We start from the raw sequence: 144,179 nt of genomic DNA, 5'->3' as shown, positions 1-144,179 counted from the left end.
AGAAAACAGTGAACAATCCCAAGAACTTTATTTAGGCAAAAGTACGAAAGGTCCATATAATCCACCACACAAAGGAAAAAATATTCCAGAACACAAATGCAGTTCAGATACAGGATAAAAATCCAACAATCCAGCACAGAGGATAACAGTCCATATTCCCCTTTTTTCTCTCTCTGACGTGCTTTGTTCACTTCATAATTCCAAACAAGACTGATCTGTGTCTCACCTCCCCATTCACAGGTTAGGGGGGTGGGTCGCAGGGGCTCATTGTTTCAACAAGCTAGGTCAACATGTCATTAGCATATTAGCAAACAACATTATTCACTGACCCTGTGGAGAGATAATAATACAGAACTGTGGGGAGAATATCAGATGGCAAATAACAACTCAACACCACGAAAATAAGTAAAATAGAAATATACACAAAATGATACCCACATAGCATATCACACCATCACAACCTCTCCCCCCTCATAATAAGTGAGCACGCCATTAGGTCTACACAGACCTCTGGCCTGCTCACTTTAGTCCACTTTGTTCCACTGTTTACAGCTCCTTGTACAGTGGCAGGGATTGCAATAATCATGAGCACTTGTCCATAAATTCCCGAGTCCTGGCTTTATGGTCATACCAGGTTTTTTGACTGGACTGGGCCGTTCGCTGATGTTCATTAGCCAAGGTAGCTAGCTGGGCGAGACAGTCTCTGAACTCTAGAACATAGGGAATGATGGGCGTTCCGGTGTCTGCGATATCTTCCTCCAATTGTTCTTTCAGAAGAAGGAGAGGCCCACAGACCTTCTGCTCCCACAAAATGACTGTGCAACTCCCCAATGTCATTTCCAAGGATATCTGCAGGAAGTCCTCCCATAACTCCAATCCAGCAGTTTTTCTCCAAAACCAAAATCCAAAAGTAACAAAGCTCGCTGTATATATTTGCGGACACCCCACGCCAGGACAATGGGAATTCCCGGGCCCTGGTGAATTGCCTCGGGTCGAACCACACGGTGGTCAGCGATAGTCAGGAATGCCCCCGTGTCTCTAAATCCTGACACTTTGTATCCATCAATTAAGACATCCTGCAGGTGGCAATGCCGTTGCTGTGTATTTCTGATGGACAAAGGCCGGAGTCCGTACACTCCAGGAGGGGTATCTATGGTGCTGTGGTCCACTCTGGTGGGGGTGGTGGTAGCTCTTCCTCAGGCGGGATGGAGTGCACAAGATGCACTGGATGAGGTGGGGCTGCGTGGGGCTCCCTCCGAATCCTTGAGGGACAGCCAGACTGCAAATGTCCAGGTTGCCCACACCCGTAACATCTCCTCTCTGTGATACCCCCAGGTCGTGGTCGGAACTGTTGGGGCCCAGGATTGTGAGCTATGTTTGTCATCGGACTGCGGCTGGGTGGAGGGGCAGATATAATTGGAGGGGGACGGGGCGCGGGAGCAGGCTGTGGTTTGTTGTCCAGAAGCCTCCTCCATTGCGGTTGGATAGTAAGGGCTTCATCGGCCAGGACTGCAGCTCTATCCACGGTGCATGACGTGCACTCCTGGACCCATTCCCGTACCTCTGCGGGGCACTTGGCAAGAAATTGTTCTATAAGGAACACCTGTATAACATCTTCGACAGTAAAGGCGTTTTCTGCTTCCAGCCATCTCCGACATCCCTGGGACATCTTATGTGCATACATCCTAAACGATCCCCCCGAAGTGCATGGGAGGTCTCGGAACTTGGCCCTATATGAGTCTGGGGTGATAGCATGGTAATCCAGGATAGTCTGCTTTACAATGTTATAATCCTGGTTCTGCTGGGAGTCAATGGATCGGTAAGCCTCTGCCAGGCTACCGTTCAGGAGTCCCACTAACAAACGCATCCAGCCAGAGTGGGGCACCTCCATCACAGCACACTGCTGCTCAAAGTCCTTGAAGAACCCCTCCACATCTCCGGAAGCCTCATCAAATGGCTTAAAGTCTGTCTGGGTGATCCGTACAGGCTCCCGGATCCTTGGGTTTACATTCCACATTGCGTTACTCCCTCTTTCAAGCTCCATTGCTTCTTGTCTCCATTGTGCCCAGCGGGCAGCCTCCTCCTTGTACTCCTGAGAGACGTCTGGGCCCAGAACCGCCATCTCTTCTTCGTACCACACCACCCACTGGCTTTTTGGGGTTGGGGTCGTCTCTAGTGCTTGTCCTTCAGACATATGGGAGTAGGTGGTCTGGCTAGCACCCACCAGTAGATCAATTAAGGCCTCTTTAGTCAGTCCCTGGTAGTTCAGGCCCAGGTCTCTGGCTCTCTCCTGTAAACTGGATATAGTCCAATTTCTGTACTCACTCTGTGGGTGGTTCTCCATTAGGTTACGCTCTGTTGATCCCACCGCTGCCACCAGTTGTCACAGGTTCCTTCTCCGGTATCACACAATCAGCAGAGCAAGAGAATAGTAAACAATCCCAAGAACTTTATTTAGGCAAAAGTACGAAAGGTCCATATAATCCACCATACAAAGGATAAAATATTCCAGAACACAAATGCAGTTCAGTTACAGAATAAAAATCCAACAATCCAGCACAGATGATAACAGTCCATATTCCCTTCTTTCTCTCTCTGACGTGCTGTGTTCACTTCATAGTTCCAAACAAGACTGATCTGTGTCTCACCTCCCCATTCACAGGTTAGGGGGGTGGGACGCAGGGGCTCATTGTTTCAACAAGCTAGGTCAACATGTCATTAGCATATTAGCAAACAACATTATTCACTGACCCTGTGGAGAGATAACAATACAGAACTGTGGGAAGAATATCAGATGGCAAATAACAACTCAACACCATGAAAATAAGTAAAATAGAAATATACACAAAATGATACCCACATAGCATATCACACCATCACAACCTCTCTATGACAAGATGGAAAATTGTCTCTTTGAGCATCATGAACTGCTGTTTATCAGTCACATCAACTTTTCTAGAATTTTGTATATGGACCTAGAGAATGTTTCAGATATTCTTAATTAGCCACAACCTGTTGATCTTAAAGACCTCCAAAGATTCCTAGGCTTTGTAAACTTCTACCACCCGTTTATTAAAAGCTATTCCTAAGTGGTAGCTTTTCTTATTGTAATGATTATAAGGGATAACTCAGGAGACTCTTTGCATGGAACAAGACAACTACAGGACAGTTTTATAAGTGGTAAAGTCTATATTATCACACAGTGATTCAAACAGGTGCAGAGAGAAACTCAAATCCACAACACTTGGTGTAAATATTAAACGCAGCTTAACAGTCTATAGGAAACTTCAGAGGAAAATGCAATCACGCAGAAAGTCTATGAGATATTCAAAGTGTCCATACCGGCATCGGAATGCTGTCTTCCACTCATCCCCTGGACGAATAAGCACCAAATTATAAGCCCCACGAAGATCCAGTTTAGAGAACACCTTAGCATGGCGGACTCTTTCCAGTAATTCGGGAATCAGAGGCAAAGGGTAACGATTCCGTACGGTTACTTTATTGAGCTCTCGATAGTCCACACAGGGTCTCAGGGACCCATCCTTCTTCTTTACAAAAAATATAGGTGCCCCTGCTGGTGAAGAAGGATGTATGAAGCCTTTGGCCAGATTTTCATCAATATACTCCTTTAAGGCTTGAAGCTCAGGTGCCGCCAAAGGATATACGTTACCAAAAGGAATAGCTGCCCCAGGAAGCAACTCAATGGGACAGTCATAATGCATGTGTGGAGGAAGCTGATCTGCATTCTTCTTGTCACAGATGTCAGAGAACTCTTTATATGCTGAAGGTAAAGTAAATACCTGTACCGGTGGTTCCGTAGCTGTGGACTCGGGGACAGCTTCAGTTAATGCTGAGTTGCTCCTTGTTGGAAAGATAATCTCCTTAGTCTCCCAGTTGATAGTTGGATTCTGAGAATGCAGCCAAGGGATGCCTAAAATCACAGGAAAATGAGAAGAAATTAACAAGAAAGAGAGTTGCTCTTGATGATTAGGCTCCAACAAAATATCAAGGGGTGCGGTCTCCTGATCCACAGGCCCGGAGATTAAAGGTGACCCATCCACTGTTTCCATGGTAATTGGAGAGGCTCTTTGCTGAATTTCAATACCATGTTCCTTGGCAAATGCGATATCCATAAAATTGCCACCTGCACCAGAGTCAATCATAGCTGCACTGGAAATCCACTGTCCTGTACACAGGATCTTAATTGGGAGAGAACAGTGAGAGTTCTTTTCATTTAGCTCCTTGGCTGGTGAAGTCATAGAAAGTGAATGGAATACAGCGTTTAAAGGCAGGCTACATTCAGAGATATCAGATTCATCATCATAGTTGTCATACTCCCCTACTGCTGCTAGCACCTTGTTAGGCCGCTTGGGACACTTGGGACAGTTGATTAGATAGTGGTCAGACTGGCCGCAGTAGAAACATAGACTTTCTCGAAGGCGATGCTCCCGGCGCTCATTTCTCTCACGCCTCTGAACAGAATCAATTTGCATGGGCACCTCTTCTACCTCTCGAGATGTTTTACCTGCAGGCTCTTTGGAAGGAAGGGAAAAGTTAGAAATACGGTTATATGCAGCAAACGTCTCCTGCCTACGCTCAGTAAGGCGAATGTCAATGCGCACACAATGCTGTATAAATGTCTCTAGCTCTTGTGGTGGAGCTAATTCATCCTTTACAATGATAGACAGACCCCTTTTAAAAATAGGTAATTGTGCATAACTGTCCCAATTAGTATCTACCGCTAATCTTCTGAATTCAGTAGCATACGCAATAACATGACGTTTAGCCTGGCGTAAAGACAATAAAGCAGATTCAGCGGTTGCACGGCGATTAGGGTCATCAAACATTAATGCCATAGCGGCCAAAAAATCGTCCAAATTATTTAACCGCGGGTCACGAGACTCAATCACCCAGGCGAGCGCTCGTGCGGTCAGCAGCATTATTACACACAATACTTTGGAACTATCATTAGGAAAACGGTCAGCATGCACATCAAAATATAGCATACATTGATTCACAAAGCCATGAAATTTGTCGCGATCACCATTAAATCTGAATGGGGGCAACTTAGGTGGGCTAGCTGGTGGCGGTTGCCCAGAGGGTAAAGTCACTTGTGCAGCTATTTGCGTGCTTATGTCCTGAAAAGCCCGTCCATACTGGGACCCTATGCCAGCAAGTTTGTTTTCCAGGGCTGCCATGCGGGTGCTTAAGTCCTGCAAAGTTTGTCCAAACACTTGTTGATTGTGTTCAAAGCTTCCAAACTTCTTTTGCAGACCTTCCACATCTTTCTGCAGTGATCTAATTATGGAGAACACCAGCTCTAGTCTGCTTTCTGCAGTCATTGTTCCAGCAGTCTCCTCTTTTGAGGCTAGAGTATCCTGTAATGATTATAAGGGATAACTCAGGAGACTCTTTGCATGGAACAAGACAACTACAGGACACAGTTTTATAAGTGGTAAAGTCTATATTATCACACGGTGATTCAAACAAGTGCAGAGAGAAACTCAAGTCCACAACACTTGGTGTAAATATTAAACGCAGCTTAACAGTCTATAGGAAACTTCAGAGGAAAATGCAATCACGCAGAAAGTCTATGAAGCACAATTATTCTTGAGGATACTTGACATGAATAAGTCCATGGTAGTTCAAACACAGATAGATATGCTTATAAGGCAGTTCAAATAATATCTTAGCACAACCAGGGAGGCCTGGGTAAAAGTCTCAGGTTTAAGCAGAGCTGCAACAGCTTACATGTCCAGCAAATGCAGATGGAAACAAACACAAGCAGCCAGATGGAGGGTTACTGGAAACAGATGTATGCAGCAGAAACTCAGTGCTGAGTAGCAGGATCTCCACACAGGTTCACAGGAGCAGGTGCAGGTGCAAAGCCAGGGAGTCGTCAGGAGCTGGATGCAAGGCAGAATACTCTAGCACAGACTGCACAGACTGAAGGCTGGGGTAGCGTTTTATAGCAGGAAGACACAGTGCACGAGACCAAAGACGCCATCTTGGAAAAGGGCAGTAATGCACAAAAGGTAATCAAAATGTTCAGAGTCCTGACATTTATGTCTCTTTTAGAAAAGTGCTAATTTTCAAAACTGTGTTATCATTAAAGATAGGTCTACAGGAACAGTAATAATAATAATAATTTTTATTTATATAGCGCCAACATATTCCGCAGCACTTTACAATTAAGCAGGGACATGTACAAACAATAAATTCGGTATGAGTTAAGACAATTTAAACAGTGACATTAGGAGGGAGGCCCCTGCTCGCAAGCTTACAATCTACAAGGAAATGGGGGGACACAATAGGTGAACAGTAACAAATGCCACTGAAATGGCATTAAATCAACAGTACCACACCATCAATTCACACTTGTGAAAGTAGGGATACACGTGACAATAAGATAGTTTAAGAACAATATTTTATTTAGAAAAAATATTAAAATAAAAATACATAAACAAAGTGCCTCAGAATGTGGGGAACAGCTGACAGAAACAGCAACAGTAAGCCAGCCATACAAAAATAAGCATGAACAAAGCTCAAATAATATGCAAAAAAGTGTGGCATAAAAATTTACTGGTATCCTAAAGTCATAGTTACAGAAAATACAAGGTCAGGGTCTCATAAAGAGTGTAAGTAATACAAGGTACATCAACTAAGTTATATAGTGTTTGCATAACGCCAAAAATATATAACAAAAGTGCAAGTGCATTTGTGCAAGAGGTATCTCTAATAAAGTGTTAGTGCCATAGGGCAAAATAGAAGACCGAGATCAGCTGTTATGAAAGTAGAAGGTACCTGTAGTGTTGATGAATGCTAGGCTCTCACCGCTGCTGTCAGAAGTCCCTCTACTCCGAATATCCTTCTTCAGATCTGATGTTCTATCCAGATGCTTTGATCCATCTAATACTTCTAAAAATGCACCCTATGTTACTGAATCACAACATATTCTTGCTTCCATCTTCTAATTCTCCACCTAAAGGATATTCTCTGTCTCAAAAGCACTCAGTCAAAAAGTCATATTATTTTCTTCTCTCTGGTCATCCAGGTATACAACAAACTATTGATCTTCTTTCCAGTTCTTACTAGTGGCCCAAATTTAAACAATAAGAAAAAGATTTTGCGGAATGTTGTCTTCACTGTGTACAGTTCAAACTCTCACATTAAGCACCTCTCATTCTTTTTCAGCCCATTCCTAGGCCACAAATGCCTTGAGATGAGATTTTCATGGACTCTGTTGTAATTTCCTGAAGCGCAAAGGTTTACTGCTATCTGGCTAACGATTGACTGTTTCTCCAACATGCCTTGTTTTGTGCCATTAACTGGATTAATATCTTCTTCATGTCCGTCCCTATTGTCCTTTAAATATGTTTCTCGGTTCCATTGTCTTCCAGCTTGTACAGTGTCAGACCATGGTAATTTGTTTCCAGGTTCTAAAAATCTCCTCAGACTTCTCTTCTGCATATCACCCTCAAATTAATAGATAAACTGGCAAAAGCAATCAATCAATGGAGCAATACCTACAAATTTTCCTTAGCTCACATCAAATATTTAGTTGGATTTGATTCATCGGGCTGTATTTTCTCATGACAATTCAGTTTCTGAGTCATCAAGGAAATTTCCCCATGTCACAGTGTATGGTCAAGAGCCTCGTCTTCCTCTGCCAATCACATAAAAAGTCAACAATGTCTGGATTGAGCTACATTCCAATTTGGCAGCAACAGTGGCAAAAAGGAATGAGTTCTGATAAAGACGGTTGACCCAACTTAGGTCCATCAAGTTCACCCTTTTCTGAATCAATTGTACATTTTGTGAGTAATTTAACTATAACCCACAATGTTATGCTTAACTATGACATCATCCAGCAATTTTTTAAAAGCCGTCATAGAGTCTGCTATTACTACTATGCTATTGGCATTCTACAGTCAAACTGCTCTAACTGTAAAGAACCCTTTCCTATTTAGTTGCCTGAGTCACCTTTCTTTCACTTATAATGAATGCCCCCTGGTCCTTAGTATGGGATTTGGAAAGAATAAGTCATGTGCAATTCCTTTGTACTGACCACCATTATTCAGCAAATCCATCTAGTTCCTCTTCATTTGAAGTTACCTCCTTTATTAAAAATTCCAAATGTTTGTCATATGTCCTTGCTACATCCTCTGTTTCACAAGAAATTATATCCTATTGTCAAGACAGATTCTGCTTCTGCCTCTGATCCTGACATGGAGCATGTGATGAACCAATTTTAGAATGTAAGAATGTTTGTGAGAATTTTTTCTACTTGATAGACTGAAAGTGATATAATCCAGGAAAAAGACTCTGGGTCCCTAAAAAGCATATTGGATATTAATGCTCCAATCTTGCTCAGGAGATTTCATACCAAGCCTCCTATTTCTTCTGCTACAGACTCTTCTGTGAAGAGCCTTAAAAGAAGGAGGGTGCGATTCTCTCCCGGCAAAAGTGATGGCCTGGCTCCCCCTTCTACTATGGTTGCCTTCTTCTGTATTAGTCAATGCTTGGTTTTTCAGGCAACCTGGCAAACTCCTCTGACAGCATCACCCTAAGCATTTTAAGGTCAGATTTAGGATAAACCAGGTGTTTAAGTATTTAATAGCATTGCCCACAGTTGTTTAAATTTTGCCAGGAATTTACTTCACTTGGTTGAGCAGCAGCCAGATGTCTGTCATCTCCTCCATTCTACAACTAGAGATATTTCCAAGCTCACTCCAGTTTACTTAGGAGCTGTGCACATCAGCAAGTTACTAACTTCTCTCAACTGTGAAAGTCTGGCCTTTGCACTGTAGGTAACTTAAATTGTCAAGCATATCTCCAGTTTGCGTATAATTCATTACATTCCTGCAATTCATCACTGCCTTGCTGGAATATACCAGACTGCACTTTTTTTTTTACATTGCTGCTATTAACTATTGCCCTGTCGGAAGATTATTAGTATTTAACGGCATTCAGCTCGATCTTGAGTCATGGCGACTTGATGGATGAACACTTTGCAGGAAGACTGATTTCACTGTGTTACCAAGGTTTTGTCCCTCGGACAATTTTGAGTGTTCTCGATAGATTTTTTCATGCTGATTTCAGAAATGACTTCAGAGTTTTCCTATCACATAAGGTTTTTGAGAAATGATACGAAACATTATAATATTCTGTTAGAATTCTAAAAACACGGATTACACTGTGCAACAAATTTCACGGAAGTTCTTGACCCCTGAGAAAATTTCATTGCATCTTAACCCCTTCATGACCCAGCCTATTTTGGCCTTAATGACCTTGCCATTTTTTGCAATTCTGACCAGTGTCCCTTTATGAGGTAATAACTCAGGAACACTTCAACGGATCCTAGCGATTCTGAGATTGTTTTTTCGTGACATATTGGGCTTCATGTTAGTGGTAAATTTAGGTCGATAATTTCTGAGTTTATTTGTGAAAAAAACGGAAATTTGGCGAAAATTTTGAAAATTTCGCAATTTTCACATTTTGAATTTTTATTCTGTTAAACCAGAGAGTTATGTGACACAAAATAGTTAATAAATAACGTTTCCCACATGTCTACTTTACATCAGCACAATTTTGGAAACAATTTTTTTTTTTGCTAGGAAGTTATAAGGGTTAAAATTTGACCAGTGATTTCTCATTTTTACAACAAAATTTACAAAACCATTTTTTTTAGGGACCACCTCACATTTGAAGTCATTTTGAGGGTTCTATATGGCTGAAAATACCCAAAAGTGACACCATTCTAAAAACTGCACCCCTCAAGGTGCTCAAAACCACATTCAAGAAGTTTATTAACCCTTCAGGTGTTTCACAGCAGCAGAAGCAACATGGAAGTAAAAAATGAACATTTAACTTTTTAGTCACAAAAATGATCTTTTAGCAACAATTTTTTTATTTTCCCAAGGGTAAAAGGAGAAACTGGACCACGGACGTTGTTGTCCAATTTGTCCTGAGTACGCTGATACCTCATATGTGGGGGTAAACCACTGTTTGGGCGCACGGCAGGGCTCGGAAGGGAAGGAGCGCCATTTGACTTTTTGAATGAAAAATTGGCTCCAATCTTTAGCGGACACCATGTCGCGTTTGGAGAGCCCCCGTGTGCCTAAACATTGGAGCTCCCCCACAAGTGACCCCATTTTGGAAACTAGACCCCCTAAGGAACTTATCTAGAAGCATAGTGAGCACTTTAAACCCCCAGGTGCTTCACAAATTGATCCGCAAAAATGAAAAAGTACTTTTTTTTCACACAAAATTTCTTTTAGCCTCAATTCTTTCATTTTCACATGGGCAACAGGATAAAATGGATACTAAATTTTGTTGGGCAATTTCTCCTGAGTACACCAATACCTCACATGTGGGGGTAAACCACTGTTTGGGCACATGGTAAGGCTCGGAAGGGAAGGAGCGCCATTTGACTTTTTGAATGAAAAATTATCTCCATCGTTAGCGGACACCATGTCGCATTTGGAAAGCCCCTGTGTGCCTAAACATTGGAGCTCCTCCACAAGTGACCCCATTTTGGAAACTAGACCCCCCAAGGAACTCATCTAGAGGCATAGTGAGCACTTTAAACCCCCAGGTGCTTCACAAATTGATCCGCAAAAATGAAAAAGTACTTTTTTTTCACACAAAATTTCTTTTAGCCTCAATTCTTTCATTTTCACATGGGCAACAGGATAAAATGGATCCTAAAATTTGTTGGGCAATTTCTCCTGAGTATGCCGATACCTCATATGTGGGGGTAAACCACTGTTTGGGTGCACGGCAAGGCTCAGAAGGGGAGGCGTGCCATTTGACTTTTTGAATGGAAAATTAGCTCCAATCGTTAGCGGACACCATGTCGCGTTTGGAGAGCCCCTGTGTGCCTAAACATTGGAGCTCCCCTACAAGTGACCCCATTTTGGAAACTAGACCCCCCAAGGAACTTATCTAGATGCATAGTGAGCACTTATAACCCCCAGGTGCGTCACAGAAGTTTATAACGCAGAGCCGTGAAAATAAAAAAATAATTTTTCTTTCCTCAAAAATGATTTTTAGCCCAGAATTTTTTATTTTCCCAAGGGTAATAGGAGAAATTGGACCCCAAATGTTGTTGTCCAGTTTGTCCTGAGTACGATGATACCCCATATGTGGGGGTAAACCACTGTTTGGGCGCACGGCAGGGCTCGGAAGGGAAGGCATGCCATTTGGCTTTTTGAATGGAAAATTAGCTCCAATCATTAGCGGACACCATGTCGCGTTTGGAGAGCCCCTGTGTGCCTAAACATTGGAGCTCCCCCACAAGTGACCCCATTTTGGAAACTAGACCCCCAAGGGAACTTATCTAGATGTGTAGTGAGCACTTTGAACCCCCAAGTGCTTCACAGAAGTTTATAACGCAGAGCTGTGAAAATAAAAAATGTGTTTCCTTTCCTCAAAAATATTTTTTTAGCCCAGAATTTTGTATTTTTGCAAGAGTAACAGGAGAAATTGGACCCCAAAAGTTGTTGTCCAGTTTCTCCTGAGTACGCTGATACCCCATATGTGGGGGTAAACCACTGTTTTGGCACACGTCGGGGTTCGGAAGGGAAGTAGTGACGTTTTGAAATGCAGACTTTGATGGAATGCTCTGCGGGCATCAGGTTGCGTTTGCAGAGCCCCTGATGTGCCTAAACAGTAGGAACTCCCCACAAGTGACTCCATTTTGGAAACTAGACCCCCAAGGGAACTTATCTAGATGTGTAGTGAGCACTTTGAACCCCCAAGTGCTTCACAGAAGTTTATAACGCAGAGCCGTGAAAATAATAAATGTGTTTCCTTTCCTCAAAAATATTTTTTTAGCCCAGAATTTTTTATTTTTGCAAGAGTAACAGGAGAAATTGGACCCCAAAAGTTGTTGTCCAGTTTCTCCTGAGTACGCTGATACCCCATATGTGGGGGTAAACCACTGTTTGGGCACATGCCGGGGCTCGGAAGGGAAGTAGTGACGTTTTGGAATGCAGACTTTGATGGAATGGTCTGCGGGCATCATGTTACGTTTGCAGAGCCCCTGATATGCCTAAACAGTAGAAATTCCCCACAAGTGACCCCATTTTGGAAACTAGACCCCCCAAGGAACTTATCTAGATGTGTGGTGAGCACGTTCAACCCCCAAGTGCTTCACAGAAGTTTATAACGCAGAGCCGTGAAAATAAAAAATCATTTTTCTTTCCTCAAAAAATATGTTTTAGCAAGCAATTTTTTATTTTCACAAGGGTAACAGGAGAATTTGGACCCCAATATTTCTTGCCCAGTTTGTTGTGAGTACGCTGATACTCCATATGTGGGGGTAAACCACTGTTTGGGCACACGTCAGGGCTCGGAAGGGAAGTAGTGACATTTGAAATGCAGACTTTGATGGAATGGTCTGCGGGCGTCACATTGCATTTGCAGAGCCCCTGATGTGCCTAAACAGTAGAAACCCCCACAAGTGACCCCATTTTGGAAACTAGACCCCCCAAGGAACTTATCTAGATGTGTGGTGAGCACGTTCAACCCCCAAGTGCTTCACAGGAGTTTACAACGCAGAGCCGTGAAAATAAAAAATCATTTTTCCTTCCTCAAAAAATATGTTTTAGCAAGCAATTTTTTATTTTCACAAGGGTAACAGGAGAAATTGGACCCCAACAGTTGTTGCCCAGTTTGTCCTGAGTACGCTGGTACCCCAAATGTGGGGGTAAACCACTGTTTGGGCGCACGTCGGGGCTTGGAAGGGCGGGAGCACCATTTGACTTTTTGAACGCAAGATTAGCTGGAATCAATGGTGGCGCCATGTTGCGTTTGGAGACCCCTGATGTGCCTAAACAGTGGAAACCCCTCAATTCTAACTTCAACACTAACCCCAACACACCCCTAATCCTAATCCCAACTGTAGCCATAACCCTAATCACAACCCTAACCCCAACACACCCCTAACCACAACCCTAACCGCAACACACCTGTAACCCTAATTCCAACCCTAACCCTAATCCTAAACCTAATCCCAACCCTAACCACAACTGTAACCCCAACACACCCCTAACCCTATCCGTAACCCTAACCACAAGCCTAATCTTAACCATATTTCAAACCCTAGCCCTAATTCCAACCCTAACTCTAATTCCAACCCTAACCCTAAGGCTATGTGCCCACGTTGCGGATTCGTGTGAGATTTTTCCTCACGATTTTTGAAAAATCTGCAGGTAAAAGGCACTGCGTTTTACCTGCGGATTTACAGCAGATTTCCAGTGTTTTTTTGTGCGGATTTCACCTGCGGATTCCTATTGAGGAACAGGTATAAAACGCTGCGGAATCCGCACAAAGAATTGACATGCTGCGGAAAATACAACGCAGTGTTTCTGCACGGAATTTTCCGCACCATGGGCACAGCGGATTTGGTTTTCCATAGGTGTACATGGTACTGTAAACCTGATGGAAAACTGCTTCGAATTCGCAGCGGCCAATCCGCTGCGGATCCGCTGCGGATCCGCGGCCGATCCGCGGCCGATCCGCTGCGGATCCGCGGCCGATCCGCTGCGGATCCGCGGCCGATCCGCTGCGGATCCGCGACCGATCCGCTGCGGATCCGCGGCCGATCCGCTGCGGATCCGCGGCCGATCCGCGGCCGATCCGCTGCGGATCCGAGGCCGATCCGCTGCGGATCCGAGGCCGATCCGCTGCGGATCCGCGACCGATCCGCTGCGGATCCGCGGCCGATCCGCTGCGGATCCGCGGCCGATCCGCTGCGGATCCGCAGCCAAATCCGCACTGTGTGCACATGCCATAACCCTACCCCTAACCCTACCCGTAACCCTAACCCTACCCCTAGTTCTAACCCTAGTTCTAACCCTAACCCTAGTGGAAAAAGAAAAAAAAATATTTTCTTTATTTTATTACTGTCCCTACCTATGGGGGTGATAAAGGGGGGGGGGTTTATTATTTTTTTATTTTGATCGCTGCGATAGAACCTACCACAGCGATCAAAATGTACTTGTAATGAATCTGCCGGCTGGCAGATTCGGCGGGCGCACTGCGCATGCGCCCGCTATTTTCCAAGATGGCGGCGCCCATGGAGAAGACGGCCGGACACCGGGAGGGACATCGAAGCTAGGTAAGTATGGGGGGGTGGGATCGGAACACGGGGGGGGGGATCGGAGGACCGGGGGAGCGGACAAGAGGACCGGGGGAGCGGACAGGAGGGGAGCGGACAGGAGATCGGGGCAGAAAGGACGACTGGGGGGGCGATCGGTGGGGTGGGGGGGGCAGATCGGGGTCTCCAGCCATGGCAGATGCTATTGCAGCATCGGCCATGGCTGGATTGTAATATTTCACCATTTTCATAGGTGAAATATTACAAATCGCTCTGATTGGCTGTTTCACTTTCAACAGCCAATCAGAGCGATCGTAGCCACGGGGGGGGTGAAGCCACCCCCCCTGGGCTGAAGTACCACTCCCCCTGTCTCTGCAGATCGGGTGAAAATGGAGTTAACCCTTTCACCCGATCTGCAGGGATGCGATCTTTCCATGACGCCACATAGGCGTCATGGGTCGGATTGGCACGGGTTTTCATGACGCCTACGTGGCGTCAAAGGTCGGGAAGGGGTTAAAGTGAATCTGTCACCCCCCCAGGCATTTGTAACTAAAAGAGCCATCTTGTGAAGCACTAATGCTGCATTCTGACAAGGTGGCTCTTTTAGTTATTGTTCGTTGCACTGCAGAAATAATCGCTTTTAAATTTGGTCCCTCATACCTTCAAATCGTCCGGGGGGCATGTCTTTCCCCCCTCATCCACACACAACACAGCCGTCACTCTGCGAGAAGGACGCCGCCTACTCGGTGTTATTCAGTTGTCCAGGCGCCTGCGCGGTCATATTCTGCCTTGGGCATGCGCAGTTCGCACTGCCCGACAACTGACATCACTTGATGTCTTGTTTACTGCGCCTGCGGGCACATGTCAGCTGTGAAAAACAGCTGACATGTCACGGCTTTTAAGGTGGGCTCACCGCTGGAGCCCACCTCGAAGCGGGGGATACTGCCAGCTGATGTACTATACCATCAGCTGGCAGGAAGGGGTTAAGAAACAAGTTTATAGTCTAAATTATGAAGTCCGAGACACTACATACATGTGCATCGATGTCAGTAGCAAAAGCAATTGTTCAAAAGTGTTTTGCAGATGACTTTCCTATGCAAGCCTATATAGTAGACCAGGGTCTTCTCCATTATCTTGATTGTATCTGACCATTTGGTTGCTGGTCTTCCTCTTCACCTTGCTCCTTTTATTGATGTCATCCAATGACTTCTCACTTTGTATGTGTAATGCTAGTTGTCGGTGTCCTTCTGTACCCCCTCTTCCTCCTCCCAGCATTGACACTGACATACTTACCACTCTGGCCGTGTAAAGGTATCCCCACTCCCTGCTGCCGTAGTTCCCTTGGGCGTGAGCACGCTATGGAGATCTCATGGTAGTGCGTCAAGTTCATGTGCTCTCCGATTCTTAAAGGGGCAGCGAGCGCACTTTGTAAATGCCCTTAGCCAACAGCTGGGAGGCATCAAGTATATAAGGCACTCTCCCAAGTAGGGAGGTGTCTGTGCAACTGTTTGTCTGAACAAGCACAGTCACATGGGTAGCATACAAACAAAAGGGACCAAAACTTGAACCTGACAGATCCCTCTTCAGACTAGTAAAAGCCCTACTCTGACCCTGGTCTGACCTTACCTGATAGCAGAGGTTGGCACCCTAAGATAACGCAATGGCATCCCTACTCGACAGCGACTCATCCTGAATGCCCCTAACAGCTCTTAATATAGCTATGCCTGTGTAGCAACTCACTCAAGAAAATAGGTTATACAGTAAAAACTGCAATTGACCCTGCCGGTTCCTACATAGACTATATATCCCAACTCCACAGTCTCTAGTGGTGACTGCGGGTGCAGAGATAGAACTAACCACAAACTAGGAGATGGAAATTCTGGCCTAAATGGCCGACGAGTTGCTTCACATTCCTCCTAAAGAACCGAAGGGCAGAGCAAAGTGTAAATTGCCTACGAGAAGAGATGTGTGCTGAACAAAGGAAAGATCCCAGAGTGAGTAAAGTAAATAAAGAAATACCAAAGAATAAAAAAGTCATGTTAACAAATATTCAGCCTACTTCCTAATGATAAACAGAAGATAGGTGCAAAGTATAGGAAATAGACTGGCTCCAAATATCAATAGAATGTCCGAATATCCAAATGAATCTTTCATCTGAAGGAAATGCCAGCAGGGGGACAGAATATAAAGCTCCAAAGGGGTTAAATGACTTTGGGCCACTGATACCACGGTGCAGACATATAGAACAAAGAACCCCACATCAAAAACAGGTCCCTCCAGCCTGGCCCAAATGGGCACCACTATCTGTGTATTCTTAGTGTGAGAAAAGTGGCCCAAAGTCATTTAACCCCTTAAAAACATCAGTTACTTATTCAAATCTGTGAAAATGGGCCGGTTGCCCACTTTGATGCCAGGTCTGGTGCCCAGAACCCATTTGGGCCAGGCTGGAGGGACCTGGGTTTGATGCAGGGCATCACTATCTGTGTATTTGAAGTGTCATATCAGTGGCCCAAAGTCATTTAACCTTTTAAAAACATCAGTTACTTATTCAAATCTGTGAAAATGGTCTGTTTGCCCACTTTGATGCCAATTCTGGTGCCCAGAACCCATTTGGGCCAGGCTGGAGGGACCTGGGTTTGATGCAGGGCATCTCTCTGTGTACTATAAGTGTCAGATCAGTGGCCCAAAGTCATTTAACCTCTTAAAAACATGTTACTTATACAAATCTGTGAAAATGGGCTGTTTGCCCACTTTGATGCCAGTTCTGGTGCCCAGAACCTATTTGGGTCAGGCTGGAGGGACCAGGGTTTGATGCAGGGCATCACTTTGTGTATTTTAAGTGTCAGATCAGTGGCCCAAAGTCATTTAACCCCTTAAAAACATCACTTATTCAAATCTGTGAAAATGGGCTGTTTGCCCACTTTGATGCCAATTCTGGTGCCCAGAACCCATTTGGGCCAGGCTGGAGGGACCTGGTGTCACGGGTTCCTTCTCCGGTACCACACAATCAACAGAGCAAAAGAATAGTGAACAATTCCAAGACCTTTATTTAGGCAAAAACACGAAAGGTCCATATATACGATCCATCACACAAAGGATAAAATATTCCAGAACACGAATGCATTTCAGTTACAGGATAAGTCCAACAATCCAGCACAGAGGATAACAGTCCACATTCCCTTCTTTCTCTCTGATATGCTCTTCACATCATGGTTCCACATCACACCGATCACTGTGTCTCACCTCCCTGATATTTACAAATCTCCCCCCTCATTCACAGGCCAGGAGGGGAGGTTCTCAGGGGCTCATTGTTTCAACAAGCTAGGTCAACATGTTATTAGCATATTAGCAAACAACATTATTCACTGACCCTGTGGAGAGATAATAATACAGAACTGCTGGGAGAATATCAGATGGCAAATAACAACTCCTCCTACAAGATACAGTAACACCATGATAATCAGTAAAATAGAAATATACACAAAAATGATACCCACATAGCATATCACACCATCACAACCTCTCCCCCCTCATAAGTGAGCACGCCATTACATCTACACAGACCTCTGGCCTGCTCACTTTAGTCCACTTTGCTCCACTGTTTATAGTTCCTTGTACAGTGGCAGGGGTTGCAATAATCATGAGCACTTGTCCATTAATTCCCGGGTCCTGGCTTTATGGTCATACCAGGCTTTTTGACTGGACTGGGCCGTTCGCTGATGTTCATTAGCCAAGGTAGCCAGCTGGGCGAGACAGTCTCTGAACTCTAGAACGTAGGGAATGATGGGCGTTACGGTATCTGCGATATCTCTCTCCAATTGTTCTTTCAGAAGAAGGAGAGGCCCCCGGACCTTCTGCTCCCACAAAATGACTTTGCAACTCCCCAATGTCATTTCCAAGGAGGATATCTGCAGGAAGTCCTCCCATAACGCCAATCCAACACAGTTTTTCTCCAAAACAGAAATCCAAAAGTACCAAAGCTCTCTGTATATATTTGCGGACACCCCCTGCCAGGACAATGGGAATTCTCAGGCCCTGGTGAATTGCCTCGGGTCGAACCACACGGGGTTAGCGATAGTCAGGAATGCCCCTGTGTCTCTAAATGCCGACACTTTGTATCCATTAATTAAGACATCCTGCAGGTGGCAATGCCGTTGCTGTGTATTTCTGATGGACAAAGGTCGGAGTCCGTATACTCCAGGAGGGGTATCTATGGTGCCGTGGTCGGTGGTCCTCTCAGGTGGGGGTGATGGTTTCTCTTCCTCAGGCGGGATGGAGTGCACAAGATGCACTGGACGAGGTGGGGCTGCGTGGGGCTCCCTCCGAATCCTTGAGGGACAGCCAGACTGCAAATGTCCAGGTTGCCCACACCCGTAACATCTCCTCTCTGTGATACCCCCAGGTCGTGGTCGGAACTGTTGGGGCCCAGGATTGTGAGCTGTGATTGTCATCGGCCTGCGGCTGGGTGGAGGGGCAGATATAATAGGAGGGGGACGGGGCGCGGTCGAAGGCCGTGGTTCATTGTCCAGAAGCCTCCTCCATTGCGGTCAGATAGTAAGGGCTTCATCGGCCAGGGCTGCAGCTCTATCCACGGTGCACGGCGTGCACTCCCGGACCCATTCCCGTACCTCTGCAGGGCACTTAGCAAGAAATTGTTCTATAAGGAACGCCTGTATAACATCTTCCACAGTAAAGGCATTTTCTGCTTCCAGCCATCTCCGACATGCCTGGGACATCTTATGTGCATACATTCTAAACGATCCCCCCGTAGTGCATGGGAGGTCTCGGAACTTGGCCCTATATGAGTCTGGGGTGATAGCATGGTAATCCAGGATAGTCTGCTTTACAATGTTATAATCCCGATTCGGCTGTGAGTCAATGGTTCGGTAAGCCTCCGCCAGGCTACCGTTCAGGAGTCCCACTACCAAACGCATCCAGCCAGAGTGGGGCACCTCCATCACAGCACACTGCTGCTCAAAGTCCTTGAAGAACCCCTCCACATCTCCGGAAGCCTTATCAAATTGCTTAAACTCTGTCCGGGTGATCCGTACAGGCTCCCGGATCGTTGGGTTTACATTACACATTGCGTTACTCCCTCTTTCAAGCTCCATTGCTTCTTGTCTCTGCTGTGCCCGGCGGGCAGCCTCCTCCTTGTACTCCTGAGACACGCCTGGGCCCAGAACCGCCATCTCTTCTTCGTACCACACCATCCACTGGCTTTTTGGGGTGGGGGTCCTCGTCTCCAGTGCTCGTCCTTCAGACATATGGGAGTAGGTGGTCTGGCTAGCACCCACCAGTAGATCGATTAAGGCCTCTTTAGTCAGTCCCTGGTAGTTCAGGCCCAGGTCTCTGGCTCTCTCCTGTGAACTGGATACAGTCCACTTTCTGTACTCACTCTGTGTGTGGTTCTCCATTAGGTTACGCTCCGTTGATCCTGCTGCTTGCCACCAGTTGTCACGGGTTCCTTCTCCGGTACCACACAATCAACAAAGCAAGAGAATAGTGAACAATTCCAAGACCTTTATTTAGGCAAAAACACGAAAGGTCCATATATACGATCCATCACACAAAGGATAAAATATTCCAGAACACGAATGCATTTCAGTAAAAGGATAGGTCCAACAATCCAGCACAGAGGATAACAGTCCATATTCCCTTTTTTCTCTCTGATATGCTCTTCACATCTTGGTTCCACATCAGACCGATCTCTGTGTCTCACCTCCCTGATATTTACAAATATCCCCCCTCATTCACAGGCCAGGACTGGAGGGTCTCAGGGGCTCATTGTTTCAACAAGCTAGGTCAACATGTCATTAGCATATTAGCAAACATTCACTGACCCTGTGGAGAGATAATAATACAGAACTGTGGGGAGAATATCAGATGGCAAATAACAACTCATCCTACAAGATACAGTAACACCATGATAATCAGTAAAATAGAAATATACACAAAAATGATACCCACATAGCATATCACACCATCACACCTGGGTTTGATGCAGGGCATCACTATCTGTGTATTTTAAGTGTCAGCTCAGTGGCCCAAAGTAATTTAACCCCTTAAAAACATCACTTATTGAAATGGCCAAAATTGAATGTCTGCTCACTTTGATGCCAGTTCTGATGCCCAGAACCCATTTGGGCCAGGCTGGAAATAACTGGTTTTAATGTGGGGCGCCCTGTTCTATATATCTGCAGTGTGAGATTAGTGGCCCAAAGGCATTTAAAGGGAACATGCCCCCCCCAACATCGAAGATAAGCTAAGTCCACCAGCATCAGGGGCTTATCTACAGCATTCTGTAATGCATTCTGTAATGCTGTAGATAAGCCCCCGATGTATCCTGAAAGATGAGAAAAAGAGGTTATATTATACTCACCCAGGGGAGATCCCGTACGATGGGCGTCGCGGTCTGGGGCCTCCCATCTTCTTACGATGACGTCCTCTTTTTGTCTTCACACTGCGGCTCCGGTGTACTTTATCTCTCTGTTTAGGGCAGAGCAAAGTACTGCAGTGCGCAGGGCCAGGAAAGGTCAGAGAGGCCCAGTGCCTGCGCACTGCAGTACTTTGCTCTGCCCTCAACGGGGAGATAAAGTACACCTGCACCGGAGCCGCAGCCTGAAGATAAGAAGTGGACGTCATCGGAAGAAGATGGGAGGCCCCGGACCGGACGCCCATCGGACCGGATCACGACGCCCATTGGACGCGGACCGCCCCTAGGTGAGTATAATATAACCTCTTTTTCTCATCTTTCAGGATACATCGGGGCTTATCTACAGCATTACAGAATGCATTACAGAATGCTGTAGATAAGCCCCTGATGCCGGTGGCCCCAGCTCATCGTCGATTTTGGGGGTGACAGGTTCCCTTTAACCCTTTCTTCAACGCTCTTTGGTGCCCACTTTGATGCCCATTTTTGTGCCAGTATTATTGTTTTTGAAGCTGTTTTTAATTGTATTCACATCAGGGCACCTCACTGCATTGTGTGTTATTATTGTGATGATTATTTTTTGTTGTTAAACCTATAAAAAACAGAAGAAAAAATTGCCGAATAAGAAACCAACTTCAGCCTCGCGTTTGGGTGATATTTCCGGTGTATTAGTATTATATATAGTGTGAGGTGATATTTCCAGTGTATTAGTGGTGTATATACTTCCGGGTGATATTTCGGGGTGTATTAGCAGTATATATAGTAGTGTGAGGTGATATTTCGGGTGTATTAGCGGTATATATACCTACAGGTGATATTTTGGGTGTATTAGCAGTATATATAGTAGTGTGAGGTGATATTTTTGGGTGTATTAGTGGTGTATATACTTAAGGGTGATATTTCGGGGTGTATTAGCAGTATATATAGTAGTGTGAGGTGATATTTTTGGGTGTATTAGCCGTATATATACTTACGGGTGATATTTCGGGGTGTATTAGCAGTATATGTAGTGTGAGGTGATATTTCGGGTGTATTAGCGGTTAGTGTTGAGCGATACCTTCCGATATTCGACAGTATCGGTATCGGATTGGATCGGCCGATACCGGCAAAATATCGGATCTCGCCGATACCGATACCCGATACCAATACAAGTCAATGGGACACAAATATCGGAAGGTATCCTGGATGGTTCCCAGGGTCTGAAGGAGAGGAAACTCTCCTTCAGGCCCTGGGATCCATATTCATGTAAAAAATAAAGAATTAAAATAAAAAATATGGATATACTCACCCCTCCGGCGGCCCCTGGACCTTAGCGATGTAACCGGCAGCCTCCGTTCCTAAGAATGCAGAGTGAAGGACCTTCGATGACGTCGCGGCTTGTGATTGGTCGCGTGACCGCTCATGTGACCGCTCACGCGACCAATCACAAGCCGCGACGTCATCGCAGGTCCTAAACTCACTGCATTCTTATCAACGGAGGCTGCCGGTTACATCGCTAAGGTCCAGGGGCCGCCGGAGGGGTGAGTATATCCATATTTTTTATTTCAATTCTTTATTTTTTACATAAATATGGATCCCAGGGCCTGAAGGAGAGTCTCCTCTCCTCCAGACCCTGGGAACCATACACAGGGAACTTCCGATTCCGATTTCCGATATCACAAAAATATCGGAACTCGGTATCGGAATTCCGATACAGCAAATATCGGCCGATACCCGATACGGTATCGGAATGCTCAACACTATTAGCGGTACATATACTTACGTGTGATATTTCGGGGTGTATTAGCAGTATATATAGTGTGAGGTGATATTTTTGGTGGGTGTATTAGCGGTATATATACTTACGGGTGATATTTAGGGGTGTATTAGCAGTATATATAGTGTGAGGTGATATTTCGGGTGTATTAGCGGTATATATACTTACGGGTGATATTTCGGGGTGTATTAGCAGTATATATAGTGTGAGATGATATTTTTGGGTGTATTAGCGGTATATATACTTACGGGTGATATTTCTGATGTATTAGCAGTATATACTGTATAGTAGTGTGAGGTGATATTTCTGGGTGTATTAGCGGTTTATATACTTATGGGTGATATTTTGGGGTGTATTAGCAGTATATATAGTGTGAGGTGATATTTTTGGGTGTATTAGTGGTGTATATACTTACGGGTGAGATTTCAGAGTGTATTAGCAGTATAGTGTGAGGTGATATTTTTGGGTGTATTAGCGGTATATATACTTACGGGTGATATTTCCGGTGTATTAGCAGTATACATAGTAGTGTGAGGTGATATTTTTGGGTGTGTTAGTGGTGTATATACATACGGGTGATATTTCCGGTGTATTAGCAGTATATATAGTAGTGTGAGGCGATATTTCTGGGTGTATTAGCGGTGAATATACTTACCGGTGAGATTTTGGGTGTATTAGCAGTATATATAGTGTGAGGTGATATTTTCAGGTGTATTAGCGGTATATATACTTACGGGTGATATTTCGGGTGTATTAGCAGTATATATAGTAGTGTGAGGTGATATTTTTGGGTGTATTAGCGGTATATATACTTACGGGTGATATTTCAGGTGTATTAGCAGTATATATAGTGTGAGGTGATATTTTTGGGTGTGTTAGTGGTGTATATACTTACGGGTGATATTTCCGGTATATTAGCAGTATATATAGTAGTGTGAGGTGATATTTCGGGGTGTATTAGCGGTGTATATACTTACGGGTGATATTTCGGGGTGTATTAGCAGTATATATAGTAGTGTGAGGTGATATTTTTGGGTGTATTAGTGGTGTATATACTTACGGGTGATATTTCGGGGTGTATTAGCAGTATAAATAGTGTGAGGTGATATTTTCGGGTGTATTAGCGGTATATATACTTACGAGTGATATTTCAGGTGTATTAGCAGTATATATAGTGTGAGGTGATATTTTTGGGTGTGTTAGTGGTGTATATACTTACGGGTGATATTTCCGGTATATCAGCAGTATATATAGTAGTGTGAGGTGATATTTCGGGGTGTATTAGCGGTATATATACTTTCGGGTGATATTTCAGGTGTATTAGTATATATAGTGTGAGGTGATATTTTTGGGTGTGTTAGTGGTGTATACAGTGGGGCAAAAAAGTATTTAGTCAGTCAGCAATAGTGCAAGTTCCACCACTTAAAAAGATGAGAGGCGTCTGTAATTTACATCATAGGTAGACCTCAACTATGGGAGACAAACTGAGAAAAAAAAATCCAGAAAATCACATTGTCTGTTTTTTTATCATTTTATTTGCATATTCTGGTGGAAAATAAGTATTTGGTCAGAAACAAAATTTCATCTCAATACTTTGTAATATATCCTTTGTTGGCAATGACAGAGGTCAAACGTTTTCTGTAAGTCTTCACAAGGTTGCCACACACTGTTGTTGGTATGTTGGCCCATTCCTCCATGCAGATCTCCTCTAGAGCAGTGATGTTTTTGGCTTTTCGCTTGGCAACACGGACTTTCAACTCCCTCCAAAGGTTTTCTATAGGGTTGAGATCTGGAGACTGGCTAGGCCACTCCAGGACCTTGAAATTCTTCTTACGAAGCCACTCCTTCCTTGCCCTGGCGGTGTGCTTTGGATCATTGTCATGTTGAAAGACCCAGCCACGTTTCATCTTCAATGCCCTTGCTGATGGAAGGAGGTTTGCACTCAAAATCTCACGATACATGGCCCCATTCATTCTTTCATGTACCCGGATCAGTCATCCTGGCCCCTTTGCAGAGAAACAGCCCCAAAGCATGATGTTTCCACCACCATGCTTTACAGTAGGTATGGTGTTTGATGGATGCAACTCAGTATTCTTTTTCCTCCAAACACGACAAGTTGTGTTTCTACCAAACAGTTCCAGTTTGGTTCCATCAGACCATAGGACATTCTCCCAAAACTCCTCTGGATCATCCAAATGCTCTCTAGCAAACTTCAGACGGGCCCGGACATGTACTGGCTTAAGCAGTAGGACACGTCTGGCACTGCAGGATCTGAGTCCATGGTGGCGTAGTGTGTTACTTATGGTAGGCCTTGTTACATTGGTCCCAGCTCTCTGCAGTTCATTCACTAGGTCCCCCCGCGTGGTTCTGGGATTTTTGCTCACCGTTCTTGTGATCATTCTGACCCCACGGGGTGGGATTTTGCGTGGAGCCCCAGATCGAGGGAGATTATCAGTGGTCTTGAATGTCTTCCATTTTCTAAGTATTGCTCCCACTGTTGATTTCTTCACTCCAAGCTGGTTGGCTATTGCAGATTCAGTCTTCCCAGCCTGGTGCAGGGCTACAATTTTGTTTCTGGTGTCCTTTGACAGCTCTTTGGTCTTCACCATAGTGGAGTTTGGAGTCAGACTGTTTGAGGGTGTGCACAGGTGTCTTTTTATACTGATAACAAGTTTAAACAGGTGCCATTACTACAGGTAATGAGTGGAGGAAAGAGGAGACTCTTAAAGAAGAAGTTACAGGTCTGTGAGAGCCAGAAATCTTGATTGTTTGTTTCTGACCAAATACTTATTTTCCACCAGAATATGCAAATAAAATGATAAAAAAACAGACAATGTGATTTTCTGGATTTTTTTTTCTCAGTTTGTCTCCCATAGTTGAGGTCTACCTATGATGTAAATTACAGACGCCTCTCATCTTTTTAAGTGGTGGAACTTGCACTATTGCTGACTGACTAAATACTTTTTTGCCCCACTGTATACTTACGGGTGACATTTCCGGTATATTAGCAGTATATATAGTAGTGTGAGGTGATATTTCGGGGTGTATTAGCGGTGTATATACTTACGGGTGATATTTCGGGGTGTATTAGCAGTATAAATAGTGTGAGGTGATATTTTCGGGTGTATTAGCGGTATATATACTTACGGGTGATATTTCAGGTGTATTAGTATATATAGTGTGAGGTGATATTTTTGGGTGTGTTAGTGGTGTATATACTTACGGGTGATATTTCCGGTATATTAGCAGTATATATAGTAGTGTGAAGTGATATTTTTGGGTGTATTAGCAGTATATATACTTACGGGTGATATTTCGGGGTGTATTAGCAGTATATATAGTGTGAGGTGATATTTCTAGGTGTATTAGTGGTGTATATACGGTACTTGCGGGATGAGATTTCGGGTATATTAGCGGTATATATACTTACGGGTGATGTTTCGGGGTGTATTAGCAGTATATATACTTACAGGATGAGATTTCGGGTGTATTAGCGGTGTATATATACTTACGGGTGATATTTCGGGGTGTATTAGCAGTATATATAGTGTGAGGTGATATTTTTGGGTGTATTAGTGGTGTATATACTTACGGGATGAGATTTCGGGTGTATTAGCGGTATATATACTTACGGGTGATATTTCAGGGTATATTAGCAGTATATATAGTGTGAGGTGATATTTTTGGGTGTATTAGTGGTGTATATACTTACGGGATGAGATTTCGGGTGTATTAGCGGTATATATACTTACGGGTGATATTTCGGGGTATATTAGCAGTATATATAGTGTGAGGTGATATTTTTGGGTGTATTAGTGGTATATATACTTACGGGTGATATTTCGGGGTGTATTAGCAGTATATATAGTAGTGTAAGGTGATAATTCGGGTGTATTAGCAGTATATATACTCACGGGTGATATTTCGGGGTGTATTAGCAGTACATATAGTAGTGTGAGGTGATATGTCGGGTGTATTAGCGGTATATATACTCACGGGTGATATGTCGGGGTGTATTAGCAGTGTGTGTGTGTGTGTGTGTGTGTGTGTGTGTGTGTGTGTGTGTGTGTGTGTGTGTGTGTGTGTATATATATATATATATGTGTGTATGAATATGTATATATACAGGGGTGGGATTCAAATTTTTAACAACAGGTCCTCTAAGTCGCGGCGGCCGGAATTTTGGCCACGCCCATTTTCAATAACCCCGTCCATACTAATAAGCCACGCCCAGTGGCACGATTCACATGATGCTCCATACTGTACAATGGCCACACATGATGCTCCATACTCCATACTGTATAAAGGCCACATATGATGCTCCATACAGTATAATGGCCACACATAGTGCTCTATACTGTACAATGGCCACACATGATGCTCCATACTGTACAATGGCCACACGTGATGCTCCATACTGTATAAAGGCCACATATGATGCTCCATACAGTATAATGGCCACACATAGTTCTCTATACTGTACAATGGCCACACATGATGCTCCATACTGTATAAAGGCCCCCCTCCCATCATGTATGCATGGCTCATCTCCCCCTCCCTATATGCATAGGTAACTCATCCCCCCCCCCCCCCGTATGCGTGGCTCATTTCCCCCTCCCTGTATGCATGGGTGGCTCAGGCACTGGCTCATCTCCCATCCCCCCCCGTATGCGTGGGCATTTTCAATTACCGGAACGCTGGCAGATAGAAATTTTAGTAAACGGCTGCCCCGTACCGGGTCGTACCGGCTGAATCCCACCCCTATATATATATATATATATATATATATATATATATATATATATATATATATGAATATATATATATATATGTGTATGAATATATATATATATATATATATATATATATATGTGTATGAATATATATATATATATATATATATATATATATATATATATATATATATTTATATATATATGTGTATGAATATATATATATATATATATATATATATGTGTATGAATATATATATATATATATATATATATATATATATATATGTGTATGAATATATATATATATATATATATATATATATATATATATATATATATATATATATATATATATATATATATAGTGTGAGGTGATATTTCGGGTGTATTAGTGGTGTATATACTTACGGGATGAGATTTCGGGCGCAGTCCTGTCAGTGAAGTTCCCGCCATTATCGCGCACGCAGTTCCCGCCCTTCAGATTCCTTAGGCCACGCCCGATCATTTGCATGAGACGCGCGCCTGCCTGTGGACACGCCTGCTTGATTTGCATGCGCGCCCTCGCCGCGGTCGCCAGGCTGGGGATCTCCTCGGTGACGTCACGGTGACGCTGCTCCCCCGGTTTCCATGCTGCACAGGTGACGGCGGCCGCCATATTGGCGGAGCCTGTGGCGGCTGCTGGGACCGGGAACAGGCGGCTCCGGAGGGGGGTAGTCTCACCTCTCCGCTCCCCCTTTAGGAGCTGGCGGGGGGCGCGTGGACCGAGCCGCCCGGGAGGGGGATGCCGCAGCGGCTCAGCCATCTGGAGGATCCGGGGATGAACATGGAGGTGTACGGGACCGGCGGCAGTGAGGTGTGTCTGCTGCCCGTGTGTCGCCGCCCTCGGCCCCCAGTGCCCCCGGCCCCGCTGCCTCCAAGCTCCCCGTGCTCTCGTACGTCCCCGGCTGCAGGTCATTGTGCTCCCCGGGCCCCTGTCCGGCCCACATGCATCACCCTGGTCCCCGGAGCCCACCTCTCTCTCACGCACTGATTCTTCTTGCACCCCCCCCATGTGTCGTGTGCCCCCTTGTCCCCGTCTCCCCTGTCCCCTTGCAGCCCCCTCGCCATCCGTCCCCCATCCCCCAGCGCTCCAGTCTTCCCTGCTCCCAGGTTCCGCCTGCATACCCGTCTCACCTGTCTCTAGGTTTCTCCCTGGTCCCCTGTCTGCTCGCGGCCACGTCCTCTGTCTACCCTGCCCCGGTCTCCCCTGTTCCCGGGTTTCCTCTTGTGCCTTCGTCTCCTCCATCCCCTTTCGGCCCTGTCTCACCATGCGTCCCCATCTACTCTGCCCTCAGGTCCCTCTGCGCCCTGTCTCCCCTGCCCCCTTGTGGCCCCGTCTCACCTCACTTCCCCCCATCTACCCTACCCCGGTCTCCCCTGCTCAAGGGCGGCCACTTGTGCCCTCGTCTCTCCTGTCTCCCAGTGTGTCCCCTATCTACCCTGCCCCCGTATCCCCAAATCACCCCTGTGTCCCAGTCTCTACTGTTCTCATGCGTCCACTTCTGGCCTTGTCTCCCCGTGCGTACCCCATCTACTCTGCCCTCTTGTCTCTCTGGACTCTGCCTCCTTGTCTCTCTGGACTCTGCCTCCTTGCTTCCCCCATCTACCCTGCCCTGGTCTCCCCTGTCCTCGTGCGTCCACTTGTGTCCCATCTCCCCTTGTGTCCCCCATCTACCCTGCCCTCAAGTTGCCCCTGCGTCCTGTCTCCCTTTTTCCCATGTGGTCCCTTGCTCCCTTGCATCCTCGTCTCTCCGTGCGTCCCCTTGTTCCAGTCTCCCCTGCTCTCTAGTCCCATTGTGCCTCTGTCCCTGTTAGCCCTGTTCCCGTGGGTCCACTTGCACATATCTACCCTTCCCTTGGGTCCCCCTGCTGCTCTGTCTCCCCTGTTCCCGTGGGTCAACTTGCACTTATCTACCCTGCCCTCAGGTCCCCCTACTGCTCTCTCCCCTGTTCCCGTGGGTCCACTTGCGCTTATCTACCCTTCCCTTGGGTCCCCCTGCTGCTCTGTCTCCCCTGTTCCCGTGGGTCAACTTGCACTTATCTACCCTGCCCTCAGGTCCCCCTACTGCTGTCTCCCCTGTTCCCGTGGGTCCACTTGCGCTTATCTACCCTGCCCTTGGGTCCCCCTGCTGCTCTGTCTCCCCTTTTCCCGTGGGTCCACTTGCATTTATCTACCCTGCCCTTGGGTCCCCCTGCTTCTCTGTCTCCCCTGTTCCCATGCGTCCACTTGCACTTATCTACTCTGCCTTCGGGTCCCCCTGCTGCTCTGTCTCCCCTGTTCCCGTGGGTCCACTTGCGCTTATCTACCCTGCCCTCGGGTTCCCATGCGTCCACTTAAGCACTCGTTTCTATTGGCCCCTTGCAGCCCCGTCTACCTGGGCGTCCCCCCATCTACCCTGTTCCCCCTGTGTCCCTTTTTCCCCTGCCCCTAAGTCCTCGTGCGCCCCGCAGGGTCCCCATCTATCCTGCCTCTGTCTCCCCAAGTCACCTATGTGTACCAGTCTCTGTTCCTGTGCGTCCACTTGTCCTTGTCTCCCCTCTCGTCTTCGAGTGTCTCCCCGTCTACCCTGCCCCAAGTTGCCCCTGCATCCCCGTCTCCCCTGATCGTCCATGTGTCAGTTTGCGCCCTTGCCTCCCCGTGCATCCCATTGTGCCGGTCTCCCCTTCCCCCTAGTCCCTGTTTCCACTGTTCCTGTGCGTCCCCCATCTACCCTGGTCCCCTTGTGCCTTTCTCCCCTGCCCCTAGCACCCCGCTGGGTCCCCTTCTCCCTGCCCCTGTGTGACCCTCCACCTTACATGGCTCTCATGTTCTCGCCATCTCCTTTTTCAAACAAACTTTATAAAATTTGTATTAACATACAATAAATGGGATAGGAAAGGAAGTTAGTTTATTTGTTCCCTGTTCCTTTTCCCTCGCCATCTCCTGAGCTAATATAATGCCACTCGGTTGTGAATGTTTTTTCTTCTTTTCATTGGTTTCCGCTTTAGCTACGTTCACATTTGCGTTGTTGTGCGCAGCGTCGGCAACGCACAACGCATGCATAACGCAGCGTTTTTGGACGCCAAAAAACTGCATCGTGCAGCGTTGTCTGCGCCCTGACAGTTGCGCCAAAAATGACGCATGCGTCACAAAACGCTAGACAACGCATGTCCATGCACCCCCCCATGTTAAATATAGGGGCGCATGACGCATGCGTCGCCGCGGCTGCGCCCGACGCAACGCAAATGTGAACGTAGCTTTTCACGATTGTATAAACCCCAGGATGCAGTTTTTATTTTCTTTGTGGTTGTTTGCTCTGTACTTGTATAATGTGTGTTGTTACCTGCTATAACTGGTGCGGACATCGCCAGACGCTGCGCCACAAAAAGGGGAAACCGCTATCAGGGGGCCAGAAACTTGAGCGAATCCTAAGGCCGGTGCCGACTTTAGGAATTTACGGCTGATATTTCTGTACCTAAAATCGTGTCTCCTGGCAGGAAAACCGCTGAAAGAACTGACACATGGCAGATATGAAACTGCTTCAAATCTACCAGGAACAAGATAGGCAGCGTGTGCGTCACAGTTCAGAAATCCCAATCACTTTGCTGGTACAGGAAAACATATATCTTTTTTCGTGGAAAAAACGTGCAAAGAAATTCTCTTGGAATGAAAAGTGCTGCAGCAGCCGATTAAGTTGCTTCACCCGCTACTTGTGATTGAATGGACGCCGCTCGTCTCTGCAGCGTCTCCTGTGCAGCCGGCAGTGCAGTTTTTGCTTTGTATCATTGTATAATGGAAAGTTCTGCAACTTTCTGATATAATTTCTTTCAATCCCTCTTTATTTTTGAGAGATCTACTACCTATTGGTGCAGTGTCCTGGCCCAGTCCTGCATTATGACGAGTGGTTACAATGTTTTTTGCCTCCGAACCAATACAGTATTGCAAATTGTCTAGACTTGATGCATTGTAACACAGGAAATTGACAGCAGGCAGATCTCAATCTAGAGACATTCCAAGGAAAAGGCTAGTAGAGAGTCGCAGAAGATTTTTCATTATACAATAATTACGTTTAATTTACAGAAATTGCGTTAAATAAACAGTCATTACGGTCTCTTCCCTAATCTTTCTGTATGTGTCTCTTCCTCTGGGAGTCATGTGGACTGGTAACGAGGGTCATTAGCCAATCTTTCCAACTTCAGGGGGATATTGATTTGCCTGTTGAAATTTTGTGGTCTTGGTGTTGGAGGAGACTTACACCCTGCTTGAATGCAGGGGGCATCCCTGACACAGAATTCAACAGGTTGGTCTTTGGCAGTGGCTTTTCTCCTCTCACATGCGTGTCTTGGGGTGGTGATGGCGGTCTCTTCTTTATGGGCCCCTTCACACTGGACACTTGTGCAGCATTTTATCTTGTCACTTATGAAATGCCAGACCTGACCTAAGAGTGTGGAGCTCGTGGCCGGTCGCTCTGCACATTTACGTTTTCTAGCTGCAGCACGCTATAGTCCTGGTTTGTGCCGTCTCTCACTCCCAACATTACTCTTCATTACTGCCAGAATGCCTATGACCTATTCCTCTTATTGATGCACGTATAGACGGTGTGATTGATTTCCAGTAAATTTTCCATCCTATCCTATTTGGATCCACTTTTTTTTTTAAGCAAATCAGGAAGTTGCTTAAATGGGATTTCAAACTTTGGAGACTTTATATGTATGAAAATGATAAAATCGTAATTTTTCGCTGCCAGTCTTTGTTGACTTGCGTCAGTCGTCACGTTACCTCTACAGCACATGACTGCTGCTGCCAATCACTGGGCTTCACAGACGAAGACTGGCTGTATCGGCAGGGGGTAGGTATTGATGATCTTTGTACTTTCTTACACATTGAGCCTATGGACAATTAAAGATTGAAATTCGATTTGACCATTAAGCTGCGGTCTCTTGCGATATCGGAATAGTTGCTGCAGCTGAAGGGTTGGTGGCAGAGATCTCTGCAGCACATCTGCTATTCTGAACGTCCCCTATAGGTTTTGTATACCGAGGCAGTCTGCTCCATCCCTGTCACCCGCCTGATAGCTGGTCATTGGGTTGTGGAGGATTCAGAGCCCCATGACCAGTGGGTCCATCCACAGAATACAAGTCGCTGTGTGTGGTCTATAGAGAAGCAGATACCGACTGTCCTATAATAGTCGAGGTCACTTACAGCGGCTGAAAGTTCTATTCGCAGGAGATCTTCTGATAATAGACTCTCTTTAGGCAATTGCTTTTCTTGTCGGTGTTGTGATGAATAATCCAGGTGGGAGGTTTTGGACAGCGCTGCAGTGACTGCGAGCTGCCGCCTCTCATGCGTTCTCGCTGGTTTGGTGTCGACGTTATGTTTTGAGCTGCGGATTTTGGGGCGCTCTCTTTGATTGAAATAACAATCAATGTTCGGTGTATTTAAGATAAGGAATTGGTCGGCTGCCCAGCCATGATGACGCCAAGATCCGTTACTTTTCCTATTTCTCTTTCTCATTACTGCAGGTTTTATACTCTCGTTACTAAGGTAATGGTTGTGACACGGGTTGTGCGTCTTCATTACGGCTCGTCGTGATCGTTTAGCCTCATTCCAGGTCACACTTGTTTGTTGCATACGACTCTGGGGGAAAAAAAAAAAAGCAAAGGCAACCTTCGCCATCGGAGAAGGGGTTAAAGGACCTACGTTCGCTCTTGTTAGACATTCTGCACCTCATAGATTTTGGGGACAATTTACAATTAGGATCACTTTTTGCGCTTACATTTTGTTGCAACATTCATTAAAAAATATTTTTGGGGGGTGCATGGTTTTCCATAAATTTATCACAAGATCATTAAACTAATAAGTAACAGTGTAAAATATTATTCTCATAATAACTGTACCCACAGTTTTAAAACAAAATAAGAGGAATGATCCAGCAATTGGACGTGGATGAATAAAAAATTAGTCTTTATTATTCCATAATTAAAATATCAATCCATATACAGTTATATGAAAAAGTTTGGGCACCCCTATTAATCTTAAGCTTAATGTTTTGTAAAAATTTTTTTTTTTTGCAACAGCTATTTCAGTTTCATATATCTAATAACTGTTGGACACAGTAATGTTTCTGCCTTGAAATGAGGTTTATTGTACTAACCGAAAATGTGCAATCTGCATTCAAACAAAATTTGACAGGTGCATAAGTATGGGCACCCTTATCATATTCTTGTTTTAAATAATCCTACCTACTTTTTACTGACTTACTAAAGCACTTTTTTTGTTTTGTAACCTCATTGAGCTTTGAACTTCATAGCCAGGTGTATGCAATAATGAGAAAAGCTACTTAAAGTGGCCACTTGCAAGTTGTTCTCCTGTTTGAATCTCCTCTGAAGAATGGCATCATGGGCTCCTCAAAACAACTGTCAAATGATCTGAAAACAAAGATTATTCAACATACTGTAGTTGTTCAGGGGGAGGATACAAAAAGCTGTCTCAGAGATTTAACCTGTCAATTTCCACTGTGAGGAACATAGTAAGGAAATGGAAGAACACAGGTACAGTTCTTGTTAAGGCCAGAAGTGGCAGGCCAAGAAAAACATCAGAAAGGCAGAGAAGAAGAATGGTGAGATCAGTCAAGGACAATTCTCAGACCACCTGCAGAGAGCTGCAGCATCAACTTGCTGCAGATGGTGTCACTTTGCACAAGGAGAAGCTGTATGGGAGAGTGATGCGAAAGAAGCCGTTTCTGCAAGCACGCCACAAACCGAGTTGGCTGAGGTATGCAAAAGCACATATGGAGAAGCCAATTTCTTTTTGGAAGAAGGTCCTGTGGACTGATGAAACCAAGATTGAGTTGTTTGGTCATACAAAAAGGCACTATGCATGGCGGCAAAATAACACAGCATTCCAAGCAAAACACTTGTTACCCACAGTAAAATTTGGTGGAGGTTCCATCATGCTTTGGGCTTTGTGGCTTTGTGGCCAATGCCGACACCGGGAATCTTGTTAAAGTTGAGGGACGCATGGATTCCTCTCAGTATCGGCAGATTCTTGACAATAATGTTCATGAATCAGTGACAAAGTTGAAGTTACGCAGGGGATGGATTTTTCAGCAAGACAATGATCCAAAACACCGCTCCAAATCTACTCAGGCATTCATGCAGAGGAACAATTACACTGTTTTGGAATGGCCATCCCAGTCCCCAGACCTGAATATCATTGAACATCTGTGGGATCATTTGAAGAGGGCTGTCCATGCTCGGCGACCATCAAACTTAACTGAACTGGAATTGTTTTGTAAAGAGCAATGGTCAAAAATACCTTCATCCAGGAACTCATTAAAAGCTACAGGAAGCGACTAGAGGCTGTTATTTTTGCAAAAGGAGGATCTACTAAATATTAATGTACAATAAACCTCATTTCAAGGCAGAAACATTACTGTGTCCTACAGTTATTAGATATATGAAACTGAAATAGCTGTTGCAGAAAAACCAATTTTTATAAAACATTAAGCTTAAGATTAATAGGGGTGCCCAAACTTTTTCATATAACTGTATGTCAATTGTCGAGCACAGCCACTGTGTACAGAGCTACATGTTTTGACGTAAGTCTTTTTCAAGATCTTGAAAGACTTATTTCAAAACGTATAGATCTGTACACCGTGGCTGTGCTCGACAATTGACATATATGGATTGATATTTTAAATATGGAATAATAAAGACTAATTTTTTATTCATCCACGCCCTATTGCTGGATCATTCCTCTTTTTTTCGTTTACTGCTACATTGGACTGCTCCAGATCCGTGCAAGGCGGTGGCTGATATATTGGAATCATCAAAAGGCTTGGTAAGCTAACTGTATTTGTTTTGTCACATTTTTTAAAAAACTTTCAATTCATAAATTTGCAGAAATTCCTCAGCCAAAATAAAAGGGATGTAAGGTGCATATGATCAGAGAAATATTGCAAAAACCTGTCCTGGACCAATCACAAGTCTGGTGGACTTGGTAAGGCATGTTCACACAGTGCTTTTTTTTTTTTGCACATTGTCACATGGGTATAAAAACACAGCAAATATGCTGAAATAATTGTCATGCCGTGTTTAAAATAAAAAAAAAAAAGTCCCTTCAGTTGAAGAAAAAACACTTAATTATTTTTTTCTGCTGCTGTAAAATGCTTGTTTTTTTCCCACACGGTAAAGCACAAGAAAAAGGCTGCATGTAAATAAGTCCTTAGTTTTTTACTTTCAGCAATACTATGAGCTAAGCGCAGCACGAATCTGATCCACTGTAAGGTCGTGTGCACACTATCTGGAAGTGGCAGCGCTTTGGATACAGAGCATGTCCGCTGCCGTCTATTGAACGCAGGTGAGTCCTCTGTGCTCAATGAACTCTGTGGATTCGCCGCGTCCAATACATTCTGTGGGTGAAATGTCTCTTGCGGAGACTCGTGTCTCCCCAAGAGAAATTTACATACTATGGTCTGGAAAGACGCGCCGCATCTCTGTCTCCACAGGTTGAGCCGCGAGTGTCTCTGGACACATAAGGGGCACAGGAGTTCTTGAAATCCCAACCACTATCCTGTAACATGTGGACGCTGCAGGTTTGATGCTGTGAAGTATGCAGCGTCCCACCCGTAGCGATTACTGATCGTGTGCACATGGCCTTGCATACGTCAGCTGTGTGAGCGGGGTTATGGATGCAGCTGTTGAATACATACATCGTGGGTATCTTTTTAGAGGTGGTCACCAGGTCACGTGGGGCTGTTGTGACAGCCTGGCTTTCCAGTATAGCGCATGGAGGCCAGCGGTGGCAGATAGCCTGCCCCTGGGGCACTCTTGAGGGTCACATGTATAATCATGTTCCTTCATATGCAGTCTTTGCTGATAACCAGTGCAGGCTGGTCTCATTATTAGGGGTTTTCTCTCTGTTATCAGTTTTTGTTTTTTGTGCTGTTGTCACCATCAGGTGTCAGCAATTTTTTACATAAACTTCCCTTCCCTTTCAGCTTTTCCCTTAGTCACCTTGTCCCAGGAACATGTCATTGCGTTTTGGGTGTGGGTTTCCAAATGAGTTTAGTGTTAGAAGCAGGAGGAGCACAGAACATGAGCTGTACAGGCCCCGTCCGGGGGTGACGCTGCCGCTGGTCGTTCAGGTGTGTTCTCCTCTGCAGGACCTGCTGAGATGTGAGGGTGCGATGTAGCAGAGGGCAGCGGGGTGAATATAAAGGACCCGTCCCAGGGAGGAGACGCTACGGCTGATTATTCAGGTGTGTTCTCCTCTGCAGGACCTGCTGAGATGTGAGGGTGCGATGTAGCAGAGGGCAGCGGGGTGAATATAAAGGACCCGTCCCAGGGAGACGCCACCGCGGATTATTCAGGTGGGTTCTCCTCTGTAGGACCTATGGAGATGTGAGGGTGCGATGTGGCAGAGGGCAGCAGGGTAAATATAAAGGACCTGTCCTGGGGAGACGCTGCCGCTGGTCGTTCAGATGGGTTCTCCTCTGTAGGACCTACAGAGATGTGAGGGTGTGATGTGGCAGAGGGCAGCGGGGTAAATGTACAGGACCTGTCCCGGGGAGACGCTACGGCTGATTATTCAGGTGGGTTCTCCTCTGTAGGACCTACGGAGATGTGAGGGTGCGATGTGGCAGAGGGCAGCGAGGTAAATATAAAGGACCCGTCCCAGGGAGACGCTACGGCTGTTTATTCAGGTGGGTTGTCCGCTGCATCACTGGCTGGCATATGAGGGTGCGATGTGGCAGAGGGCAGCAGGGTAGTTGTATACGACCTGTATCGGGAGACCCCACTAATCATTCAGGTGCATTCTTTACGGCAGCACCTGCTGAGACGTGAGGGTGCAATGTTGCAGTGGGGTAAATGTACAGGACCTGTCCCTGGAGACGCCGCTGATTGTTCAGATGTATCGTCCCCATCTGTATTGATCATGTATTTCCTCCCTCAGATTAGACACCACCTACAAGAGAACTGGAATGGAGATATTTGGGTACAGATGGGGTTAGGTTCCAGAAAGGATGGAGCTAGGAGCCCTGCAAGTTTGCAGCGCCTCCATGAATGGATGATATGAGATGTCCAAAGAGCCGGAATCGGCAACCTTCAGCACTCGAGCTGGTGTTGCACTACAACTCCCAGCATGCTGGCTGTCAGGTCATGCTTACAGTTAAGGTTTAGTAGTTGAAGATGAGGACCCTGTGGTCAGTCCAGCAGCCCCACTATCAGCCACTGGTCATCCGTGCTCTGAAGTCAGTGTCGTCCATGTGGGCGCTCCAGAGCGGGGAAGCAGCGGTATAGATTGGGGTCCCCCCCTCTATTGAGCTGTAAACCTACTCTAGTCTGGCACTGATGATGGGGGGCGGATTATCAGATTTTCTCCTTGTCTTGATATTGCACGTTGTGTCCGGGATCTGTGCTGCTTATTGGACGCATTGCTCTGGAGATCTGATCACATCTCCTTATTCTCTGCAGATTGTGTTTTTCGTTCCTGCTGCGGGGTGCAGTCTGGTTTTCCTGGATTTTGGGCAGCAGCCTGGTGCCCGGCTCTGACAGCTCAGCTCCTTAGTGTTTCTCGCCGTCTGTGTCAGTGGGTGGAGGTCACCGGGATAATTGCTATCTCTCACAGCACAGTAATTCCTGCAGGAAAATCCCATCTGGCAGGTCGGCTTCACCCTCTGTGCGTAAATCCTGGTACCTTTTAATTAGTGGCTTCCTCTTCAGGCAGAGACACGTAGATCTGTCAGGCTATGTGCACACGCTGCGGAATGGGGAGCAGAATTTTCTGCACAAAATCCGCATCTCCTGGCAGAAACCGCAGGTGCAGATTTGCTGTGGATTTTGTGCGGGTTTTTATGCAGAATTGATGCGGATTTTGTGCGGATTTTCCACAGTTATTACCACTGCGGATTTCTATAATGGAAGGGTGCAGAAACGCTGCAGATCCGCACAAAAGAAGTGACATGCACTTCTTTTAAATCCGCAGCGATTCCGCGTGGATTTTTCCGCACAGCTTTTTTTTTTTCTCCATTGATTTACATTGTACTGTAAATCACAGTGCGGTTCTGCAGCGTTTCTGCACGGAAAAATCCGCTGTGGATCTGCACTAAATCCGCATCGTGTGCACATAGCCTTACACTTCCAGCCCGCACTCAGCCACGTGAGCTGCACGGACAGTCCAGGATCTGGCCCATCAGTGATGACGGCTGTTGGGGACCCCACATGGTACCCTGGCCCCATTCAATGCGGCACACCCACTAATGCAGCCGTGTTGAGCATGCGCCTCCTGGTTCATGACTAGATGTAAGACTGACCCAGGCAGAGCGGAAAAGCATGCTGGGAGTTGTAGCCTTACATTCACTTTAGTGTCACAGATTGAAGACCACCACAGCGTCCGCATCCCCATTTCCGTCTTGGCACAGAGGTCTGGCCGACACTCGCTCTGCTCTGACACCACAACTCCCAGCATTTCCTTCCTGCTGCCTCTGGCTCGTGATCAGGAGCATACTGGTGCATGAATACAATGTGAAAACTGACAACCAAGGCAGCAATGGTGTATACAGCCCCGTACTACAACACAGGGTTTGTAAAGTGTGACAGCCCCTTTCACACATGTAATTTCCCCTCCCGGATAACGTTTCCAAAAAAGAAAAGCCTCTAAATGATTTTACTAGTGTTTCCTTTAAAGGGAACCTGTCACCTGAATTTGGCGGGACCAGTTTTGGGTCATATGGGCGGGGTTTTTGGGTGTTTGATTCACCCTTTCCTTACCCACTGGCTGCATGCTGGCCGCAATATTGGATTGAAGTTCATTCTATGTCCCCCGGAGTACATGCCAGCGCAAGGCAATGCCCTGCGCTGGCGTGTACTCCAGAGGACAGAGAATGAACTTCAATCCAATATTGCGGCCAGCATGCAGCCAGCGGGTAAGGAAAGGGTGAATCAAACACCCGAAAACCCTGCCCATATGACCCAAAACTGGTCCCGCCAAATTCAGGTGACAGGTTCCCTTTAAGTCGGCAGCGTTCAGTCTCCGGCTGCTGCGTCCTCTGTGCATTAGTCATTACAGGTAAGATCATTGTCGTCTTACGCACAGAAATTTTTGGCATCTACCGGTAATTGATTATTGAATCTTTGTGTTCCATCGATTATCGGGGCAGGAGATAGTCTGTGACGTTTCTTCTGCGTTCCTCAATCTCTGCAGTATGAGATCATCTCTCTGCCTCCAGCTCATTGCATAATCCTCTAAAGATGAGCAGGAAAGGGGAATGACCAGATCCGTAACTATCCCGTGCCCCCCCACAGCTTCAGTACAAGCAGCCATGTCACCTGTAATTACCCCCGAAACAGTTATCTATTATATCCATCAACTCAAGTCACAGTACTGATCCTGCGTTACCTCCTGTATTATACCCCAGAGCTGCACTCACTATTCTGCTGGTGCAGTCACTGTGTACACATACATTACATTATTGATCCTGAGTTACATCCTGTATTATACTCCAGAGCTGCACTCACTATTCTGCTGGTGCAGTCACTGTGTACATACATTACATTACTGATCCTGAGTTACATCCTGTATTATACTCCAGAGCTGCACTCACTATTCTGCTGGTGCAGTCACTGTGTACATACATTACATTACTGATCCTGAGTTAAAGGGACTCTGTCACCTGAATTTGGAGGGAACAATTTTCAGCCATGGAGGCGGGGTTTTCGGGTGTTCGATTCACCCTTTCCTTACCCGCTGGCTGCAATATTGGATTGAAGTTCATTCTCTGTCCTCCGTAGTACATGCGTGCACAAGGCAATCTTGCCTTACGCAGGCGTGTACTATGGAGGACAGAGAATGAACTTCAATCCAATATTGCAGCCAGCATGCAGCCAGCGGGTAAGGAAAGGGTGAATCAAACACCCGAAAACCCCGCCTCCATGGCTGAAAATTGTTCCCTCCAAATTCAGGTGACAGAGTCCCTTTAAATCCTGTATTATACCCCAGAGCTGCACTCACTATTCTGCAGGTGCAGTCACTGTGTACATACATTACTTTACTGATCCTGAGTTACATCCTGTATTATACCCCAGAGCTGCACTCACTATTTTGCTGGTGCAGTCACTGTGTACGTACATTACTGATCCTGAGTTACATCCTGCATTATACTCCAGAGCTGCACTCACTATTCTGCTGGTGCAGACACTGTGTACATGCCTTACATTACTGATCCTGAGTTACATCCTGTATTATACTCCAGAGCTGCACTCACTATTCTGCTGGTGCAGACACTGTGTACATGCCTTACATTACTGATCCTGAGTTACATCCTGTATTATACTCCAGAGCTGCACTCACTATTCTGCTGGTGCAGTCACTGTGTACTTACATTACATTACTGATCCTGAGTTACATCCTATATTATACTCCAGAGCTGCACTCACTATTCTGCTGGTGCAGACACTGTGTACATGCCTTACATTACTGATCCTGAGTTACGTCCTGTATTATACTCCAGAGCTGCACTCACTATTCTGCTGGTGCAGTCACTGTGTACTTACATTACATTACTGATCCTGAGTTACATCCTGCATTATACTCCAGAGCTGCACAGCTCATCAAAAATATCTGCCTGCATTCACCACTTCGGGACCTTCGGTGGTTGAGTCTCTTGTGTTGTAAATGGGTGATTTATGTTTTTTTTTTTTTTTTATTAGATCAGTGCAGCGTGCCAGTGATGAGTGTTGCATTGTGGCGCTTCAACGTTGATCTGTCAACGGATTTTACAATAAAAGCTTAATACATTGATAAATAGATCTCAGACTTAATATTACTGGAGTAATTACTTTGAAAATCGCTGACCAGCTGTATAATTTTGATATTAAGGTGATAATTCTATGCATCCTCCTCTTGCTCGGCTCATAAAATATTTGGTTTAATATTAAAAAAGAAAAACTTTCCATAATGGGTTATTCAGCCATTGTGACATGGATTGTAAGTGCACCAGTGTCATCTGGTCTAAGATCTATTTAATAATCTATACTTGTTGTAATAGATGCGGGTCCCATCTCTGAGACTGTCCCTTATCTGTCGCTCTCGTCTGATGGTGCAGTCGTTCGCTGCACCTTGTGGGAACATATATAATACTGAATGTATAGTGGATGGAAGGGACTGGCATGTCGGGAGCGAGACTGCAGGACCAGACTGCCGCCGAGACATATTGTTTTGCTGGAGACAATGAACAGCTTTTTTGTGTATTTTTTGTGATCAGTTGTGAATAATCGGCCGATGATATTTGCAGTTCAGTAGTCACCGTTTTCTCGGCGGATATGACCGTCATCGCTCGCTCACCTCAGTCTTTGGATACTTTGTGGTTTCTTCTGCTTATTCAGTAATTTTGTTTTGATTTTTTTTTTTTTTGTATTTTGTAGATAAATGGTATGAAAATGGTGGACGAGCCGATGGATGAAGGGGAATCCTTATTACCTTATGTGAGTGGTACAACCCCGGCTCATATGCCTCATTACCTTACGTCGTTGTCTCAGTGGAGTATTCCCCATTCCAGCCAGGACAGTTATGGCGGCTCCAGCTCTCCGACCTGGAAAATCTTCGTGACTAGACTCCATTCAATGCTACATTTCTTTGTGGGGGAGTCACATGGTTATTTCCACAGCAATCGGAGCTAATCGTGGGGGGTCCTACGGTGATCTGCCAACTTCTAGCAGTAGCCCTTTAATTCTGATACACTGTTATTAGACTTTGATTCACCACAATTCCATTATCTGTGCTTGCTTCAAGTGAATAGAAACAGGTTCATGAACTTTCGTGTGTGGCACCATTTGCATAATGTTGCCAAAATATTAACCTTTTAAATGGGTATTCCCATCTCCAAGATCCTATTATTATTAATTATTATTATAGCGCCATTTATTCCATGGCGTGTTACATGTGAGGAGGGGTATACATAATAAGTACAATAATCTTAAATAATAGTCACAACTGGTACAGGAGGAGAGAGGACCCTGCCCGCGAGGGCTCACAATCTACAAGGGATGGGTGAGGATACAGTAGGTGAGGATAGAGCTGGTCGTTTTAGGTTTGTCGGAAGAGGTAGGTCTTCAGGTTCTATTTGAAGGTTTTGATGGTAGGAGAGAATCTGATATGTTGTGGTAGAGAGTTCCAGAGTAGGGGTGATGCACGGGAGAAATCTTGTATGCGATTGTGGGAAGAGGAGATAAGAGGGTAGTAGAGAAGGAGATCTTGTGAGGATCGGAGGTTGCTGGCAGGTAAGTACCGGGAGACGAGGTCACAGATATATGGAGGACACGGGTTGTGGATGGCTTTGTTTGCCATGTTTAGGGTATTGAACTGGAGTCTTTGGGTAATGGGGAGCCCGTGAAGGGATTGACAAAGGGGAGAGGCCTGGGATTAGCGGGGGGACAGGTGTATTAGTCGGGCAGCAGATAAATTGGAGGGGTGCGAGAGTGTTAGAGGGGAGGCCACAGAGCAGGAGGTTGCAGTAGTAAAGGTGGGAGATGATGAGGGCATAGTCTAGGGTTTCTGCAGATTCTTGGTTTAGGAATGTACGGATCTGGGAAATATTTTTGAGTTGAAGTCGGCAGGAAGTGGAAAGGGCTTGAATATGTGTTTGAAGGAGAGATCAGTGTCGAGGATTACCCCAAGGCAGTGAGCTTGTTGGACTGGGGAGAGTAAGCAGCAATTTACTTTAATGGATAGGTCCGTTGGGGGGGTCAAGTGAGATGGGGGAAAGATGATGAATTCTGTTTTGTCCTTATTAAGTTTTCAAAATCTAGCGAAGGATTAAACAGCAGACAGACATTGAGGGATTCTGGTTAGTAGGGTGGTGTTATCTGATCCAGAGATGTAGATCTGTGTAGATTCGCTCCTCACTGTACCAGTTGTGACTTGTATTGTAAGCCGTGAGATTCTATGAGCTGTCCCAGGCCAAAGGTGTAAATGGAGAAGAGCAGGGGCCCTAGGACTGAACCTTGCGGGACTCCGACAGATAGGAGGCGAGGTGGTGGTGTGTGAGTGGTAGACGCTGAATGTCCGGTCTGTTAGGTATGACGAGATCCAGGATAGGGCCAAGTATGTGATGCCAAGAGATGAGGGTCTGTAGTAATAGGGAATGGTCCACTGTGGCAGAGGACAGAGTAGTGTCACTTGGCTTTGGCGGTTAGTAGGTCATTGGTTAGTTTAGTCAGCGCAGTTTCAGTGGATAGATGTGTTCGGAAGCCAGATTGTAAGTGGTTGCAGAGGTAGCAGGAAGAGAGATGGGAGAACAGTTCATGATGGACGTGTTTTTCCAGTAGTTTTGAGGCATAGGGAAGAAGTGATATGGAGCGATGGCTAGATACACAGGATGGGTCAAGAGAGGGCTTTTTGAGGATGGGTTTGATTCAGGCATGTTTGAAGCACGAGGGGAACAAAAACAGTTGTTAGTGACAGGTTGAAAAGATGGGTTAGGGTTGCGATGATGACAGTGGTGAGGTGTGGGATGGGATCAGGTCAAGTGCACAAGTGGTGAGTGGAAGGTGATCCTCTGTTATGGTGGAGTAGTTGGTTTTGGAGTAGGTGGCTGAGGAGTTAGAAAGAGAAGTTGTGGGGGTGTAGGCAAAAGCTTACTCTGATGTTATCAATCTGCTTGAAGAATGAGGCAAAGTCTTCAGCTAAGATGAGTGGAGAGGGAGGAGATAATTGAAAGTGTTGAATAGCTGTTTCGGGTTGTGAGACAGGGAGGATATGATAGATTAGAAGTAGGTTTGTTTTGCTCTAGCGAGTGTGACCTTGAAAGTAGTAAGGGACTGTTTGAATGCGATAAAGTGCTCGTTGGAGTGGGATCTTTTCCATCTCTGCTCAGCAACCCTAGAAGCCCGCTTCAGTACTTTGGTCAGGCTGGTGTGCCAGGGTTATCTGTTGATTTTACGAGCTTTAATATTTGTGAGGGGTGAGACAAATTTCAGTATGTAGAGGAACAGTTCTGAGAAGGAGGTGAGATGGATGGGGAGGATGGAGGGAGAGATGACCAGTCATTACTAGGTGTAGGAATTAGTGGGGTTAGTAGAAAGTGAAGGATTATAGGGGGAGAGTGAAAGCAAATGGAAACATTGTTTACAGTGACTGTATCCAGTTACCTTCAGTTCCAATTCTGGATTAAAGGGAACCTGTCACCCCCAAAATCGAAGTTGAGCTAAGCCCACCAGCATCAGGGGCTTATCTACAGCATTCTGTAATGCTGTAGATAAGCCCCCGATGTAACCTGAAAGATGAGAAAAAGAGGTTAGATTATACTCACCCAAGGGCGTTCCCGCTGCGGTCCGGTGCGATGGGTGCCGTGGTCCGGTCCGGGGCCTCCCATCTTCTTACGATGACGTCCTCTTCTGGTCTTCACGCCGCGGCTCCGGCGCAGGCGTACTTTATCTCCCTGTTGAGCGCAGAGCAAAGTATTGCAGTGCGCAGGCGCTGAGCCTCTTTGACCTTTCCCGGCGCCTGTGCACTGCAGTACTTTGCTCTGCCCTCAACAGGGAGATACAGTACGCCTGCGCCGGAGCCGCAGCCTGAAGACCAGAAGAGGATGTCATCGTAAGAAGATGGGAGGCCCCGGACCAGACCGGGACCGCCCCTGGGTGAGTATAATCTAACCTTTTTCTCATCTTTCAGGATACATCGGGGACTTATCTACAGCATTACAGAATGCATTGCAGAATGCTGTAGATAAGTCCCTGATGACGGTGGGCTTAGCTTAGCTTCCATTTTGGGGGTGACGGGTTCCCTTTAATTCACTGCTCCACACTTCTATGATGCACTTATATGGTGCGATCTGCTGACTGACGTCTTTCCAGACATACGGTTTGCAATATACTTGCTAGAAACGCATTCAGGTGTGGAGCTGAGGGGAGAGGTTTAAGCTCAACTTGGTCAGATAATTACGTTTGGACCAGATGCAGGATGATCAAGGCAAAGTAAACAAGGTCATAAATAACATTGGTGGTATAGAAGGGGTTAGTTGAAGAGCATACCAAGTGATTGCAATGAGCAGAGGTAGGGAAAGCCATTGTGGAAAGCTGGATGGCGTGCCAAGTGATCCTATCCCAATATGTAGTAGGTGTAATAATAATAATTGCAAATACCTCCAGAAATGTAGTATAGTTCTAATGATTAGCTATGTTGCTTACCTCATGTGCAGGGCATTGCAGTAGCTTAGGTATCCATGGGTTACGACCACTTGACAGTAGTGAGTTAGTGGTTGTAACCATGGAAAACTAAGCTACTGCAATGCCTTCACATGGGGCAAGCGACAAAGTGAATCAGAAGAACTATACTACATTTCTAATTGGAGGTATTTGCTAATATTATTACACCTACTACATATTGGGATAGGATCTTGGATGTGAGAATATCCCTTTAATGACAAAACTTTTGGTTTGTTTTTTTGTTGTGTTTTCATTTTTTAGCTGCCCTTTTTTTTTTTTATATTCCCCCAACAGCCATAATTTTATAGTTTTTCTATAGACATCGCTGTATGAGGTTTTGTTTTTCACAGGAGGAGTTGTCATTTTTTTTTAAAGGCATCATCTGCTTTTTCATATAATGTGCTAAAAAAATTGGCTTTTTTTTTTTTAGTGCTGAGAAATGGTAAAAACCTCCAAAACACTGCAACTCTGCATTTTTTTCAGCTGTTAGGATGTTCACTGTCCAGTTTGAATGACCCGGAATCATGATTTTTCAGGTCGGACTAATTACAGCGATACAATGTGACGTTTTTTTTCTATTTGTGTTATTTTAGTGGCTTAAAAAAATTATCAACTTTTGTTTAGAAAAAATAGTAATTTAGTTTGAGGCTATTTTCTGAGACCCATGATGGTTCTTATTTTTCTGGCATTGGGGTTCTGTGACTGCTCGTGTTTTCCGCACTTAACTTGAGTTTTTAATGATCCCATTTTCAGGTAAATAAGGCTACTTTCACACTAGCGTCGGGCTCGACCCGTCGCAGTGCGTCGGGCCGAGGTTACCGACGCTAGCGTTCTCTGCGCCGCACAACGGGGGCAGCGGATGCATTTTTCCAGCGCATCCGCTGCCCCATTGTGAGGTGCGGGGAGGTGGGGGCGGAGTTCCGGCCGCGCATGCGCAGTCGGAAAAAGCGGACCTTCGGCAGCGAAAAACGTTACATGTAATGTTTTTTGCTCCCGGCGGACCGCCACAACACGGCGCAACCGTCGCACAACGGTTGCGACGTGTGTCAATGCGTCGCAAATGCGTCGCTAATGTTAGTCAATGGGAAAAAAACGCATCCTGCAAGCACATTTGCAGGATGCGTTTTTTTGCCAAAACGACGCATTGCGACGTATTGAAAAAAACGCTAGTGTGAAAGTAGCCTAAGACGTTTTGATTCAGTTTTACACCAATTTTAATATTGATTTTTACAACGTGATTAATTTATTTAATATTTTGATTGGACGTTTACAGATGTGGTAAATATAATTTGGCCTGCACTCTAAATTTAGATCGGGGTGCTGGTGAGACAGACCGTAAGGTCTAGCATCAGTATTATTGAAATCCACCGCACTCCCTGTGTGGAATATCTTAGAAACAAAAGAATTTTTTGAAATTTGCTAATTTATTCAAGTGAAAAACAGAAAATCAAATGTGACAGATCAAATAGTAGGCAGTATAAGCGACTGAGTGATTTGACGTTTCGACCCTCCCGGGTCTTACTCTAAAGTCGCACTTAATCCAGGATTTATGAGTGGCTCTTGTGGTAGTGAGGATGTTATCCCTGTAGTGTCAAGGGGCAGGTACAGTCTTTTTGATACCAAGTATGGCCTGATAGTTGATTTCTCTCTGAGTATGACCTTGCTGAGGAATAGCAGCGGTGCATCAGCGTCTTGCTGCTGTTTGCATACGCGATTCAAATGGAAAGTTGGTATGTCACTGGAGACAACCTTTCTTGCAGGTGCCTTCCCACAGGACGCAGGAGCGCTATCCCCCATCCACTAAGGGTACTAAGCCTACATGTCCACCAGCAAGACGCAATTGCGCCGCTGTTACCCCACTACAAGGCTTTATCCAGAACTGGCAAATCCATTAAACCACATACAACTTACCAGCAATTTAAGGCTGATACATTGGCACCTGCAAGAAAGGTTGTCTCCAGTGACAAATCAACTATCAGGCCATACTTGGTATCAAAAAGACTGTACCTGCCCCTTGACACTACAGGGATAACATCCTCACTACCACAAGAGCCACTCATAAATCCTGGATTAAGTGCGACTTTAGAGTAAGACCCGGGAGGGTCGAAACGTCAAATCACTCAGTCGCTTATACTGCCTACTATTTGATCTGTCACATTTGATTTTCTGTTTTTCACTTGAATAAATTAGCAAATTTCAAAAAATTCTTTTGTTTCTAAGATATTCCACACAGGGAGTGCGGTGGATTTCAATAATACAGATGTGGTAATACCGAATATGCTTATTTCTTTTCTTTTTTTTTTTTTAATTGGAGAGATTAAAATTATTTTTTTCTTAAATGTTTTTTTTTTTTCCTCTAAGCTCCCCCTATGTATGTATTCTATAGTTCTAATCACGGTCTCCTATGAAGCCCCGCCTGGCCTGTGTCTGGGCTTCACTGGAGTACCAACATGGCAGCCGTGGGTTCTTTAGGAGCCCCTGCCTGCCATGGCCACACATCCACACCCTGCAGTGATGTCAGATCGGGTGGAGGGTTAAATTGATTCTCTGACCGGTCTCCATCTCGTGTTAATGGTCGGTAGAGATGCGCGAGATGTTGATGATCGGTCCAGCTGTGAATCGACACATTCCTTATAAATTATGTAATTCAGACAATGGCTTCTGTCTTCCCAGGACGAAGGAAACGTCAAAGAGATTCCCATCACGCACCATGTGAAGGAGGGATGCGAGAAGGCCGACCCCGCACAGTTCGAGCTGCTGAAGGTCCTGGGACAGGGGTCTTTTGGAAAGGTAAGCCCCTTCTAATGATCACTAACCGCGCCTGCAGTTCTGGCCATTCTTATATATTCCAGGGTCCGCGTAGGAGGGAAGAGACCCTGTAATTCTGCTCATGTTTCCATTGTGACTGCTTCCCTTTGTGTGCTAACATTATGGGGTCTGTATAGAGGGTGGTCCCTCGTCTGGTCCACACAGACCGGACATGTCCTGCTCAGCTTCTATGGGAGGTCTCACAATGCATCACTCTGATGGCAGCGATGTAGGCGATGGCGGTCCTGAGAGTCCTGAACACAGCAGCCGGCAGGTAATCGCATCATTTATGCTTTCTTTTCTTCCTTTTTAGGTTTTCCTTGTGCGGAAGATGGTGGGACCGGACGCTGAGCAGCTGTATGCAATGAAAGTGTTAAAAAAGGCATCTTTGAAAGGTGAGAGATGAAGAACGGGACCAATATGTGACACCCCGTGACTGAGATCTGGCACAGAGTGTCCGGTCTTGCGGCAGGGTTATCACAGTGGTTCATGCAGTTTGATAAATCTAAGGGCTTGTTCACACCTTGCGGTTTACCGCAGTTCTTCTGCACGTTTTTGCTGCATAAAAAAAGCAGCGTTTTCGGGTTTGCGCACACGTACAGTATTTGCAACTAATTCCTCTGCTGCAAATACTGCTGGAAAAACTCTGCGGAAGATACACGCCTTTTTACCCTTCGCCACGACAGCACCCCACATGGGGGAGAGAAGGATCCGCCCATAGGAACAGGAAACCTACAGAATAAAAGGAGGCGGTCCCCTCTCCTCCTCAGTTTAGGTTTCCTGTTCCTATAGGAATCCCTGCTTACCTACAGATGAAGAGGATCCCTGAGCCATGCACCCGCCTGCGTCGGTGTCTGTGGGAACGGCAGGGGCTGCGGTTCCAGAAGCAGCGGCGGGGGAGCCGCTGCTTGCAGCCTCCCCCCTCGTCTGGCCAACCATCCGTGGTCCGGGTCCGGTCACCGTGGGTCCGCCTGCCTCCATGAGGACGCGCGCGCTGCAGCGGCCGGCTTAATACCTCTGGCCGCTGCATGGTGAGTGAGAGCGGCGCTTCTAACCCGGAAGTCGCCGGAGCACTTCCGGGTTGGTCCGGGGAGGCAGGAGATTCGGTGCCAAATTTAAAAAGCGGCGCTGGCGTCGGACCGGTGTGTGTGAGATGGCTTCACCGGCCGACGAAGCGCACCTGCCCGCAGCAGAGCAGCGTTCTCCCAGCAAGGAGAGGAGCGCTAGGGGAGCAGCACTAAAAGCGGTGGTCGACCTCCAGAGAGATCTACCACCAAACAAAAGGATCACCTGCCAAAAAATCCGCCTCCAGAACCGGTACCTGTCAGCTTCACTGGGTGAGTTTTAAAAATGCCTCTTCCTATATGCTGATATATGTCCCCCTGTATCCCCTTCCTCTAGGCTAAGAAAAGGGTGCACAAGTCCAAGCACAAGGAATGTGCCTTATGTGCGCAGCCCCTCCCGGATTCTTATACTAAGAGGTTATGCTCAGAGTGTATCATACAGACCTTGCGGCAGGAGAATATAATGACTCCATCTGATGTCAGAGCCATAGTCCGGGAGGAGATGCAGGGGTTGGCGCATACAAGTAGCACCAGTACCCGCCAACCAAGCAGGTCCCGATCCCCAGCAAGTTCAGAGTCAGAGGAGGTACACAAATCCTCGGACGAGTCTGGATCCCAGCCACGTTCATCCGAAAATGAAGGGGGGCTTTGTCTACCTAACAGCAGTGTAGACAATTTAGTAAGATCTGTCAGGAGCACAATGGGGTGCCCAGACGAGAAAGGGAAGAAAACAGCTCAAGATATTATGTTTGCGGGGTTAGGACAGAAAAAATGTAGATCCTTCCCCGTCATACCCTCTATTAAGGAGATTATCAAAAAAGAATGGGATAAGCAAAATTCGAGAGGTTTTCTACCATCATCCTCTAAAAGACGCTATCCCTTCAGCGACAAAGAGCTGATTTCCTGGGCAAAGGTGCCAAAGGTTGATGCCGCAGTAGCTTCCACATCCAAGCAAGCAGTCTTGCCAGTGGAGGATTCGGGGGTCCTGACAGACCCGTTAGACCGTAAAGCAGAAGCCTTACTAAAAAGATCGTGGGAGACTAACACGGGGGCATTCAGGCCAGCTATCTCTAGTACCTGCACTGCAAGGTCGCTACTAGTGTGGATGGAACAGCTGGAGGAAAAATTAGAGGTAGAACTTCGAGAGAAACAATCTTACCGAAAATCCCTCTAATTAAAGAAGCAGTAGCATTCCTGGCAGATGCCTCTGTGGATTCGCTACGCCTAGCAGCCAGGTCAGCCGGCCTAGTAAACACAGCCCGGCGAGCACTCTGGTTAAAAAACTGGAAAGGGGATGCACAGGCAAAAGCAAAACTTTGGGCGATCCCCTGCCAGGGTGAGTTCCTCTTTGGAAAAACATTGGACAAACTCCTAAATAAAGCAGGAGAAAGAAAGAAAGGCTTCCCTAACCAGTCTCTTCCATCTTACAGGAGAGCCTTCAGGAGACGCCCCTTTACCAGAAACAAATCGTATGAACAAAAGGAGCGATGGGAGGCCAAGGATCCAAAACAAAAAGGTGCTTTGTTTACCGGATCATATAATCCAAAGCGTAACAAATACCGCTAATCATGAAGTGGGTGGAAGATTAAAATTTTTCTTTCCCCAATGGGAACAAATAACATCTATCCAATGGATTCTGGACATTGTGCAGTACGGCCTAAAGCTGGAGTTTGATCGAATCCCTTGGGATTCTTTTATTGTAACATCACCAAAAGGACGGGAACAACAAAGGGCTCTGGAATCAGAGATCCTATCTCTTCTATCTAAAAAAGTCCTAATAGAGGTTCCCCAGGATCAAGAAGGAAGAGGGTTCTATTCCCCTTTATTCTTGATCAATAAACCAGATGGTTCATTTAGAACCATCATAAATCTCAAAAAACTAAATTCCTTTTTGCGTAATCATACCTTCAAAATGGAATCCATTAGTTCTACCATTAAACTCTTATTTCCTAGGTGTGTCATGGCCGGCATAGACCTAAAAGATGCCTATTATCATCTTCCTATACATGCCGAACATCAGCAGTACCTAAGGGTAGCAGTCATCTTGGCGGGACAGGTTCGTCACTTTCAGTATGTAGCAATGCCATTTGGGCTTTCTATGGCTCCTCGCATCTTCACTAAAGTGATATCAGAAGTAATGGCTCATCTACGCCAACGGGACACTTTGATAATACCCTATCTAGATGATTTTCTAGTAGTAGGAAACTCTATACTTCAGTGTAAAGTTAGGTTATCTAATACGATCTCGTCCCTACAGGAGTTAGGTTGGATCGTCAACTTCGAAAAGTCCAGGCTGAATCCAGAATCCATTCAAACATTTCTAGGAATCCAGCTAGACTCCGTAAGTCAGAAATGCTTCCTCCCACAGTCAAAAAAGCTGACTATACAATCTAAAGTGTCAGAGGCAATGCACAGCCCCCAAATGACACTAAGGAGAGCGATGTCCTTACTGGGGTCATTATCATCATGTATCCCAGCTGTGCCGGTGGCTCAATTTCATACCCGTCAATTACAGTATGAAGTATTGTCGGCTCAAAGGAAAGAAGGACATCTGGAAAGTAAGCTAACTCTTTCCAAAGATGTCGTAGAATCCCTATCCTGGTGGCTAGATATGGAGCACCCTTCAAAGGGTGTACCATGGATAATAGACCCTTCTAAGATAATTACTACCTACGCCAGCCCTACTGGCTGGGGTGCACATATGGAAGATAGTCTGGCCCAAGATACTTGGGACCACGCAGAATTAGCATGTTCTTCCAATTGGAAAGAATTGAGAGCGGTAGGAAATGCCTTAAATCATTTTCTTCCACAGATTCAAGGAGCACATGTAAGAGTTTTCTCGGACAACTCCACCGCAGTGGCATATGTGAACCGTCAGGGGGGTACACGGTCGGGGAGTCTGATGACTATAGCGGCAGACATCTTCCAGCTAGCAGAGACTCATCTTGCATCCCTAACAGCTCTACACGTCAGAGGAGTAGAGAACATCAAAGCAGACTACCTCAGTCGAAACATGTTACGCCAAGGGGAATGGACCTTAAACAAAGCAATATTCAAAATGATAACAAAAACATGGGGTATGCCACAGATAGACTTGTTTGCCACAAGAGACAACCGGCAGGTAAAAAGGTTCGCTTCCCTGAACTTCATGGATCACCCAGATATGTTGGACTCTCTCCACCATCCTTGGAAGTTCAAACTGGCATACGCCTTTCCTCCGATGTCTCTGATTCCACTAGTGATCAGAAAAATCAGGAGGGAACAAGCAACAGTAATCCTCATTGCACCGTTCTGGCCGAGAAGACCATGGTTCTCTTGTCTCCAGACCATGTGTCTATGCGACCCATGGATTCTTCCATCAGACAAGGAGCTGCTGTCCCAAGGCCCCTTTTTCCACCCGCAAGTGAAAGGTCTTCACTTGACGGCGTGGAATTTGAGAGGCAACTATTAAGTTCAAGAGGGTTCTCAGTAGAGCTAGTAAACACCCTTTTATTGAGCAGAAAAAGATCTACCACCCTAATATATAGTAGGGTATGGAATAAATTTTTAGATTTTTACACGGTACCGTTCACTAAGCAAGTTCCGGTCACACCTATTCTAGAGTTCTTGCAAAAAGGCCGAGAGTTAGGGTTATCAGTAAATACCTTAAGAGTTCAGGTCTCGGCATTAGGAGACCTATATGGATGTAATATAGCAGCCAATAGGTGGATCTCCAGATTTATAAAGTCTTGTGAACGTAGTAAACCGGTCCATATTCCCCGTCTACCTCCGTGGGATTTAAATCTAGTACTGGAGGCCTTAACCAGCTCCCCTTTTGAGCCACTAGATTCCATACCTTTAAATGTCCTATAAAGTAGCCCTATTGGTAGCCCTAACCTCAGCTAGAAGGGTTAGTGACATCCAGGCCCTATCAGTAGACCCACCCTTCTTACTGATATTTCATGATCGGATAGTCCTAAAACCAGACCCCTCATACCTCCCTAAGGTGGCATCCACCTACCACAGATCACAGGAGATATTTCTCCCTTCCTTTTTTGATTCACCTGTAACTCCAGAACAACATAAGTTTCACACCTTAGATGTCAGAAGAGCCATCCTGACTTATATAGAAAGGTCTCAGACATGGAGGCAGAGTAGGGCTCTGTTTGTCTCCTTTCAGGGCCACAAGAAAGGACATGGGGTCACAAGAGCTACCATATCTCGGTGGATCAGAGAGGCTATCTGCTTGGCCTATACGTCAAAAGGCGAGATTCCTCCAGTGGGTATAAAAGCGCATTCAACACGAGCCATGGCTTCCTCCTGGGCGGAACAAGCAGATGTACAGATCCATTTAATATGTAAGGCCGCAACCTGGTCTACACCTTCTACCTTTTACAACCATTATAGGCTCAATCTATCTACATCTTCTGATCTGACTTTTGGTAGAGCTGTTCTTAGTACAGTAATCCCACCCAAATAATGACTCTCTGGAAATCTCTCATGTGGGGTGCTGTCGTGGCGAAGGGTAAAAAGCCGGATTACTTACCTGTAATGCTCTTTTAATGAGTCCACGACAGCACCCATTTACTACCCTCCCTAATTATGCACAGTTTCTTTCTTTTAAGCTCACAAATAATGGTTGTATAGAGTTTAAGAAATTTATGTTGCTGAATAAGAATTAATACTAAAGCTTTGCGGTTCCCTTTTTATACTCTGTAAACTAAACTGAGGAGGAGAGGGGACCGCCTCCTTTTATTCTTTATGTTTCCTGTTCCTATGGGCGGATCCCTCTCTCTCCCATGCGGGGTGCTGTCGTGGACTCATTAAAAGAGCATTACCGGTAAGTAATCCGGCTTTTTTTTTTTTTCCCCCATTGAATTGAATGGGTGAAAAATGATGCAAAAACACTGAAATAATTGATGCTGCAGATTTATAAAAACATTTTGCAGGTTCTAATCCCCAAAGTAAAAATAAACGGTGTGTACAGGAGGGGTCAGAAATCTCATTCACACGGCGTAGATGAAAGAAAGCTACAGAAACGCAACCTATGAACAAGCCCTGATGGCACCAATAAAGGGATCGAGACCTCCTGAGTGTCGTCACGCTGCTTATTTATTGCTTTCAGATTTGAACCATTGAAGTGTTCTTTTCTAGTGTGCCGCGGGTCGGCTCCTTCAGAGCTTTTGAAAAATTTTTCACACGTTCAAATGAATGGGAAAAGAAAGCGTCAAAATTGTGCAGAGTTTTCCATCCTCCATAAAGGTTTTTGGTGGTGAAAAAAAACAGCTATTAAAAAGCATCTTTTCAATATAACACGAGGCTGTCTAGTCTAAGTTCACACCATGGAGTAGTTGGCTTACTGTGTCAGAAGTGTGGTCCACGTCATGATAGATCGTTTTCGTTCTTCCCTCCCCGCAAAAGTTTCCACAATTCTGACATGGCTTTAATGATCTCTAATGTTATTACACTGGAGGATACGGGAGATTAGATTGTGAGCTCCAGCTGTCAGGGATAATGAGGGTGATACACTGTGAGCTCCTAGTGTCGGGGACGGTGAGGGTAATACACTGTGAGCTCCTGGTGTCGGGGATGATGAGGGTGATACACTGTGAGCTCCTGGTGTCGGGGATGATGAGGGTAATACACTGTGAGCTCTTGGTGTCGGGGATGATGAGGGTGATACACTGTGAGCTCCTGTTGTCGGGGATGATGAGGGTGATACACTGTGAGCTCCTAGTGTCGGGGACGATGAGGGTAATACACTGTGAGCTCCTGGTGTCGGGGATGATGAGGGTGATACACTGAGCTCCTGGTGTCGGGGATGATGAGGGTAATACACTGTGAGCTCCTGGTGTTGCAGATGAGGGTGATACACTGAGCTCCTGGTGTCGGGGATGATGACGAGGGTGATACACTGTGAGCTCTTGGTGTCGAGGATGATGAGGGTGATACATTGTGAGCTCCTGGTGTCGGGGATGATGAGGGTGATACATTGTGAGCTCCTGGTGTCGGGGATGATTGGTGTCTGCGATGATGAGGGTAATACACTGTAAGCTCTTGGTGTCGGGGATGATGAGGGTGATACACTGAGCTCCTGGTGTCGGGATGATGAGGGTGATACATTGTGAGCTCCTGGTGTCGGGGATGATGAGGGTGATACATTGTGAGCTCCTGGTGTCGGGGGTGATTGGTGTCTGCGATGATGAGGGTAACACACTGTGAGCTCTTGGTGTCGGGGATGATGAGGGTGATACACTGAGCTCCTGGTGTCGGGATGATGAGGGTGATACACTGTGAGCTCCTGGTGTCGGGGATGATGAGGGTGATACACTGTGAGCTCCTGGTGTCGGGGATGATAAGGGTGATACACTGAGCTCCTGTTGTCGGCGATGATGAGAATGATAATATTGTGAGACATAGAGATTAGATTGTAAGCTGCGGGGTTCAGGGATTCTGACTTATATGCTTTTATATTTATTTTTCTTCTCTTTTCCACTTCCAGTAAGAGACAGAGTCCGTACAAAGATGGAGCGCGACATCCTGGTGGAGGTGAACCATCCATTTATTGTCAAGTTGCACTATGGTAGGTGTCGGGCGGGAATGAATTACCTGATCACAGTGGCCGCTATATGATGCGGTGTGACCAGGCGCTCGGTGTCATGGGGTCATCTCCCTGTGTAACACAAGGACCCACCAGATCCACCATAACTCGCTCCTGTCCTTCTATTTCAGCCTTCCAGACAGAAGGGAAATTATACCTAATCCTGGATTTTCTCAGGGGAGGCGACGTCTTCACACGATTATCCAAAGAGGTAACTATCTGCTTTTAAACCATTTTCCTTGTTCTCCGATTTTCCACATGATGGCGGCCCACAATCCTGGATGCCAGGAACAGATGCATTGACAAGAGCGTGCACCTTAAGTGCTGCAGCCATTGTTTGACTGCAGCATTCAAGAGGTTAACGGCAGCGATCGGAGATCAGCTCCAATAAAATGCTGCTAAAGGCATATTTTGGCTCCATGATGAGTACATCAATCACAAAGCATTGAAGGGGTTGTGCGGATAAAGAGGCGCTCCCTACCTGGGCAGTCTGAATCTGTAAAAAAATATAGAAAAAAGTCCTGCTTGCTGCTGTCACACTCCTGGATCTAGAGCAAGCCGCCCCGTGATCTGTGCCGAACCCAGAAGTGTTGAGGTCACCATTCAACCAGCGCGAGGACGGCTGAGACTTGTGATTGGCTGCGGTAGTCAGGTGACAATCCACGTGTCACTGGATATTTATCTGATGACACGCGGTTCATCTGTCGGCAGAAACCTAGCGGCACTCTGCGCTAGATCCATGGGATGTCAGCAGGTAGTAGCACTTAGTCATGGCCGAAGTGTTGACACCCTTGAAATTGTTTTAAAAAATTAAGTATTTCTCCCAGAAAATTATTGCAATTACGCATTTTGTTATACACACATTTATTTTCTTTGTGAATTGGACCAACATAAAAAAAAAACAGGAAAAAAGACAAATCAAACATAATTTCATGCAAAAACTCCAAAAAGGGCCGGACAAAATTGTTAGCATCTTTCTAAAATTGTGGGTAAACAACTTTGTTTCAAGCATGTGATGCTCATTCACATGAACCTGTGGCAAGTAACAGGTGTGGGCAGTAAAAAAATCACACCTGAAACCAGATATAAAGGGGAGAAGTTGACTTAATCTTTGCATTGTGTTGTCTGCATGTGCCACACTAAGCATGACGTACAGAAAGAGGAGAAGAGAACTGTCAGAGGACTTGAGAACCAAAATTGTTGAAAAATATCAACAATCTCAAGGTTACAAATCTATCTCAAGAGATCTTGATGAGAAATTGCTGAAAGATTGTAACACAGGATAGTCTGGATGGTGGATATGCAGCCCTAGTCAAGTTCCAAAGAAATTCAAGCGGTCCTGCAGGCTCAGAGTGCATCAGTGACAGCGCCAACTATCCGTCCACATATGAAAGAAATAAAACGCGATGGCAAAACATAAAAAAACTAGAATGGAGTTAGCCATAATGTATACGAGTAAGCCAAAAAGGGTCTTGTGGACAGATGAGCTCTCTCTCTCTCTCTCTCTCTCTCTCTCTCTCTCTCTCTCTCTCTCTCTCTCTCTCTCTCTCTCTCTCTCTCTCTCTCTCTCTCTCTCTCTCTCTCTCTCTCTCTCTCTCTCTCTCTCTAGAGAGAGGAGTAAGAAGCTTGTGATGGTTATAGGAAACGATTGATCGCAGGTATTTATTCCAAAGGGTGCAACCAAATAGTAAAGAGGGCGCCAACAATTGTGTCCGGACCATTTTTGAGGCTTTGTGTGAAATTATGTCCAATTTGCCTTTTTTTTTTCTCTGTTATTTTTGTTGTTCCAATACACAGGAAGGAAATAACCATGTGTATAACAAAACGTGAGGAATTGTGATAATGTTCTGGGAGAAATACTTAATTTTTAGGAAAAATTTCAAGGTTGCCAACACTTTCGGCCATGACTGTATATTGTTGTTTACTGAATCGGACCTCCAGGTATCAAGCACTTTTTGCCTGGACTATCCCCTTTAACCCCTTTACGATCTATGACATATAGGTGCGTCATAGTTCACCTCCCCTTGTTTGCTGCTGGCTCCAGCGATGAGCCTGCAACTTCTCCAGCACGTCAGCTGATTTAATCAGCTGTCATGTGCACCTAACAGCCGCGGGTGGAATCGCGATCCACACGCGGCTGTTAACAGGTTACATGCATGTTACAGCATTTAACATGATCGCACCAGAAGCTCGTCACCAACCTCTCCCATCGGCATCCGTGTCACATGGGTTGCCGATGGGTTGGCATGACAACCTGGGGTCTGCAGGAGACTTGGTTGTCATCGCCGAACTGCCGTGATCGCCACTGTGTGCAGCACAAATGATCAGAAGATCGCAGCTTCTAGTCTCCCATGCAGACTATTGAAGCAAGTAAAAAGTAAAAAAAAAAATATATAGATATATATAGATAGATAGATAGATATCTATATATCTATTAAAAAAATTAACAAAATAAGTTTAACCTCTTAACGACCAGAGGTATTTTCATTTTTTTTGCTTTTTCATTTTTTGCTCCCCTTTTTCCCAGAGCCATAACTTTTACATTTTTCCGTCAATATGGCCATGTGAGGGCTTTTTTTTTGCGGGACAAGTTGTACTTTTGAAGCACTCCATTGATTTTTACCATGTCGTGTACTCGAAAACGGGAAAAAAATTCCAAGTGCGGTGAAATTGCAAAAAAAGTGCAATTCCACAGTTTTTTTGTTTGGCTTTTTTGCTAGGTTCACTTAATGCTAAAACTGAGCTGCCATTATGATTCTCCAGGTAATTACGAGTTCATAGACACCAAACATGTCTAGGTTATTTTTTATCTAAGTGGTGAAAAAATTTTTTTAAACTTTGTGAAAAAAATAACATTGCGCAATTTTCCGATACCCGTAGCGTCTCCATTTTTTGTGATCTGGTGTCAGGTGCAGGCTTATTTTTTGCGTGCTGAGCTGACGTTTTTAATGATACCATTTTGGTGCAGATGCGATCGCCTGTTATTGCATTTTAATGCAATGTCGTGGCGACACAAAAAAATAATTCTGGTGTTTTTACTTTTTTTCTCGCTACGCCATTTAACGATTAGGTTAATCCTTTTTTTATTGATAGATCGGGTGAGTCTGATTGCGGCGATACCAAATATGTGTAGGTTTGCTTTTTTTTTTATAATTATTATTATTATTATTATTATTATTATTATTATTATTATTTTCAATGGGGCCAAAGGGGGGTGGTTTGAACGTCTAATTTTTTTTTTTATATTTTTTAAAAACATTTTTTTTTCTTTTGGCATGCTTCAATAGTCTCCATGGGAATCTAGAAGCTGCCACAACCTGATCGGCTCTGCTACATACAGGCGATGATCAGATCACCTCTATGTAGCAGAAATGCTGACTTGCCATGAGCACCGACCACTGGGCATCGCTCATAGCAATGTGGCAGTGACAACCGTAGAGGTCTGCAGGAGACCTCTGGTTGTCATGCCGACCCATCGGTGACCCACGATCACTTGACTGGGGGTCACCGATGGGCTTATTTCCAGCACGATTGCCGGAAGCGCATGTTAAACGCCACTGTCAGTGTTTGACAGCGGCATTTAATGGATTAATAGCCGCGGGAGGATCGCGATTCCACCCACGGCTGTTCCAGGCACATGTCAGCTGTTGAAAACAGCTGACATGTGCCGGGAAGGATGTTTGCTCACCGCCGGATCCCATATCAAAGGGAGGGAGTCCAACATCGGTGTAAATTTACAAAAAAATGCACACATTTGGTATTGCCGTGTTCAGAATTGCCCAATCTGTCAATATAACAAAAGAATCCATAAGGTAAATGGCGTAACAAGATAAAAAAATAAAACCACCAGAATTGTTTTTTTGGCAGCTGCAACATTGCATTAAAATGCAGTAATGGGCGATAAAAACATCATATCTATTCCAAAATCGTCTAAATAAAACGTCAGCTCTGTGATCAAAAAATAAACCCTCACCCAGATGACGAAAAATGGGTCTCTGAAAATGGCTACTTTTTTTTTTTTTTTTTTAGCAAACTTTGTTTTGCTTTTTTTCACCACTTAACGTAAATGAAAAAGAACCTAGACATGTTTGGTGTCTACGAACTCGTAATGACCCTGAGAATTACAATGGCCGGTCAGTTTTAGCACTTAGCAAATTGTTTAATTGCACTTTTGTTGCAATTTCAGTGCACTTAGATTTTTGCTGGAACTTTTTCCAGTACACTATATAGTAAAATCAATGGAGTCGTTCAAAAGTACAATTCGTCCCACAAAAAACAAGCCCTCACATGGCCACATAGATGAAAAATAAAAAAATGTTACGGCTCTGGGAAGAAGGGGAGCCAAAAATGGAAAATCCCAAGGTGGTGAAGGGGTTAAGCAGTTATCTAATCCGTTTTTTTACGGCTGGTTCAGATCAGCGGATTTTAAGTCCGGATGTGAAACCAGCAGCGCAGAGCGATGGGAGTCGCGCGAGCGGGTCACATGAACGTTTTTACACACTGATGGTTTTTTGGTTCCTTTGCAATAACCTTTTGTTAATTTTTAAGCTGATGTATCAGACGACTTACAGATGAAAATCCAACGATTTTTGTTTGCGGCTGTTAACCATTTAGATGCTGTCAGTCTCTAAAAGGTAACGCACATTGGTGCTGGATCATGACTGACCAGTTGGTTAACTAGCCGGGGCATGCATAAGACCCCCTTACCGTTGCCGTTTCGGTGCTCCGGTGAAGCCACTGGCTGAACTCGATAATAGATCATGATTACCACTATATACTGCAGTATTTCTGTATAAGTGATTGGATGATCGCAGGCAGGTTGAAGTCCTCTAAGAAAACTAAAAAAAAATAATGGAGAAAATAAGAAGTTTTTTAAAAATACAGAAAATATAAAAAAAAAATCCCCTTTTTGTTCACTTTTGTTTCTCAGCTTCTTTTTTCCAAAAGCAATAACTTTATTTGTACATCGACATTGCTGTGTGAGGGCGGCTTTATTTGAGACAAGTTACAGTTTTTAATAAAATAAAAACTAAACTATATGCGCCAGTGATATGAGGAATAGGTCCTCATACAGGAGGTGGTACAGAGTGCGATGTAACTGCAGATTTCTGGGGAGGTGTCTGGACCCCACTTAGTGCTGATATGAGGAGCTGATCTCTCATCTCCCTCAGATCACCACTGCTGCCGATCCTTCCCCTTCTGTCTCCTCTTCTGGAATACAGATGTCGCTGGAGCAGGAAGTACAGATGAGCGCGCGTCGCTGTCTGTCTACATACACTAATTACTTAAATTAATTGGTAAATGAACTAAAAAGCAAGCGGCGCTGCTTACCTGTAATTCAATTACTATTAAAACGAGTAATGGAAGCAAACGGTTATTACATTAGGAGACAATGAAATGTGCCGGAAACGGCAGCACATGACGGTGGGGGGAGGCTGGTGCCGAAGGAGGGGGCCGCTGCTGTCTTGGGGGGGCCGCTGCCGACGCTGCTGTGTTGGGGGGGGGGGGGGGGGAGGGGGAGGCCACTGCTGACGGGGATGTAATGTCGTACCGGGGAGCAGGGCTGTGGAGTCGGTAAGACAAACCTACTCAATTTCCCCGACTCCACAGCCATGGTCACTATTGAACATGGACATTACATGCAGCACAGGTTCATCTCCACTTACAGCTGAGATCAGGAACAGATCAGACATTTATAGGACATTTCATAACTTTCCCAAATTCTTATGTAAAAATATTAAGCTCATCCTGCACTAAACTACGGCACTCAATGTGTTATATGTTAGGAGTCAGTCCATTTTCTTTATCGCCTCTCATTGGGGGACACAGGAACCATAGGGTGTATGCTGCTGCCACTAGGAGGCTGACACTATGCAAATAAAAAAAGATAGCTCCTCCTCTGCAGTGTACACCCCACCGACTGGCATTATACTCTTCAGTTTAGCTTAGTGTCAGTAGGAGGTGGACACGGGTCTTTCTTTAGACCCTTATCTACCTCAATGTGCGTCGTTCCTTTTCAGGTTTTCCGGAGGGATACAGGGTGAACAGTCACACCTGTAGTCCCACAAGGCGGACTATGAGTACGGCGTGTACTGCCACCCCGTATCCTCATAGATCCCTCTCCAGGACCAAGAGCCTAGCACACAAGCGTGCTCAGAAGTCCGGTCCTGGCTCCGTCCCCCACCCACTCGCCCACCAGAGCCTGTCAGTCGGAGGAGACGAGGACGTCCGTCATCGGCTCCACGGACGTCTAATATCTTCCACGCTTTTTCAAGGTTAGTACGACGGCGTGGGATGTTAGGTGAGTATTTGTGCTACCTGTGGGAGCCCCTGCGGCCGCACCTTTTCTGCGGAGCCTTCATTGGGGGACAACAAGGGTCCCACCGCACACTTAAAAAAAAAATAAAATAAATAAAATGTCTGGGGCTTATCTTTTGCGCGACGCTTCTGATGACCTTCCGCGCTCCTTCCCACGGCGGCTGCGTTTCTTAGGCAGTCACGCTGCTTACCTGCGAACGTTTTTCCGGTTAATTCTGCGGCGCGGTTCCCCTTCAGGCAGCCGTGCCAGGTTTTCTCCGGCGGCCGCACCTTTGGAGGTGACTCGCGGCCGCGACCCTCCAGCGGCCGCCGGCTTCTAATATAGGCCCCAGCTTTCCCTGGGGCCTACTTCCGGTACCGGCGTTTTTTCTTATTACATGCGGCGGCTGCCGCACCTATTAGCCGGGCGGCGGTGCGCGAGCTAAGAGCGCCGCACCGCTGTTCACTTCGGCGGTTACCGGCTTCTAATTTAGGCCCCGGCTTCTCCCGGGGCCTACTTCCGGTGCCGCGCTCCGCCCACTTCCTTTTTGCCTCGGGCGGGCTTTCTCCCGCCCGACAAACTGTGCCCTGCATTCCCCACCCACCGGCGCCATCTCGGCTGGCTCCGCCCCTTCCTCCACGCCGCTGCTGGACACTCAGGTCACAAGTTTTGTGCCTCGTGCCACGCACTCCGCAGAGCGCTCTTCTTCTGAGGACACAGCAGGAAATCTGCACCGGAGATCCACAGCATCTTCCTCCAGGCCTCCGTGGTTTTTCGTCTGCCGTGAGTAGCTCTGCACTGCAGACTGACACCCCCCTCTGCTCCACTGTCCCCTAACCTGCTGGCATTTCTTCAGGGAGCTCTCCATAATGTCTAACTCTAAAGGGGGCCGCTCTCGTCGTCCTCCTTCCTCCTCGAAGTCTTCTGTCTTAGTCAAATACTTTGCTTGTTCGTCCTGTAACAGCAAACTTCCCTCAGGTCAGTCCTCTCCGCTCTGTCAGGCCTGCAGCAACCCGATTGTTCCCACCGCCCAGGATCCCCCGGCCGCTCCGCCCGAGAGTGATATCCTCATCCCAGGCTGGGCCTCCTCTCTGTCTCAATCCGTGGCCGATTTAACACGGGTGTCTCAAACCCTGGTGTCCGTATTGGATCGGTTACCCCTGCAGACTCCAGCAGTAGCCAGCGGGTCCCAGGAACCGCCGCCCGAGCCCTCTTTGATAAGCCACAAAAGGTCCAGGCAGGTATATCGGTCTGAGTCCTCTTCGCGTTCTATCTCGCCACACGGCCCTCCCCTGCGGTCGGTGTCCCCCCGATCCTCGTCCCCTGAGTCAGGCGAGGCTTTCTCTGATGCGCCCTCGGAGGATATTTCGGAGCTGGATTCTAACCAGATCGCCACCATGAGAGATATGGTCCAGAATCTCATTGGGGCAATAAACCAAACCTGTGGCATCAAGGATCCCTCTACGGAACCCGCAGATCAGGCGGTTTCGTTTAGATGGGCCAAACCACCTTCCAAGTTTTTTGCTCCTCATCCTGAATTCGTGGAAATCTTGGCCAGAGAGAGAGAGAACCCGACCAGACGTTTTCAGAGGGGAAAACGCCTGGGTGTGTTATATCCTTTTCCTCCAGAACTTACCGCCAATTGGACGGTCTCTCCCTCGGTGGATCCCCCTGTTTCCAGGCTGTCCACCAACATGGTGCTTCCTCTGTCCGGCGGAGCATCTCTGAAGGACTCTAACGATAGAGTTGTAGAATCCTTCGCGAAGTCAGCCTTTGAAGCAGCTGCGGCGGCGCTATGCCCAGCTTTTGCTTCCACTTGGGTCTCAAAATCTATTTCCAAATGGGCCAAGGATCTCCGTCGAGGTATCCTGGACGGGGCGCCTCCTGCGCAACTAGCGGAGCTTGCCAACCAGATTTCCCACGCTGGTAAATACCTGGTCTCCGCCTCCCTGGATACCGCGTCTTGTGCGGCTCAGGCTTCCAGCAATGCTGTTGCCATCCGCCGGACCGTTTGGCTCAAGGCCTGGCAGGCGGACTTATCTTCCAAAAAGTCCCTTACCAGTCTGCCCTTCCAGGGCTCTCGTCTCTTTGGTTCCCAGCTGGACCAAATCATTAAGGACGCCACTGGGGGTACAAGTTCTCTTCTCCCCCAGGCTAAGCCTCGCCGCCCTCCTCCTAAACGGCAGTTTCGATCCTTTCGGCCTTTTCGACGCTTCGCGGCGTCAAACTCCTTTGCCCAGCAGCAACAGAGGCCTCAGGCACGTCAAGAGAAGAAGGCGGTGTCCTTTAGGCCCACTCCGTCCTGGCGTCCTCGCTACTCCCAGGGTAGATCTTCCAGGCCCAGGACCGGAAGATCCACCTCTGCATGACTCTCGGCAAGACTCCAGCCCAACTCCCAGGTTGGGCGGCCGTCTTCTCTTTTTCAGGGACGCCTGGCTTTCCGCAGTAGAGGATGCATGGGTCAGGGAAGTTGTATCCTCGGGATACAAGATAGAGTTCATTTCACGACCCCAGGATCGTTTCTTCGAATCCCGTCCTCCAAGAGATCCCGCTTTAGTTCCGGGCTTCTTTGCAGCCATCGCTTCTCTTCTCAAAGCCGGGGTTATCGTTCCCGTACCAGAAAAAGAACGTTTCACGGGTTTCTACTCGAACCTTTTTGTGGTACCGAAAAAGGACGGCAAGGTTCATCCCATTCTGGACCTCAAATTGCTGAACAGGAGAGTTCATCTGAGACGCTTCAGGATGGAATCTCTTCGTTCAGTAATTGCTTCCATGGAGGCCCAGGAATTTCTGTGCACAATCGACATCCAGGACGCCTACCTCCATGTCCCGATATTTCCCGGACATCACCGTTTCCTGCGCTTTGCAGTGCTCCGGGAACATTTTCAGTTCGTCGCCCTGCCGTTCGGCCTCGCAACCGCTCCAAGGGTGTTCACAAAGATCATGGCGGCACTGATGGCCATCTTGAGAGTCAGAGGCCTGGTCCTTTTTCCTTACCTCAACGACATCCTCATCAAGGCTCCGTCCTTTGCTCAGGCTCACGAAAGCCTGTCTATTGTTATCGACACCTTAGTCCGTTTCGGGTGGCTGGTCAACCGGAAGAAGTCCTGCCTTATCCCTTCTCAGCGCATCATCTTTCTGGGCATGCTCTTCGACACTCGTCAGACCAGAGTCTTCCTTCCCAAGGACAAGAAATCCACCCTTTGTCGGGACATACGCTTGCTCCAGGGTCCTCGGCCTCCCTCCCTCCGTTCGGCCATGAGGGCTCTTGGGAGGATGGTAGCAACATTGGAAGCGATTCCCTTCGCCCAATTTCACTCGCGACCCCTCCAACAAGCCATTCTGTCTCAATGGGACAGGTCTGTCTTCTCCCTGGATCGGCCAATCCGTCTCTCTTCTCGGGTCAAACGGTCTCTCAACTGGTGGCTGACGTCACCTCTTGTCTCCCAGGGCAGGTCCTTCCTCCCAGTTCACTGGCAGGTGGTGACGACGGACGCCAGCCTGCTCGGCTGGGGTGCGGTGTTTCGTCACCTGACGGTCCAGGGCCGTTGGTCGTCGCAGGAGTCGTCTCTGCCAATCAATGTCCTCGAAATTCGGGCCATTTTTCTGTCCCTCCGCCACTGGGAAACTATTCTCAGGGGCCTGCCAGTCCTTGGCCCTTGCCGAGGTATCCAAGATCCTCCTTTGGGCAGAGGCTACAGTTCCGGTGATATCCGCGGTGCATATCCCCGGCGTGGACAACTGGGCCGCCGACTTCCTCAGCCGCGAGGGCCTCGCGGCAGGGGAATGGTCCTTGCATCCGGAGGTCTTCCATCAGATTTGTCTTCGATGGGGGACTCCGGACGTGGACCTCACGGCGTCTCGAACAGGAAGGTTCCGCAGTTCGTCTCCAGGTCTCGCGATCCTCTCGCAGTGGGCGCCGACGCTCTGGCCATCCCTTGGTCACAGTTCGGGCTGCCTTACCTGTTCCCACCCCTTCCGCTTCTTCCCAAGCTGTTGAAGAAGATCAAAGCGGAAGGGGTGCGTGCCGGTCATCCTGATCGCCCCGGATTGGCCCAGGAGAGCTTGGTTCGCAGAGCTCGTCAACCTTCTCGTGGACGCTCCCTGGCGCCTTCCAGACAGGCCCGATCTGCTGTCTCAGGGTCCGATCTGCCACCCGAATTCTCGGTCGCTCAGTTTAACGGCGTGGCTGTTGAGACCGCGGTTCTAAGAGCGTCCGGCCTTTCAGACCGGGTGATTCACACCATGATTCAGGCTCGGAAGCCTTCGTCTTCCAGGATCTACTACCGTACCTGGAAGGCTTACTTCCGTTGGTGCGAGTCCAACCGCGTTCCGTCTATGACCTTTTCTCTGCCTTCTCTTTTGGCCTTCCTTCAGGCAGGACTGGATTCGGGCCTGGCTCTTAGCTCCCTGAAGGGCCAGGTTTCTGCGCTTTCCATCCTCTTTCAGAAGACTTTAGCTTCTCGGCCACAGGTTAAGACCTTCCTTCAAGGAGTGGCCCACACTGTCCCGCCGTACAGGGCTCCTGTGGATGCATGGGATTTGAACCTGGTACTGGACGTTCTGAGGGTTTCTCCCTTTGAGCCCCTTCGGGAGATTCCTCTATCAGTTCTATCTTGGAAGGTGTCCTTTCTTGTGGCCATCACGTCTATTCGCCGCGTTTCCGAGTTGGCGGCTCTGTCTTGCCAACCTCCATTTTTGGTCATTCACCAGGATAAGGTGGTCTTCCGGCCTCCACCTTCTTTTCTTCCTAAGGTGGTTTCAACCTTCCACCTCAACGAGGACATCATTTTACCTTCCTTTTGTCCAGCTCCGACTCATCCTCTGGAGCGATCTTTGAACAAGCTGGACCTTGTCAGGGCAGTGAGGATCTACCTGGATAGAACCTCCACTTTTCGAAAGACTGATTCCTTTTTCGTCATTCCTGATGGCACGCGCAGAGGCCAACCGGCTTCTAAGGCGACTATTGCTCGCTGGATCAGAATGGCAATTTTGGAGGCTTACCGGGTCAAGAACAGAGTGCCCCCTCCTGGGATTAAGGCTCACTCTACCCGGGCAGTCGGCGCCTCCTGGGCGGTGCGCCACAGGGCTTCCGCCCTACAGCTTTGCAAAGCGGCAACTTGGTCTTCCATCCACACGTTCGCCAAATTTTACAAGGTCCATACCTACGCTTCGGCGGACGCCAGCCTTGGCAGAAGGATCTTGCAGGCGGCAGTGATGAGTCCTCTGTCCTGATGGAAGTCTGTTTTCCCGCCCTAGGGACTGCTTTGGGACGTCCCATGGTTCCTGTGTCCCCCAATGAGAGGCGATAAAGAAAACAGGATTTTTGGTTGCTTACCGTAAAATCTGTTTCTTGGAGCCTTCATTGGGGGACACAGCTCCCTCCCAAGTTTTCTGTTATCTGTTATATGACTGTTCTCACGTTACAGTTCTCAAGTTTGTGGTTATGGTTTTTCAACCTTGTTCTTTATCTCCTACTGCTTTCTCACTAACTGAAGAGTATAATGCCAGTCGGTGGGGTGTACACTGCAGAGGAGGAGCTATCTTTTTTTATTTGCATAGTGTCAGCCTCCTAGTGGCAGCAGCATACACCCTATGGTTCCTGTGTCCCCCAATGAAGGCTCCAAGAAACAGATTTTACGGTAAGCAACCAAAAATCCTGTTTTATACCAACTCCACAGCCCTGGTCACTGTACTGGTCACACTCTACACGGGAGCATTTTCTGGTTATAGTACCTCTCCGCTGATAATCAGTGCAGCTCTACAGTATAATACAGGAGGTAACTCAGGATCAGTAATGTATGTACACAGTGACTGCACCAGCAGAATAGTGAGTGCAGCTCTGGGGTATAATACTGGATGTAACTCAGGATCAGGTATGTATGTACACAGTGACTGCACCAGCAGAATAGTGAGTGCAGCTCTGGAGTATAATACAGGAGGTAACTCAGGATCAGTAATGTAATGTATGTACGCAGTGACTGCACGAGCAGAGTAGTGAGTGCAGCTCTGGAGTATAATACAGGATGCAACTCAGGATCAGTAATGTATGTACGCAGTGACTGCACCAGCAGAATATGACTGCACCAGCAGAATAGTGAGTGCAGCTCTGGAGTATAATACAGGATGCAACTCAGGATCAGTAATGTATGTACGCAGTGACTGCACCAGCAGAATAGTGAGTGCAGCTCTGGAGTATAATACAGGATGCAACTCAGGATCAGTAATGTATGTACACAGTGACTGCACCAGCAGAATAGTGAGTGCAGCTCTGGAGTATAATACAGCAGGTAACGTGTGATCCTTCATGTAGAGGTAAGTGATGAGTTGCTTCAGTATTTTTCCCTGAATTGCAGTAACTCCATATTTCATGGTCTGAGCATCGTCCTGACTTTGCACAGAGCTGGAGAATGTTTTTTTTTTTGCCGACATGTCTCCATTCTCCTTGTGGGGAACATCTTCAGCCGCCCACGTCCCTCCTCTCAGAAAGCGGTGGAGACTGTGTGATTCATGCATTATGTGTAATGAGGACAGGGGATTTCATCCTGTTCTCACTTTCTCGCTGCCTGCTCTGTTTTTCTGCAGAAAGCTTGATCTTCTGCAACCTCGTACACATCCTTATTGTGATTCTCCCAACTTACGGTACATTTTGGGTAATTTTCCACTCCCAGCCGAAGCTGCAGTCTTATCATTCACCGGGCGGCCGCCTCTCCTGCTTCTTCGTACATTCGATCGCTGCTGTGTTCTCTTAGGCTCTGCAGAATTGTGATTGCAGCTCTTGATGTAGTTATATAATAAGGCATTCTTTGCTCATTGTTGCTCTGGCAGACTGCAGTAGTGGGACGAGAGCTGCAGTTTTCTTGCCATAGACTTAATAAGTCTGTTTCACGCTCCCAGCACGCCTTGCCTCTGGCGTTAGCCGCGAGGAACTCTGTTTCCAGGACTCGCTTCTTATTCTAACATATAAATGTTTGCAGGATTTGGTTTCTGAAATGTTTTGTTTTGAAAAGGTCGCAGCCTCGCGGGGCATAATTGAATTATTTACCGTGAGAGTGTAACCAGCGGGGGGCACCATTCTCACAGCCGTCTCTGCTGAGTTCTCGTTACTGAGTTTCAGCTCGTGTTGTTGGTTGTATATATTGACGTTCCGTGAGTATTTATAGACGTTGGGGAGGAATGAATCACGACCGTGCGTTGCCGACCTTTATAGAGGAGAGTGCGAGGGTCGGCACCACTTCCCGAAATCATGGATGGCACACAATGGGAACGCCGGGCAGGCAGAGGCCTCATCAGAGCGATCATACCCATCCAGCTGATCAACCAGGCGCAGCGAGTATGGCCCCCCCGGCATCAGAAGCCGGCCATAACCTGTAATACATGGCAGGGTCTAAAGCCCTAGATCAGAGGAGTCCCTGATCCCGGCCAAAAAAGTGTGAAAAAGTCCTGTGAACCACGACCCTTGGAAAATACTATAAAAACTAGCACTAAATAAAAAGGTCCATAAAGGTTTCAAAAATGGGGGGAAACCATGAAACTCGCACAGCAAAAACAAAAGCTTATCTCCAGAAATGAAGGAAATATGAGCTGGAAACTCACAGGTCTAACGGCATTTCTAGAATGATCAATGTTGTAGTTACCAGTCTCAGACACTCAGTATATTTGTAATTTCTCTCCCGATGCGTTCTTGTAGTCTTGCACACTAGTTGTTTTGCCGCCCTCCTAGTTGTTTTGCCGCCCTCCCTCATTGCCATTTCCCATGTTTTGCATAGAGCGGGTGTAGTGGTTTGGGGAGGGGGGCATTCTTGTCTTATCTGGGTGATGTTTTCCGTCCTGATAGAACATAAAGTAAATCTATACAGTTCTTATTAGGTTATGTTTACAGAGGAAGATGTGAAATTCTACTTGGCACAGCTGGCCCTGGCACTCGATCACCTGCACAGCCTGGGAATCGTCTACAGAGACCTAAAGCCAGAAAAGTAAAGTAAAATTTTCCAAGTTCAGATATTATCTAGTCTGTTTCCTGTGTCTGTATTCTGAGACCATTGTCTCCATCTTTGCATGTTGTTGCACCCTCTGGTACTTGGGGTACTGAATTCTCCAGGGTTAGTGCAAAGTTCTGTTTCTGAATTCTCCTGGTTACTTTGTGTCTTTTATTTCTTATTTTTGTGACATTTTTCTACCAAATCCTGTTATGTGTTGGTGAATGTACATTTTAATTTTCAGCATTTTGCTTGATGAAGCAGGACATATCAAGTTAACAGGTAGGTGACAATTCTCCAGCGGAGCATTTCATTCATCTCATTTGTGTGTAATGGTGGCCTGTCCACGTCTTCTTTCTGAATTTGCAGTTTGCTCTTTTTTTTTTTTTGCCTTCTCCTTGTCCCCTCTGCCTGTGATGTGGCATCATTATCTGGTGGTCTGTGACTATACGTGGGAGAATATGCAGCTCCTGATCTTCCCATCTTTTTATTCCTAGTCTTATCTCTGGGTGCTAATGCCAGGCGGATGTGTTCAATGTCACATGCGTCATAAAATCACAGGAACACAGCACCTCCACCGTGTCTGGGTGATAATTCAGCCATTATGGTGTAGCTTTTTATAATATCTAATCATGATTGTGCCACAGCCTCCTTGTGCCAGAGTCATTGCATAGTCTCAGGATGGAGCTGGCTGTAGCTATTAACATCCCATCAGCCAGCCCCCTTCACACATTGCTCTCGTCACGGCCAACATAGAAAATGCTTTCATGGGTCAAGCACCAGACTGAGAGGGAAGCAAAGCTCCCAGACTGGGGGGCCATCCAAAGATTCAGTGTCCCTGGAACAATTAAGCCTAATTAGGAAGTTTATTTTATTAGAAAGGAAACTGTACCCATTAGGTGATGATTGTAACATTGTCTCTGAGCTTACGGACAGTCATAGAGAAAAATTAAAAATCCATAAGACATCTCTAGAGTTGGGAATATATCACCCTCACGTTGAACACATGGGATAAATTATAGCTAGGGAAGAGAGAAAACGAATTATAACTAGGGAAGTGAGAGAGCTGACACTTCCATTTCCATTGAAGTAGGGGCCTCATACAGTGACCAGGTAATTACAACAGGGAGATTTGCTGGGAAAATGACAAAGTCTGAGATTAGTTTACACAGAGATGGGGAAGTACACTTACAAAGCAAAGAGCTTCCTCTGGTCAAAGCACGGCTTCCTAGACCTTTTGGAGCCAGTGGACATTGATCATAATTGGGATCTGCAACAATCTGATATTTATGGGAGATATACTTTCAGAGCGAAGGGACAAATATAACACATTCACTCACATCACTGTATCTCCTCCAACTTAATAACGGTTCTATGGATGATTCTATCCAGACTAACTTAATAACAGTCCTATGGATGATGCTATCCAGACCATGTTTCATCTCGATAGAAATTTAAAATCGTGATAAGAAACATGATGACAATATCTACAGCCTTTGACCTCCAGGGGCGAAGATATCCTGCAAGTTGGGGATGTCATAAATTACTGAAAGATCTAGCACACCCCACAGCCCCCACATGAGCTCATCAAGAGGAGGTATGTAGGCAAATAAAAAGAAGAAATTGAGTTTTGTCCTTTGTCAGTCCTGGAAGGTGCAGCTTGTTGTAGTTCTGCCCATTTTCCTAATGAGTACTTCCCTCCACTAAGCTCTGAGCCATTCTCGTGATATCAGATTTAGTACTTTACTTTTATTCTCCCTTTTATTTTGTTATTATTTATATATTGTATTGGGTTGTTAGAATTTTGTATCATCTTGTATATTCTTATTCTTGTATATTCTTATAAGCACTCCCTGTAGTCCTGTTCCTCTTGCTCTGTAAACCGCACCTCTGAAGCCATATGCTAACTGTGAAGGGTGTCCAATCGACCTGTATGAATGGTTGGTGGAGGCAGCTAGTTTTTTTTTGTTTTTTTTATATCGGAGCTGGCAGTGGTCATACTGGTGTGTGTGTGTGTATGTATATGTGTACATAAATGTATATATGTATATACATATATGTATGTGTGTGTATATATATATATCTATCTATATATATATATCTATATATATCTATATCTATATATATCTATATATATCTATATATATCTATATATATATCTATATATATATATATATATATATATATATATATATATCTATATATATATATATATATATATATATATATATATATATATATATATATATATATATATATATATATCTATATGTATATATATATCTATATATATCTATAGATATATATATATATATCTATATCTATATAATCCACATAGTATATAGCACAGCCCACACTTATATAGTGGATATTATTATATTTTTTTTTTCACAAGTTGGAATAGGAGGTGTATATGCCATGCACTGACTTTAAATTGCCCAGTAACTGCCCCAGTAGTAGACGTGGCCTCGTCCGTAACTCGTCAGTCAATTGTGTAATTGTCCTTACGATTGGAGGCAGCGGTGTTGCATTCCCTAACAACTGGTGGGATCTGTGGGATCTGTCCAGTGTCATTTGTGACATAATGGAAACAGTGGTTGGATCTGCGCGACCCGCCACCCTTCCCCCGGCTGTGTATCCATGACATTTGCCATCACTGTGGCTCCTTGCACCCAGGGGCCACAGTCTGTGCTTTCTGCCCGTTGTATCAGATCCGGCGTATTCTAATATTACCTGGATCACCTTGGGGTTCCTTTAACCCCTTCATGACCCAGCCTATTTTGGCCTTAATGACCTTGCCGTTTTTTGCAATTCTGACCAGTGTCCCTTTATGAGGTAATAACTCGGGAACGCTTCAACGGATCCTAGCGATTCTGAGATTGTTTTTTCGTGACATATTGGGCTTCATGTTAGTGGTAAATTTAGGTCGATAATTTCTGCGTTTATTTGTGAAAAAAATGGAAATCTGGCGAAAATTTTGCAATTTTCACATTTTGAATTTTTATTCTGTTAAACCAGAGAGTTATGTGACACAAAATAGTTAATAAATAACATTTACCACATGTTTACTTTACATCAGCACAATTTTGGAAACAACATTTTTTTTTGCTAGGAAGTTATAAGGGTTAAAATTTGACCAGTGATTTCTCATTTTTACAACAAAATTTACAAAACCATTTTTTTTAGGGACCACCTCACATTTGAAGTCAATTTGAGGGTTCTATATGGCTGAAAATACCCAAAAGTGACACCATTCTAAAAACTGCACCCCTCAAGGTGCTCAAAACCACATTCAAGAAGTTTATTAACCCTTCAGGTGTTTCACAGCAGCAGAAGCAACATGGAAGGAAAAAATGAACATTTAACTTTTTAGTCACAAAAATGATCTTTTAGCAACAATTTTTTTATTTTCCCAAGGGTAAAAGGAGAAACTGGACCACGAACGTTGTTGTCCAATTTGTCCTGAGTACGCTGATACCTCATATGTGGGGGTAAACCACTGTTTGGGCGCACGGCAGAACTCGGAAGGGAAGGAGCGCCATTTGACTTTTTGAATGAAAAATTGGCTCCAATCTTTAGCGGACACCATGTCGCGTTTGGAGAGCCCCCGTGTGCCTAAACATTGGAGCTCCACCACAAGTGACCCCATTTTGGAAAGGAGACCCCCCAAGGAACTTATCTAGATGCATAGTGAGCACTTTAAACCCTCAGGTGCTTCACAAATTGATCCGTAAAAATGAAAAAGTACTTTTTTTTCACAAAAAAATTCTTTTAGCCTCAATTTTTTAATTTTCACATGGGCAACAGGATAAAATGGATCCTAAAATTTGTTGGACAATTTCTCCTGAGTACACCGATACCTCATATGTGGGGGTAAACCACTGTTTGGGCGCATGGCAAGGCTCGGAAGGGAAGGCGCGCCATTTGACTTTTTGAATGGAAAAGTAGCTCCAATCGTTAGCGGACACCATGTCGCGTTTGGAGAGCCCCTGTGTGCCTAAACATTGGAGCTCCCCCACAAGTGACACCATTTTGGAAACTAGACCCCCCAAGGAACTTATCTAGATGCATAGTGAGCACTTTAAACCAACAAGTGCTTCACAGAAGTTTATAACGCAGAGCCGTGAAAATAAAAAATAATTTTTCTTTCCTCAAAAATGATTTTTAGCCCAGAATTTTTTATTTTCCCAAGGGTAACAGGAGAAATTGGACCCCAAATGTTGTTGTCCAGTTTGTCCTGAGTACGATGATACCCCATATGTGGGGGTAAACCACTGTTTGGGTGCATGGCAGGGCTTGGAAGGGAAGGCACGCCATTTGGCTTTTTGAATGGAAAATTAGCTCCAATCATTAGCGGACACCATGTCGCGTTTGGAGAGCCCCTGTGTGCCTAAACATTGGAGCTTCCCCATAAGTGACCCCATTTTGGAAACTAGACCTCCCAAGGAACTAATCTAGATGTGTGGTGAGCACTTTGAACCCCCAAGTGCTTCACAGAAGTTTATAACGCAGAGCCATGAAAATAAAAAATATTTTTTCTTTTCTCAAAAAATTTTTTTTAGCCCTGAATTTTTTATTTTCCCAAGGGTAACAGGGGAAATTTGACCCCAATAGTTGTTGTCCAGTTTCTCCTGAGTACGCTGATACCCCATATGTGGGGGTAAACCACTGCTTGGGCACACGTCGGGGTTCGGAAGGGAAGTAGTGACGTTTTGAAATGCAGACTTTGATGGAATGCTCTGCGGGCGTCACGTTGCGTTTGCAGAGCCCCTGATGTGCCTAAACAGCAGAAACCCCCCACAAGTGACCCCATTTTGGAAACTAGACCCCCAAATGAACTTATCTAGATGTGTGGTGAGCACTTTGAACCCCTAAGTGCTTCACAGAAGTTTATAACGCAGAGCCGTGAAAATAATAAATACGTTTTCTTTCCTCAAAAAAAAATTTTTTAGCCCTGATTTTTTTATTTTCCCAAGGGTAACAGGAGAAATTTGACCCCAAGATTTGTTGTCCAGTTTCTCCTGAGTATGCTGATACCCCATATGTGGGGGTAAACCACTGTTTGGGCACATGCCGGGACTTGGAAGTGAAGTAGTGATGTTTTGAAATGCAGACTTTGATGGAATGCTCTGCGGGCATCACGTTGCTTTTGCAGAGCCCCTGATGTGCCTAAACAGTAGAAACCCCCCACAAGTGACCCCATTTTGGAAACTAAACCCCCAAGGGAACTTATCTAGATGTGTGGTGAGCACTTTGAACCTCTAAGTGCTTCACAGAAGTTTATAACACAGAGCCGTGAAAATAATAAATACGTTTTCTTTCCTCAAAAAATTTTTTTTAGCCCTGATTTTTTTATTTTCCCAAGGGTAACAGGAGAAATTTGACCCCAAGAGTTGTTGTCCAGTTTCTCCTGAGTACGGTGATACCCCATATGTGGGGGTAAACCACTGTTTGGGCACTTGCCGGAGCTCGGAAGTGAAGTAGTGACGTTTTGAAATGCAGACTTTGATGGAATGCTCTGCGGGCATCACGTTGCGTTTGCAGAGCCCCTGATGTGCCTAAACAGTAGAAACTCCCCACAAGTGACCCCATTTTGGAAACTAAACCCCCAAGGGAACTTATCTAGATGTGTGGTGAGCACTTTGAACCCCCAAGTGCTTCACAGAAGTTTATAACGCAGAGCCGTGAAAATAAAAAATCATTTTTCTTTCCTCAAAAATAATTTTTTAGCCCGCAATTTTTTATTTTCCCAAGGGTTACAGGAGAAATTGGACCCCAAAAGTTGTTGATCAGTTTCTCCTGAGTACGCTGGTACCCCATATGTGGGGGTAAAGCACTGTTTGGGCACACGTCGGGGCTCGGAAGGGAGAGAGCACCATTTTACTTTTTCAACGCAAGATTGGCTGGAATCAATGGTGGCGCCGTGTCGCGTTTGGAGACCCCCTGATGTGCCTAAAAAGTGGAAACCCCTCAATTCTAACTCCAACACTAACCCCAACACACCCCTAACTCTAATCCCAACCCTAACCACAACCCTAACCCCAACACACCCCTAACCCTAGTCTTACCCCTAATTCCAACCCTAAGGCTATGTGCTCACGTTGCGGATTTGTGTGGATTTTTCCGCAGTTTTTGAAAAATCTGCAGGTAAAACGCACTGCGCTTTACCTGCGGATTTACCGCGGATTTCCAGTGTTTTTTGTGTGGATTTCACTTGCGGATTCCTATTATGGAGCAGGTGTAAAACGCTGCGGAATTGCACAAAGAATTGACATGCTGCGGAAAATACAACGCAGCGTTTCCGCGCTGTATTTTCTGCACCATGGGCACAGCGGATTTGGTTTTCCATAGGTTTACGTGGTACTGTAAACGTGATGGAAAACTGATACGAATCCGCAGCGACCAATCCGCTGCGGATCCGCAGCCAAATCCGCACTGTGTGCACATAGCCTAATTCTAACCCTAATTCTAACCCTAATTCTAGCCCTGAGTGCAACCCTAGCCCTAAGTGCAACCCTAAGTGCAACCCTAAGTGCAACCCTAGCCCTAAGTGCAACCCTAAGTGCAACCCTAAGTGCAACCCTAGCCCTAAGTGCAACCCTAAGTGCAACCCTAGCCCTAAGTGCAACCCTAAGTGCAACCCTAAGTGCAACCCTAAGTGCAACCCTAAGTGCAACCCTAAGTGCAACCCTAAGTGCAACCCTAAGTGCAACCCTAAGTGCAACCCTAGCCCTAAGTGCAACCCTAAGTGCAACCCTAGCCCTAAGTGCAACCCTAAGTGCAACCCTAGCCCTAAGTGCAACCCTAAGTGCAACCCTAAGTGCAACCCTAAGTGCAACCCTAAGTGCAACCCTAGCCCTAAGTGCAACCCTAAGTGCAACCCTAAGTGCAACCCTACCCCTAACCCTACCCCTAACCCTAACCCTAATGGAAAAACAAAAATAATTATATTTTCTGTATTTTATTATTATCCCTACCTATGGGGGTGATAAAGGGGGTGATTTATTCACTATTTTTTTTATTTTGATCGCTGTGATAGAACTTATCACAGCGACCAAAATGTGCAGGAACGAATCTGCCGGCTTGCAGATTCGGCGGGCGTACTGCGCATGCGCCCGCCATTTTCCAAGATGGCGGCGCCCATGAAGCAGACGGCCGGACACCGGGAGGGACATCGGAGCTAGGTAAGTATGGGGGGGTGGGACCGGAACACGGGGGGGGGATCGGAGGACCTGGGGAGCGGACAGGAGGACCGGGGGAGCGGACAGGAGGGAGGAGGGGAGCGGAACGGAGATCGGGGCAAAAAGGACGACTGGGGGGGCGATCGGTGGGCTGGGGTGGGGGCAGATCGGGGTCTCCAGCCATGGCAGATGCTATTGCAGCATCGGCCATGGCTGGATTGTAATATTTCACCATTTTCATAGGTGAAATATTACAAATCGCTCTGATTGGCAGTTTCACTTTCAACAGCCAATCAGAGCGATCGTAGCCACGGGGGGGTGAAGCCACCCCCCCTGGGCTGAAGTACCACTCCCCCTCTCCCTGCAGATCGGGTAAAATAGGAGTTAACCCCTTCACCCGATCTGCAGGGACGCGATCATTCTGTGACACAGCATATGCGTCACAGGTCGGGAAGGCACCGACTTTCATGACGCATACGCTGTGTCACAGGTCGGGAAGGGGTTAAAGCAGGAAGTGGATCCAACAGGAAGATGAAGCGTTTCCCATAAATTCCCATTTTCTTTAACATTTGCTCCTGGCTGGACCTAAAAGTGCCGCAAAAATAGCGCAAGTGATTCCAGCCTTACAGGATTAAAGAGCATGGCCCATTTTTCCATGAATAGCGCCACTCCCTTTTACAGCTCAGGTCTGTGGAAGTGCATAGGGATCCACTGCAGTACCACTGACAACCTGTAGGCAGACGGGGGCGTCTCTAATCCTAGACCAGACCTTTATGGGGAATCCCTGTTGTGCGTTAGTATCATTGTCTTATAATGACATTCTGCAGCCTTCTCCTAGATATAGCACTTTCTTTCCTTACTGTTTTCAGGATCTTTGCTGTCAGTGAATAGATTTATTCTCATTTTATAGTCAGTGCCTTTATTTTAGGGGTTGTTCCAAGTATTTACTATCTCCTGTTGATTGCTGGGTGAGTGACTGCTGAGACCCCCTCACTGCAGGTTTTCGATACAGTTGTGGTTGATGGATCTTTGTTTGCATAGTAGATGCTGGAGAAGTCGTCCTTCCCGCCGTGAACCCCTCCATCACTTCACACCTCTTCATTCGTCATGTGAACATGAGCACTGACCAATAATGTGCTGTAGACAGTCCCTAATGACCCCCTGAAGGTGGCGACCACCCCCCGTTATAGGGATGTGCAAGTGATGCCCATAGTCACCGGTGACGCAGTCAGGACTCAGTGATGTTACCATAGGGGGCACTTTTGCATTTCTTTTGTTTTCCAGACTTTGGCCTCAGCAAAGAGTCGGTGGACCATGAAAAAAAGGCGTACTCCTTCTGTGGAACCGTGGAGTACATGGCCCCGGAAGTGGTGAACCGGCGGGGCCACACACAGAGCGCTGACTGGTGGTCCTTTGGCGTCCTCATGGTAAGTTCCTTGTGGCACAAGTGCAGCTGTGACTGTGATATTTGGGCTGTTGTCCACGTTCACGCCTGTGATGTCGGCTCAGTGTAGCGCAGAGGACACAGCAGGATACAGAGCAGGGAAAGATGGTGACATGTGAAGCAGCCAGGGAATACGCGCAGGTTCACACTGGATGGTTTTGTACGAAACACTGAATATTAGCAAAATAGCAAAAAAAAAAAGAATCAGTTTCACTAGTAGAAATTTGAGCTGCAGTCACAATTATGAAGCATCAGGGCAGAATTCCTCCAGAATCCCTGCTTGTTTAATATCTGCAACAAACCAAAGTTCCTCTGATCATTTACATTCTTCAAAATGTCATAATTACACCAAGATCCATATGATCCTCTCATGTAATAATAAATGATAATGTATCAAAAACCCATTACACCCCCTGTGTTATGGGAGCTCAGCTAAACGGTGTTGAGGTCTCAATCAGCTGAATAGTGAATGCAGCTCTGCAGTATAATACAGGATGTAACTCAGGATCAGTAATGTATGTACACAGTGACTGCACCAGAATAGTGAGTGCAGCTCTGGAGTATAATACAGGATGTAACTCCGGATCAGTAATGTAATGTATGTACACAGTGACTGCACCAGCAGAATAGTGAGTGCAGCTCTGGGGTATAATACAGGATGTAACTCAGGATCAGTAATGTAATGTATGTACACAGTGACTGCACCAGCAGAATAGTGAGTGCAGCTCTGGGGTATAATACAGGATGTAACTCAGGATCAGTAATGTAATGTATGTACACAGTGACTGCACCAGCAGAATAGTGAGTGCAGCTCTGGGGTATAATATAGGATGTAACTCAGGATCAGTAATGTATGTACGCAGTGACTGCACCAGAATAGTGAGTGCAGCTCTGGGGTATAACAAAGGAGGTAACTCAGGATCAGTAATGTAATGTATGTACACAGTGACTGCACCAGCAGAATAATGAGTGCAGCTCTGGAGTATAATACAGGATGTAACTCAGGATCAGTAATGTATGTACACAGTGACTGCACCAGCAGAATAGTGAGTGCAGCTCTGGCATATAATACAGGATGTAACTCAGGATCAGTAATGTAATGTATGTACACAGTGACTGTACCAGCAGAATAGTGAGTGCATATGTGGGGTATAATACAGGATGTAACTCAGGATCAGTAATGTAATGTATGTACACAGTGACTGCACCAGCAGAATAGTGAGTGCAGCTCTGGAGTATAATACAGGATGTAACTCAGGATCAGTAATGTAATGTATGTACACAGTGACTGTACCAGCAGAATAGTGAGTGCATATGTGGGGTATAATACAGGATGTAACTCAGGATCAGTAATGTATGTACACAGTGACTGTACCAGCAGAATAGTGAGTGCAGCTCTGGAATATAATACAGGATGTAACTCAGGATCAGTAATATAATGTATGTACACAGTGACTGCACCAGCAGAATAGTGAGTGCAGCTCTGGAGTATAATACAGGATGTGACTGGGGATCACTTGTACGTTCTATGTGGACTTTGTTTCATTTTTCTTCTGTCGTGTAGAGCTCTGCTTTTTGTCTTTTGTTATAATGTAATATTTCTGCAATTTTCTGTTCTCATAATCTGTGATGTAAAATGAGATTTATTAACAACTTCAGACACTTTTTCCTGTTTGTGTTTCCAGTTTGAGATGCTGACGGGGACGCTGCCGTTTCAAGGAAAAGACCGGAATGAAACGATGAACATGATACTGAAGTAAGTGCCCCCTCTGCGCTGTGATTCCTAGAGGACAGAACACAACCTTTCTATGTTTTATTTATCTTGCTGAATCTGCATCTTATGTAGCACAAATCCTCTCCGCTATTTACAGCAGCTGCACAAATCTCTTGTTACAATGTATCAGTGCAGGTCAGGGCAGTCGGCCTCAAGTCCAGGACAAAAGAAAATTGTTGCTTTTCTCGGTCGTACTCTTATAGATGATTGCCTACGCTGATACATTGTAATTAACCCAATTACTCTGAGCTGAACATTCCTGTCTGACAGTCTTGTTGCTATGGATACATTGTAAAAATGACACAAAGTTTTGTTACCACTCCCTAGTTTCGTGTCTGTGTCCTATAAATGGTGGCAATGAGCCAAAGAAATCCTCAAGGTGTCAGGATATAACTATACTCATGGAATTCTCTCCCATCAGTGCAATAAGCCGTCAATACACATTATTCATTAATTCCTGACGAAAGATGATAGAACTTGAGTAACAGATAAAGTATGTTTGTGCGATAACCGTGATGGCAAAGGAGGAAGATGTGTGGATCTCGCCCATCTCATGTCACCCGGGTCACGTCCAAATGGGTAGAAGCATCCCTCTCTCTGCGCTGTCGTGCCCCCCACATTAGCTCCTGCCCTAACGTGGGCAGTAGCCAAGTAGGACTATTTCCCCAGGAAAGATCCCTCCCAGCGCGTTTCTTTCTCAGTTAGAAGAGGTCATCAGGGGAGTGTACTTACTATTGGGGAGACACCAGCTAGGACAGACCAAAAATTGCTCCAAAACAAAATAGTGCGGAAAGTGTCTCTGTGCTTATAAAGTGCCTATTTATCAAAAGCATCATAGAAGTCCCACAGTGGTGGCATTCCCATGGGGTGCAGAGCGCTGCTGCCCTAATAACCAGGAGTTATTTCCCCAACCCCTGGGTCATACTGAGCAGATACCCTGTTATGCACAAAACAAGGGGTTTTGCCTCGTGTCCTATAAATGCATTTAATTTGAGATTCTCGGTCTCGTCCCTCATTGCTCAAGGGAAATGTTCTCTGCCTCGGCGGCCCCCTGGATTTCTGTCACTATTACTTTTCAAGGACTTTTTTTTTTTTTTTCTAACTTTTCTGACCACCACAGATCAAAGCTCGGGATGCCGCAGTTCTTAAGTCCCGAAGCTCAAAGTCTCCTCCGAATGTTGTTCAAGCGGAATCCTCTAAATCGATTAGGTGAGTTTCCCTGTGATCATCACTGTTTGTGCTCGGCCCCTTTAGACACCTTCATTTCTGGCCTTAAGGGGTTTCTCCCCTGATTATGGGATGTAAAGACTTTCTCTGACCTCCTAATAATCCAGAGCGCTTGTTTATCCAGCAGCGAACAGCTGATATTACTAATTACTGGACAGGATCGCAGGTCTTATGGGAACTGCACAAATACAAATACAAAACCAAATATATTAACAAAAGTATATAACAGAATATATATTTACAAAAAAAAACATTTTAAGATAATTATATATATTTATTTGCTAGATGGTGGCCCGATTCTAACGCATCGGGTTTTCTAGAATATGCATGTCCACGTAGTATATTGCCCAGCCACGTGGTATATTGCCCAGCCACGTGGTATATTGCCCAGCCACGTGGTATATTGCCCAGCCACGTGGTATATTGCCCAGCCACGTGGTATATTGCCCAGCCACGTGGTGTATTGCCCAGCCACGTGGTGTATTGCCCAGCCACGTGGTGTATTGCCCAGCCACGTGGTGTATTGCCCAGCCACGTGGTGTATTGCCCAGCCACGTGGTGTATTGCCCAGCCACGTGGTGTATTGCCCAGCCACGTGGTGTATTGCCCAGCCACGTGGTATATTGCCCAGCCACGTGGTATATTGCCCAGCCACGTGGTATATTGCCCAGCCACGTGGTATATTGCCCAGCCACGTGGTATATTGCCCAGCCACGTGGTATATTGCCCAGCCACGTGGTATATTGCCCAGCCACGTGGTATATTGCCCAGCCACGTGGTATATTGCCCAGCCACGTGGTATATTGCCCAGCCACGTGGTATATTGCCCAGCCACGTGGTATATTGCCCAGCCACGTGGTATATTGCCCAGCCACGTGGTATATTGCCCAGCCACGTGGTATATTGCCCAGCCACGTGGTATATTGCCCAGCCACGTGGTATATTGCCCAGCCACGTGGTATATTGCCCAGCCACGTGGTATATTGCCCAGCCACGTGGTATATTGCCCAGCCACGTGGTATATTGCCCAGCCACGTGGTATATTGCCCAGCCACGTGGTATATTGCCCAGCCACGTGGTATATTGCCCAGCCACGTGGTATATTGCCCAGCCACGTGGTATATTGCCCAGCCACGTGGTATATTGCCCAGCCACGTGGTATATTGCCCAGCCACGTGGTATATTGCCCAGCCACGTGGTATATTGCCCAGCCACGTGGTATATTGCCCAGCCACGTGGTATATTGCCCAGCCACGTGGTATATTGCCCAGCCACGTGGTATATTGCCCAGCCACGTGGTATATTGCCCAGCCACGTGGTATATTGCCCAGCCACGTGGTATATTGCCCAGCCACGTGGTATATTGCCCAGCCACGTGGTATATTGCCCAGCCACGTGGTATATTGCCCAGCCACGTGGTATATTGCCCAGCCACGTGGTATATTGCCCAGCCACGTGGTATATTGCCCAGCCACGTGGTATATTGCCCAGCCACGTGGTATATTGCCCAGCCACGTGGTATATTGCCCAGCCACGTGGTATATTGCCCAGCCACGTGGTATACTGCACAGAGCCACGTGGTATATTGCCCGTGACGTCATGGCAGGTCCTTCTCGCGCAGGCGCGCAGGGCCTGCGATGACGTCGCGGTCGCATGACTGTGATGTCACGGCAGGTCCTTCTCGTGCAGGGCCTGTGATGACGTCGCGGTCACATGACCGTGACGTCATGGCAGGTCCTTGTCGCACACCAACCTTAGCACCGGAACCTGCCGCTTGCATGGACCGGTCACCGGAGCGCCGGAAAGGAGGCGGAAGGTGAGTATATAATGATTTATTTTTTATTATTATTTTTAACAGATGTTTTTACTATTGAGGCTGCATAGGCAGCCTCAATAGTAAAAACTTGGTCACACAGGGTTAATAGCGGCGGTAACGGAGTGAGTTACCCGCGGCATAACGCGGTCCGTTACCGCTGGCATTAACCCTGTGTGAGCCATGACTGCGGGGAGTGTGGAGCGGGCGCTGGGCAGTGACTGCATGGGAGTAGGGAGGGACTAATCGGACTGTGCCCGTCGCTGATTGGTCGCGGCAGCCATGATAGGCAGCTGGCGAGACCAATCAGCGAATGAATATCCGTGACGGAAGTTGCCGACAGAAAGACGTAAGTACCCCTTAGACAATTATATATAGATAGATAGAGAGATAGATAGATAGAGATAGATATATATATAGATAGATATATATATATATAGATATATAGATAGATAGATATAGATAGATAGATAGAGATATATATATATATATATATATATATATATATATATATATATATATATATATATATATATATATATATATATATATATTTATTATACATCCTAATTAGCATAATTAACTCTGGAAAAAGTCTGATCTATCAAAGTGTAGAAACCATTACCTGTCTGTTCAACTCTGACAAAACAAATAAACATTTTTTATCGTTCACATCATCTCCACTCCATTATGCATTGAAAGTGAACAAGCCTTTGTTTTTACCGCAATATAATATCAATAAAAGCTACAAGTTTTCCGACATAAAACAAGCCCTCATACAAAAAAAATAAAAAAATAAAGAGCTAAAGTTGTAGCTCTTGGAACAAAGGAGAGAAAATAACAAAATTAATTTTGGCAGGAAAGAGTTAAGTGGAAAGGCCATAGCATGACCCTCCTACTGTCAGCCCCACCCCTGAGGAATAGGTCAGGCCTGCCATATCATCAGACTCGCCGGCCTCATCCAGGACCCCTCCAGTACAGTTTCCCTGTGGATAAGTGGGGGTCCGTGTCCTGAGACCCCTCGAGTCACTCATGCCAAGGGAGAGACGTGCTCAAGAAGTGCGAGTGGTGTACAGACCTGAGCTCTGCTTGGTGCTGCCGCCCTGAGCTCTGGGGTCCTACACTGATGAAAACCACTTAAAGGGGTTCTTAAAGGGGTTGTCCACTACTTGGAGGGGAGTTTAAGGGTTTATTTTTTCATTGCGGTCGAGCATGGAGAATGAGAGGAGTTGCCCGAGTAGCGGACAGCCCCTTTACCTCGGACGTGCAGCAGAATTTGCCATCGGTCCCCGTGTTTAATGTCCGTTTCTTTGCTCCTAGGGGCCGGCTTGGACAGGGTGGAAGAAATCAAACGGCATCCGTTTTTTGCTACCATTGACTGGAATGTAAGTCGTCGTCTGTCCAGAAAACTTTGTGCTTCACATTCTCACCATTGTTAAGATCTCTGGTTTCTGTCAGCAAAAGGATAAAAGCTGAACACTTTAAGGGTTGTTCCTAATAAGCCAGTACCCTCTCTCCATGGTAACATGCTGATCACTGGAGACCCCCAGGGATCCTGAGATCGGGGCTCGGTAGCAAATAGTGCGGAGATGTGCATGTTCAGCCTTTGCTTCATTTCAAGATGGCCGTGATCTTGGGACCCCCATATGTCCCAGTGGCCCCCCAACGATTTGGGAATAACCTTTTACCCAGTCCTTCTCACAGCTGATTGGTTGTTGCAGTGTGTCAGTGTTGGTAAGAGCTAGCCGCCTAGTTTATAAAGGCAGGAGAGAGAGGAGTGCTGCTGACACTGTAACAACCCATCAGCTGTGCGACCAGAAAGTCTCATTATTCAGATATCTACTGATATTTCACTCTTCTGTCCGGTCCCTAGAAGCTGTACAGACGGGAAATTCAGCCTCCGTTTAAACCGGCGTCCGGGAAGCCTGAAGACACGTTCTGCTTCGATCCTGAGTTTACAGCAAAAACGCCAAAAGGTGAGAAGCTCTGGGATCCCAAATGAGACATAGTGCTGAATGTGGGGGATCCCAAACGAGACATAGTGCTGAATGTGGGGGATCCCATAACAAGACGTGGTTCTGAATGTGGGGGATCCCAGGACGAGACATAGTGCTGAATGTGGGGGATCCCAGGACGAGACATACTGCTGAATGTGCGGGATCCCAGGACGAGACGTAGTGCTGAATGTGGGGGATCCCAGGACGAGACACACTGCTGAATGTGGGGGATCCTAGGACGAGACGTAATGGTGACTGTGGGGGATCCCAGGACGAGACAGTGCTGAATGTGGGGGATCCCAGGACGAGACGTAATGGTGAATGTGGGGGATCCCAGGACAAGACATACTGCTGAATGTGGGGGATCCCAGGACGAGACATACTGCTGAATGTGGGGGATCCCAGGACGAGACATACTGCTGAACGTGGGGGATCCCAGGACGAGACATACTGCTGAACGTGGGGGATCCCAGGACGAGACATACTGCTGAACGTGGGGGATCCCAGGACGAGACATACTGCTGAACGTGGGGGATCCCAGGACGAGACATACTGCTGAACGTGGGGCATCCCAGGACGAGACATACTGCTGAATGTGGGGGATCCCAGGACGAGACATACTGCTGAATGTGGGGCATCCCAGGACGAGACATACTGCTGAACGTGGGGGATCCCAGGACGAGACATACTGCTGAATGTGGAGGATCCCAGGTCGAGACGTAATGGTGAATGTGGGGGATCCCAGGACGAAACATACTGCTGAATGTGGGGGATCCCAGAACAAGACGTAGTGCTAAATGTGGGGGATCCCAGGACGAGACGTAATGGTGAATGTGGGGGATCTCATAACAAGATGTAGTGCTGAATGTGGGGGATCCCAGGACGAGACATACTGCTGAATGTGGGGGATCCCAGGACGAGACATAATGGTGAATGTGGGGGATCTCATAACAAGATGTAGTGCTGAATGTGGGGGATCCCAGGACGAGACGTAATGGTGAATGTGGGGGATCTCATAACAAGACGTAGTGCTGAATGTGGGGGATGCCAGGACGAGACGTAATGGTGACTGTGGGGGATCCCAGGACAAGACATACTGGTGACTGTGGGGGATCCCAGGACAAGACATACTGCTGAATGTGGGGGATCCCAGGACGAGACATACTGCTGAATGTGGGGGATCCCAGGACGAGACATACTGCTGAATGTGGGGGATCCCAGGACGAGACATACTGCTGAAAGTGGGGGATCCCAGGACGAGACATACTGCTGAACGTGGGGGATCCCAGGACGAGACATACTGCTGAACGTGGGGGATCCCAGGACGAGACATACTGCTGAACGTGGGGGATCCCAGGACGAGACATACTGCTGAACGTGGGGGATCCCAGGACGAGACATACTGCTGAATGTGGGGCATCCCAGGAGGAGACATACTGCTGAATGTGGGGGATCCCAGGACGAGACATACTGCTGAATGTGGGGCATCCCAGGACGAGACATACTGCTGAACGTGCGGGATCCCAGGACGAGACATACGGCTGAATGTGGAGGATCCCAGGTCGAGACGTTATGGTGAATGTGGGGGATCCCAGGACGAAACATACTGCTGAATGTGGGGGATCCCAGAACAAGACGTAGTGCTAAATGTGGGGGATCCCAGGACGAGACGTAATGGTGAATGTGGGGGATCTCATAACAAGATGTAGTGCTGAATGTGGGGGATCCCAGGACGAGACATACTGCTGAATGTGGGGGATCCCAGGACGAGACATAATGGTGAATGTGGGGGATCTCATAACAAGATGTAGTGCTGAATGTGGGGGATCCCAGGACGAGACGTAATGGTGAATGTGGGGGATCTCATAACAAGACGTAGTGATGAATGTGGGGGATCCCAGGATGAGACGTAATGGTAAATGTGGGGGATCTCATAACAAGACGTAGTGCTGAATGTGGGGGATCCCATAACAAGACGTATTGCTGAATGTGGAGATCCCATAACGAGACGTAGTGCTGAATGTGGGGGATCCCAGGACGAGACATACTGCTGAATGTGAGGGATCCCAGGACGAGACATACCGCTGAATGTGGGCGATCCCAGGACGAGACATACTGCTGAATGTGGGGGATCCCAGAACGAGACATACTGCTGAATGTGGGGGATCCCAGGACGAGACATACCGCAGAACGTGGGGGATCCCAGGACGAGACATGCTGCTAAATGTGGGGGATCCCAGGACGAGACATACTTCTGAATGTGGGAATCCTATAACAAGACGTAGTGCTGAATGTGAGGGATCCCAGGACGAAACATACTGCTGAATGTGGGGGATCCCAGGACGAGACGTAGTGCTGAATGTGTGGGATCCCAGAACAAGACGTAGTGCTGAATGTGGGGGATCCCAGGACGAGACATACTGCTGAATGTGGGGGATCCCAGGACGAGACGTAGTGCTGAATGTGTGGGATCCCACCTAATCCTTCGTGCTGTGTCCATCCCCTCCTATTCCGCAGTCAGTACTGATCATAGCGACGGCTGATTCGATTCTTATACTGACACTCTGGGTCTATAGGGGAGACATTGGGGTGCCCCTCGAGGATCCCCATATACCGGAGCTGTGCTATGTCTGAGCACTTTATATTGGAATAGACATAAATAGTGAAATGCCCCCAATATATTGATACCCGTCCCCCATGTACCCCAACATCTGATCACATAGAGCCAGTCTAAGGAGGAGGCCATTGTATTAAACCGCTACAAATTAGAGAGTCAGAAAAGGGAATCTGTATCTCCTACGGGCAGAAGAGGATTTCCAACAATATTTTTGAAATTTTATCTGCATTGTTGTTTTTTTCTTGTTTAAGTTTAAATGCATTAATTTTAGGCCAAAAATAATTTCTCTAATTGAGTTTCATTAACAATGTTGTGCCGTGTTAGCTTTTCAGGCTGTTTATTTTTCCCTGCTTATATCTGGCTGCAGAATGAGTTAACTGAGGATCCGTCATTGAGCTCGTTCTGACGGCTTATAACCCTTATCTGTCTTCTCCTGAACTCCTCTCAGTGCTGATGTTTTTCACATTCTGTAGTTTTATTTAGTTTTTGGATAGCCAAAGACAAAGGAGAATTTTCTCATTTTTCAGTTTCAAGAATTAGTTTTCCTCTTTTCTTGATTGTTGGGCATCTGACCTGCTCTTCCCCTTTGGACTTTACACAGATGGAGTTTTTTGAGGTGGGCGAAGTTTTCAAGTGGAAACTGTTTTGTCCTTGTGTGAGGACTTTTTGGGGAAGTTTTGTTTCCCGGAGTGTTTTGCAGCCTTCTGATTGGACAGTAACAAACTATGGAGCAGATTCCATTCGGATCCATTTCATAGAAGTGGCCGCACTGTATTTCTGCTCCATCAGATGTTTCAGAACCTAAAATGGGGAAAAAACCCTCTGACAACTCTGCACACACAAGCGGCGGGGAAGTGTTACTATAAGTGACTTTTCAGCCGTTCTCCACATCCCCTGTGTGCACGCCGCCGTAGGGGCAGCACTGTCAGATCCAGACCTGTGTCTCTCTGCTACTCCTCCTGGCAGACACTTATGACCTCTCGTCTCGCCCTGCAGATTCTCCGGGGGTCCCACCCAGCGCCAACGCTCACCAGCTCTTCAAAGGCTTCAGCTTCGTGGCTCCTTCTTCCATCGAGGAGCATAAAATCTCTTCTGTGACAAGCGTCCTACCGATGGTACAGGTGACGGCGGGGGTGAGGCCGGTCTGTGCGGTCACCGGCGCCTAGGCTGAGGGTTTACTCTACCTTTACTTTTATCACAGCAGTTTCACGGGAGCCGCGCGCAATTCACAGACATCTACGACCTGAAGGAAGACATCGGGGTCGGCTCCTACTCCATCTGCAAACGGTGTATTCATAGGGCCACGAACATGGAGTACGCCGTCAAGGTACAGAGGGGGCAAATACTTACTGCAAAGGATGATGTGTAATAGCCGGACACTGTTGTCCTCTGTTATCAGTGTCTTAAGGTTTCTCCTGTCTCTTTCAGATCATAGACAAAAGCAAGCGGGATCCATCGGAAGAGATCGAGATCCTGATGCGATACGGACAACATCCGAACATCATCACCCTGAAGGATGTAAGTGCTGCACGCCGCGCCGTCCCCCTGCGCACCGCACCATCCCCCGTGCATCTTCCAGCTGACACCTTGGTGTGACATTGGGCAGGTGTATGACGATGACGGACGCTACGTTTACCTGGTTACGGAGCTGATGAAGGGGGGAGAGCTGCTGGATCGAATACTGAGACAGAAGTTCTTCTCTGAGCGGGAGGCCGGCGCCGTCCTGTACACCATCACCAAAACTGTGGACTACCTGCACTGCCAAGGGGTACGAGCCGCGCTGAATCCTCCACAACATTATGTATTATGTACAGTGCTGTGCAAAAGTGTTAGGCAGGTATGGAAACAATGCTGCAGAGTAAGAAGCTTCATCTATAGACCGCCTGTGTGTGGAGCGTCTTACTCTGCTGCATTTCTTGCACACCCGCCTCAGACTTTTGCACAGCGCTGTGTCCTTCCCTTCTTCAGGTCTTAAAAATACTTCTTTCTGCAGGTAGTTCACCGGGACCTGAAGCCCAGTAACATCCTGTACATGGACGACTCCAGTAACGCCGACTCCATCCGGATATGTGACTTTGGTTTTGCCAAGCAGCTGAGGGGAGACAACGGCCTCCTCCTGACTCCATGTTATACGGCGAACTTCGTGGCCCCGGAGGTATAAAAATCCACAAACACAGAGCACACAATAATGCCAAGTATAAGCACCGTCTCACTGAGCCGCCTGATTGTGGCCGCACCACTGATCGGCTCACATAAAGCCTGGCTTTGGTCAGAACTCGAAATGTCAGTGTAAAGCATGGAGGACAGATATAGCATCGTTTTCCTACTACTCTCACACTGAAGCTCACCGTGTAATATTGATGATGAACTGAGCGGCTCTTTACATAACATCCATTACCGACAGTGATCTCTACGAGGGGCTGCTCATCCCCCAGCCTGAAATGGCTGACAACAAAGAACAATACCTGCAGGGATCCTACCAAGTAAATGGCGAGATGGCCCCAGGGGATCAGTGTGATGTGCGGGTGTATTGTGAAGGTCGGGATTACTTTCTGGCTCTGGATGATGAGATTTTGTGCTTATATTTGCAGGTTCTGATGAGGCAGGGGTATGACGCGGCCTGTGACATCTGGAGCCTCGGTGTCCTCCTCTACACTATGCTCGCGGGGTAAGATTGGTGTTGTATGGTAACCCGGGGGAGCCGGGCTGTGTCTGATAACGGGGGACATATGGAATAAAGTGATGAGGAAATTCTTGTAGTACAAATGAATGACCACCGGAGGGCGCCAGTAATGTGTGAAGTGCATGAAATCTCTATGCGGCGTTGTGGGTGCGCTCTTATATTTACTCCCCTGTTATAAGCGCCTTGTGCTTCTTACAGGTACACGCCTTTTGCGAATGGCCCTAATGACACTCCGGAGGAAATCCTACTACGAATAGGAAGCGGGAATTTCTCCCTGAGCGGCGGGAATTGGGATACTGTGTCTGATGCGGCAAAAGTAAGTGCGCCCCATGAATGGTAAATGCGTGGTTTGTTATTTTTCTGAGTGACCTGAATCGTTTCCTTCCTGATGTAAGGACCTGTTGTCGCACATGCTCCACGTGGATCCGCATCAGCGATACACCGCCGAGAAGGTGTTAAAGCATTCCTGGATCACCTGCCGGGACCAGCTCCCCCATTACCAGCTCAACCGACAGGACGCCCCCCACCTCGTCAAGGTAACGGCTGAGCGCACGATGAGGGACGCAGGACTGATGCTGTGTCCCAGTGTGAAAATTATAATTAAAAAAATGCCCTATGAGGTACAAAATAGACCAAAAAACTAGGGACTAGGCGGGGGGGGGGGGGGTAAAACGTGTGCTACAGGCTCAGAAGAAAAGTATACAATTACCATCTTACAGTTCCTCTGGCGCCACCCGGCCTCCCGCCGCTCTCTGGCGCCGCCCGGCCTCCCGCCGCTCTCTGGCGCCGCCCGGCCTCCCGCCGCTCTCTGGCGCCGCCCGGCCTCCCGCCGCTCTCTGGCGCCGCCCGGCCTCCCGCCGCTCTCTGGCGCCGCCCGACCTCCCGCCGCTCTCTGGCGCCGCCCGGCCTCCCGCCGCTCTCTGGCGCCCCCCGGCCTTCCGCAAAAATGGCACAAAACGTCGCTAAGAGAATCGGGCCGAGTTGCCCCTCCAGTGATCGGCTAAGACCACAGGGTAGAAGGGGATTGGTGAGGAGAGTATTGCCGCTTTTGTTTGTTATCCATTTTGAGCCAGGGGTGACATTTTTTACCTTGTGCACATCCCCTTTAAGAGTATAAAATAAGTTTTACCGACACTAGGAGACTATAGCTAAAATTGTCCTGGTGATGAAGACCCAAGAAAACGCACGGTACCATCTTACCTGTTCAATTCCAAGAGGCCAAATCTGGTGTTGTCTAGAAGCCTCCATGTTCACATCCGGGTTAGCAGCTGTGCAATTATAGAAGGGAGATGAGCGACATCTCCACAGAGGAGGAGAGACTGGTCGGAAAGCTCGTTCAGTCTTTCCCAGGGGTCCTCTTTAGGTCGTGTTCGCGGGAACTTGAAGCTTCCGGAGTTGCCCTCATGTTTGTGGAGGACCGCCCCCGACCTCGTGTAACTTTCTTCTTTCCCGTTCCAGGGAGCCATGGCCGCCACATACTCTGCGCTGAACCACAAGACTTTTCAGCCGCTCCTGGAGCCGGTCGCCGCCTCTAATCTCGCCCAGAGACGCAGCATGAAAAAGCGAACGTCGACGGACATGTAGAGCAGCAGGAGCCGTGGAGGAGGGACGAGGATCCCGATTACTTGAATATTCTGTACAGGTCTCCAGGGAGGATCATACTGTGCTTCATTATTACTTCATTATCAGGGTACGACACCGGGCCACGCTGACCACTCCTCACCTGACAACTACACATTCATCAAGATGCTGTAAATTCTGCGTTTATTCCAAGCCGGACCGCGCATATGTGAAGGATCTGGGCCGGAGGTCGCCCGTTATCTGGTAATATGGAGTCTGTCGCCTAGAGGTGACTTGGATCAGTGTTCAGCAGATGACACGGGGACGTCAAGTATTCACAACCCATCAATCCTGTACTGTGGGGGACGGGCACGGTCCGGACTCTATAACTTATTCTATTGGCTATCACTGTGTTCACCTTGTCGCTGTAGTCGTTAGGAAATCCTGGGGCGGCGGTCGCTGCCGGTCACCGGAACAAGTGCTTTACTCCCTGCTGTGAAGGCCTGCACTGCTGGTAGTCACCGGGCCGCCTGCCACCACCTGGACTCTGCCGTGGATTTGCCGTGCATTAATTTATCTAGGGTTGTATATAAGTCGTGCGTCGCGTTCAATTGTACAAATTTCTGTTTTTTTATGTTATTTTATTTTCTTGGTACCGGGAGATGATTTTACCCTCGATGGTAAAGTTTATATTTTTGTAGAATTAAGAACCAAAATAATAAAGATTGGAGGAAGCAGGAGGACGGCGAGGACCTTGGCGAAATGTCAGCAGAGGAGGGAGGCGCTGCGGGGGTAAGGTGTGGAATAACACAGGGGGGACCGGATGGGGGAGATCTGGGAAATCGCATCTGTCATTTTTAAAAATGGAACTGCAGATGGAAGAGGTGGAGAAACACTTAACAGAGCGGCTGATGTGCACTATGTATTGTATCCTGTGTGAGGTTCACGACTTATTCTTAGTCTTTGCCTTGTTCTTCGATGCGTTGTCGCTGTGCAGTGCCCGGGGTTGGCTGTTCTACCCACAAGTCACCGGATTGTGCCAATAGTTTTGCCTGGAGTGGTTTGGGCCATGCTTTTTATTTTCTTTGTACCTGTTGGGCGGTCCTCTTTCACGTTAGGGCCAGTTAGCCCCTCTTAGTCCCACACATGATCCACTGGACCCCAGTCTGCCTTTTAGGATGTTTTCAAAAAAGGAGACTTAACATTTTATGCCATTGCCCACACAGCTGATGACCTCGTCACAGTGTAGCCGTGTGGGTAACGGCCATTAAACATATCACTGCTGTGTGACATGTTCGTAATGGTGTCTATTCTGTTGGGCGAATCAGAAGTGAAGACGGTGTGGCTCCGTTTTCAGCGCCACGACCCCTCACACTGGTATTTAATGGTCTCCCAAACTAGCAAAACTGATTTTAATTAACTTTTAAGGTCGTTCTCAGGGCTTAGTCCTGATGATAATCACCCTGTGGTGCAGTTTTCACTCCCTTGTTCCACAAAAAGCACTGAAAGCCTTATGCACAGGAGGGCGCTCTGTGCTCCGCTCCAGCCCCTCAGTCACAGCGCCGTACACTCCCTGTACATTGATTGCTTCCCTTGAGCAAGCATTGCCTGAGCGAATACCCGGCCGTGCACACTGACACTGCAGGAGCCGAGTCGGCATGTACACCCGGTCAGTGCCGGTGTGCCATCATCCTTGTCTTGTCACCAGCCGCCGCTTACTACATAGACACACCCAGAAACTGCTGATTAGTGCAGCGATCGGCCATTGTAGATCGATAGAGAAATGAGAACTCCCCTGCTTGGCTCCTGCAGTGTCAGTGTGCAGAGACGGCGTATCCGTTCCAGAAAGCAAGAGCTGTTAACATGAGGGCTGGCTCGGTAATTGATTTGCATCAGCAAAGGAGGGAAGTTCTGTACAGGACTGTATAAGGCGTGACACTCCCTTTTAATAGTGGAGTTTCCCTTTAAGTGACAAAGCCCCCACAATCTCTGCTCCAGATAAAGATGCAGCTACTGTACCCCGGTCACCACTGCACTGTCCAGATTTAGATTCCAATGTTTGGCGCTGCCCCTTTAAGAGCCAAAATCTCCTGTTACATTTGTTACTTTTGATACTTGAACGTTGATACATTAAGGGCTGTTTCTGTCTGTAGGTTTGTTCTGTGTAGGGAAGTTGTGGCGCCTTCCGATACTGTGAGTAGCAGCGTTTCGTGTAGTGGAATGGCGTCCGTCTGTCCTCCGTGCTGTCGGCGGTGAGTGCCATTTCTTCACTGTTCTGTATCTTCCCCCGGTGACCGGCCTCCTGTGCAGTAGATTCCTGCGTGTAGTCCGTAGACGCTCGGTGTTGGGCGTGCAGCATCGCTGCCTGCACCGTGGTGGCCATCGCTTTACCTTACTGGCTGGAAATGAGATGGCGGGACAGAGCGCTCATGTCCGCGCTTATTAGAGACAGTCACTCTCCACCCGCGACGCCGGCGGCCCCGACTTGTGCCATGTTTGTATAAAGACGTCTTGTGATAGAGCAGTCAGGACACCCGTGCCTGTGTTTATTTTATTTTATGGCCTTTTTCGTGCATGAGGCAGGAAAATCCAACGCAACATAAATTATTTTTGTTAAAAAAAAATTAAAATTAAAAAACTGAAAAAAAAAAATCCTGACGTCTGTATTATTGTGTATTAATACTGAGTAACAAATGTCCTGATGCTCCAGAGTCTCCATCTCTGCGGCTCAGGTTACAGGACCGGCAGTAAATCTTCACCCCCCCCCCGTGTAAACCGCGTATAAATGGACAAGAGGTAAGAAATGTGACGTGCAGTCTGTATGTGATGGGTAAGACGCGGAAAACCGGTAATATGCAAGGGAATCTGTCAGCAGGGTTTTTTGGGTAACAAAACCCTAAACTGAACATGTACAAAGCATGGTTTACCTGGAGCTGCGGTGCCACCACCCCAACGTGCGTTTCGGCTGCAGTGCCGACTTCTGGGGGAGCGGCATCACCAAGGTGTAGTTATTACAAATAGTTTTCAAGAATCATTAGATGAAGGTGACACGAAAATAGTAAGTGCACCTTTGCTGTGATGCCGTTCCCCTGGAAGAAGGCACTGCAGCTGAAACGCGCTTTGGGGTGGTGGCACCACAGCTCCAGGTATTATTCTCCAGAGCTGCACTCACTATTCTGTTGGATATCAGAGGCAGCAGGGTTATTGCTCTATATTATTACTGGGGGTAGTAGTGCGCTTTCTTTCATCTGATGGTTGTACAGTGTCTTTGGATAAAGGTGACACTTTGCACAACAAGTCTCAGCATACCCTGTGTGGAGTGACTTCGCTGTGTGATGGGCGATGTGATTGGCTGCAGATCTGTACATTATTAGATAGTTTTGTCTGACTTGCTCTTAGGCCATATTCACATGTTCTGCATTTATCACCCACTCCGGGTTCTGGCTACACACACTGATGTAAAATACTGGGTGTGTGACTGTGCTCGTATTTCAGATGGTTGGTTTTTCTTATTAAAATTTTCCCCTTGTGCTGGAGATGGTGCGAGGGGACAACTGCCCATCATGGAAGGTAGAGGTGGGCGGAGCCTGGAGGACCAGTGTGTGGGGCTCACCTTGGTCCTATAATAAATGTTACTACATTACCAACCTAACAAAATAGGAGGACACTGAGTACATAAGTGCATATAAAAAATGTTGTCATTTTTTTTTTGTCTATCAAAAGATACATGTATAAAAAACATTACAATACAAAAACACATTCAGGGAAACGAGATATTAACCCCTTAACCCCCAAGGGTGGTTTGCACGTTAATGACCAGGCCAATTTTTACAATTCTGACCACTGTCCCTTTATGAGGTTATAATTCTGGAACGCGTCAACGGATCCTGTTCTTACATTGTTTTCTCATGACATATTGTACTTCATGATATTGGTAAAATTTCTTGGATATTACCTGCGTTTATTTGTGAAAAAAATGTAAATTTGGCGGAAAATTTCACAATTTTCCAACTTTGGATTTTTATGCCCTTAAATCACAGTGATATGTCACACAAAATACTTAATAAGTAACATTTCCCACATGTCTACTTTTACATCAGCACAATTTTGGAACCAACATTTTTTTTTTTGTTAGGGAGTTATAAGGGTTAAAAGTTGACCAGCAATTTCCCATTTTTACAACACCATTTTTTTTTTTTAGGGACCACATCACATTTGAAGTCACTTTGAGGAGTCTGTATGATAGAAAATACCCAAGTGTGACACCATTCTAAAAACTGCACCCCTCAAGGTGCTCAAAACCACATTCAAGAAGTTTATTAACCCTTCAGGTGTTTCACAGGAATTTTTGGAATGTTTAAAAAAATGAACATTTAACTTTTTTTCACAAAAAATTTACTTCAGCTCCAATTTGTTTTATTTTACCAAGGGTAACAGGAGAAATTGGACCCCAAAAGTTGTTGTGTAATTTGTCCTGAGTACGCTGATACCCCATATGTGGGGGTAAACCACTGTTTCGGCGCTTGGCAGAGCTCGGAAGGGAAGGAGTGCCATTTGACTTTTCAATGCAAAATTGACTGGAATTGAGATGGGACGCCATGTCGTGTTTGGAGAGCCCCTGATGTGCCTAAACATTGAAACCCCCCACAAGTGACAGCATTTTGGAAAGTAGACCCCCTAAGGAACTTATCTAGATGTGTGGTGAGCACTTTGACCCACCAAGTGCTTCACAGAAGTTTATAATGTAGAGCCATAAAAATAAAAAATATTTTTTCACAAAAATGATCTTTTTGCCCCCAATTTTTTATTTTCCCAAGGGTAACAGAAGAAATTGGACCCCAAAAGTTGTTGCCCAATTTGTCCTGAGAACGCTGATACGCCATGTGTGGGGGGGAACCACCTTTTGGGCGCATGGCAGAGCTCGGAAGGGAAAGAGCACCGTTTGGAATGCAGATGTCTGCAGGCATCACATTGCGTTTGCAGAGCCCCTGATGAATAGAAACCCCCCCCACAAGTGACCCCATATTGGAAACTAGACCCCCCCCCAAGGAACTTATCTAGATGTGTTATGAGAACTTTGAACCCCCAAGTGTTTTACTACAGTTTATAACACAGAGCCGTGAAAATTTAAAAAAAAATTTCCCACAAAAATGATTTTTTAGCCCCTCAAATTTTTATTTTCCTATTGGTAACCAGAGAAATTGGACCCCAAAAATTGTTGTCCAATTTTTCCTGAATACGCTGATACCCGATATGTTGGGGTAAACCCCTGTTTGGGCGCACGGGAGAGCTCGGAAGGGAAAGAGCACTGTTTTACTTTTGCAACGCAGAATTGGCTGGAATTGAGATCGGACGCCATGTCACGTTTTGAGAGCCCCTGATGTGCCTAAACAATGGAAACCCCAAATTCTAACTGAAACCCTAGCACCCAAACACACCCCTAACCTTAATCCCAACCGTAACCACACCCCTAACCCTAATCCCAACCATAACCCTAACTACACTCCTAACCCTGACACCCCTAATCCCAACCGTAAGTGTAATCCAAACCCTAACTGTAGCCCCAACCCTAACTTTAGCCCTAACCCTAATGGGAAGATGGAAATAAATACATTTTTTTTTTATTTTATTATTTTTCCCTATCTAAGGGGGTGATGATGGGGGGGTTTGATTTACTTTTATAGCGGATTTTTTAGCGGATTTTTATGATTGGCAGCTGTTACACACTAAAAGACGCTTTTTATTGCAAAAAATAGTTTTTGCGTCTCCACATTTTGAGAGCTATAATTTTTTCCATATTTTGGTCCACAGTCATGTGAGGTCTTGTTTTTTGCAGGACGAGTTGACGTTTTTATTGGTACCATTTTCGGGCACATGACATTTTTTGATCGCTTTTTATTCCGATTTTTGTGAGGCAGAATGACCAAGAACCAGCAATTTGTTAATTTCTTTTTTTTTTTGGGGGGGGGGGGGGTGTTTATACCGTTCCACGTTTGATAAAATTGGTAAAGCAGTTTTATTCTTCGGGTCAGTACGATAACAGCGATACCTCATTTATATCAGTTTTTTATGTTTTGGCGCTTTTATATGATAAAAACTTTTATATAAAAAAAATATTTTTTGCATCACTTTATTCTGAGGACTAACTTTTTTTATTTTATTTTGATGCTGTACGGTGGCTCCATGTTTGTTTATATTTGTCTTTTTGATCGCATGTTATTCCACTTTTTGTTCGGCGGTATGATAAAGCGTTTTTTTGCCTCGTGTTTTTTTTTTTTTTTTACAGTGTTCACTGAAGGGGTTAACTAGTGGGACAGTTTTATAGGTCGGGACATTACACACGCAACGATACTAAATACAGTGGGGCAAAAAAGTATTTAGTCAGTCAGCAATAGTGCAAGTTCCACCACTTAAAAAGATGAGGCGTCTGTAATTTACATCATAGGTAGACCTCAACTATGGGAGACAAACTGAGAAAAAAAAATCCAGAAAATCACATTGTCTGTTTTTTTATCATTTTATTTGCATATTATGGTGGAAAATAAGTATTTGGTCAGAAACAAACAATCAAGATTTCTGGCTCTCACAGACCTGTAACTTCTTCTTTAAGAGTCTCCTCTTTCCGCCACTCATTACCTGTAGTAATGACACCTGTTTAAACTTGTTATCAGTATAAAAAGACACCTGTGCACACCCTCAAACAGTCTGACTCCAAACTCCACTATGGTGAAAACCAAAGAGCTGTCAAAGGACACCAGAAACAAAATTATAGCCCTGCACCAGGCTGGGAAGACTGAATCTGCAATAGCCAACCAGCTTGGAGTGAAGAAATCAACAGTGGGAGCAATAATTAGAAAATGGAAGACATTCAAGACCACTGATAATCTCCCTCGATCTGGGGCTCCACGCAAAATCCCACCCCGTGGGGTCAGAATGATCACAAGAACGGTGAGCAAAAATCCCAGAACCACGCGGGGGGACCTAGTGAATGAACTGCAGAGAGCTGGGACCAATGTAACAAGGCCTACCATAAGTAACACACTACGCCACCAAGGACTCAGATCCTGCAGTGCCAGACATGTCCCATTGCTTAAGCCAGTACATGTCCGGGCCCGTCTGAAGTTTGGTAGAGAGCATTTGGATGATCCAGAGGAGTTTTGGGAGAATGTCCTATGGTCTGATGAAAACAAACTGGAACTGTTTGGTAGAAACACAACTTGTCGTGTTTGGAGGAAAAAGAATAGTGAGTTGCATCCATCAAACACCATACCTACTGTAAAGCATGGTGGTGGAAACATCATGCTTTGGGGCTGTTTCTCTGCAAAGGGGCCAGGACGACTGATCCGGGTACATGAAAGAATGAATGGGGCCATGTATCGCGAGATTTTGAGTGCAAACCTCCTTCCATCAGCAAGGGCATTGAAGATGAAACGTGGCTGGGTCTTTCAACATGACAATGATCCAAAGCACACCGCCAGGGCAACGAAGGAGTGGCTTCGTAAGAAGCATTTCAAGGTCCTGGAGTGGCCTAGCCAGTCTCCAGATCTCAACCCTATAGAAAACCTTTGGAGGGAGTTGAAAGTCCATGTTGCCAAGCGAAAAGCCAAAAACATCACTGCTCTAGAGGAGATCTGCATGGAGGAATGGGCCAACATACCAACAACAGTGTGTGGCAACCTTGTGAAGACTTACAGAAAACGTTTGACCTCTGTCATTGCCAACAAAGGATATATTACAAAGTATTGAGATGAAATTTTGTTTCTGACCAAATACTTATTTTCCACCATAATATGCAAATAAAATGATAAAAAAACAGACAATGTGATTTTCTGGATTTTTTTTTCTCAGTTTGTCTCCCATAGTTGAGGTCTACCTATGATGTAAATTACAGACGCCTCATCTTTTTAAGTGGTGGAACTTGCACTATTGCTGACTGACTAAATACTTTTTTGCCCCACTGTATATGTACTTTTATTGTGTTTTTTTTTTTTTTTTTAGATAAAGAAATGTATTTATTGGAACAATATCCTTTTTTTTTTTTCTTCATTATTTAGGATTTTTTTTTTTTTTTACACATGTAAATTTTTTTTTTTTACTTGTCCCAGGGCGGGACATCATACTATAGTGTCAGATCGCTGATCTGACACTTTGCAGAGCACTGTGTTAGATCAGCGATCTGACAGGCAGTGCTCCAGGCTTGCTGGTGCCTGCTCTGAGCAGGCGCTTGCCAGCCACCTCCCTACAGGACCTGGATGCAGCCTCGCGGCCATTATGGATCCGGGGCCTGCAGGGAGGAGACCCTCGGAGTTGTTCCGAGTGTCTTGGGGCAGCACGCAGGGAGCCCCCTCCCTGCGCGATGCTTCCCTATGCCGCCGGAACGCTGCGATCATGTTTGACCACAGTGTTCCGGGGGTTAATGTGCCGGGAGCAGTCCGTGACCTCTCCTGGCACATAGTGCTGGATGTCAGCTGTAATAATCAGCTGACACCCGGCGGCGATCGGCCGCGCTCCCCCCTGATCAGGTGAAGCAGTCCCGACGTACGTTTCGCGGGCGTAGCGTCCCGCTTTCTCAAGGGAATGTACGGTGTTGGATGCACAGGACCTTCTTAAGCCCCAGGTGATCGATCACATGCTAGAAATTCACCAATCACAGTGGCGTCAATGGCGCATGCACAGTGGTCCCGAAAGGTCACGGCATATGCTGAAAAGGCGTCCAGCGTCACTGCACGTGCGCGGGGAGGTGCCCAGGCGAGTGCAGGAGGCTATTGGACGCGCAGCAGCACGCCGGACACCACGAGCATCACCACGGATGCGCACAGCCACAAATATTTAAAGCAATACACCCATGATAATAACAGTTCTTCCTATTGGAAAAGACGTCTTCACTATCACAGATGCTCTTGGGTGATGTGATCTGACATGGTTAGTTGTAAGGGTCCATCCGGGGTACAGTATCACAGAAGGGATCGGTTACATCAGATGTGGTGTTAATGTCCGATGGGTGCAGCATATAAAAATGGTCACACGCTCTAAAAAAGAAAAGTAACAAAAAAAAACACAATTTAAAACCACAACTAAAAATAAGTGAAAACACAACACCTGACCGGCTGGGTGCCGGCAGAAAGTATACACGGATAATAGTACTTAAATATGGGGAATTTTTATCACAGGAAGGGAGAAAATGTCAATGTCTCATTAAGACCCCTTGGGGTCACAGTATCCAGCATCCCCATCCATTTGGTTTCCATCTGGGCCAGGATCTTCTTATTGTTACCCTCCCTGATGTAACACATCGATCCCCCCCCGACCATGAAAGTCCTGGCGTCACAGTTATGATATTGTAGGAAGTGGTGTGAAATGGTCTTAAGCTCAGAGGGATCGGACACCTTCTTGGCTGCGCCAATGTCCCGCACTCTCACCCTCAGCTCCCTTGAGGTAAGGCCAATGTAAATTTTTGGACACCCACACGTGGCGTAATATATGACGTCAGTACTGCCACATGAGATCCGTTGGCGGATGTTAACATCTCTCTTACCATCAGAGGACTGAAAGGTGGAGCAGCGCAGGACATTGGCGCAGGCAAGACAATGGTCACGTGGTATTGACCCAGGGGTGGGGCCTCTGGACTCAAATGGGTTCCTCGGGGTTGGTACGTAATGACTCTGAACCAGTAAGTCCTTTAAATTCTTAGACCTCCTAGAGGTCATTAGGGGGAGGTCTCCCAGCGCGGCGCATCTGTTCCCACCATGGTTATACGTGGAGATGAACCTAGTAAGTCCATCTTTGTTGTCACTCTTAGAGCGACTCTGAGTGCAACAGATCACTCCGGGGGTTTTTCTGGCCCTATCGTATCCACATTTTATACATCTACCACTGTACCCACGTATTTGAAAACGTCTTTAAATCAGCAGCCTGTGCCTCCAATTTTGGTTCTGATGAACAGATCCGTCTCACCCTGAGGAACTGTCCGACCGGGACGGCCCTCATCATAGCCGAAGTAGCGTGGAGCATTTACCGAAGTAGGCTTCCTGCAGACATCAGTGTGGATGTGGCCAAAGGGATCCACCTCCACAGTGACGTCCAGGAAGTTAATTTTCTTATGTTCCCCAACATGCATAAGGCGAATGTTGTATGGGTTTCGGTTTAAATCCTCCATGAAAGCATTGAGCTGGTGCACCGTCCCATCCCACAAAAATAAAATATCAATATATCGATACCAGCACAGCACATGGGAGGTGACCTGGGCGCCCCGTCACCAAAAAGGAATCTCCCAGGCCTTTTCAGCATATGCCAGGACCTTTTGGGCCCACTGCGCATGCGCCATTGACGCCACTGTGATTGGTGAATTTCTAATGTGATCGGTCACCTGGAGCTTAAGAAGGTCCTGTGCATCCAACACAGTACAAAACGTACGTCGGGATGCGTCACCTGACCAGGGGGTCACTGTCTTGTTTCTGGGTAAGGACCGATGAGCGATAGGTATATTATATAGTTACTTTAAATACATTTGCTCCATGGTATGATGCCTTCCCCTGACACACTGCACTGCCTTTTCCCTTTCTGGGTAGATTGCGGGGCATGTGCGATTTTGTAATAGACACTGGTTGCAGCACTTTCAGGCCTCAGGTGGGATACATCTTATCAGGTCTTTTGAATTATGATGCATATTTTGATACAAATACATATATAGATACAATTGCCTGACCTGGCGCCTTTCTGACCCGTATTGGAGCATTGACATAATAACACTGAATCCATGTGATTGTGTGATATCATGTGCGAGTGCATGGTTATACAACTATACACAGTGACCTCAATATCTCTGTTTCTCCCTCAATGTGTTTTTTGTATTGTAATGTTTTTTATACATACATCTTTTGATAGATGAAACTGTTATATGCACTTATGCACTCCGTGTCCTCCTATTTTGTTATGGAGTTGGGGCCAATTGAACTGAGGGTGGACCACCACTGTGTGATATCCCCCTCCTGCATTTAAAATGCAGCTGGGTTTTGCGTTTGCATCAATTACCAACCTGTAACATTTGCTCTATGTGCAATCGCTGCATTCCGTCATCACAGGACCGGGGTGCTGCGTCTCCAGAGGAAGTAATGAAGGTTCAGGGTCCATGACGCCAAGACGAGATGGTTAAAAACAGGGACAAATTGTCTAATTTCTATTCTACAAACTCCATAGACTCAATATACAGGCTGGTTGTCAGCAGTAATAGATGAGGTGCTGGAGTTATAAGGGGCGTGGTCTCATCTGATTACATCATGCCTCGTGATGTCATCACCAGGGGGTGGGGCTGACAACTCAGTGATGTCATCACCAGGAGGCGGGGCTGACAACCTGTCACATGTATGGTTGTCAGCAGTGATGGATGATGAGCTTGTGCTGTAGTATACGGGAACGTCTGATTATGAGACGAGGCAGCAGAAATATAAAAAGCTATAAATCACATTTACTTTCTGGACCTGGACAATCTTCTGAGATAAAGACTGGAAACATTTTGTATTTTTCAGACTTTCCTTTTTTTTTCTATAAGAACACTTTTCTGCACGGTACCACAAATAATTTGTTATTGTTGTACATCTTCCATAATTCCATAAGAACAAATGTTTACAAAATGATGACTGTAGTTTTCCTTTTGGCCACTGGAGGGCAGTGCTGTCTTGTGTATCTGGTGCAGTATGTGCAGTGTTCCTGTGCTGACACACTGTGCAGCATTCCATCAGCAGCTCCAGTGTTTGGGGTTATATAATATATATGCTGCGGTGCCGGTGTTTTATATCTTGTTTGTGGCGTGATCTCTGGATAAATCCCTTGTATATCAGCACTGAGCGAAGGAGAACAGACGAGCCAATGTGTCCCAGGGATCATTATCAGGAGGGTAGTGTGCGACCAGAGACTCCAGGACAGGACCAGTCTCCATATTATATGGGACTTTGTCACTTACACGGACTGTTAGCTAGAAATGTCATGTCTTGTGTGGTGATCTCATTGAAAGCAAAAAAAAAATAAAGCATACTGGTATAGAAAGCCGCCACATGGACGGTGTGAATGATGTTACCCAGAGCTTGCTACAATTGGATCCAGTGTAAAGAATCCTCTGTGAGCCGAGCAGCCTGATACACAGCACTCAACTGATACATTGTAACAAAAATGTTTTATTTTTTCCTCTTTAATTTAATTAGCGCAGGCTCCCTCTTGTGGAAAGTATGGATACTGCGGCAGGGTGTATAACATCAGCAGTTCTCTGTAACATTGCCATGTGGGGGACCAGGGACAGACAGAGACCAGGGCCACGGTGTAATAACAGGACTATGGCTTCAGTTCTGCAGGAGATGGTCCTGAGGCCGCCATGTCTGCCGCTATGATGTGCGTGTCCCAAAATGGGGCACAATCCCGTCACCACCTCTCTACAGGCCGATGTATCACTATTGTGCCGCCATGATGTAACTGTCCGCATCGGGGGCTTCGCTGGAGCTCCACGACTTTCTGTAAGGAATTTGGAAAGTCGAAATGTCACTCAGGAATCATCACCCGAGAATTACTGGAGTAAACATATTAAACCGCCAGCGGCCAAATTAATATCTCGCAGGCGTCGTGTTTGACTTTCCTGCACAAACAGCGCTCCCCGGAGCCCGAGGGTGGAAGAAATTGAATTTTCTCAATACTTTAATTATCTTTAAAGTCAATTTTAAACAAATGAAGTGAGTCCGGAGGTGACTGATTAATGTGGGGCGGAATTAAAGCAGCCCTCGCTTGTCCTTTTCTCCGGTGGTCGCAGGAATCCAATCCATAGCCGCACTGTACAAGGAGCGTCCATGTTATGGAGGACACAGGGCCACTGCTCAGATAACATGTCAGATTACAGCTGCCTATTGAAGCCGAGAGGAAGAGGAGCAGCCACAGAGACCCATGATGCTTTCCAGTGATTGCTTTACATTACCACAGTGTTTGATTCACTGCTACACTGCTTAGTACCACTGTTTAATGTTCTCCATTCTGCTGCTCTCTAGTAACGGTTTTATCTCCCCTCAGTGTTGTATTCATGGCTACATTGATCAGTATTTCTGTATAATGTCATTATTTATGCTGTTTTTTTCTAGTGCTTTATTTCACATTGGTGATTCACAGCTACACTGATCATGACTGCTATATAATGTAATTAAAAAGGGGCCCCGTGCTACTTACTGTGTAATGGCTGTGTCTGACCATGCAGGAACAAGGTTGGCACTTGCTACAATTGCAGACCAGGGCAGGAAGCATAAGTGAACATTCTGACCACACAACAGGGGCTCTCTGTGAGAACATTTCCCTGTGTGTTTTATCACAGGAGAAAGTATTGCTGCTTTCTGACTGTCAGCAGCCTGGTGAGCTCCTCATAAGTCAAGACAACAAGTTACAAGTTTGAGGGCACTGACGAGCTCACCGAAAGAAGCAGCGTTGTGCCCCTGCTATGTGGTCAGCATGTTTACTTTTGCTTCGATCCCTGGCCAGGAGATGTGGTATAATCATACCATGTACCTGTACGGTCAGGCAGCCATTGCATTGGGGGCACATTTATACGATTATCTCAGCACAGGAACATTTTCTAAACACATCCAATTATGAAACGTATTATTCAAAGATCTATTGATTAAAATGTTAAACTTTGCAGTTTCTAGTAAAAGTCTGTCTCATCCCAATGCCGGACTCACAGCTTTATGGCTCGGTACTGCTGCATAATGCTTCCATGCTGCTGTTTTCTAGTAAGCGTTTTATCTCGCCCAAGTGCTGGATTCACATCTACCCTGCTCAGTGCTGCTGTATGTTGTCTTCCATGAGGCTGCTTCTGGATATGTGCTACATAAAGACAGGCGAACAGTAATCCCTCATGTCTGTGTGTGCTGTTTACGGGGGATATCAAAGCTCCTCTCCACCCACCAGCTCAGAGATGACTGGACATTGAGATAGAGCCTACGGAGGGGAAAAATGCAGGATACGCGTCATACAAAGGCCATAAATAGTGTTATTCCTCATATACACAGGAGCTTATTCTGGACCGGTCACTGCACTGACCCAATAAATGGCGCAGGTTTATATGTGGGGAAAGCGGAGCCGCAATCTGTAATGCTGCCACGATTGGAGAGTAAGTCCGAATGAGATGTTTTCTGTGTCATCACCAGACCCCAATCCGTGTCGCCCCGTCCTATCCTGCGCGCCCCGCGAGCAGACAGACGTGGCGGCCAGTGCTGATCAGATAAGTGGTGTGACGGATTTGTCCTTCTATTACACACGCCATTAACCCGGCTACATAAACTTTCGCGCTTCACCTTTTCCTGTCTGCGCCATCGTCCTTCCAGCTCATCACTTCTCCGACCATCTGTCGTAACCACGGGGCAGAACCTGTTCCCGTCCACCCGGCTGTGCTGAAGTATCGAGCCTTTCTATACGGTGCTTATAATGGGTGACATGAGAGACTTACAGGTCGGATTATGTGTCATGTTCAATCACACCAAGAGCTGCACTCATAATTCTGCTGCTTTCATGTAAAGCTATAGGGGCTCCCATGTGTCCGCTGCCCCCCATTGGTGACTGTGCTGCATTATAGGAGATGCCATACGAGCACTGGGCGTTACGGGGTACCGGGGCCACCTTTCATGATCACAATTATTTTAGCTGCCATCGTGCACAGTCTGAGGTTCATCATCGCATGAATGTAGCATCGTCCATCTCTGACAGCAGCCCGCGCCTATAATAAAAGCCGCGGCGGCTGCACCGTGCGGGGCCATGGGCTCATCATATCTCCGAGATGGGGAGGTGGACGGGGGATAGACATATGGCCGCCTGCCGCCCGCACCCCTCCACCTGCATCCGAATTGTCTAATTAACAAGTCAAGGATCAGAAAACACAGATTGTGACTATGGAAGGAAAGCTCCATGTGCCGCCCCTCGTACCGGGAAAATCCTAACGAGTTCATTTAGATATTTACCCCGATCCTGCCTGGAAAGCTAACAACATAATCAGCCGCTAATTAAAATTGGCAAAACAATTTCCACAGTGTTACGCGACGCTGAAAGGGCCAGCGGGGCTTATAATTGGGGGAGGCTGAAGGACGGCGCGTCCGGAGACGGCGGAGGCAGGTGCTGCATTATGTGCAGACGGGAAAAGTTCTGAAAATCCAGATTAGTGACCAGAACTAAAATCCTACAGCAGAGACGCGAGATCCGTGAGCAGCGGAAGTATCAGCGGCTTTACCAGAAGCTACAACGTGTGGGAAATGTATCCAATCCTGGAGGAAACCTCATCGGTCTGTGCATCTTCTAAGGCTTTGTGCACATGGAGCTTTTTGAGGAGGTCAAAACACAACGAGGCTTCAGGAAATGATCCTTCTTTGTGGAATTTTTACTTTCCAGAAGAGTTTTTGCAGCCTTCTGATTGGACAGTGCCTGAGCGGATTCCTTCAAGAGTTGATATAAAGAGGTGAAGTACATTTTTTTCCCCCAGGTGTTTTTCAAAGTATTTCAAGTGTTTTTTAAATCAATTTTTCTACCTTTTTGTTTTAGAGCTTGTGCACAGACCCGGAACGGAGCGTGGCCAACACTTCATTCTCACTGGACCTTTCAGAGCGCTGTTCCCCGTATCAGATGGATCCCAGAAGAACCTCAAGTGATCAACAAATCATCACTTATCTTGAAGAATAACCAATTAGCAAAGTGCTGTCTCCTAACCCCTCAGAGGGGTCCATGAATATCTAACATTTCCCCTAAATGTGAATATCTAAATAAACTTTCACCCAGCAGCCAGTTATTTGGGTCACCATGCAGATTATTTTTCTTAATACGGTCATGGCCAAAAGTTTACCAGAAAATTATAATAATTACACGTTTATTTACTTTGTGTGTATTACAATAACACACAAAAAAAAGAAAAAAAAGGCAAACTACATAAGGTGGCACCTTTCAAAAATTGTGGGTAAACAACTTTCTATCAAGCATGTGATGCTCATTCAAACTCACCTATGGCAAGTAACAGGTGTGGGCAATATGGAAATCACACCTTAAACCAGATAAAAAGGGGAGAAGTTGACGCAATCTTTGCATTGTGTGTCTGTGTGTGCCACGTTAAGCATGGAAAACAGAAAGAGGAGAAGAGAACTGACTGAGGACTTGAGAACCAAAATTGCTAAACAATATCAACAAACTCAAGGTTACCAGTCCATCTCCAGAGATCCAGATGTTCTTTTGTCCACAGTGCACAACATAATCAAGAAGTTAACCCAAGTTTAACCCATGGCACTGTAGCTAATCTACTTGGATATGGACGGAAGAGAGAAATTGATGAAAAGTTGTGACAGAGGATGGTGGATAAGCCCTGATCAAGTTCTAAAAAAATTCAAGCTGTCCTGCAGGCTCAGGGTGCATCAGCGTCAGTGCAAACTATCTGTCCATATGTGAATGAAATGAAACGCTATAGCAGGAGACCCCGGAGGACCCCACTGCTGACAGAGACAAAGGAAAGCTAAACAGCAGTTTGCCAAAATGTACGTAAGAAAGACAAAATCCTTCTCGGAAATTGTCTTATGGACAGATGAGACCAAGATAGAGCTTTTTGGTAAGACACATCATTTTACTGATTACCGATAATGGACTGAGGCCTACAAAGAAAAGAACACAACACCTACAGTCAAATATGGTGGAGGTTCACATATATTTTGGGGTTGTTTTGCTGCCTCTGGCACTGGGTGCATTGAATGTGTGCAAGGAATCATGAAATCTGAAGATTACCAAAGGATTTTGAGTCACAATGTAGAGATTAGTGTCAGAAAGCTGGGCTTGTGTCCTAGATCATGGGTCTTCCAGCAGAACAATGACCCCAAACACACCTCAATAAACCCCCAGAAATGGATGGAAACAAAGGGCTGGAGAGTTCTGAAGTGGCAGCAATAAGTCCAGATCTAAATCCCATTGATCAACGGTGGAGAGATCTTAAAATTGTTGTTGGGAGAAGACGCCTTCACAGATGAGAGACCGGGAGCAGTTTGTGAGAAGAGTCGTCCAAAATCCCAGCTGAGAGGAGTAAGACGCTTGTGATGATTATAGGAAGGGATTAATCGCAGGTATTTATTCCAAAGGGTGCAACCAAATAGTAAGGAGGGCGCCAACAATTGTGTCCGGCCCATTTTGGGGATTTTGTGTGATATTATGTCTAATTTGCATTTGTTTCTCTTTTTTGTACAGTACACACAGGAAATAAACCTGTGTATAACAAAACATGTAATTGTGATAATATTCTGGGGGAGATACTTCATTCTCTGGAACAATTTCAAGTCACCAACACTTTTGGCCATGACTGTACATGAGGACAATTCTCCAAATACTGCTGTGGCTCCAGGCGAGAGGCACATGTCCTGCAAACCTCAGGGGTCAATGGATACAACAATCTGGACTTTGCTGTCTGTGGTGCGCTTCCCCTTTAAGGAACATAAGCTGCCCAGCGCCGTATTCTGCAGCTTTACCTAAGACGCTGTGAACAGTTTAAGAAAATAAAGGCGGCGCGCTGGTGGCCCGAGCTCCTTGGCACATCTCATAATCTGGCTCTGTGTACGACGTGAAAAGCCCCCTTGTGATAGGACGCAAACAGCGCTAAATAAATACATTATCCATAATGGACTGTTTGTCTGGGCAGCAAACGGGAAATCTGCTTAACCCCTCCATGCTGATCAACAAGGAAGAAATCAATGGCAAAAAAAATAGCAAAAACCAACATCCTTCCCCAACCTTCACGGGTGATAATAAAGAAATACAATGTATCAGTATCACTACAGTGACCACCATGGCCTAATGACAACACAACACGGAGAATCCTCAGAATTTGGACATGTTTCAGAATGTTACAAAAAACACCTGAAATCTGTGAAATTCTAAGAATGTCCGTAAATGACCCAAGCGACGATATTCAAAGGATTTTAAATAATTATAGCCTACTATTTTGTATCACAGATATGATGCAAATTACTATAATACTGCCCATATGTACAAGAGTATAACTACTACAATACTGCTCTATGTACAAGAATATAACTACTACAATACTGCTCTATGTACAAGAATATAACTACTATAATACTGCCCTCTATGTACAAGAATATAACTGCAATAATACTACTCCTATGTACAAGAATATAACTACTATAATACTGCCCCTATGTATAAGAATATAATTACTATAATACTGCCCTGACGAAGAAGGAGTACCTACTGCTCCAGCATTGCTTCCGGCCGGGGCACGCTAGGAGTTGGCGGTTCCTGTCCTTCCAGATGCCCAGCGTATAGCTACCTATCTGGGTACAGCCGACCTCGGTACTTCCCCATAGCTGCACGGTGCAGCCCAGCACGTCAGTCGACAAGAGACTTGGACATCCACCGATCCCCGCAACTATCCTCACAACTAGTAAGTGGATGTCTATTTACTTACGGGCACTATAACACTGTCAGCTTCTAGCGGATAGACCGCCATCCCGCTGAAATCAGGATTATATGGTTCTTAAGGCATAGCCTGCTTATTGAACCTATTACACTAATCAGAGCGCAGTCAGCTTTGTTTTCCTTGCAGTAGGCGTTACTTAAGTGCATGCACTATTTACTATTACTGCATAAGCGCAGGTGTGTTATTGGTATATTTCAGTATATTTATTCTAGACAGGGTACAGCACAGACCCTGCCATCCCACCAGCAGCTCCATTTCCATTCCTTCTCTCCCCCCTCCCCTATTTTCTTATTGCCCCGACAGTGCAGCGCCAGTGTTTACTACTTTCAAGAATATAACTACTATAATACTGCCCCTATGTACAAGAATATAACTACTATAATACTGCCCCTATGTACAAGAATATAACTACTATAATACTGCTCCTATGTACAAGAATATAACTACTATAATACTGCTCCTATGTACAAGAATATAACTACTATAATACTGCTCCTATGTACAAGAATATAAATACTATAATACTGCTCCTATGTACAAGAATATAACTACTATAATACTGCTCCTATGTACAAGAATATAACTACTATAATACTGCTCCTATGTACAAGAATATAACTACTATAATACTTCCCCTATGTACAAGAATATAACTACTATAATACTGCTCCTATGTACAGGAATATAACTACTATAATACTGTTCCTATGTACAAGAATATAACTACTATAATACTGCCCCCTATGTACAAGATTATATAACTACTGTAATACTGCTATGTACAAGAATATAACTACTATAATACTGCTCCTATGTACAAGAATATAACTACTGTAATACTGCTATGTACAAGAATATAACTACTATAATACTGCCCCTATGTACAGGACTATAACTACTATAATACTGCTCCTATGTACAAGAATATAACTACTATAATACTGCTCCTATGTACAAGAATATAAGTACTATAATACTGCTCCTATGTACAAGAATATAACTACTATAATACTGCCCCATGTACAAGAATATAACTACTATAATACTGCTCCTATGTACAAGAATATTACTACTATAATACTGCTCCTATGTACAAGAATATAACTACTATAATACTGCCCCCTATGTACAAGAATATTACTACTATAATACTGCTCCTATGTACAAGAATATAACTACTATAATACTGCTCCTATGTACAAGAATATTACTACTATAATACTGCTCCTATGTACAAGAATATAACTACTATAATACTGCCCCCTATGTACAAGAATATTACTACTATAATACTGCTCCTATGTACAAGAATATAACTACTGTTAAACTGTTAATGTTGAACAATTTCACCAATTTAAAAGTCACAAGTCCATCTTCAGAGATCTTGATGTTCCTTTGTCCATGGTGCACAACATAATGAAGAAGTGTACAACCCATGGGACTGTAACTATTCTCACTGGCTATGGAGGACAGAGAAAAATTGATGAAAGTTTGTAACACAGGATAGTAAGGATGATGGATAAGCCCCAATCAAGGTCCAAAGAAATTCAAGCTGTCCTGCAGGCTCAAGGTGCATCAGTGTCAGCGCGAACTATCCGTCCACATGTGAATGAAATTAAACACTATGGCAGGGGACCCCACTGCTGACACAGATAATAAAAAGCTAGACTGCAGTTTGCTAAAATCCACATGAGTAAGCCAAAATCTTTCTGGTAAAGCATCTTGTGGACAGATGAGACCAAGATAGAGCTTTTTGGTGAAGCACATCATTCTACTGATTACCGAAAATGGAATGAGGACTACAAAAAAAAAATAACATAGTACCTACAGTCAAATATGGTGGAGGTTCACAGATATATTGGGGTTGTTCTGCTGCCTCTTGCACTGGGTGCATTTAATGTTTTCAAGGGATCATGAAATATGAAAATTACCAAAGATTTTGGGTGGCAACGTAGTAATAATAATAATAATAATAATCTTTATTTATATAGCACCAACATATTCCGCAGCGCTTTACAGTTTTACAGTTTCAAACACAACAGTCATAAGTAACAATGTTAACAATACAATAATTAAAGCACAATAAGACGACCCTGCTCGTGAGAGCTTACAATCTACAATGAGGTGGGGGAGATACAAAGCACAGGTGTGTATTTAAAATGATGTATTTACAATGATGGTCCAGCCCTCTTCAGGGGGTGGGGGGTAGATGGAGATTGTGTGTGTGTGTGTAGCCCATTCACTAACATAAAATGAGTTTAATTAGGGAACGTGATAGGCCGCTCTGAACAAATGTGTTTTGAGGGAGCGCCTAAAACTATGCAAATTGTGGATGGTCCTAATATCTTGGGGTAGAGCATTCCAGAGGATTGGCGCAGAGCGGGAGAAGTCTTGGAGTCGGGAGTGGGAGGTACGGATTAGTGCAGAGGTTAGTCAGAAGTCGTTTACTGAGTGCAGAGGTCAGTTAGGCCGATAGACAGAAATGAGGGAGGAGATGTATGGGGGTGCCGCACTGTGGAGAGGTTTGTGGGTGAGAACAAGTACTTTGAATTGTATCCTGTAATGAATGGGCAGCCAGTGTAATGACTGGCGAAGGGCGGACGCGTCCGAGTAATGATTGGCCAGATGGACAACCCAGGCTGCTGCATTAAGGATGGACTGGAGAGGGGAAAGTTGAGTGAGGGGGAGGCCAATTAACAGAGCGTTACAGTAGTCCAGGCGGGAGTGGATCAGGGCGACAGTGAGGGTTTTTGTTGTCTCCATGGTGAGAAAAGGGCGGATTCTAGAGATGTTCTTTAGGTGTAAGCGGCACGAGCGGGCAAGAGATTGTATATGGGATGTGAAGGAGAGAACGGAGTCAAACATAACACCCAGACAGCGTGCCTGCTGCCGGGGTGTTATTATGGTGCCACCCACGGAAAGGGAAATGTCAGATTTAGGGAGGTTAGTAGATGGCGGGAGCAGAAGTAGTTCAGTTTTGGAGAGGTTGAGTTTCAGATAGAGAGCGGACATGATGTTGGAGACTGCAGACAGACAGTCAGTGGCGTTCTGTAGTACAGCGGGGGTAAGGTCAGGGGATGACGTGTACAGTTGTGTGTCATCAGCATAAAGATGGCACTGAAAGCCAAATCTACTGATGGTCTGTCCAATTGGGGCTGTGTAGAGAGAGAAGAGAAGGGGGCCAAGGACAGAGCCCTGGGGTACCCCAACAGTGAGAGGAAGAGGAGATGAAGTGGAGCCAGAGAACAGAACACTGAAGAGGGCTCAGAAAGGTAGGAGGAGAACCAGGAGAGAGCAGTGTCCTTAATGCCTAGTGACTGGAGCCTAGAGAGTAGGAGAGGGTGGTCAACAGTGTCAACAGGGTCAACGTAGTGCCCAGTGTCAGAAAGCTGGGCTTGTGTCCTAGGTCCAGCAGGACAATTACCCCAAAACATACATCAAGAAGCCCCCAGAAATGGATGGAATCAAAGCATTGGAGAGTTCTGAAGTGGCAGCAATGAGTCCGGATCTAAATCCCATTGATCACCGGTGGAGAGATCTTAAAATTACTGTTGGGAGAAGACACCTTCACAAATGAGAGACCGGGAGCAGTTTGAGTTTGTGAGAAGAGTCGTCCAAAATCCCAGCTGAGAGGAGTAAGAAGCTTGTGATGGTTATAGGAAGCGATTGATCGCAGTTATTTATTCCAAAGGGTGCAACCAAATATTAACCTAAGGGTGTCAATAATTGTGACTGGCCATTTTGGGGTTTTTGTGTGAAATTATGTCCAATTTGCATTTCTCTATTTTTTGAACAATACACACAAAGGAAATAGACCTGTGTATAACAAAACGTGGGTGATTGTGAAAATTTTCTGGGAGAAATACTTAATTTCCTGGCACAATTTCAAGGGTGCGAACACTTTTGCCATGACTGCATATTCTGCCCCTGCTGATAGTGCCACAGATGCTGATGATGCCGCCTTCTCCCTATGGTGGTTGCACAGAGTAGCGCCCCCCGTCGTGCTGCTGGCTGTGGTGGGGGGCAGACATTGCAGAGTCCCAGAGGTGTTTTTGGTTTGGATTTTCGCGGTGGGTTCATCACGGCACGGACTCGTCTTTGTGTTCCTCTGTGACGATGAATAACGTTACAGCTGTGACATTTATATTCATTGCTGGATACAATCGCTTCTTCTGCTCCACTTATAAAAGGTCAGCTCCCCTCCCCCTCACTGCGGCGATATAAATCACACGTGAAGTGGTGCGTGACCAGTAGAGCGCGCCGGACGACGATCCAACATGGATCTCTCCACGCACCGCCCCGATCCGCTATGCACCGCTGCATCGGGAATGGACATATCCAGAGCACGGCCAGTTAATAAAAGGTTCACAGATTCTGCACTTCAATTTCCCGCTTTTTCAAAGTCCCTGCTTGCTGTCAGTGAATGGAAACTTTCCTATTTATACCCTGAAATGTAAAACTGATCCTGCCATCGTCATCACTCTGATGTTAGGTTGCACTTGTCACAGCAGAGTGGCACTAAACCTCTGCCCGTCTAGAATGGCAACCACGAAATGCAGCTTTGATTGTGACCAGAGTAAAAAATAACATAAGAGCAGAATTCTGAATGCAGCTCTGGTGTGACAAAAGTCTAAAATGACATATTTTTCAAATTGTGTAAAAAATGTCATAAAGGAGAAACTAAACTTTTCTTGAAAAAATAAAAAATAATATTGTCCAGCATGAAAAGTTATGAAACTTTGGAGTACTGCTGCTGGCAGTGAAAGTGTCAGTTCCTGCAGAGGGAAGCTGATCGTTGCTGACCCGACCGTCACTGCCATCATCGGTACTCCACATGACAAGAACGTTCTGATACCAATGCAGCTGCAGGCAGGGAACAGACTGGGGAAAATCAGGGTCTAGAAGCAGATTATATAACATTTATTTGCAGAAATGAAAACAATTGCAGTATAAATGTCATTTACAAACTTTCCTAAGTTTTTATGAAGGACAAAATTGTAACAAAAAAAAATATGAAAGTTTAAATACTCTCTTACTGTAGAATTGTGAATGCAGCTCTGGATGTGATAGGAGAATAAAAATGATAGAACTGCAAATAGGTGAATGCAGCTCTGGATGTGATTGGAGTACAAGACATTACAAGACATTAAATAACTTAATGTAACAAGATAAGTAAATTAGGAATTTATGTGCAGAATTATATGAAGATCCGTGCAGCTCTGGCTATTTGTGATGGCGGTTCCCCTGTGCTTGTTACTCCTAGCCCATAGGGTGAGTACTAATCCTGTAGGGGTTCGGTCCGGTGTTGGGGGCGGGCTGGCACCGCGCTCTGCCAGAGGGTTAAGGTGTTTAACATGCGCTCTCATCGCAGGTGTAATGTGTCTCTTTTATGGCGGGATATAGCCGCTCACGGAGGCGGCGGTAATTAGGTGTCTCCATCTGTGCGCTTTTCTTGTCGAGACACAACACACAATAAATTATTGTTAGGGCTCCACTTTGCAGCCGTAAAGATAAAACAAAACAGCAAATTTTCTTTCCATTTTTCTGCATTTTAATTGCTCGCCATATTTCAGGGTTTTTTATGGGGATTTTATGTCTATTTATGTTGCAGCCTCCCTGCGCTGTGGAGGAGCAGGACGAGCGTCAGCCCCGAAACGCTGACATATTCAGGAATCTTCATGTTTATGGGGCAAGTTTGGAGGGAAAAAAAATCTAAGAACAGCAGCCAAAGTTTATGGATTCTGATGCTTTTATATGACTGCAACAATCTAGTAATATGTCACAAAATCCAACCCGAGCGAAGGCGACCGTGGGATGTAACAAAGGCACAGTCAAGCCCTTAAAGGGATTTCCCACATGCAAATGAGCAATATTTAATCAGCAGCCATGAAAAGTTCTGCACACACTTTAGGTTTCAACTCCTCTCCATTCTAGAAACCTCTGTTAGCTGTAAATAAGAGACATGAAAGGAAGAAATCCATTATCATCTATCCATCCTTATAGCTGAGAGCTGGCAACATTGTAGTCAGATGACGGTGTAATGGAGCGGAGGCCAGGGGGGTAGTCATGGCTAATGGTGGCAGCACTGGCACACCCGGGCTCTCCGCCACATTAACCCCTTTACCCCCAAGGGTGGTTTGCACGTTAATGACCTGGCCAATTTTTACAATTCTGACCACTGTCCCTTTATGAGGTTATAACTCTGCAACGCTTCCATGGATCCCAGTGATTCTGACATTGTTTTCTCATGACATATTTTACTTCATGATAGTGGTACAATTTCTTTGATATTACCTGCATTTATTTGTGAAAAAAACTGAAATTTGGCAAAAATTTTGAAAATTTTGCAATTTTCCAACTTTGAATTTTCATGCCCTTAAATCACAGAGATATGTCACACAAAATACTTAATAAGCAACAAACTTGAGTGAATTGCACCAGGACGCACAATACTATAATGGAGTGGATGTATGTAACCCTTTTAAGACCCACAGCATGCAGTGTAAATTGTAACTGCAAAGTGGTGCTCAGCTTTCAAAAATACAAAAGCATGCAACACAAACACAGAGCCGAGAACAGAAAAAAAAATGGACCCGTGGAAGCGCTGATTGCGTGAAACGGTCGTCGTCCAGTTCACCCTCCCCACACCCTCATCGCCTACAACCTGCTGTTGTATTTTAACAAATATGACTTAATAAGTAACATTTCCCACATGTCTACTTTACATCAACACAATTTTGGAACCAACATTTTTTTTTGTTAGGGAGTTATACGGGTTAAAAGTTGACCAGCAATTTCTCATTTTTACAACACCATTTTTTTTTTAGGGACCACATCTCATTTGAAGTCATTTTGAGGGGTCTATATGATAGAAAATACCCAAGTATGACACCATTCTAAAAACTGCACCCCTCAAGGTGCTCAAAACCACATTCAAGAAGTTTATTAACCCTTCAGGTGTTTCACAGGAATTTTTGGAATGTTTAAAAAAAAAAATGAACATTTAACTTTTTTTTCACAAAAAATTTATTCAGATCCAATTGGTTTCATTTTACCAAGGGTAACAGGAAGAATTGGACCAAAGAGTTGTTGTACAATTTGTCCTGAGTACGCTGATACCCCATATGTGGGGGGGAACCATTGTTTGGGCGCATGGCAGAGCTTGGAAGGGAAGGAGCGCCGTTTGACTTTTCAATGCAAAATTGACTGGAATTGAGATCAGACACCATGTCGTGTATGGAGAGCCCCTGATGTGCCTAAACATTGAAACCCCCCACAAGTGACACCATTTTGGAACATACACCCCCTAAGGAACTTATCTAGATGTGTTGTGAGCACTTTGAACCCCCATGTGCTTCACAGAAGTTTATAATGTAGAGTCATAAAATAAAAAAATCATATTTTTTTCACAAAAATGATATTTTCTCCCACAATTTTTTATTTTCCCAAGGGTAACAGGAGAAATTGGCCCCAAAAGGTTGTTGTGCAATTTGTCCTGAGTACGCTGATACCCTATATGTGGGGGTAAACCCCTGTTTGGGTGCATGGCAGAGCTCGAAAGGGAAGGAGCGCTGTTTGACTTTTTCAATGCAGAATTGGCTGGAATTGAGATCAGACGCCATGTCGTGTTTGGAGAGCCACTGATGTGCCTAAACAGTGGAAACCCCCCAGAAATGACCCCATTTTGGAAACTAGACCCCCCAAGGAACTTATCTAGATGTGTGGTGAGCACTTCGAACCCCCAATTATTTCACTAAAGTTTATAATGTTGAGCTGTGAAAATAAAAAAATCACTTTTTTTTCCACAAAAATGATTTTTATCCCTCAATTTTTTATTTTCCCAAGGGTATCCGGAGAAATTGGACCCCAAAAGTTGTTGTGAAATTTGTTCTGAGTACGCTGATACTCCATTTGTGGGGGGGAACCACCATTTGGGTGCATGGCAGAGTTTGGAAGGGAAGGAGTGCTGTTTTGGAATGCAGACTTTGATGGAATGGTCTGCAGGCATCACGTTGCATTTGCAGAGCCCCTGATGTGCCTAAACAGTAGAAACCCCCAAAAGTGACCCCCATATTGGAAACAAGACCCCTCAAGGAACTTATCTAAATATGTTGTGGAAACATTGAACCCCCAAGTGTTTCACGAAAGTTTTTAACGCAGAGCCGTGAAAATAAAACATCTTTTTTTTCCACAAAAATGATTTTTTTAAGCCCCAATTTTGTATTTTCACAAGGGAAACAAGAGAAATTGGACCCCAAAAGTTGTTGACCAATTTGTCCTGAGTACGCTGATACCCCAAATGTGGGAGAAAACTACTGGTTGGGCACACGTTGGGGCTCGGAAGGGAAGTAGTGACGTTTTGGAATGCAAACTTTGATGGAATGGTCTGTGGGCGTCATGTTCTGTTTGCTGAGCTCCTGTTGTGCCTAAACAGTAGAAATCCCCCAAAAGTGACCTCATATTAGAAACTAGACCCCCAAGGAACTTATCTGGATGTGCTGTGAGAACTTTGAACCCCCAAGTGTTTCTTTAAAGTTTATAATGCAGAGCCGTGAAAATAATAATGAACAATGAATTTTGTATTTCCCAAAGGTAACAGGAGAAATTGGACCCAAAAAGTTGTTGTGCAGTTTGTCCTGAGTACACTGATACCCCATATGTGTGGGGGAACCACCGTTTGGGCGCATGGCAGAGCTCGGAAGGGAAGGAGTGCCGTTTTGGAATGCAGACTTTGATGGAATGGTCTGCGGGCGTCACGTTGCATTTGCAGAGCCCCTGATGTACCTAAACAATAGAATCCCCCCACAAGTGACCCCATATTGAAAACTAGACCCCCCAAGGAACTTATCTAGATGTGTTGTGAGAACTTTGAACCCCCAAGTGGAGCGGCCCCCAGGCGCAGGGCAGCAGGGTACTCGGTACCGGGTCTCTCTCGGTTCTGGGGATGTCACGGTGGCTTGACCCGGTCCGTGGCCCTGCTAAGGGGTGCCCAATTAAAGATGTAGGTGACGGTGTAGGTCGCAGTAAATAACGAGGACACAGGGTTGCAGTCTCTTTACTGAAGGCTTTGGCATCCGCAATCCAGAGCACTGCTAACAGGGCTGGCTGAGACCGGCCAGTCCGAAGGCACATCCAGAGTTCCCTTTGCAGGTGGAAATCAGTGGCCTTCCTACCAGCGCCTGTGTGTTGTAGTACCTCCCTGCTGAGCACCACGGGATAGTCCTCACAACTGTCGTGTATGTTTCTGTTCTTTCTCTCCGTCCCCCAGATGATATGGATAGGACGTACCCGTATGACGGGTTAGGCCTGGAGTTATTTTATAGGGACCCTAGAGACGCCCCTCTCCCACAATTGCCTCCGTTGTCTTCATTAGGTGTAAAAGGTGAGACAGCCAACCTAGAGTTAACTGCCCTGCCGTAGTTCAAAGTAATGAGTAGAGTCTATTACTTCCTCGGCGTTCCGGCCACCGGCTACGCGCCTCAGAAGGATGTTGCCGATCTCGGGGCACGACTCCTTCTGGTTCTATCGCCTTTGTGCTGTGATCATGTTTCTCTCTTCTCCACAATATACTTCACCTCGTGTCCTTTCTTAGGAGACTGCTGCTAGAAGATACAGGCACGGCTCTGTAACGATCTGTCTGTGCTAGGCCGCTGTCAGGATCCCACCCCTGACAGGTCCTCTCCCAAACTCTCCCGGGCTGCTTTCTTCCTATCCAACCCCCAGTTTTACCCATGTGTGAGGAGTGGCCTAGTAGATAGGACCTTTTGCTCCCCCTGGTGGCCGGAGTGTGAAGTGTAATGTGTGACTGTGATACCTGGTCAGGTGAACTCCTTTAGTGCCATCAGACGTACCATCACTCCCCTTAGCGGCAGAGCGACGTTACTGCAACGACCAGGACTCTGGGGCGCTGCACAAGTATTTCACTAAAGTTTATAACGCAGAGCCATGAAAATAAAAAATCATTTTTTTTTTTCACAAAAATGATTTTTTAGCCCCAAATTTTGTATTTTCACAAGGCTAACAGGAGATATTGGACCCCAAAAGTTGTGCAATTTGTCCTGAGTATGCTGATACCCCATATGTGAGAGAAAACTACTGTTTGGGCACACGTTAGGGCTCGGAAGGGAAGTAGTGACGTTTTGGAATGCAGACTTAGATGGAATGGTCTGTGGGCGTCATGTTGTGTTTGCAGAGCCCCTGATGTGCCTAAACAGTAGAAATCCCCCACAAGTGACCCCATATTGTAAACTAGACCCCCCAAGGAACTTACCTAGATGTGTTGTGAGAACTTTGAACCCCCAAGTGTTCCACTAAAGTTTATAACGCAGAGCCGTGAAAATAAAAAATCATTTTTTTCCCACAAAAATGATTTTTAGCCCCTAAATTTTTATTTTCACAAGGGTAACAGGAGAAATTAAATCCAAAAGTTGTTGTCCAATTTGTCCTGAGTACACTGATACCCCATATGTGGGGGGGAACCACTGTTTGGGCGCACGGGAGAGCTCGGAAGGGAAGGACCACCGTTTTACTTTTTCAATGCAGAATTGGCTGGAATTGAGATCGAACGCCATGTCGCGTTTGCAGAGCCCCTGATGTGCCTAAACAGTGGAAACCCCCCAATTCTAACTCCAACCCCAAAACACCTATAACCCTAATCCCAACCCTAACCATAACCACACCCCTAGCCCGAACACACCCCTAAATCCAACCCTAACCACAACCCTAACCCACCCCTAACCCTAATTCCAACCCTAACCATAACCCTAACCACAACCCTAACCCTAATCCCAACTATAACCCTAATCCCAACCATAAACGTTATCCAAACCCTAACCACAACTCTAGCCCCGACCCTAACCCTAACTTTAGCCCTAACAAAAACCCTAATGGGAAAATGGAAATAAATACATTTTTTTAATTTTATTATTTTTCCCTAAGGGGGTGATAAATGGGGGGTTGATTTACTATTTATAGCCGGTTTTTATAGCGGGTTTTTTATCTTTGGCAGTAGTGATGAGCGAGTGTACTCATTGCTCGGGTTTTCCAGAGCATGCTCGGGTGACCTACGAGTATTTGTTAGCATTCGGAGATTTAGTTTTCATCGCAGGATCTGAATGATTTACAGCTACTAGCCAGGCTGAGTACATGTGGGGGTTGCCCTGTTGCTAGGTAATCCCCACATGTAATCAAGCTGTCTAGTAGCTGTAAATCATGCTGCTGAGGCGATGAAAACTTAATCTCCGAGCAGTCATAAATACTCGGAGACCACCCGAGCATGCTCTGAAAACCCGAGCAACGAGTACACTCGCTCATCACTATTTGGCAGCTGTCACACACTAAAGGAAGCTTTTTATTGCAAAAAATAGTTTTTGCATCACCACATTTTATGAGCTATAATTTTTCCATATTTTGGTCCATGTGAGATCTTGTTTTTTGTGGGACAAGTTGATGTTTTTATTGGTACCATTTTCGGGCACGTGACATTTTTTGATCGCTTTTTTATTCTGATTTTTGTGAGGCAGAATGAACAAAAGCCAGCAATTCATGAATTTCTTTTGAGGTGGGGGGGCATTTATACCAGTAGTTTTATTCTTCGGGTCAGTACGTTGACACCAATACCATTTTTTTAAGTTTTGGTGTAAGGAGGTTGCTTTCCCTGCTCCTTACCTGGAACCACTTAGTCAGACAGCTGGGTTGTCGGGGGAAGACTTTCTGCCCTGGACAGAAGGGACCATGTGACTGCTGGGGGCAGAGAGGGACAGAGTGGGGTGTGGTCAGAAAAGAGCGGGAGAGCAGAGCGCGCCAGACAGAGGGGACAGCGCGCCAGAGAAAAAGCAGGCTGCAGCGCCGCGCTCCCCATGAGAGAGTGCTCCCCGTGAGGGCACTGAGGCTAAGATACCAGCCGTAGTGAAGGCTGGACGTGAGAGTGTGGACTTGGAAGCCTCCATAATCAGAGAAGACGTATCCCCTTACAGTGACCTGAGCGCGCAGCCTCGGTGACCGCACTGACAAGCCAGGACCCCTGAGTGTGATAAAGTAAACTGCTCAGTGTGTGTGTATTCTTGCTGAAGGGAGAGAGACTGTCAGCCCCATATACAGAGACTCGCAGCAGAGTGGCTGTGTGACTTCCTGCTTTCAGCTTCACTTTGATAAAAAGCTGGAGAGACTTAACCCCGGAGTCTCCAGTTCCCAGGAGACAGATAGTCCATGAGCCAAGAACCAAATTTGACGATATCGGTACCAAGCGGAGTGACTAATTCTCTTTGGTATTTTTAGGTAGATGCATGTCTGTAGTTTATTTTTTGATATGATAGCCCTTACATATACGTAGCTTATTAACCCCTTCAGCCCTAGGCCTATTTGTACCCAAGTGCCTAAGCCAATCTGACCTGTGCCACTTCATGGGCTAATAACTTTGGAACGCTTTCACCTATCCAAGCCATTCTGAGATTGTTTTCTCGTGACATATTGTACTTCACGTCAGTGCTAAATGGGAGTCAATATATTTTACCTTTCTATATAAAAAAATGCTAAATATTCGGAAATTTTGGAAAAATCGGCAATTTTTTAACTTTGAAATTCTCTGCTTTTTACAAAAATACTGATACCCCCCATAATAGTTATTAATTTACACTCCCCACATGTTTACTTCATATTGGCATCATTTTGAAAATGAAACCTTATTGTTTTACGACGTAATAGGGCTTATAGTTTTATGCGCAATTTTTCACATTTACAGCAAAACCCACTTTTCAAAGGACCAAGTCACTTCTGAAGTCACTTTAAGGGGCTTACATAACAGAAACCACCCATAAATTACCCCATTTTGCAAACTACACCCCTCAAGCTGTTCAAAACTCATTTTTAAAAACTGTTAACCCTTTAGGTGTTCCACAGGAATTTTAGCAGAATGAAGGCGAAATTTCAAAATTTCATTTTTTTTCCAGATATTACATTGTAATCCAATTTTACCTGCAACCTAGCAAGGGTTAACGGCAAACCCAAACTTGGTTACCCTAATTCTGCAGTTTATAGAAACACCCCACATGTACTCGTAAACTAAAGTATGGGCACACAGCACAGCTCAACACGGAAGGAGCGCTATGTGGTTTTTGGGTGGCGGATTCACTGGAAGAAATCTAGGGGGCCATGTCACATTTGAAGGCTGCCTGAGGTACCCCCACAGTGGAAACCCCAAAAAGTGACCCTATTTTGGAAACTACACCCCCAAGGAATCTTTTAGGGGGTATAGTGACCACTTTGACCCAACCAGTGTTTCACAGTAGTTGGAAACACTTGGTTGAGAAAATGGAAAAAGTGCATTTTTTACATGAAGGTGTCATTTTAGGCTCATTTTTTTATTTTTAAGAGGTGTACCAGCAAAAAATGCACCCCACTATTTGTTCACCAATCTCTCCCGAACACAACAACACCCGATATGTTGTCGTACACTGCAGTATTGGGGAACGGCAGGCCTCGGAAGGGAAGGAGCGCCAAATGACTTTTGGAGTGCAAATTTTACTGGAAGAAATCTAGGGGGCTATGTCACATTTGAAGACACCCTGAGGTGCCCCAACACACGCACACACACTGACACATACACGTTCTGTGCTGAACAGGACTCTCCGGTCTTCTCTGCAGAGCTCCTATCTCCCTCTGTAGAGGCTGACACCTCCCAGATGATACCATGGTGTTTTGCCTATGACAAGGTCAACTATGCCCGATACCTAACCTATTACTATGCCACAATGTCTCAGCTGCCCATAGAACACCCAGAGGTCCATGAATACTTCATGCAAGGTGGCTTTTCGGTCCAGATCGGTAGCAAGAATCCTTTTGGACGAATTCCTGTGGACCAGACCATTGAAGAGACAATCAACAAAGACACCCAGACACCAGGGGGCACAAAAGGCTTCAGCCTCAAAGTTGGAGCTGTTTCCAGGTTCTACCTGACATCAGAGTACCGCAGTATGTACTTGAGGCAGCTGAGGGCCCTGGTAGGCCAACAATATACTGACTTCAGCCATTCAGACCTACAGGTGTCTAGGATTAGAAGAGATGAAGCCGATGTCCAATCTTTCGTTCAACTGCTGGAGACAGGTTGGGTGAACCCCTTCAACAAAGAGCATAATGGTGAACTTATCAGTTTGTCAACAGCGACTGTAGCACCACCAGATGTAGCCAAAGACCTTCAAGGGGCATACAGTATAGGAGAGGATGCATATCAAACATTCAAGGATGAGCGTTTGGGTACCGATAAGCCAACTACATTGTTTCATGACAAGATGACGAAGAACAAACTTAAAACGTTCTCTAACATCCAAATGAAGACACGCAGACAAGGTCTTGGCAAGGAGGTAATTTTGAAGGCTGACAGAAACCTATTTGGCCAGATGATACTTGTAGCTGAGAACAGAAAGCTACAAATGAGTGATGTCTTGACTCATCCCCTGGGTCCATTGCCATGGGCACTTGCCAATGGTGATGGGTCTATCCGCAAGACCAACAAGGCTGCCCTCGCAAGGGAGTTGGAGAGGAATGCTCGTCCTGCAGAAGTGATCCCCGAGCCCTCTGCAACCATCATTGATGGGATGAGCCTGGTTCAGAAACTGAAGGGAAACAATGCAACATTTGGCCAGCTAGCAGGCACAGCAATGAGTCGCGCTATCCATGAGGGTGCTAAGAGCAAGCGCATTGATATTGTCTTTGACGTCTACAAGGAGACATCCATCAAAGATACAGAAAGAGTCAACAGATATGAAGGCACAGGGATCCATTTCAAGAACATTCAACATGGGCACAACATCCAGCAGTGGAAAAAGCTTCTAAGTAGTTCCTCCAACAAGGCAAGTCTCATAAAGTTTCTGGTAGAAGAATGGAAGGCGAAACACCACAGGGAGAAGCTTGAGGAGAAGGAGCTGTATGTCACATGTGAGCAGCTCTGCTTTAAGATCACCAAAGAACAGTGGGAAGAGGCTGCTGACCTTAAGTCAAATCAAGAAGAAGCAGACACACGCCTCCTTCTCCATGCTCTTCATGCAGCAGAATCTGGTTACAAGTCGGTCATCATCACTTCGGAGGATACTGATGTCATGGTCCTGTGTCTGGGCATGTGCCACAAAATCCCATCCCACCTGTTCCAGAAATGCGGTACACAGAACCGGACAAGATTCCTGGATATCACCACTCTGAGCCGAACATTGGGAGGCAGCGTATGTGATTCATTGATTGGTATGCATGCATTTACAGGCTGTGACACCGTCAGTGCATTCGCTGGCCGTGGGAAGATGACGACACTCAAGCAGTTGAAGATGAACAAGACATACCAGGATGCCTTTCAGGAAGTTGGTCGTTCATGGGAAGTGTCTACCGAACTTTTTGAGAAGTTACAGGAAATCACCTGCCACATGTACCTGCCAACTACCCAAACAACTGAGGTAAACAGGCTCCGTTATCAGCTGTTCTGTGCCAGACGTGGAGTGGTAGAGTCAAGTCAACTCCCTCCTTGCCAGGACTGCCTTTTCATGCATGCACTGCGTGCAAACTACCAGGCTGCGATCTGGAGGAGAAGTCTGCAGAGCCAGCCATGGGTTGCAAACCCAACAGACTGCGGTTGGATGATAGATAACGACGGAAAGCTTGTTGTCAAGTGGATGCAAGGGGCACCAGCACCAGAAGCTATTATACAGCTACTGTCCTGCAAGTGTGTGCGGTCATGTGAACTTCCTCAGTGTACTTGCCTCAGCAATGGCCTGAAGTGCACAGACATGTGCAGATTACAGACATGCCAGAACAAGGGTACTGAAGACGAGCCAGTAGAACAACAGTCAGATTCAAAGTCCGATGTTGAAGATATTATGGAGTAACATATATATATATATATATATATATATATATATATGCACATGACATGTTCAGTGTGTATTTACATAACTTGGATTAAATTTTGTTACAAATACTACATCTAGTCACTCCGGGTGGTACCGATATCGTCATATTTGGTTCTTGGCTCATGCTAAAATTCCTGTGGAACACCTAAAGGGTTAACAGTTTTTAAAAATGAGTTTTGAACAGCTTGAGGGGTGTAGTTTGCAAAATGGGGTAATTTATGGGTGGTTTCTGTTATGTAAGCCCCTTAAAGTGACTTCAGAAGTGACTTGGTCCTTTGAAAAGTGGGTTTTGCTGTAAATGTGAAAAATTGCGCATAAAACTATAAGCCCTATTACGTCGTAAAACAATAAGGTTTCATTTTCAAAATGATGCCAATATGAAGTAAACATGTGGGGAGTGTAAATTAATAACTATTATGGGGGGTATCAGTATTTTTGTAAAAAGCAGAGAATTTCAAAGTTAAAAAATTGCCGATTTTTCCAAAATTTCCGAATATTTAGCATTTTTTTATATAGAAAGGTAAAATATATTGACTCCCATTTAGCACTGACGTGAAGTACAATATGTCACGAGAAAACAATCTCAGAATGGCTTGGATAGGTGAAAGCGTTCCAAAGTTATTAGCCCATGAAGTGGCACAGGTCAGATTGGCTTAGGCACTTGGGTACAAATAGGCCTAGGGCTGAAGGGGTTAATAAGCTACGTATATGTAAGGGCTATCATATCAAAAAATAAACTACAGACATGCATCTACCTAAAAATACCAAAGAAAATTAGTCACTCCGGGTGGTACCGATATCTGGCCCGGCTCATGGACTAAGAGGAGAGACTTCAGGATCTCAAGCGCTGCTGGTGACTATACCCACGTTGGAATAAGGACCCTCAAGTCAGGACCTCCCTGGATTGATAAGTTACAAGAACATTCATTAACCGCTTAACTGTTTACTTTATCTCTATTAACCCCCTGTTTACTCTCTGCAAGGAGAATCTTACTAATAATAAATTCCCCTCAACAGTTGGTCTGTCTGTTCCATGGTGACATACTCAACCCTGCACCCTATTACACAGGTGCTTTAAAAACTATTTTATATAAAAATTAATTATTTTTGCATTGCTTTAGTCTGAGAGCTATAACTTTTTTATCTTTCTGGTGATGGAGCGGTATGGTGGCTTGTTTTTTTGTGGGACAAGATGATGTTTTCAGCAGTACCATATTTATTTATATCCGTCTTTTTGATCGCGTGTTATTCCACTTTTTGTTCAGCGGTATGATGATAAAGCATTTTTTTTGCCTTTTTTTCTTTTTTTAATGGTGTTCACTAAAGGAGTTAACTAGTGGGACAGTTTTATAAGTCGGGTCATTGCAGGCTCGGCGATACTAAATATGTGTAGTTTTATGGTTTACATTTTTTTATTCAAATATTTATTTATTGATGGAATAAATATTGATTTTTTATTATTTTTTTAAATATTTTTACAATTATTATTATTATTTTTTTAAATTCATTCTAACTTTTACACTGTGTCCCACTATGAGACACTCATTTTGTGCAGACTCATCGCTTCTATTGCATGCAGATCTGCATGCTATAGAAGCCGTCAGCGCTGCAGCTTCTATACACTAACTTAGAGACTTCCTGACATTCACTGCGCATGACAGGAAGTCTCTCAGCTCTGGTAACCCGGATGGCGTCATGACGACATCGGGTTACCATGGGAGCAATCGGTACCGCACTTCATGCCGAGGGGTCTCCGATCCAAAGGCAGAGGGGCTGTCAGCCCCTCTGCCGGCTCCGGAACGCTGCGATCATGTTTTATCAGATGCAAAAATCAAAAAGCACGTATTATTATCAAAGGCCAAGAGCATCGCTCAGTTATTAAGCTCTCCCATTAAATCACTCGAGTGCATAAACTGGTGCAATACTCCAAAGCAAAGCATATTGAAAACCAACAAAAGGAGTACCAGTGACACCAATAAATAAAACATAACCTTTATTAAATAATTACACAGACAAAGTCACATAAAACATAATAAAAAAATATTCTAGTTGGAGCAGGAAAGGAGGAGACAAAACCGCTACACTATGGGTAGGTCACCAGTCACTCTGTATGACCAGGGAGAGCAAAAGTAGTATTCAAATGTAAATAATTATACCCAGGTGAGAAAATCCCATTTAAATACTGTAGTATCACTATATGGTATCACCTCCTGTATAACACCTGGTAAACCCTACCTCCCAACTTTTGAAGATGGGAAAGAGGGACAAACTTTGCGGCGCGTGACGTGGCAAATTTGAGGCCACGCCTCTGACCACACCCATTCATAATTAGTCACACCCATGTCCACGTCCCAACCACACCAATTTAGCACTGCGGATCACACTGTTTCATATACAATAATTAAACAAAAAAATAAGGCCACACAGTGCTCCATACCATATAATGGCCACACATGATGCTCAATACTGTATAATGGCCACACATGATGCTCAATACTGTATAATGGCCACACAGTGCTCCATACTGTATAATGACTGCACATGATGCTCCATGCTGTATAATGGCTGCACATGATGCTCCATATTGTATAATGACCGCACATGATGCTCCATACTGTATAATGACCGCACATGATGCTCCATGCTGTATAATGACCGCACATGATGCTCCATGCTGTATAATGACCGCACATGATGCTCCATACGGTATAATGACCACACATGATGCTCCATACTGTATAATGACCGCACATGATGCTCCATACTGTATAACGACCGCACATGATGCTCTATACTGTATAATGGCCACACATGATGCTCCATACTGTATAATGGCCACACATGATGCTCAATACTGTATAATGACCCCCCTCCTGTATGCATGGCTCATCTCCCTCCCATCCCATATACATGGCTCATATTCCCCCCCCGTATGCATGACTCATATTCCCCCCCCGTATGCATGGCTCATATTCCCCCCCTGTATGCATGGCTCACATTCCCCCCCCTGTATGCATGGCTCATATTCCCCCCCTGTATGCATGGCTCATATCCCCCCCCCTGTATGCATGGCTCATATCCCCCCCCCTGTATGCATGGCTCATATTCCCCCCCCTGTATGCATGGCTCATATTCCCCCCTGAATGCATGGCTTATCTCTCCGCCCCCGCTCCCATCTTGCATGGCGCGCCGGCTTATGTCCTCCTTCATCCCCCCGTCCCCCTGTCCCATACTCACCTGTGCCACACTGCACAGCCGCGCCGACATCCCTCTCGCTCTGTCCCAACTCCCGGCGCAGCACCTTCTTCCTGCGTGAGCGGTCACGTGATACCGCTCATAAAGGTCATGAATATGCGCATATTCATGACCTTAATGAGTGGTACCACGTGACCGCTCATTCAGGACGAGCTGTGTACGCGTTGACCAGGCATCGCTGGAGCAAGGTGAGTATTGTCTTCAAGGAGGGTGGGAGGTAGGCAGGCAGGCGGGCGGGCGAAGAGCGGGGGGGTTGGTCAGTCGGGAGGTGACCCAGGACTTGTCTTAACACAGGGGCATGGCTTAACACAAGGGGGCGTGTTGGTTCGCCTTTCCTGCTGTCTGCGGGATCAGAGCGTCCCGTGCGGGACTGCGGGGCAAAGCATCAAATCCGGGACAGTCCCGCACAATGAGGGACGGTTGGGAGCTATGGGTAAACACTTCAATAAATACAATTAGAACAATGTAAATGCTCACCCATAGTTGGTCAGGACTGAAGAGTGACCTACCCACAACCTCAACGCGCGTTTCACGTTATTGCTTTCTCAAAGGGGGAGTGATAAAGAGGTTCAATCTTACTGCACTATTTATAGGAAACCAATGTGGCGCCCCAGGGTCCTGGTCATCGCAGTGGTATTGCTTTTCTCTCGGGGAGAGTGATGCTTCGTTTGGAGTCAAGGAAGTATAACTGCATCCAGGTATCACAAACATGCAACACATTCACACTCCAGGCCACCAGGGGAAGCTTCTGCTCCTATTTATTAGGTCACTCCCTATATATCTGGTAGCCTATAGGGAAAGTTAGGTAGTTGCTGGCTGAGCTCAGCTCAGTCAGTTCCAGACAGTGGTCTGAGGGGGACAGAGGGTCAATGGAGCTGTGCATGCCCTCAGAGCTGTAGCTCCCAGAAAGACATTGAAAGGCAGAATTGTATTGCAGTGAGCGTGAAGGAAGTCAAAGCAAAGGAGAGGATACCAGAAGGGGGACCAGCCCCACTCAGGCTGCCTCCTTCTGTGGCGCAAAATCCCAGTAGCCGGAACACCGAGGGAGTAAGGACCTCTACGCCTTATTTCAGAGACCGGCAGGACAGCTAATTGCAGGTTACCTGTCCGCACCTACACCCACGAGGCAAGGTGACACCTACAGAGCCGGGTTATCTAAGAGACCCTATAAACAGGCTCAAGTCACCAGTCATACGGGTTTTGTCCTATCCTATATGGGGGACAGAGAGAGCGAAACATCGCATCTGTGAGACCCTTATGTGAAGCCATAGGCAGTAAGGGACTACACCACCACTGCGCAAGGGAAGGCTACTGATTTCCACCTGGACAAGGGGACTCTGGACTTGCCTCCAAACCGGCTGGACTCTGCCTGCCCTGTGATCTGGTGCCCTGTACTGTGGATGCTGAAGTCTTCAGTAAAGGTAAAGAGATTGCAACCTTGTGTCCTCATTCTTCTCTGCGCCTCTCACCATCCACCATCTACACACCGGGAAGCCCTGGGGACATACTTCACCTGTGGGAAGGTATACCATCTAGCTGCCATAACATCACCCCAGCGGACCCCTTAAAGCAGCGTCGGTCACCCTGACCGAATACCACAGGTGGCGTCACGAACATAAACTCTATCCCTTTAAAGACCTTTTCCTTTTACATGGGCGCACTGGGCCATGGACCGGGTCAGTGACCGTGACATTCCCCTGTGAACTGAAGGACCTGGTACCGAGTACCCCTAGCCCGTGGGGCGACTCACCAACACGCCAATGTGATTGGTGCATGTTATGGACCTGGTGGTTAGGTGCACCAGGAATGACCTGATAGTTAAACACGGAATCAGGACGAGCTCTGGGGAAATGGGAACTCTGCTGACCGCAAACCCTACTCCTATCAACACAACTAGAAACAGCCGTGGAGCGTGCCTGACTCTGCCTAGACGCCTCTTCACAGCCTAAGAGCTAACTACCCCTAAAGAAAGGAAACAAAGCCTTACTTGCCTCAGAGAAATTTCCCCAAAGGTAAAAGCAGCCCCCCACAAGTATTGACTGTGAGATAAGAGGAAATCACAAACACAGGATGAAATAGGTTTTAGCAAAGAGAGGCCAGTCTAACTAAACAGATTGAGGATAGAAAAGGGATCTTTGCGGTCAACACAAAAAGCTACAAAAACCACGCAGAGTGTGCAAAAAATACCCCCACACCGACTCACGATGCAGTGGTGCCACTCTGCACCCCCAGAGCTTCCAGCTAGCCAGGCAGTTTCATGATAGCAAGCTGGACTAGAACTTAGCAAGAAAAACCATATGCAACAAATGAACAAGCAGGAACTTAGCTTGTGCTGGAGTAGACAGGTCCTCAGAAAGATCCAGGAGAGATCTGAACCAGTACTAGAACATTGACAGCTGGCATGGAATAACGATCTGAGTGGAGTTAAATAGAGAATCAGCCTAGCCCCAAACGAGGGCAGCTGGAGAAGGAATCTCAGAACCAGCAGCTCCACTCACAGCCACCAGAGGGAGTCCACGGACAGAACTCACCGAAGTACCATTCATGACCACAGGAGGGAGTTCGAGAACGGAATTCACAACAGGCGCATGCGCCAATTGACACCCCACACATGAAGTCACAAACTCAGCCGGCGTCATCACACAGTGCGAATATGAATGATGTGGTACCCAAGGCTGGTAACAGCCATGTGGCCCCGCATGTTGAGTAGACACCGGCCAGAGATGTGCAGTGTTGGGTCAGACACAGAACACATGCGCACCACCGGTCGCCATATTTCCAAAGATCAACAACACGCAGTAAGTATCAAGCCAGGTCCAATACAGCCTGTGTTAACAAGCGAAAACCATATATATGGTGAGATAATGCGGACCCGGTATACACGCAATTTAAACGTATGAAAGAATTAGCATTATATATAGGCTCCAGGGTGCTTCCAGCTACTCCACTTGTTCAGCATCGGACTCCGCCTGCCCCTCAGTAATCGTCTGTAAGGGGGCGAGGCTTTCTTTTCTTCCGTCGCACCCACCATGGGCAGGCACCACTCACCAAGGTATGCATCTCAGGCCTGGGCCACTGCCTCTGCCATACGGAGCCTCGTGCCACCTTCAGGTCAGGATGCCCACAAGGGGCTGAACTAGAGTTGTCCTCAGTCTCCATGCCATTCTACGCCATCTTTGTCACTCCAAGGGCACCTCCACCTTCTGAGTGCAAGGTATCCAGATCCTGCCTTACTATGCCAAGTGTAACGGAGCCCAGGGGGGTAGTCGTGGCTGATGGTGGCAATACTGGAACACCCGGGCTCTCCACCACATTAACACATCGTAGTCCACTGACTTGTAAGTCAAGGTCCTCTCCACACTGCCGGGGCTCCTTTTCTTTTAACACCACACAATAATAGTCAGAGTCCAAGCTCATCTTCAACAAAACAATTTTACTCAGCTCATCCAGTTTAGTCACAGAAACAGCACAAGTGTTATGATCCCAAGTGGCGGAGGATCACAAATAGATCAGCAAGTGATTAAACTAAGGACAAGCTCTAGGGAGATGGTAACTGGACTGATCGCAAATCTGAACCTATCCAAAACAACTAGAGGTAGCCGGTGAACGTGCCTAAAAAATTCTTAGACGTCTCGAGCCAGCCTGAGGAACTAGCTACCCCTAAAGAGAAAGAAAGACCTCGCTTGCCTCCAGAGAAATAATCCCCAAAGATATAGAAGCCCCCAACAAATATTAACGGTGAAGTAAGAAGAAGGCACATGTGTGTGGGGAGAAACTCAGCCCACTAGAGCAACCAGCAAGCGAGGGAATTACATCCCAGCAAGCTGGAACAGAAAACACGATAAACACTGCCGATCAAAAAATGAGCAAACAAAACCCAGCCTATCCCGGATGGACTGGGAGCAAGGTAGTCAGAAGGAATCTGAGTAGCACTGATTACATCGACAGCCGGCCACAAGTGGAAGTAAAACAGAGCTATATAGGAACCTCCCAGAGGATAACGAACCAGCTGATAGCCAGAGACCAGCAGGATAACAAACAAAGCCACCAGGGGGAGCCCAAAGCAAAAGTCACACCATACCACCAGTGACCACAAGAGGGAGCCCGAAAACAGAGTTCACAACACACAAGACTCTTTGAAGAATATCACCATTCTGTTCTCTGTACTGTCCCTCACTCCTCCAGGAATATCACATTTCCACACCGGACCGCCGGCACCACAGCTTCCTGACTGGTCAGACTAACCTGCTTCAGGAGTTCCCCACCCGCTTCCCTCTCCGAACCCTCATGAAAACCCCCAGGGCGATCAGGATGAGCCACATGGAAGGCACAAACCAAATCGGCCGCATGAACATCAGAGGCGACAACCCAAGAATTATCCTCCTGACCATAGCCCTTCCACTTGACCAAATACTGGAGCCTCCGTCTAGAAACACGAGAATCCAAGATCTTCTCCACCACGTATTCCAATTCTCCCTCAACCAGCACCGGGGCAGGAGGCTCAACTGGAGGAACCACAGGTACCACATACCTCCGCAACAACGATCGATGGAACACATTATGAATAGCAAATGATGCCGGGAGGTCCAGACGGAATGACACAGGGCCAAGGACTTCCAGAATCTTATAAGGACCGATAAACCGAGGCTTGAACTTAGGAGAGGAGACCTTCATAGGAACGAAGCGAGAAGACAACCACACCAAGTCCCCAACGCGAAGTCGGGGACCCACACAGCGACGGCGGTTGGCAAAGAGCTGAGCCTTCTCTTGTGACAACTTCAAATTGTCCACCACATGATTCCAAATCTGATGCAACCTATCCACCACAACATCCACTCCAGGACAGTCAGAAGGCTCCACCTGACCCGAGGAAAAACGAGGATGAAACCCCGAATTACAAAAAAAAGGAGAAACCAAAGTAGCAGAACTAGCCCGATTATTAAGGGCAAACTCGGCCAATGGTAAAAAAGTAACCCAGTCGTCCTGGTCAGCAGAAACAAAACATCTTAAATAAGTCTCCAAGGTCTGATTAGTTCGCTCGGTTTGGCCATTCGTCTGAGGATGGAAGGCCGACGAAAAAGACAATTTAATGCCCAACTTAGCACAAAAGGTCCGCCAAAATCTAGACACAAACTGGGATCCTCTGTCAGAAACAATGTTCTCAGGAATCCCGTGCAAACGAACCACATTTTGAAAAAACAGTGGAACCAACTCGGAGGAGGAAGGCAACTTAGGCAAGGGCACCAAATGGACCATCTTAGAAAAACGATCACACACCACCCAGATGACAGACATTCTCTGAGAGACAGGGAGATCTGAAATAAAATCCATGGAAATGTGCGTCCAAGGCCTCTTCGGGACAGGCAAAGGTAACAGCAACCCACTGGCACGAGAACAGCAAGGCTTCGCCCGAGCACAAATTCCACAAGACTGCACAAAGGAACGCACATCCTGTGACAAGGAAGGCCACCAAAAAGACCTGGCCACCAAGTCTCTGGTACCAAATATTCCAGGATGGCCCGCCAACACCGAAGAATGAACCTCGGAGATGACTCTGTTGGTCCATCTATCCGGGACAAACAGTCTCTCCGGTGGACAGCGGTCAGGTCTATCCGCCTGAAACTCTTGCAGCACACGTCGCAAATCTGGGGAGATGGCAGACAAAATCACCCCTTCTCTAAGGATACCAGCCGGCTCTGAATCTCCAGGAGAGTCAGGCACAAAACTCCTAGAAAGAGCATCAGCTTTCACATTCTTCGAACCCGGCAGGTACGAGACCATGAAATCAAAACGAGAGAAAAACAACGACCAACGAGCCTGTCTGGGATTCAGCCGCTTGGCCGACTCGAGATAAATCAAATTCTTGTGGTCAGTCAAGACCACCACACGATGTTTAGCTCCCTCGAGCCAATGTCGCCACTCCTCAAATGCCCACTTCATAGCCAACAGCTCCCGATTACCGACATCATAATTCCGCTCGGCAGGCGAAAACTTTCTTGAAAAGAAAGCACATGGCTTCATCACAGAGCCATCGGGGCTTCTCTGCGACAAAACAGCCCCCGCTCCAATCTCGGAAGCATCAACCTCCACCTGGAAGGGAAGTGAGACATCTGGCTGACATAAGACCGGAGCCGAAGAAAACCGACGCTTTAGCTCCCGAAAGGCCTCCACAGCCGCAGAAGACCAATTAGTCACATCAGAACCCTTCTTGGTCAAATCCGTCAAAGGCTTAACAACGCCAGAAAAATTAGCTATGAAGCGACGGTAAAAATTAGCAAAACCCAAGAACTTCTGAAGACTCTTAACAGATGTAGGCTGAGTCCAGTCATGAATAGCCTGAACCTTGACTGGGTACATCTCAATAGTAGAAGGAGAAAAAATGAAACCCAAAAAACAAATCTTCTGGACTCCAAAAATACATTTTGAGCCCTTCACAAATAAAGCATTGTCACGTAGGACCTGAAAGACCATCCTGACCTGCTTAACATGAGACTCCCAATCATCCGAAAAAAAACAGAATATCATCCAGATACACAATCATAAACTTATCCAGATATTCACGGAAGATGTCATGCATAAAGGACTGAAAGACTGAAGGAGCATTAGAAAGTCCAAAAGGCATCACCAAGTACTCAAAATGGCCTTCAGGCGTATTAAATGCAGTTTTCCATTCATCACCCTGTTTTATACGCACAAGGTTATACGCACCACGAAGATCTATCTTGGTGAACCAACTAGACCCCCTAATGCGAGCAAACAAATCAGTTAACAATGGCAAAGGATACTGAAATTTGACCGTGATTTTATTCAAAAGGCGATAATCAATACAGGGTCTCAGGGAACCATCCTTTTTAGCCACAAAAAAGAATCCTGCACCAAGAGGGGATGAGGACGGGCGAATATGTCCCTTCTCTAAAGACTCCTTTATATAACTCCGCATGGCAGCATGCTCCGGCACAGATAAATTGAAAAGTCGTCCCTTAGGAAACTTACTACCAGGAATCAAATTTATAGCACAATCACAGTCCCTATGAGGAGGTAGAGAATTGAGTTTGGGTTCCTCAAATACATCCTGGGAGTCTGACAAAAACGTAGGGACTTCAGAAGGAGTGGACGAAGCAATTGACACCACAGGAGCGTCACCATGAATTCCCTGACAACCCCAACTTGACACGACATAGCTTTCCAATCCAGGACTGGATTATGAGTCTGCAACCATGGTAGACCCAACACGACGACATCATGCAAATTATGCAGTACAAGAAAGCGAATCACCTCCCGATGAACAGGAGTCATGCACATGGTCACTTGTGTCCAGTACTGAGGTCTATTCGTAGCCAATGGTGTAGAATCAATTCCCCTTAGTGGAATAGGGAATTTTAAAGGCACCAAATCAAAACCACAGCGCCTGGCAAATGACCAATCCATCAGACTCAGGGCGGCACCTGAATCTACAAAAGCATTAACCGGGTAAGATGACAGGGAATAAATCAGGGTAACAGACAAAATGAACTTAGGCTGTAAAGTACCAATGGTGACAGATTTATCAACCTTTTTTTTGCGCTTAGAGCATGCTGAGATAACATGAGCTGAATCACCACAGTAAAAGCACAACCCATTTTGCCGTCTATAATTTTGCCGTTCACTTCTGGTCAGAATTCTGTCACATTGCATAGATTCAGGTGTCTGTTCAGAAGACACCGCCAAATGGTGCACAGGTCTGCGCTCCCGCAAACGCCGATCAATCTAAATGGCCAGAGTCATTGACTCATTCAGACCTGCAGGCGTAGGGAACCCCACCATGACATTCTTAATGGCTTCAGAAAGACCTTCTCTGAAATTTGCAGCCAGGGCACACTCATTCCACTGAGTAAGCACCGACCATTTCCGAAATTTCTGGCAGTACACCTCTGCTTCATCTTGCCCCTGCGAGAGGGCCAATAACGTTTTTTCAGCCTGGTTCTCAAGATTAGGTTCCTCATAGAGCAATCCAAGGGCTAGAAAAAAACGCATCTACACTAAGCAATGCAGGATCCCCTGGCGCCAATGCGAAGGCCCAATCTTGGGGGTCACCACGCAAAAAGGAAATGATAATCTTAACTTGCTGAACGGCATCACCAGAGGAACGAGGTTTCAAAGAAAGAAACAACTTACAATTGTTCCTAAAATTCAGGAACCTAGATCTATCTCCAGAAAACAACTCCGGAATAGGTATTCTAGGCTCTGACATAGGACTGTGAACAACAAAATCCTGAATACTTTGAACCCTAGCAGCAAGATGATCCAGACTGGAAGCCAAGCTCTGGACATCCATGTCAGCAGCTGAACTCAGAGCCACACCAAGATTAAGAGGAGAGAAGCAGCAACAGCAGCTAGACACACGGCAAAAAAAAAAAAAAAAATTCTCAAGGCTTCTTTTCTCCTGCTTCTGCCATGCAATTAACACTTGTCTGGCCGGCTGTACTGTTATGATCCCAAGTGGCGGAGGATCACAAATAGATCAGCAAGTGATTAAACTAAGGACAAGCTCTAGGGAGATGGTAACTGGACTGATCGCAAATCTGAACCTATCCAAAACAACTAGAGGTAGCCGGTGAACGTGCCTAAAAAATTCTTAGACGTCTCGAGCCAGCCTGAGGAACTAGCTACCCCTAAAGAGAAAGAAAGACCTCGCTTGCCTCCAGAGAAATAATCCCCAAAGATATAGAAGCCCCCAACAAATATTAACGGTGAAGTAAGAAGAAGGCACATACATAGGGATGAAATCAGATTCAGCAAAAGAGGCCCACTAGTACTAGAAAGCAGAAAATAGAGCAGGGGTCTATGCGATCAATAAAAAACCCTTACAAAATATCCATCCTGAGATTTCAAGAACCCACACACCAACTAACGGTGTGTGGGGAGAAACTCAGCCCACTAGAGCAACCAGCAAGCGAGGGAATTACATCCCAGCAAGCTGGAACAGAAAACACGATAAACACTGCCGATCAAAAAATGAGCAAACAAAACCCAGCCTATCCCGGATGGACTGGGAGCAAGGTAGTCAGAAGGAATCTGAGTAGCACTGATTACATCGACAGCCGGCCACAAGTGGAAGTAAAACAGAGCTATATAGGAACCTCCCAGAGGATAACGAACCAGCTGATAGCCAGAGACCAGCAGGATAACAAACAAAGCCACCAGGGGGAGCCCAAAGCAAAAGTCACACCATACCACCAGTGACCACAAGAGGGAGCCCGAAAACAGAGTTCACAACACACAAGACTCTTTGAAGAATATCACCATTCTGTTCCCTGTACTGTCCCTCACTCCTCCAGGAATATCACATTTCCACACCGGACCGCCGGCACCACAGCTTCCTGACTGGTCAGACTAACCTGCTTCAGGAGTTCCCCACCCGCTTCCCTCTCCGAAGGTGAAGTCATAGGATGGCTCTTACATTCCTTGCTAGGCCGTAGGTCTCGAACGTTAAGGGTTGTTCCCATGAAGTTAGCTGCTACCAATCTTATGCTGCCCTGATATTCCTCCACCACTGTGTGACTGTCAGCTCTTAGGCCCTGGACTGCTGGGCTCCTCTGCTTAAATGTTCCCCCAGACATGACTGTCCTGTCCTTGCTCCCTACTCACACACTAATTAACTCCAGGAAGCTCCCCCAACTACTCTTTCTTAGCCCCTCCAAGCCAGACAAATCCTATTGGTCTAACTAATCCCTATCCTATTGTACTCCCACTACTGGTCCTACACTATCCCTATATCTTTACAACAAATTAAACATAGGTACAATGCATTATGCAATATATCAACATTACACAACATATGGAATATACCGATTTTACCAGGAACATATGCAAGGAGTGCAGGGCATTAAACTGGCCCCCCACACCTCTTACAACGGCTCCACGAAATGATAAAACTGAGACCAGACTCATCAACTCAATGACGAAAGAGAACTACACTCTCCACAAATAACAGGACACTTTCTGTTTAAAGGAACTAAACAGCCATCTGTAACAACAGACACAGCACAGGGAGCAGTATTATAGTAGTTATATTCTTGTACATAGTAGCGGTATTATTGCAGTTATATTCTTGTACATAGAGGGCAGTATTATAGCAGTTATATTCTTGTACATAGGGGGCAGTATTATAGTAGCTATATTCTTGTATATAGGAGCCGTATTATAGTAGTTATATTCTTGTACATAGGGGCAGTATTATAGTAGTTCTATTCCTGTACATAGGGGGCAGTATTATAGTAGTTATTTTCTTGCACATAGGAGCAGTATTATAGTAGTTGCATTCTTGTACATAGGAGCAGTATTATCTACAATATAATTGTCTAAGGGTCACTTCCATCTGTCCTTCTGTCTGTCACGGATATTCATTGGTCGCGGGCTCTGTCTGTCATGGAAATCCAAGTTGCTGATTGGTCGTGGCAAAACGCCCACGACCAATCAGCGACGGGCACAGTCCAGCGGCAAAATGGCCGCTCCTTCCTCCCCGCAGTCAGTGCCCACTCCATACTCCCCTCCAGTCAGCCCTCACACGGGGTTAATGGCAGCGTTAACGGACCGCGTTATGCCGTGGTGTAACGCACTGTTAACGCAGCTATTAACCCTGCGTGACCAACTTTTTACTATTGATGCTGCGTATGCAGCATCAATAGTAAAAAGATCTAATGTTACAAATAATAATAATTTAAAAAAAAACGTTATTCTCAGCTACCGACGTCGCCCGCTGTCCTCGGCAGTGCAAGCGGCAGGTTCCAGTGCCAAGGATGCTATGCGAAAAGGACCTGTCATGACGTCACGGTCAAGAGACCGCGACGTCATCACAGGTCCTGCGCTCATACCAACCCTGGGACCGGAAGCTGCCGCATGCACCGCACACAGGTGCCAGGACTTCAAGGGGCCTTCGGAAAGTGAGTATATGTTTATTTTTTATTTTAAATCTTTTTTAACCACGCATATAGTGCCCACATTGCTATACACTACGTGACTGTGTTATATACTACGTGGGCTGTGCAATATACTACGTGCCTGTGCAATATACTACGTGACTCTGCTATATACTACGTGGCTGACCAATATACTACGTACCTGTGCAATATACTACGTAGCTGTGCAATACACTACGTGGCTATGTTATATACTATGTACGCTGTGTTACATACTACATAGCTCTGTTATATTCTACGTCGGTTGTGTTATATACTACGCCACGGTGCAATATAGTACGTAGCCTGTGCTATATACTACCTACATATTCTAGAATACCCGATACGTTAGAATCGGGCCACCATCTAGTAGTAGTTATATTCTTGTACATAGGGGGCAGTATTATAGTAGTTATATTCTTGTACATAGGGGGCAGTATTATAGTAGTTATATTCCTGTACATAGGGGCAGTATTATAGTAGTTATATTCCTGTACATAGGGGCAGTATTATAGTAGTTATATTCTCGTACATAGGGGCAGTATTATAGTAGCTATATTCTTTCACATAGGAGCAGTATTATAGTAGATGAAGCAGAAGTCCAGCGTGGGTGATGTCCATAAAAAACACATTTTAGTCCATTTTCATTAAAAGCACATAAGTCCAAAATCCATCTTTATATCCAAAGACACAAAAACGGGTGATTCATACCAGTGACAGTCACAGGCTTAAAGTGCATTAAAATCAAACGCGTTTCAATGGTCGTGCCGCCTTAGTCATTGTGATAGAAGTAAAATGAAAGAGGGCTGCTATATAGGACTAAGCCCATTGGGTTACACCGTCTGATCTTTCTTTTCTGATATTTCGTGCGATCTTGCTCCCCTCTCAAATATAATCTTCCATCATAATATACTGAACAAGACACACGGGTTACCTTTGACTAAAATGTCACATATGGCTTCTGATGTGGACACAGTACAAGGACTACACACCACACAACCATTAGAGGAAGAGCTTACAGCTAGAGGAGATAAGGCACAGGAAATATTCTCAAGAAACAAACCTGACTACACAAAGGAATCATGTGAACTTGATATCCTTATGAAACTATTGGAAAAATTACAAACAAGGGAACTTAAAACATGGTGGGAATTCACCACATTGAACGCATTGTAGGGATTCACTCGCTCAGGTGCAACGGCTGACACGCAGGAGACACGTTCCTTTAAAAGTTGACAGGTTTATTTGCTCCATAAACCAGCAAGGCAGCAAAAAAAAGGATAACAGTCCGTACATCAGGCCAACATAACATAAAAGTCCAATGCTCAAAGGTAAACAATTAGAAACAAACTTTATTGAATATCAGAAATATAAATACATACAGATAAAAACAGTGTATAGTGTACACATATATAAAAAGCAGAGCAATCAGAAAGATAGAGGTACGTGACAAACTCCAACTAGTTAGTGAGACCCAATAAACACACTGCTACACCAAATGAGCACGTTAGTAAAATAGCAGATGCCTACTGTGGAATAATAAATAATTATATCCATATAAATATAACTGACTCATAGGGTAACAAAACTTGAAGCCCTTTGGCAGTGCGGCTCCTAAATAGACGAATGCCTGCTGCTCAATACAGCTAAATGGTAACCATACCCAGAGGAGACAGAAAACTAAGTCTGGCGAAGCCAGACTGACAGTCAAATGATAAAGACAACGTAAGCCACAGTATCTAGCGAGGTCATGGCAGCTAATAGTAATTACCCATTTAGTAAGTAGCAGGCGTCCCGGATCTCACTCCCCAACGCACGTTTCGGTGCTATTCCACCTTCTTCAAGGGGGCGTGGTTTCAATAGTAACCGAACCCTCCCTTTTATATCCGGCAAGAATGGACACCTGATATGTGAGTCTCCAATGCAGAGCGCTACAGTGGCGCAAGCGCACAAGCCGCCCCCGGCCTGATATGCATCCATGGAACACAAGCCCCGTAGCCAAGTCACATGGGGTGGGCGGCGCCAACCACCACCGCATGACAGGGCAGATGAGGACGTAGTGCCAGGGCGCAATACCCAACAGTCAGGAGCGGCAAGCGCGCACGCGCCAAAGGGTATCCCAGCAACCCGGATATACATTGGAAAGATATATCTTATAATAAAAGAACTCATATATAGGCCCCATAGACAAAGACAGGCAAACAGTCGTTACATATATTACAGCGGTACCAAAAAAAATAATAATAATGAAAGCACAGCAAAGAACAATCATGTATAAATAGATACAATTCAGACATAAATATAAATAATTACTGAATGAGATCATGGACAGTGATACGTCTGTAGAGCTACCGTACTAGTTTAGTTATGTGAGGCGAACGGCGCCCAGCCACCACCACACAACAAAACCAAGTCGGGGCAATACCAGACGAGCATTGACCATGTAATCAGTTAAAATACACATACAGTAATGTTATATGCTAAACATATCAACATGTAACATAAATATTACAAAAGTAGATATATATCCGCAGATAGTAAACTGTTGTGAATTTGGATTCTGGGCTCCCCCGGTGGCCGCTTGTGGAATTGGACTTGTCATCCTCTTTCCTGTTTCACCTGATTCCATCAGTAGTGGGTGTCGCTATTTAAGCTCATTTCTCTGGTGGTTTCTTGCCGGTCAACAATGTTATCTGATGCCTCTCAGTGCTTGTTCCTGCTTCTAGACAACTACTAGATAAGTTGGACTTTTGTCCATGTTTTGTTTTGCCTATTTGTTCCAGTTCACAGCTGAAGTTTTGTTACTGTGTCTGGAAAGCTCTCGTTGATCAGGGATTGCTACTCTGGCGTTATGAGTTAATGCCAGAGTTTAAGGTAATCTCTGGATGGTGTTTTGTTAGTGTTTTTCTGCTGACCATGAAAGTATACTATCTGTCTTCTGCTATCTAGTAAGCGGACCTCAAATTTGCTAAGACTATTTTCCTGCTGCGTTTGTTGTTTCATCTGAACTCACCGTCATTATATGTGGGGGGCTACTGTCTTCTTTGGAATATTTCTCTAGAGGTGAGCCAGGTCTTATATTTCCCTCTGCTAGCTATTTAGGTCTTAGGCCAGAGCTGGGCATCTAGCGATAAATAGGAAATGCTACCTGGCTATTTCTAGTTGCGCGGCAGGCTTAGTTCATGGTCAGTATAGTTCCATCTTCCGAGAGCTTGTCCCTCTATAGGCTTGCTATGATCTCTGCCTGCAGAGATCATGACAGTTTGACCGGCCAATAAAGTGTTAAAGACCCAGGTTGAGAAAGGAGAGTTATAAGAAGTCTGCTGGAATTTTTTTTTTT

At 45.9% G+C, this 144,179-nt stretch overlaps 1 protein-coding gene across 4 annotated transcripts; it reads left to right on the top strand.

The window, feature by feature from the left end:
- The first annotated feature begins 27,632 nt into the window (after window positions 1-27,632).
- On the top strand, window positions 27,633-93,495 carry RPS6KA6 (ribosomal protein S6 kinase A6). 4 transcript variants are annotated; one of them, XM_077286456.1, is made up of 22 exons: window positions 27,633-27,879; window positions 41,472-41,531; window positions 47,928-48,044; window positions 48,376-48,457; window positions 55,608-55,688; window positions 55,838-55,917; window positions 69,874-69,980; window positions 70,228-70,265; window positions 78,449-78,591; window positions 80,294-80,364; window positions 81,503-81,591; window positions 84,743-84,807; window positions 85,296-85,398; window positions 89,033-89,157; window positions 89,238-89,363; window positions 89,465-89,554; window positions 89,643-89,804; window positions 90,030-90,191; window positions 90,628-90,704; window positions 90,918-91,035; window positions 91,115-91,255; window positions 92,178-93,495. In XM_077286456.1, exons 1-22 carry the CDS (start codon window positions 27,808-27,810, stop codon window positions 92,301-92,303), a joined length of 2,235 nt encoding a protein of 744 aa, XP_077142571.1. In that variant the 5' UTR covers window positions 27,633-27,807; the 3' UTR covers window positions 92,304-93,495. The 4 variants fall into 4 exon arrangements, with proteins under 4 accessions (XP_077142571.1, XP_077142574.1, XP_077142573.1 ...); XM_077286459.1 differs by having other exon boundaries at window positions 27,673-27,879; window positions 89,033-89,151; window positions 89,241-89,363; XM_077286458.1 differs by having other exon boundaries at window positions 27,673-27,879; window positions 89,033-89,151.
- Window positions 93,496-144,179: the final 50,684 nt, after the last annotated feature.

Source organism: Ranitomeya variabilis, chromosome 2 (genome assembly GCF_051348905.1).
Source record: "Ranitomeya variabilis isolate aRanVar5 chromosome 2, aRanVar5.hap1, whole genome shotgun sequence".
Lineage (NCBI taxonomy): Eukaryota > Metazoa > Chordata > Amphibia > Anura > Dendrobatidae > Ranitomeya > Ranitomeya variabilis.
The sequence above is the reverse complement of the archived record's forward strand: the minus strand, read 5'-3'. Positions and strand labels throughout refer to the sequence as shown.

What these genes read in the sequence shown, in the direction of transcription:
- RPS6KA6 (XM_077286456.1), top strand. Translation starts at nt 27,808, where the DNA reads ATGCCGCAGCGGCTCAGCCATCTGGAGGATCCGGGGATGAACATGGAG. An exon ending in AGAGACCTAAAGCCAGAAAA is followed by an intron (nt 69,981 to 70,227) that starts GTAAAGTAAAAT and finishes TTTAATTTTCAG; the next exon opens with CATTTTGCTTGATGAAGCAG. An exon ending in GAATCCTCTAAATCGATTAG is followed by an intron (nt 81,592 to 84,742) that starts GTGAGTTTCCCT and finishes CTTTGCTCCTAG; the next exon opens with GGGCCGGCTTGGACAGGGTG.